Genomic DNA, 144,179 nt, shown 5'->3' with positions numbered 1-144,179 from the left:
GGGGGATTTTTAATGTGTCTACAAGGTAACCAGATTTTTGCTGAGTAGCTGAGCCAAGCACTGCAGCTGTGCTAGCTATATCTGAATTAAACCCTGCTTGACAATCACTTTGGAACCCTGTTACAGTCCATTCTAGCCATCCTGCTCCTTGTTTGTGTGATCTTACAGTATGGAAACTATCAAAGACATTTAAGGGCTCATTTTAAGAATCAGGAACATACAATAAATTAGAGACATGACAGGACATTGTGTAAAATAACACATTGCAGTTGGAGGGCAAAGGGGGGAGGGCGTAAAAAAAATATCCTGCACCTCCATCTTGTGTCTTTCTAGTTACTGCTTCCCCAGGATTAGAAATCTCAAGAATCTAAATCTGTAAATGGGAAGGAACTTTGAAGCTTTGACTGGGTGAAATTTCCTAAGCTATAAATTTCATCAGCTCCTTTGTAAGGCAGCACTCATTATAAGAAACCAAATACAGAACCTGACTTTTAACTGGCGTATTAATAATGAAAATGGATTATGGGCATCCTGTTTGCAAAGTCATTATTCCAAAGCAGGGATTGAGTCCAGATTTTTTGCCTCACTGCCTGAATGGCAGAACATGAATAGACAGACAAGTATTTGCATGCAATGTGTCTGACCTGGAGGAAATGTCAAAAGCTTGGAAGACTACAGGGGGAATGATAGAAACATATTCTTTTCAAGCACAGCTAGATGTTTCAATCTATTCTTAGAAAAAGGCAAAGAATGGAGGAAAGATTTTAGTTATACTGTGAAAGTCTTAAGTTCTCCTCTGGAGTATGGGTGGGGCCATTTTCTATTCCCCACATTAGGTTTTTCATTAACAGAGGGTGACCCAGTCTTCCTTCCTTCTCACAGAGATGAATTGAATTCCATGCAGTTAGCAGTGAATGGTTCTTTCAGATAGTACCCTATAAACCAAAATCCTTTCTGCTTAATGTAGGCAGGAATAAAGCACATTTTTTTTTAATGAGCACAGATATTTCCCTTGTTAGATCAACTTTTTCTTCTATCCCATTTTCAATTGTAGGTGCTATCTCTCAAGCTAGAGTCCTCAGACCTTAAGACTAAAGTGAATTCTGTGTGATTGGACATGGTAGAAATGGACAACAAAATGAAAGGTACTTTAGACTTAGAATTCTGAGTTTGAGTTCACTTCAGATACCCTGTGTGAAGTGACCTTGGGTGAATTACATGTCCTTTCTGAGCTAAGTTTCTGCATCCATACAAAATGGAGATAATAACAGCACCTAATTCATAGGATTGTTGCAAGGATCAAATGAGATAATGAGTAAAAAAATATATTTCAAACTTAAAAATATTACAAAATTAAAACTTTTACATAATGTTTCTAAAGAATGAGCAATCTGCCTAAAACTGTCATCCTTCTTATCTTTTGGTTCCTTCATCCACTCCACCATCCCATAAGTAAATGTTTTCACGACAAGTATCTCCCTAAAAAGAGAAAGACTATTCTTCCTGTTTTCACATCCTATTTTCTTAGACATTCCTCATTGCTCGCCTTTTGGTATATTCTGAAGAGGATATCTATCTCTATGAAAGTCCTCAGAATCGATAGTCCCCCTATTTTGTTGAAGTTCTGAAATGATAACCAAGAGCAACAGATTATGAAGACTGAACAAACGTGATGGAAGTTACTTTTGCAATCAAAATTAATAGAATTATAAAGATCTTAAAATAATTTTGTCAAAGGAACAAATCAAGATTCCAAGTCTCTTGGAAAAAGAACAAGATTTCCATAAGACCACTACCTACTAGGGTTCATTCCTACTCCCATAACAAAGTGGATTAGACTAGTTTTTCCTCAAAAGGAACAAAATTTCCCTGGATGAGAAGTAAATTAAAGCTCAAACAGGCCTTCATTGACTTCTTGATTATGCTGAACTTTCTGGTCACTTAAGGCCACAAAAATGCCCCTTTACATAATGTCAGACTGTTCAAATCCAAGTCTCAAGACAACATGAACCTTGCCTGCTGACTTTTCCAAATGGAGAAGGGGGCACCATCTACCTAAGCTAAGTTGTGAGGATCCTTGTTGACAAGCCTTGCTAATGTTATGGTGAAGTAAGTCTCTTTTTGTTAATTGTTGAATGACCTACCAGCACCTCATTTTCTTTCCATTACTGAACATGAGATAAAGGGTATTTGGCATAAGTCAGACTCACTTCTAATTCAGATTTTACAAGGATAAGAAGCTTGTCAGAATCAATAAACATTTATGAAGTACCTACTATGTGAGGAAATGTGCTAAGGCTTGGTATACAAAGATGCAAAGAAAAGGAATGATGACTCTCAAGGAGTTCTCCATCTAATTTAATGTGTAAAATAAAAAAGAAGCTTGAAAAGGGATACACATGGGAGGAGGGGAGGGAATGATGAAATTTGGTATCTTGAATGGGAAATAATAAAGTGAATGTCCTGTGCTCCCTCCCTAAATGGTGTAGGATCTGGAATTAATTCTCCAATCTCCATCCTCCACTTTTTCCAATCAGAGTCAGGGAGGAACCCTGGCAAGAAGGGATGAGTTTCAGAGGTAAAGTAATTTTGTAGGTGATTTTTGTCAGAGTTTCTGGAAATCATGAAGTTCAGGAGAGCAAATGAGTGGAAGATGAATTTTTAACTTTTATTCTAATTATAAAAATTCCTCAGTAATTTCTAGACCCTTACCTCCTCACTGATCTCTCAGATTCTTGGAATCTTGCTACTAATTCAGGTATTCAATAGAGGCACCAGAGGTTTGAAAGGTTACCAATGTCCATTAAGCTGCCCCATCTTTTTTCTTTCCTCACCCATTCAATCACACATCCCTGGATAAACTTCTTCCCTTGCCTCCTGATTCTCCAATCCAATGCTCTATTTTGAGCATTCTTCATTCTCTCTCTCTCTCTCTCTCTCTCTCTCTCTCTCTCTGTCTCTCTCTTTCTGTCTCTCTCTGTCTCTGTCTCTCTGTCTCTGTCTCTTTCACACACATAAATATAAATGTATATAGAAATGTATATACACATACTATATCATCTTTATATGGGTGGCACAGTGAATAGAGTAAGTAATATTCATCTTGATGAATTCAAATCTGGCCTCAGACACTTACTAGTTGTGTGACATGTCACTTAAACCTATTTGTCTCAGTTTTCTCAACTTAATAATGAGCTGAAGAAAATGTTAAACCATTTGCCCAAAACTCCTCAAATGGAATCACTACAAGATATGATTGAAATGACTGAACAACAACAAAAATAGATGACTCCCATATCTACATATATAAGCCTAATTATTTCCTAACTGTCCATTGAATAGCATTAAATAAATGTCCCATGGACTATTGACAGTATAAGAACATTGTGAGTTGACCAGCTATGATGGATGCAGCTCCTCTCAGCAGTTCAGAGATCTAGGACAACCCTGGAAAGCTATTATGGAAAAATGCCATTCTCATCCAGAGGAAAACAAAAAACAAGTAAACTAACAAACAAAAAACATAAAATCTGAAAGGATACCATGTTCACTTTAAAAAAAACTTTCTCATGTTATTCCTTCCTATTCCATGGTTTTGTTTCTTTTCCCTTTGTTCTAATTCCTCATAAAGAAAATGACTAATATGTAAATGTGTTAAACACAAATGTATATATACAACTTTTACTAGACTGTTTGCCACTGAAGGGAGGGGGTGAGAAGGGAGAGTAGTAGAAAAATGTGTAACATAAATATGCAAGTGGATGAATGTTGAAAACCTTTCATAACATGTAATTGGAAAAAGAAAAGAAAAAAGGTGTGATATGGTGGGAAAAGTGTTGTGGCTGAAACAATGAAGAACCTTTAGTCCAGGACTTAATTACCCCAGAAACTTGTCTGTATAACTATAAACAAATCATGTGACCTTTTGTGCCTCAGGTTCCTCATCCATTAAATAGAAAATATCTTTAATCTTTAGCATATTTGTTTTGGGAACAAATGAGATATTCTTTATAATGTGTGTGTGTGTGGGAATTATCATGTACTTTTTTCTCTGACTTCATCAAGTCTTAGCTAAAATTCCATTTTCTGTAAGGAACCTTTCTTGTTCCATTAATGCTGGTGCCTTCTCTTCTAAGACTACCTCCCATTTATCCTCTAAATATCAATTTTGTACATGGTTGTTTACAAAGTTCCCTTCTTCATTATAATATATATTTTTGTTTCTTTTTTTGCAAGGCAATGGGGGTTAAGTGACTTGCCCAAAGTCACACTTAGATAATTATTAAGTGTCTGAGGTTGGATTTGAACTCAGATCCTCCTGACTCCAGGGCCAGTGCTCTATTCACTGCACTACCTAGCTGCCCCTATAACATATTTTTTGATGTCAGAAATGATTTTGTCTTTCTTTATATTTGCAAATCTTATCAGTTCCTGTCATGAAGGAGGCAATTAATAAGTGCTTGTGGACTTGACTTGGCTTGACTTTGTATAAGCTAGCTATTTCTCCCTAAACTCTTATTCCTGTAAATTTCTTTATCTCTACCGAGGGCACCACTAAGCCTTAAAGTTACCAGATTTAAAATCTTGGAGTTTTCCTTAACCCTCTCATTGCCTTCAACCCCTAAAACTGTTTACCAAGGTTTTTCAAACCTACTTACACACTATCTCTTGCTCTGACTCAGCAAATTATTCAATGAATATTTATTAAGTCCCTACCCATATTAGGAACTATGCCAAATTCTGAAAATAAAAAGAAGCAAAAGATAGTCCCTCCCCTCAAGGAACTTACAATCTGATGAAGGTATCAAACAAATGTGTGTATACATACATACATACATACATACATACATATATATATATATTAACATCCATATGCAGAATAAAAAGGAAATAATTAACAATGGGAAAGAACTAGAAATAAAAGGGGCTGGGAAAGGTTTCCCATAAAAAAATGGAACTTCAGTTGGGACTTAAAGGAAGCTAGGGAAGCCAGTAGGCAGACTTGAAGAGGGAGAGTATTCCAGACATGACAAATAGCCAAAACACTCAAAACCAAAACATGGATTGTCTTATTTGCAGTATAGTAAAGAAATCATTGTCATAGATTAAAGAATATGTGCTGAGGTTTAAGTAGACTGGAAAGGTAACAGTAGGCTAGGTTATAAAGAATTTTAAATGCCAACAGAACATTTTGTATTTGATCCAAGAGATGATAGAGAGCCACTGGATTTTATTGGGTAGGGGAATGACTGCAATTCCTTTCCACCACATGACTGCAATCCTCATTCAAGTTCTTCAGAAGTCTCTGAATTGAACTCCCTTATAACATTTTTCCCCTCTCCAATGTATACTTCACACAGATTTCAAAGTAAACTTCCTAAGGCACAGATCTGACCATGTCACTCCCTTCTTAAAAATAATAATAATAATTATAAAACTATCTTTTGCTTCTGGTTTAAAATGCATAATATTCTACAGAGACAATTTACTTGCCCAATTTTGTTTCATGCTCCATATTCCAATAAAATGGACATTTAGCTATTTCCTGAAATCAAGATTCCATCTTTCCCCTCCCTAGACCATGTTCATGTCAAACCACCCTACAATGGAATTATTGCCCATATTTTTATCTCTCATGATCCTTATCTTTTTTCAGGACTCAGATTAGGTACCATGTCCTCTGATGCCTTCCCTGATCTTACCACCATCTGCCTTTAGAGCTCTATCCTTACTGATATTACTTTGTACTTTACTTATCTGAGTACATATCATCTCTCCTTCAGGGATGGAAGTCTCTCAATTGTTTTCATTGCATTCCCATTTCCTAGTACAGTGCCTTATTCATTGTAGGCACCTGGTAAATTGTTGAACTGAGTCCAATTCAGTGAAATGAATTGACCTGAGCAGTACTGAACTGAGAGTATATATAATATTATCATCACTGTCATCACATTAAAATCCAAACACCCTAGTTCTTGCTCTCCATCAACTGAGGTTTCCTCCCCCACACCTTAGATCCAATGACTAGGGCTGAGTGTTCTCAGTGTTTTGCCCACATGAATCCAACTTACCTCTCCCAACACAAGTTTATCTTGGGCAGTTTTCCCCTGATCTTTTCTTCTTAAATTGACCTGTGTGCTAATGCTTGAGGGTTTGGGATTGACTGAGGTTGGAGAAAAAGTCACTGTCATGTAGTTGGAGAAAAACCCAATTATAGGTGGTGGCTGAGGGTATAATCAAGGACAAAGTGAGAATGGGTTCTGAGTCCATAAAATCTAGTTATATTAGATAGGAAAGATGGAAGAGAAAAGATTAAAATTGAGCAAGGAGAAGGAATAATCCAGATATCTTAATTTTTCTTCTGATCCAGAGATCTGAAAATTACTATTTGCCTTCATAATTAATCCTTAAACAATATTATTTGAGAGTCAAGGGAAAGATTTTCCCCAAAAGCATCTGCCCCTTCTTGCAATCCTAGAAATCCCTTTAACTGAAGACTGAACCCATCCTTTAACAATGAGAGATACTTCCAAGAATATACAATCTCAATACTATGAGATTTGGTGACAAAGATCACAAAATCCTTCATACTAAAGAAAGATAATTAAAGTAAGTACTTAAATTTTAAAAAGAAAGGAAGAGAGGAAGGAAAGAAGGAAGGAAGGAAGGAAAGAAGGAAGGAAGGAAGGAAGGAAGGAAGGAAGGAAGGAAGGAAGGAAGGAAGGAAGGAAGGAAGGAAGGAAGGAAGGAAGGAAAAGAAAGGGAGGGAGAAAAGAAGGGAAAGAGGGAGGGAGGGATGGAGGGAAGGAATGAGGAACGGAGGTAGATTATTATTATTATCAGAGAGGCAGTGTAGCACATTAGAAAGACAATTGACCTTGACATCTGTGAGACTTGGGAGACTTGCTTACATATAGAAGTTGTGTCAACCTAGGGAACCTTAACCTCACAATGCTCCAGGAAATTCTTAAGACTATTAGCTGAAGAAAAAACACTGGTTTGCATTGGTAGGAGTTTCCACATCATACCAATAAAAATCAAAGGTTATGTGAAATCTCATTCATTGTAAGTATTATTTTTGAAGCCAGAGGGTAGCAGGATAGTGCTTCCATTTTGCTAACACCTAATCTAAAGACCTAGCCAGTGAACTGGAGCAAGGAGACCAATTAGGATGCTGTTGCTATAGTTTAGGAGAAAGATGATGTGGGCCTGAACAGAGGGATAAACTGAAATTAGCAAATACTGTAGATGGAGTTTTTCCAATACCCTTCTCCCAACGGCCCTTTCTAGGCACTTCTGCTCAGACTTGTTCTTTGCTCTCTGGAAATGAGTTTACCGCTGATGATGAATAGGGATGATTAATAAGACTGGAGGGATAAATTGGGTTGTGAGGTGGGGGTTGGGTGGGGAAGAGAAGATAAAGACTTAAGAATCCAAGTCATGGCAGAGTAGTGTGCTGGGGTTGAGCCAAAAAGTTCACAGACGTCAATAAATTCAGGGTGTTGATTTCCCAGAGTTCTTGGGAATGGGTTAATTCAGAGGAAGAAGTCAAGTAACTTTGTGGAGAAAGCAGCACAAGTTTTCAGCAAATGAAAATTTATCCCAAATAAAGTATATGTCCTCATAAAATAGGATCCTTTATCACAAAGGCATATTAAGTGTGCCCCTTCTTACCCCAACCATGTCTTTCTGTCTCAACTTCCAAACTATAGTTTACTGTGAATCTTTAGGAGTAGAACCAACTATGACTCCTAGGTCTAATGAGAATAGTTTTTTTTCAATTAGCCATCTTGACTTTCAGTTAGTCCTCAGTCACTGTCTAAGTTAATTCATGTATAATTTATTCATTTATTCATTTTTTTAGTTATAGTCATGAGGACTAGACCTATTATTTCTGTACTATGGGGCTTCCTGGATAAGGGAACTCTCTCTTCCAATACAGATTGAAGCCATTTAGGCAATTTATCATCTTATAGTGTTACCTATAGCTCTCAGAGGTAAAGTGCCTTGCCCAAGATATCCAGGAGTGAAACTTGACCTCAAGTCATTCTAACCTTTAATTTTTCACAATTCAGAAACTTTGTGTGATCTCATTCCAAAATATTAATAAGATCTTTGTGAAAATCCATGTGGAAAAGTCTGTGCTGAGAAAGCCAGAATAACCCCTGAAAGGAGCACCAGAGTAGAATGAAGTATAGATAGTTCTTATAGAACATTTAGTTTATCTCCTGCTGCATTGGACAGTATCTCCCATTCTCAGCTTCCAAACGCAAATGTATAGCTTGAATGGCAAACATCACAAAACATGGGGATGAATGGTCAATGATGGAGAGTTTATAAAAAGAAAGAAACATTAATATGCTGCTGATGGAGTTGCAACCTAGTCAAGTCATTCTAGAAAGCAATTTGGAATTGTACTAAATAATTAAAATACTCACAAGCTTTGTGTCAGAGATCTGATTACAAGGTATATATTCCAAAGATAGAAAGCTATTATATACACCAAAATATTTCTAGCAAAATTTTTTATGGTAGCAAAGAACTTAAAACAAAGAAGTTCACCAATGAATAGAGAATGGCTAAACAAATTATGGTACAGCAATGTAATTGAATAGTACTGCAATATAAGAAATGACAAAGATAAAGAATACGGAGAATGGGAAAATATATAAAGATTATATATATATATATAAACTACTATAGAATAAAATAAGTATAATCACAAAATAATATATAGAATTATCACAAACCCCTCTAAAAACTGAAACTGAATATTGTGAAATTACAATGACTTAGCTGGGTCCCAAAGAAGATATATGAGAATATAGTTCCTTCCTGACTTTGAAGAGATGGGGCCATGGATTTGGACCACAGCACATAATGATGTGAAAGTGTAAATTGGTTTTGTTGAATTCTTGTTTTACTCTGGGTTTTTTTCCCTTTGTTATAAGAGCTGGGTCCATAGAAGGATAAGTAATGTCAAAACTAAAGATATCAATAAATCATTTTTTAATGAATGGCTTTTCATTTTCATTCTTGAACAACTACCTGAATAATCAAGGTGACCCAAATACTAACATTATCTTATATCAACTTCTGAGACATAATAAAGTCAATCTTAACTAATTATCTTTTTCTCTTGGGAAGGAGACTCTAATGAGAGATGGGTGAGTGAGGAACTCTCCTCCCTGAATCTCTATCCAGTCACAGTGTTCCCAAAACAGTAAGACTTGGGATAATTACGCTATTTGATATAATTTAAGAATGCTTCTATATGTAAGTAGAAAATGACCTGTATCCACCAATCAACTCTAAAAGGGAGGATAGATAATATTGAAATTGTGTTTTGAAGAAAGAGTCATCAGCATCACAGTTTCCACTACAGTTTTGAGTACCAAGTCCTCAGTAGCTATCCCATATCCCATACTTTAACTTTCATTCTCTCAGAAAGGTTTCTATTAGGCAGGAAGAATAGAAAATAAATGCAGCCTGTACCATGCTCAGGCCATCATTGTGGATTGGTGACAATTTTCTTCAAAAATGCACTTGCCTTGGATAGAGCATCAGTCCTAGGATCAGGAGGACCTGAGTTCAAATACAATGTAATACATTTAATAATTTCCTAGCTGTGTGACTTTGGGCAGGTCACTTAACTCCATCGCCTTGTCAAAAAAAAAAAAAAAGAAACATACACTTGCCATATTGTAACTAACAATGACTCTCATTAGTGGGGTTTCATTCATCCTGCCAATAGAAAAGAAAGGGTACTCAAATAGATTCAAATGTTTTCACAATTTGGAATTTGGATTGAAATCATCTGAGAGGAAGGATAGTAAAGAGGATAGAATATTGGACATAGAGTGGTGAAGACCGAAGTCTGAATTCTTCTTCAGAGACTAGTTCTCTGTGCCTCAATTTCCTCATTTGGATTGGATGCAATAATATTCAAAGTCCCTACCAGTTTTGACTCTAAGATCCTAAGATTAGTGAAGGCTTTCAGGTTTATAAATCAGCAACCAGAGTAACCTAAAACCAAGAGCATTTGAAAATCTACTTCATGATTTTTTTAATAGAAATGGAATTCCATGTCTGTAGTATAGCCCAGAAAGTCAATGACCCTTGATATAACTGACTTTTGTTCACGAGGAGCCAAGATGTACATACATGCACCCGCAGACTCTACGATCCTTCATTGTACCCTGGCTTTTGTTAATCAAAATAATAGCAAATGATGGCATAAAGCCATTCCCAGAGAAGAAATTTATTATGAGCAAAATCATTCAAATGCCAATTCCTCAGCCAAGAGTGACCTTCAGCAGAACAACCCCCAAAGACTTTTAGGAGGCAAATAGTGAAGGTAACACAACATTAATTCCAACAATGATTATGACATCACCATGCTGCAGCAAGCTCTTGCTAATCCTTTTTATACCTTAAAATTTCTAGCATTGACCTTATGATCAGACTGCAAACATTTCAACAGCTCAGGGTGCTTTTCTGAATAGCATAGCAATGAGCTAGAAGACTTTTCCCTGTGGGGGAAAAAAAGAGAGGGGAAAGTTTGAGAGGGGAGCATCATGATCGGACTAGAAAAAGCCACAAAGTAATCTGTTAAATATTCATTCCTTCCAAATAAAGAAAAATGAATAAGACTCAATGGAAGTTTGGGGGGAGGGGAATGAAGAGGAAAAGAAAATCAAAAATATAAAAAATAAAAGCTAGAGGATTGAATTCAAATCTCAGCTGATACTAGTTTTGTGATATGTACAAGCCATCTAATCTCTCCCAGTTTCCTCAACTATAAATTGGGCAGAGCAATACCTCACAGACATGGAAAGGTAAAGCTTTTCAAACTTTAACAGATTGTATATTTGTCCATTTTTATAGTATCTGGCTTGTAAGTATATTATTAATGATATATGAAATGTGGCTGAAGGATAAAATGATTATAGGAAACAAAATTGTGCCTACCTTTGATCCAGCAATATCACTACTATATGCCAAAGTGAACATAAAAAAGGGGAAAAGACCCATATGTACAAAAATATTTATAGCAGTTCTTTTTGTATTGGCAAAGAATTGGAAATTTCGGGGATGCCCATCAATTGGAGAACAGCTGAGCAAATTATGGTATATGAATGCAATGGAGTACTATTGATTGCTAAGAAATAAAGAGTGGACAGACTTCAAAAAATTCTGGAAATGTTTGCATGAACTGATGCTGAGTGAAGTAAGCAGAACCAGGAGAACATTATATACATTAACAGCAACATTGAGAGATTGACTTTTATTACTCCTCTCAGCAGTTCAGTGATCAAGGACAATCCTGAGAGATTTGTTTTGAAAAATGCCATCCACCTATAAAGAAAAAAAACTATGGAGTCTGAATGCAGAACGAAGCATGATATGTTCACTTTTTAAAACTTCCTTTCTGTTTTTCTTTCTTTCTTAAGTTTTTTTCACTTCCCTTAAGTTCTAATTCTTTTTTCACAACATGACTTTGTTAAATGCAATTGTATCAGATTACTTGCTGCCATGTTGGGGGGGGGGGGGGGACAGTGATAGAAAAATGTGGAACTCAAAAGCTTATAAAAGAATGAACAATGAAAACTATCTTTTTATGGTAGTTGAAAAAAATAAAATAACATAAAAATATAGAATGATTGCTTTCTTAAAAAATCATTTTAACAGAATTTATGTCCACAAATATTAACACTGACCTGTAGTCAAGGAGCTTAATTTCTGTAAATATGAGCAAGTTATTTTAACTTCTTTTTCCTCACTTTTCTCATCTATAATGTGAAGGAGTTGGATTCAGCCTCTCTGGTTCTTTCCAGTTCTAAATCTAAATAGTCATCTATGGAAGCTACATACATATTCCAAAAATTTTTTCCTTGCTGAAAACAATATTGGAACTACTTTTTTTGAAAACTTCTTAGCAGCCAGACTCTACAAAGAATTTTTAAAGATACTGCCAAAGATTATTAATAAGTTTTTGGACTTTGAGGGTATATTTGAATGTTTTTAAATGGCCAAGCTTTTGGAGCCAAATTTTAATGAGTAATGTAAATGATTAAACTGAATATAATTTTCAGTATTAAAAAATAAAGGTGTGACTAGGTCTTTTGATCTCCCTGGAAAATAATTCTGAAAGCTTCCACTTGGATTATCTGAGTATCCCACTTAAGCATCTGTTGACTATTCTTCTTTACTCATAGTAATCATCAAAGTGAAAATTTGGGAGATACCTCAATAGTCACCTAGTCCAGACTCTACCGGAAATCATCAATATTGACTATATCATTCTCAACAACTGATTGTCTAGCCTTCCCTTCTAGTAATAGAGAATTAATCAGTGCCAAAACTACACATGGGACAAATTCAGTGAAAGAACAAGGCAACATATTAAGAACAGCTTGACCAAAGCTAAAACAACACCCTGGAGAGGGTTGTCTCCCAGAAAGTCTGGTTATCACTACCTTAGGGTTTGGAAGAAAATGTGCCCCCAGAGTAAAGGACACTATAGCAATGCAATACTGGACATAGTGGTCACTGGGAGGAAAGAACTCTCTCTCTCTGTGCATTCTTCATGTCAGCATTCTAGAACAAAACCCTATCTACTCTAAAATAGTTACTTCACTGGAACATTGAGGCAGGGAATTTCCAGCTTTAGATAATCCTAATTATTAGAGAACTTCCACACTATAATTTCTACCATTTCTCTTAGTGCTCTATCCACTGCATCCTTTAGCTGCCCTCCCCCAATGAATTGTATTTAATGGAGGAGGCAGAGTTGCACAAAGTTGTTAGCCTCACTCTCTCTTCCAGAGCCATCAAAACCCAAGAGCAAGACAAACAACAAAAAAATGACCCAGGAGGACTTTGATATCTTTGATGCCTGGACAAGCTCTAAGCACTCCACAGAACCCGTTTCAGGGGTCCTCATGGCCTTTGGAACAATTTGTTCTCATCTGTCTATTCTTCCAGGAGAAGACTTCATATGCTGAGGGTAGACATTCCCCTGTCTCACCAGCAAGTTTGAGGCCTGTCAAACTTGTTTAGCCCATATATACACACACTACATATAAATATACATATGTATGCATATATAGTATGTGTGCACACACTTATTCATGTGTGTATATATGAAAGTGTATATAATATACACGTATGCCTATAGGCACACGTGCAGATTCATGTTGGTATTTACATGTATACATGTTGCATGTGTACATTTCCAAGTTTTGTTGTATGGATACATCTACACTTAGAAATGTATTTACATAAATGATTATGCTCATTTTTCATAATCGAAGGTCATGTCATCATATACATGCACATGATGTTTATTATATTGAGGGAAGTCTTATACAAAGATATCTTTCTTATTTGACTTTTCCAGAACTGTTTCACCTGACTGATAGGACACAGGACTTTTGGTGATATCTGGATGTTTCAGGAGTGCTTGACCTTGTGGATCTGATTTGCTTCCGGTAGCATTGAGGCTCCACAATGCTAGGCAAAGTGCCAGTATCTGATTTCCTGGTGACAAAAGTGGTGAAACAGTACATCCTTTTTCTTGATGGTCTAATCTTCAGCATGATACGATTGGTGACAAGCTTTCAATGGTAGGGCAAAGCCAACTTGCCACTCAGAAGTCTACATCACTCAGCTCTGCTAGAATATTCCCCAGAGCTCAAGCTCACTGGAAACCATAGGAATCCTTAACCCATGTTACAACTTTTGCTTCTTCTAGATCAGGGTGGGGAACCATTTTTCTGCCAAGGACCATTTGGATATTTATAACAACATTCATATGCTATCTTTGGTCAAACATTTAATTAATTCATTCCTAAAAAAACTTCAAGATTTATTGAATTTTGAGTCCCTCCTGCGGATACCTTGGCAATTCCAGATCAATACAGTCTGCAGGCAGGAGGCTGCCCTAGCCCTGCTCTAGATAGTCAAGTTGACCATTTTCTCAGGGCTCTGCCAGGGGCTGAACTGAGATTTCACTAAACTATCCAATTGTAGCAGTGACGGGAAATGTATAAACTGGGGTTTTGAATGAATTGAGGTCAAAAATAGCTAAGTGACTACTAGTGAACCCATTTTGTTTTCATGGAGACTATGACATTGAGAATTAAAAGAAACTTTCCAAAATCCAAGAATAGCTCAATTCCCAGTTCAGTGTTCAATTCAGTAGACCAAGTTCATTCTCAATTTGCCTCCCACTATGCCAAAACTATCCCTTAAAAGCAGAAGTTGTACATCATTTTTATTGCCTCTGTTTTCATAAAGCTGCATGGACTTTCCAGACAGAGTGCCCAATAAAACAGTTGTCCCAATTAAGCATGTCCCAGGTAAGGGAAGCCAAATGATAACCTGTTAGTAATAGTTAGATGTTTTATGTAGAGTCTGGTCCTTTCCCTCTTCATTCTATTTTTTGCTTATAAAATGTCATTTTGAGGGAAGTTTTTTTCTTTAAGCAAAGAGGGTCCTGGAGTGATTATGATGGTGAGAAAAAAAACCTATTGCTAAAGGTACAAGGGAAAAAGAAAGAAATCACTGCTTCATCAAATATTTAGGGAGATGGAAAGAAAGGGAATTGCCTAGAAACCATGTTTATACCTCTACCAACAAAGACATGCCTGTGTTTTTCTAATTAAGTTCCCATTGAGTGGCCTCAAGTAAGTTCCATTCTGTGGCCCCTTAACCCAGTTCCCAAAGTGTTGGAATAGGAAAAAAAGTCTTATGTCTAAATTGGCATAATGAAAGTGATGAAAATCACTAATTATCCTGACAGTATGGACACTAATATTTAGATTGCTGCTTTGGGTCTTCTTCCTAATGAAATCATGACTTTCTGGACTGCAACAAATCACAAAGTAGTGTGAGGTAACCAATTTCTGTATGTGAATAGATGGACACTTGTACTAATGTCCCAGTGTGAATTTGGACCCCAGGTTTGGACTTGATCCAGAAATGTCACTGAGTTTGACCTTTTTCCAATCTAATAGATTTGCTTTTGGAATTCACAGATTATCTTGATAGAGTTAAAGCCCAGCATAATTTTTTTTCTTAAAAATCCTTCTCTAATGTTCCAGCACACTGTCAAGGGGACCATGAATCCTGAAAGACTGTTATAGTAGACTGTGAGTTCCGAGAAAAATCTGGAAGTTTCAGTGACCTGCAAATTCAATAGAAGTCAGTAGTGTGACAGGACAGACAAAACCCAAATAACACCTCACATGACTTTGGGCTAGAGAGATTTAGTTTATTTAATCCTCACAGTAACTTTAAGAAGTTGATGTTGGGACAGCTAGGTGGCATAGTGGATAGAGTATCAGCCCTGGAGTTAGGAGGACTTGAGTTCAAATTTAACCTTAGACACTTAATAATTACCTAGTTGTGTGACCTGGGCAAGTCATTGCCTAGTCAAAAAAAGAAAGGAAATTGATATTATTAGTCCCATTTTATAATTGAAGAAACTGAGGCAGACAGAAGTTTAAGGGACTGGCTCAGGATTACACAGCTAGCTAAGGTCTAGATTTGAACTCAGGTCTGCATGACTGCAGGTCCATCATCCCTTCATTACACAACTTAGCTGCCTCTTCAGGTAAAAGTGCTATAAACCCTTCTGTGTTATGCTACATGTAGTAAACCACATATGGAGTATCACTTATGATAGACACTAAAGAGAAAGAAGGCAAATTTAGGCTTTTACATCAAGACAAAACAACTCAAGAACAGTTCAAACATGGAATGGGCTGCCTTGTAGAGTCATATTCTTCCATGTAAATCTTCAAATAAAATTAAAAACTTATTTGGGGGGGTGGCTAGGTGGCGCAGGGGATAGAGCACCGGCCCTGGAGTCAGGAGTACCTGAGTTCAAATCTGGCCTCACAAACTTAATAATTACCTAGCTGTGTGGCCTTGGGCAAGCCACTTAACCCCATTGCCTTGCAAAAAAAATTATTTGGAATGCTATAGTGGAGATTCTTTTGGGGATGCCAGCTGGATTAATAACATTTGAATTTCTCTAATTCTTTAAGCCTTTACCTGTCCTTCCAAGCTAGAAGGCCTTCAAGTATGGGCCTAATTGTTGACTACTTATCTCTTCTGAGGACCAAACAATGTTAGTCCAAAAAGGTCCATCAGCAGAGGTTTGTCCACAAGGTAATGATATTTTTTAGCCACAGTAATTCAAAAATACTATTAATTTGTAGATAAGTTTATAGTCAGTATTTGTGGAAGGAGTGTTCTGATGGTTGAAATCATATTCTGAAAGTGTTGAAATATTGTTTCTATAACCATGAAAGCAATACTGACATGAGTTAAAGAGAAACATGAGAGGTCCAAATACCTGCCTCTCAGAAAAAAAAATCACACTTTAAACTGACTTGGACTTAGAATAATTCCTCCAATTTTTTATCTTATAATATTTCTAGTCAACCTTTAAAAATTCAGGAGCCACCTTTAAAACTCAAGAACTAGTGACCTTCCATTTAAAATCACCTATTATCTATTTTATATTTCTAACAATAAAATCCACAAAAAAACTAGAACCAAGAGTATAGGGCATTTCAACCAGTCCCAGGTGCTGTCTCATCCACCAATCTTGCTTAGACTTCTCACCCTGGAAAATCCCTATAGCTTCCTTCTCCCATTGGTGAGTTCCCCCTGAGCTTCCATTTTGGGTAGGAACCTAGACCATTAAACTATAATTTTCTTCAAGACTATACTTCTGAATTTCTGGGTTCTACACCTTGCTCCCATGAAGGCACTTTCATAATATCTCTCCCTCCTTTTCAACTATCTTTTGTGTTGTCTTCCTTCATGAGAACATAAATTCCTTGAGAATGGTTCTGCTTTTCTTTCCCAGTACCTAGAACATAGTAAATTCTTAAGAAATGTTTGTTGTCTTCCTGGAACACTAGACCTTCCCCACCAATTTTTGCTCATCTGCTGTAAAAACAACAGGTGGTCCAAACATCCTGTCACCTTAAATAAAAGGATCAGAAGACAGCAGAGAAGAGCAAGAAAGTTGCCTGGGCTCTCCCTAGTTTCCCTCAGAAACAATGTTGAATCAAACCTCTAAACAAAATCTAGACAAAACCCACAAAAAATATGAAGTAAAACAATTTTCTAGCTGAAGATAATTTAGAAGGACTTCAGAAAGGTCTGTTTCACTTAGATAAAAGGGGAGCTCAACAGTGTCTGGATGAGCCAGCAGGAGGCAAGTGCCTCAGCACAGACCAGTAATTGAGGCTCCATAGTCCTGGCTCAACAGGATAGTGGCATAGGAGCACAGCTTAGAGGCCTCCAGGCCCAGTGAAAAAGGCAACTTGCTAGCCATTGAACTCAAGTACATTATGATTAGACTGAGCCACCCTAGCCCAGTAAGTAAGACATAAGCCCTGGAGGCCCCCTGACCCACAGCACAAAAAGCTTGGGAAAATGTCTTCTGTGCCCAGGATCAGAACTCAACTTTAAAAATCATGAAATAGATTAAAAATGAGCAAAAAACCAGAAAAGAACCCTGACCATAGATATACTATGTTTACAGAGAAACTAAACCCCAAACACAGGAGAAGATAACAGTGTCAAAATATGAAACCTCAAAAAGAAATATGAATTGGTCTCAAGCCCAAAAAGTCATCTTGGAAGAGTTAAAAATATATTACAATCAAATAAGAGAGGCAGAAGAAAAGTTGTGTAAAGAAATAAGAGTTATGCAAAAGAGATTCAATAGTCTGGAAGAGGAAGGACAAATATTTACTGAAGAAAATAAAACTTCAAAAACTAGAATCAGGAAAGTAGAAGCTTATGATTCTATAAGATATCAAGAATTAATCAAACAAGTCAAAAGAATGAAAAAATAGAAGAAAATGTCAAACACCTCATTGGAAAAACAACTAACTTGGGAAAAGAGATCCAGGAGAGATGGTTTTAAAAAAAAAAAGAGCATGGACAGCATGTTTTAAGAAATCATCAACCTAGAACCAGAGAAAATATTCATTGAAATAATCCACTGATCACCTCCTGAATGACATCCCAAAATTAATTCAGGAATATTATAACTATTTTGAAAATTATCAGGTAATGGAGAAAATACTACCAACAGCCAGAAAGGAACAAACAATTCAAATATCAGAGAGCCACAGTCAGGATTACAGTATTTAGCAACTTCTACATTAAAGGATAGGAAAACTTGGAATATGGTATTCAGGATGATAATGGAGCTAGTGTTACAACCAAGTATCAACTACCTAGCAAAAATTGAAGTTAAGGGGCAGCTCGGTAGCACAGTGGATAGAGCATGGCCCTGGAGTCAGGAGACCTTGAGTTCAAATATAACCTCAGACACTTAATAATTAGCTGACTATATGACCTTGGGCAAACCACTTAATCCCATTGCCTTACAAAAACAAAACAAAACAAAATAAAAAAAATTAGGTTAATCTTTTAGTAGGAAAGTGGACATTCAATGAAATGAGGAACCTTTGATATTTTCTAATGAAAAAAATTGGAACTGAATAGAAAATTTGATGTTCAAATAAAAGACTCAAGAGAAGAATAAAAAGTTAAACAGGAAAGAAAAAGAAACATTATTCAATATGATCAAACATCACTATATGGGTGGATAATGTTTTTAACTTTTGAGTATTGAATATGTATTAGGGTAGTTAGAAGTATACTTAGAGGGTGTGGGTATAAGTTGATTGATGTGATGATACAAAAAACTTAAGAAGTAAAAAAAGAATTGTCCTGGAAAAGGGGGAAAGGGAAAGGAAGAAGAGGGTAAGCTACATCACATGAAGAGGTAAAAAATACATATTACAGAAGAATGTGAAGGAGTGAGTAAGCATTGGTTTAACCTTAATCTTATTACATTTAGCTCAAAGAGGGAAAAGCACTCAGAGTAGAAATTTATCTTAAACTGTAGTGAAGTATAAGAAAAAGGGGGGAAAGGAGAAAAGGAGAAATCTGATAGAAAGAAAGTCAGAAGGGAAAGCAGAAGTAGCAGAAGAAGGGGAGGAGAAAGGAAGAGAAGCTAATAGAAGGGAGAGTAGATAAAGGGAGGTGATGGTCAGAAGCAAAACACTGGTGAGGAGGGACAGGGTGAAAGGAGAGAGAAAAGTATAATCAGACTGGGAAACAGGATGAAGAGAAATACAGAGTTAATTATCATAACTGTAAATGCAAATGGGATGAACTCTCCTATAAAGAACAATTGGATAGCAGAGTAGATTAAAAAACGGAATTCTATACTATTTTTTTACTAGAAATTTGAAGTAGAAAAACAGGCACAATCAAGATAAAAGACTTGCTTCAACTGAAGTAAAAAAATAAAAAATGAGGGTAGCAATCTTGATCTTAGACAAAACAAAAACAAAAAATAATTATAATTAAAAGAGATAAGGAAGAAGACTACATATTGCTAACAGGTACCATAGACAATGAAATAAACATGCATTCACCAAGTGGCCTAACATCCAAATTCTTAGAGGAGAAATTAAATGTTAAACCGGAAGATATAGACAGTAAAACCATGTTAATGGGAGGCTTCAACCTACACCTCTCAGAACTCAATAAAGTTAGCCATAAGATAAACAAGAAGAAGTTAAGGTGGTGAATAGAATTCTAACAAAGTTAGATCTGATAAACCTCTGGAAAAATTGACAGGGGATAAAAAGAAATGTACCTTTGTCTCAGTGGTACATGGTACCTACACAAAAAGTAATTAAGACAGAAAAAGGACATTGAAAACCCTCACTATCAAATGCAGAAAGTCAGAAATATTAAATTCAATCTCTTTAGATTACAATGCAGCAAAATTATATGTGATAAAGATCCATGGAAAGATGTTAAAATTAATTTGAACCTTAATAATGTAATCCTAAAGAAAGAGTGGATCAAACAACAAATCAAAGAAACAATTAATTATTTCATCAAAGAGAATGAAAATAATGAGGCAACATACCAAAATATATGGAATATAGATAAACCAGTTTTTAGGCAGAAATTTCATATCTCTAAATTGTTACATGAAGAAAACAGAGAAAGAGGAGGTCAACCCCTAGGAAAAAGAACAAACTAAACCTCTCCAATTAAACACCAAATTAGAAATTCTGAAAAGCAAAGGAAAATTAATAAAACTGAAAAAAACTATTGGGCTAATAAAAACTGAGACTCTTTTAATGAAAAAAACCCCAACAACAATAAAATAGATAAATCTTTGATTAATTTGATTTAAAAAAAGAAAACCAAACTACCAGGATCTATTTTTGACCAACTGTATGCCCATAAAGTAGCAATCTTAGTGAAATGGATGACTATTAAAAATATAAAGTGTTCCAGATTAACAGAAGAGAAAATGAAATACTTTAATAACTTATTTTATTTTTATTTATTTTTTCCAATTACATGCAAATATAGTTTTCAACATTCATCCTTTTTCAAGCTTTTGTGTTCCACATTTTCCTACCACCTTTCCTTTCCACCCCCTCCTCATGGCAGTGAGAAATCTAAGTTGTACATGTACAATATTGTTTAACATATTTCTAAGTCCTATTGTGAAAGAAGAGTTAGAACTAAAAGTGAAGAAATATGAGAAAGAAAGAAAAAACATAAAAGAAGTTTTTAAAAATGAACATAGGATATTTTACTTTGCATTCAGACTCCATAGTTTCTTCTCTGGATGTGACATTTTTCATAGCAGGTCTCTCAGGATTGTCCTTGTTTACTGAACTTATGAAAGGAGCAGTGTTCATCATAGTTGATCATCTCACAATGTTGTTCTTAATATAAACAATGAATAATTCCATTTTAGGAAAAGAAATTGAAAAAGTCATCAATGAACTCCCTAAGAAAAAATCTGCAGGGCCAGATGGATGTATAAGTGAACTCTACCAAGCATTTAAAGAATAATTAATTCCAATACTATAAGAGCCATTTGGAAAAAATAGGTGGAGTCTAATTTTATGACTCAAATAATGTGCTGATACTTGAGTCAGGTACTTAAACAAAAAAAGAGAAAGAAAATTAAATATCAATTTCCCTAATGAATAATGAAATGCAAATTTTAAATAAAACATTAGCAAAAACAAAACAGCAGTTTGTCACAAGGATAATAAACTATGACCAGTTGGGATTTATATCTGGAATGCCTTGCAAGTTCAATATTAGCAAAACCATGAGCATAATTGACCATACTAATACTAAAAATTAATAGAAATTACATGATTATATCAATAGATACTGAAAAGTTTTAATAAACTATCAGTAAGCATCATATATATATATATATATTATATATATATATGAAATATGTATATGTAAAGATAAGCTAGAAGTTTTCCCAATAAGATTGGGATGAAAAAAGTAGGCTCATTATCATAATCAATATTATAATATCATTCAATATTATACTAGAAATCTTAGCTTTAGCACTCAGTGAAAAAAAAGAAATTGAAGGAAACAGAATATACAAGGCAGAAACAAAATTATCAATTTGTAGATATAATGGTATACTTAGAGAATCTTATAGAATCATTTGAAAAAAATGTTTGTAATACTAAACAACTTTTCATGATATTTATTTGATAAAATAAAATCATTAGAATAGGATATATATGTATATACAAACCACCAAAGTCCAGCAGCAGAAGATAGAAAAAGAAATCTCATTTAAAATAAGTAGACAATATAAAATATTTCAAAGTCTACCTACCAAGGGAAATCCAGGAACTATATGAACACAATTACAAAACATTTTTCACACAAATAAGGTCACATCTAAATAATTGGAAAATTTTCAATTATTCATGGAAAGGATAAGCTAATATAGTAAAAATGATAATTCTACCTAAATTAATTTACTTATTTAGTGCCATACCAATCAAACTACCAAAAAGTTATTTTACAGAACTAGAAAAAATTAATAAAATTCCTCTGAAAGAACAAAAGATAAAAAATTTCAAGGGAATTAATGAAAAAAATTCAAAGGAAAAAATGGCTTAACCATACTCTATCTAAATTGGCAATCATCAAAACTATTGGTACTACTTAAGAAACAGTGATGGATCAGTTGAATAGATTAGGTACACAAAACACAGTAGTAAATGACTATACTAATCTATTTTTTGATAAACACAAAGACTTCACCTTCTGAGATAAGAACTCACTATTTGAAAAAAATTACTGGGAAAACTGGAAAATAGCATGACAGAAAATAGGTATAGACCAATAGTTCACACCTATACCAAGATAAAGGTAAAACAAGGGCATGACAAACATAAAGTGTGATACCACAAGCAAATTAAGAGAGAAAGAAATAATTTACCATCAGATCTATGAAGAAGATGAGAACTGAAGAACAAGCAAGATATAGAAAACATTATGAGATTCAAAATGGATCTTTATAATTACATTAAATTTAAAAGGTTTTGTATAACAAATCCAATACTTACCAAGATCATAAGGAAAACAGAAAGCTAAGAAACAATTTTATAGCCAGTGTATCTGATAGAGATCTCATTTCTCAAATATGCAGAAAACTGAGGCTAATTTTTAAGAATATAACTCATTCCCCAATTAATAAATATTCAAAGGACATGAATAGGTAGTTTTCAAATGAAAAAATTAAAGCTATTTGTAGTCATATAAAAATGCTCTAAATCCCAATTAATTAATCCCAACTATCTGATTGGCTAAAATGAGAAAAAGGAAAATGATAAATGTTGGAGAAAATGTGGAAAAAAATTGGAACACTTATGCATTGTTGGTGGAGTTGTGTACTATCCACCCATTTTGGAGAGTAAATTATATCTGTGCCCTAAGGACAACCAAATTCTATGTACCCTTTGATCCAGAAATACCGATACTAGTTCTGTATCCCAAAGAGATCATAACAAAGGTGACAGGACCTACATGTACAGAAGTATCTACACAACTTTTTGTGTGGTAGCCAAAAATTGGAAATTGAGGGGATGCTCATCAATTAGAGAATAATTAAACAAGTTGTGCTACATTTATTATAAGAAATGATGAGCAGGAGGATTTCAAAAAAGCCTGGGAATACTTACATGAACTGAAACTAGAAAATGTTGATACTGAACTAGAAAAATGTTGTTCATAGTAACAGTAACATAGTAACATAGTAACATTATACAATGATCAACTGTAAAAGACTTAGCTCTTCTCAGTAATACAATGATCCAAGATAATTCCAAAAGTCTCATGATGGAAAATCTTATTCACATCCTGAGAAAGAAATATGGAGTCTGAATGCAGATTGAAACATACCATTTTCACTTTTTTGTGGCTTTTCCCTTTTATTCTGATTCTTTTTTTCACAACATGACTAGTGTAGAAATATGTTCAATATAACTGTGAATGTGTAATCTATTTCAGATTGCTTGCTGTCTTGGATAGGGAGGAGAGAAAAGAGGGATGGAAAAAAATTTTACCTCAAAATTTTACATAAACTTTGAAAACTATCATTACATGCATTTGGAATAAAGAAAATACTATTAAGTGCAAAAAAGGACCAGATTATTTTTTTTTCATATTCTTATCCATTAAGCCCTTGTCCCAGTTTTCCAGGGAAAATAATTTAATGTTTAAAATTTGGGTTTTTGTATTGATTTTTGTCAAAATAATGAGTAAAAAGATACTAAATGTACAATGTAAATCATGTTTGAGAAAGATATTTACTTCCTGTATTCAAAATGATAGCTTAATATAACAGACTTTCACAAGTAATAATTGACATAAAAGATTCAAACAAGTTAAATAATCAACTGTAATTACATATTATAGTATACCATACAATAGATGGATGATAAGTAGATAAAGTTAGAAGCAGAAAGAGAAGGAGAGGGAGGGAAGGAAGGAGGGAGAGAGAGGGAGAGAAAGAGAGAGAGAGAAAGAGAGGAAGAAGGAGATGGAGAGGAGGGAGAGAGAGAGAATAGAGAGCATGGAAGAGGACAATAATAAAGAGGAGTTGGAGAGAGAGGATTACATATATATATATTATATATATATTATATATATATAATATATATATAATATATATATATATATATCAGTAAAGCCTGGGGCTGTACAGAAAATATCATGGCAGTAAAATGAAATAAAATTTCCCTAGGTAAAATCAACTTAAAAACCATCAAAACACAAATATTAACATTTCACCTCTGTTTTTCACTGTCCAACCATAAGGAGATACTTTGGGATTGTTTGGGATATCTTCTAAGTAGTCAGTCCAGGGATCTGACTGGTCATCATCTCCAATATAATTGGAGTAGTTGCTATAGGTTCTTTCCAAATGACTCCAAATAGGATAAGGCAAAAAAAAACACAAAGTAGAAATGATAGCCCAAGTCCCAGGCTCAACTCATCTAACTGAATGTCACTGTTGTAGCAACCACTTGGTAGTCGTTGATTTTCTCTCAGGGTGGTGAAGTTCTAGAATTAAGTGGTGCCATCTATAGAATTGAAAAGAGGCAGACAGAAGCAGAATCACTCAATTTTTCAAGGTTATCAGGCCTTCCTGATGCTCATGGTCAATAAAAAAAATTGCTTCTTCCCAAGAACTTTTAAATTTATCAGTGAGAAGTAGTCAGGGAATTCAACAATCCCCAAACACACAGAGGTTGAGCGGATAATTATGGTCAGGTAGAAGCAGAAAGGCAGTTCTGTGCATGTTCTGTTAGATTTCTCTTGAGTATGTATGCATAATTATATATGTTGTCTCCTTAATAAAACGTAAGCTTTTTGGAGGTAGGGAAAGTTTCAGGTACATCTCTGTACTTGGTACACAGCTTCTCTAGGAATCTAGACACATGCTCCAATCATATGATGATAGATTCATATCTCTAAAGAAAGAACCTTGGAAGTCAAACCCTTACTTAATCAGAGATTATGTGACTTGCCTTTAGTTCACACAGGTAGTAAGTATATGATTTGAATTCAGATCCTGTAACTCTACAATTTGCCTTTTTTTTGCTATACCTCCCTCACTTTTCAACTTCTAGATGCAAAATACTTGATCTTCCTTTTGCCTTATAAAAAAGAGTTGTTATGAATGAAATTAGACTCTTTACTAAGCCACTGCCACCTTGGAGTTGCTAGATATGCACAGAGAAGAAATTGGGAAATTTCTTTTTTTTCCTTCATTAGGGGAGGGAAAAGGAATATAATGGGAAAAGGTAGGAAATGAGATCTGAAGAAGTCTCTTGGGTGTGGTACTCATTATAGCAGTGTTTTTTCAAAGTATCAGTTAAGCCTAACAAAGGTAGAAATTAAGTTCTGCAGTAGAATGCATCTTATTATATGAGTCCTCTTTAATTAATGGCCCAGTCATTCTCTTCTTAGACTTTTTTCTCTCATACTACAAAGTGCATTGATAAGGAACGAGGGGTAGAAGGGATAAGAGAAGAGTGACTACCTTATTTATGAATTAGAGAATTATAAATCTTTCTACCTGATCCTTGACCCATATCTGAAAGTCACACTTCAAATTGGAGGTGTCTATAGGGTAGCTGGTTTTTGAATTTTGCTATTTCTTCCGATCACCTGTTGAGGACCCTGTAACTCCAACTAGTTACATGACATCCAGCCTCAGCCAAAAAGCTATAGATGCCCCATAGCAGCTGGGTAGGAACCAAAAAGCAATAGCACAGCCACTGTGAAAGCAAACAGGAATTGAGATGTATAGTGGATCAGGGAGGTTAGGATGGGCCAAGATGTCTCATCAGGCATCTGATGCTTCATGAGCAGAGATGCCGCATTGACAGACCCTATGGAGCTAAGTACCTGCTCCCAGAGTCATCTCTGCAGGGAACACCTGCAAAGCTAATAGCCCCATTTTCTGAAACAGTCGCATTCTGTGAAATATGCCAACCCCCCAAATCAGCTATGACATCTAAGCTAAGCCCTCACTGTGGAGGAAGATCTACTGTTTACAAACTCATTCTGCTCTTCACAATCAGTAAGAAAATTAAGCCAAACCTAGAAACTCAGTAATCTTTCAACACAGTCATGCATTAGGGAGAAAAATGGAATAGATTTTCTTTCCAACACTAAAATACAAATGCAAAGATTGAAAGGGAGTCCTCGTGGGAGCAACAAATAATCCTGAAACACAATTAACTCAACCAAGACAAATACTAGACTGAGATTTCAACCCTAGGGCATGCCCACACATACGAATATACATACATTTGCAAGTATGCTGTATGCACATGAACACATAACAATGTATTCTGAAGATAGAGAAGTGACCAAATGCAGAAAGAATTTCTTGGCATTAGGAAAAAAATATGAGAATACAAATGGTGCCAAGAGCAGATACAAAAGCTAATAAACATATTCCTCTAAAGATGGTGATGATGGGGCCCCACCACTCACTACTGTTTGGGGGCTCAGATGATTAAGCCGACATTTTTTTTCCTGGGCTGACAGAGGCAAGCATTTAATGGGCCATCTGGTTGGTAGCTGGTCTCCGGGCCCATGGTGACTCTACCTGAGTTTATGATGCTGTAGGTCCTGTTAGAATTTTGTGACTGCCATGTTGTGCAGGGAAGTACATTATTAGAAGAAGAATATTACAGAATAGGACTCAAATGACTGTCTATAGATGGAAGGGGGTGGCACTCATTTTTGTAGGGATGGTCACTATTCCACTGCCATTCCAATTTGAAATGGATGTGGCAGATGGAGGAAAAGGGAACAGGTTACTCGCCTGCAGTGTAGAGTGAATGGACAAACCCGGTCTTGCCAGCTAGCTGAATGGCTCCAGATAACTTGGCAAGCTTCTGCTGGAGTGGTCTCTTAGAGAACAGAGTTGGTGGGAGGGAGAGGGAAAATGGCATGTGGATTGTAATTTATGAGGAATTTTTTTTGTCTACAGATCCTACAAAGATTCCTGAGATTGAGCTGCAGATATATCAGCCTTATGAAATTTTATTTATTTATATATAGATATGTGTGTGTATACACACATTATTTTAATTTTCTTTAATGTAAAATAATATATACATAATTAATAATATAAAATAATAAAAGCAACAAACCTGGATCAGAGGTATCTGAACACAGGCCTCTTGGTAAAGGGAAAAAAATATGTGTTTTGCTCTCAGCTTGAGCCTTAAGAAAGAAAATTCCTTACCAGGTGTTTTGCTTTGATATGATAGTTTTGTTGAATGATTATAACAATATATGAGGTTGCCATCAATCAATGAGGTACTTTGGACCATGTTGTCCTGCAGATATTTGTTTTATATCTTCATGAATCTTATTTTTAAGTTAAATAAATTTAAATGTATTGAAAAATATTGAGGCTAGCATCCACAGGAACCTTTGACAAAGCAGTAAATATATGACTCACTCCATGCCACTAAGTGGTACAACAGTCAGAGTCAGTAAGAGCTATGTTCAAATTCTGAGTCTGATGGTCACAAGTTTGGTAACCATAGACAAGTCTCTTAATGCCTCTGAACTACTATTTCTTCATTTGGAAAGTGGGGACAATAATAGCAGAGGGGTCTATCTCACAGAGGTATTCTGTGAATCAAATTGGATGTTGGAAAAGAAATGCTTTGCAAAATTAAAAACATTCTATACAAATCTCTAGTTATTACCTGACTTTTCAATGGTTTGGGTTTAGTTTATCATTGCTACTTTTTAAAGGTTCATCTCTAAATGTGTAATCAGAAGTAGGAGAAAAAGTTTTAGAAAGACTGTGAACTTGAAGTGAATCTTGCTGAATCTACAGCTAAAGGATTATTCAAGTTGAGAATGCATGGCCAAAATAGTCTTCATCTAACAAGACAGTCTGGCAGTATGTTGAGATTGCTTCCACAAACCATATATGAATACCAATCTTTTTTATGTAGAGAGACTTGTATCTCTCTAAAAGAGAATTCTTTGAATCACTATGATCTTTAGAAGAATAATATTAAAGCTTACCCTGTACTTCTCAAGAAGTCTAAAAAATACCAGAATTCCAGAACTGAAATGAGTTAGAGGTAATGTTATTCAGCCTATTCCTGAAAAACAATTTCTCCTACAAATTGTCCAGCAAGTCTTTGCTTTAAGACCTTTAAGACCCCTTAAATGAGGGGAAGAAGAGTAAGAAAAGGAGGAAAAAGAGGAAGAGGAGGAAAAGAAGAAGGAAAGAAAGAGGAGAAGAAGAAGAAATAGGAGGAGGAGGAGGAGGAGGAAACTTTTATGTAGCATTTTAGAGTTTGTAAAGTCCTTTACAATTATTATTTCATTTTATCACACAATAATGTTAGGAGATAAATGCTATTGTTGCTCCAATTTACAGATGATGAAACTGAGGCAAAGGAAGGCTTAAATGCCTTATCCAGGGTCACATAGTATCAGAGGCAATCTTTGAACTCATATTTTCCTGACTGCAGGTTCAACACTTTATCTGACTTGCAACTAAGGTTCCTCCCAGTCAACAACTTGTCATGATACCAAGACAATGAATTCAGTTGCACTGAAGGTCTTCAAGCTAGAGTGAGATAATTTCTTTTTCTTTTCCTTTTTTTGGATTAAAATGATTTTTATTAAGATATCCTAACAAAATGGCACTGCTCTCTCATGGTGGGAGAGAGGGGCAGGGAAACCTCAAAATACAAGCTCTTTTATGCAGTTTGAAAGGCTTTGTTCCTGCCCCTTCATGCCAACCATAGGCTGGGGTCACAAATCTAATTGATACATTGGTTCCTATACATTTACCCACCCTGCTCATTTTACTAATGACCAAGAGATAGAGCTCCTTAAACATGTGCAAAGGAGAAGGTCAAGATTCCAGGTTAAGTTAAAAGCAGGTGGGGCAATCTCATCAGTTTTTGATCAGATTTGAGGTCACCTGGCAACAATAGACAGAGCCCAGTCTTTGTAATGTAAACTTACAATCCTCCCTTCACATTCTTGTGGAACCCAAACATCCACATTTTCCTCAGAATTTCCCCTTTTCCTTTTATAATCAAAATTTGGGTTCCACACCTTATTAGTGATTTCTTTCTCAAATCACAACCCTTGTTACTGATATAACTACTGTCGAGATTTTTACTTCCTCATTATCAGAGACATGGAGCCATACTATTTTCTAGGTTTGTGCAGGAGCACATGTCAACTTCCTGATGTCTTTTGCTACTTGCCTATTGCTATCTATGTATAAATAGATTGATAGATTCAAATCAACAGATTTGTTTACATGGCTTAGCCAGCCAACAAGTCCAAGGCCTTAGCTGTTTGGCAATTATTTCAGCTATAGCTTAGTTTTATTAGTCTATTCAGGATTTAAATTGGAGTTCCATAGCCCCAACTCCTATCCTGTGCCCAGGTAGTAGACCCATAAGTCTAGATAACAACTCCCTGAAGGCTCTTTGGACAAATGGGTGTAGGCAGTAGTTCCACAATAATGTCCGTTTAGTGCTGGTTGGTCTTCCAAGAATATAGTTTCCCAGTTTTCAAAATTAGATAATACTGTTCATCCTTACTTCCAAGGGGGCCTCCTAAATAAGCCATATAATCATTATGATAATAGGTACATTTCCAAAGTTGCTGTACATCCTTCAACTGGCAAGTTTTTATACCAATGTCTTTAGATAAGTCTTTCTGGCTCCAAACTGATCAAAACAAATCCCTGATTTTGTGCCATTGAAGCAACCCCAAGAATAGCTAATATATCTAGTGATGTTTCTTAAATTATTTTTCTTAGAAATGGCTATTTCAGCATTTTCCTTGCAAGTTCACATTAACTCATAATCACAATTTCCCTTAACAAGTCCCCCAGTTTGCACATTTTTGGAAGGGATCCAGGTACTATCATTACATCTCACATGAGTCTCAGTCACCTATATCTTTAAGTTGTACAGTGCAGAATATATGTAAGGTGAGATAATTTCTTGCTGGTCAAGTTGTAAAGAATCATTTTTCAGGTATAACTTGAAATTCCATTATCTCTTCCAGTTCTGAAATTCTATGATCAAGACTTCTGGCCAAGATAGTGGAGAGAAGCCAGGTACTGTTTGTGTTCTAAATAAAGCCTTTTAACAGATTTTGGATCCACAAAACCCAGAGAAGAACCAAGGAGAAGAACATTTACCAACAAGGTCTGTCACAGGGGAGTGTGGGTGAGCCAGGGACAAAGCAAAGACCCAGTACAGGGGTGGTGGGGTGAGACTGGGCTAAGCTCAGAACAATGGCAGAAATATTTGCTGTGCTATGATGGGCAGGATAGCTCCAGAACTACCACCCAAACATCTATCCAGATAGCTCTGGAAAATGGGGGTCACAAACCCCCCTTTTCAGCACAGTTCCTATGTTTCCAGTTAAGTGTACCCCCCATTCCTGTGGGAGAAGTGTGACAGTCCCCAGGTGTTTGCACCTTGCCCCAAGGCTCAGTGTGTGGGTGGCAGATCTCCCCCAGGTCTGATTTCTGATTAAGTTGTTTAATTGTCTAGACCCAGGGACCAGCACACCTTGTTTGAAGACAGCCTAGATTCTGTCAGGAACCACCCCCCCCCCCCAAATTCCCCTAGGCCTGGGGGAATGGGTCACTAATCAACATCACAGACAATCCAAAGAAAGTTTTTGACTTTGCTTAGGGATGAGTAACCCCCTGAAGTGGGCAAGGCCTCTAGGGATTTCAGCACCGAAAGTCTGTGAACCAGTCCCTCCCCTCCAACACAAGATACTAGAGAAAGAGCCCAAAATGAAGAAAGGCAAGTGAAAAATAGAGTCCATTAAATGTTACCTTGAAGCCAAGGATCCTAATTCAGAAAGGACTAGAGCTTAGAGGAGAATATGAATTGGTCTCCAGTCCAGACTTCTTAGAAGAAATCAGAAAGGAGTTTAAAAATCAAATGGAAAAATTGGGGAAAGAAATGCAAGAAAAAATTCACATCTTTCAGTAAGAAAACAATCCTTTGACAGTACATTTGGACAGTTGCAAAAACAAAATAATTCTCTCAAAAACACAATTTGGCAAATGGAAAAGACAAGAATTCCTTTGAAAATAGAATTGACCAATTGTAAAAGGAAATGCAAAAGGTAAATCAAGAAAACATTTGTTAAAATAAAAAAGTCTGGAATCTCTGGATACTGACTTCATAAAACACCAAGAATCTGTTAAACAAAATTTTAAAAATGAAAAAAAATAGAAGAAAATTTAAAATATCTCATCCTCAAAACAACAGACCTGGAAAATAGATCCAGGAGAAGCAATCTGAATCATAGGACTTCTTAAAAAACCTTGAAGAGAAAAAAAGCCTGGATTCCATACTTCAGAATATAGTGAAGGAGAATTGCCCTAATATCCTGGAACCAAAGAGCAAAATGGTCATTGAAAAAATATATGAATCCCCTCCTGAAAGTGATCCCAAAATGAAAATAACAAGGAATATTATGGTCAAATTCCAGAATTATGAGTTCAAGGAGAAAATCCTGCAAGCAGCCAGAAAGAAAATTCCAGTACCAAGAAGCCACAGTCAGAAATACACAGGACCTGACTATATCAACATTAAGTGATTGAAGGGCCTAGAATATAATATTCTAGAGAGCAAGGGGCTTGTAACACAGCAAAGAATTCACTATGCAGCAAACCTGATCCTTCTCTTCAAAGTAAAAAGATGGACATTTAACAAAATGGGAGACTTTCAGCTTTTCCTGATGAAAAGACAAGAACTAAACAGAAATTTTGGTCTTCAAACAGAAGACTCAAGAGATATATATATAAAAGGGAAAAAAGGGGAAAAAAGGGAAAAGAAAAAAAATTGTTATCCAATAAGATGAAACTGACTATATCTCTACCAGGGAGAAAGATTTCCATAAGCCTTGAGAATTTTAACTCTATTAGAGGAAATATACTTAGCCAGAAGTAATGGACACTTGTGACTTGTCCATAACTCTGATGGAATGAGTTAAAAGTAATATCTCCTTTAAACACGAGGAGAGTAAAGAAATAGGAGGAAGGGGAGATTGAATGGGGTAAATTACATCACATGAAGAGGTGCAAAGGACCTATTGCAATAGAGGGAAAGAAAGGAGGAGATGAGAACTCCCTGAATCTTACTCTCATCACATTTGACTCAAAGAGGCATTAACATTCAGTTGAGTTTAGAAACTTATCTTACCTTTAAAGTAAGGGGAAAAGGGAGGAAAAGAGGAACTGTCAGAAGGAAGGGGAGGAAGAAGGGGCAAAGAAAAAGGGGGAAGAAAAAAGATAGGGTTGGATAGAAGGGGGCAAGGGGAGGTGATATTTAGAAGCAGAATACTGGGGAATAGGAATAAGAAGGGAAAAGGGGAAAAATACAAATGGAGGGAAGATAGCATGGAGTGCAATAAAGAGTTAGTAAGGAGAGCAATTTCCTTTAAAAAAATTCCCTAAAAACAGTCTAGAATCTTCTTTTCAGGTGTTGCATAGTATTTTGCTATTAATTATGGAGCAATCTAATAATTTTTTGTGGGACAGAATTGGGAAAATGATCACCAGACTTTTCCTTCTTCTCCAACTGCCCCAGACTGGGAAAACTTCATAGAACAGAATAATATAGGACCTGGCAGAGAATTAAAAGTAATTTTCTTACCACAATTTTACTCAGATTCCATTTTATTATAGAAAGTAGAAACCCCCCCAAAAATTTGCTTCACTAGAAGAGTAGGATAAGAACAAAGGACTAAAATAAGTTTCTGATGATTCAAATGATTATTGAATTGAAATCTAAGAAGACAATAAAAAAGGGAGAGTTCAAAAATATAGATAGATGTAGTATCTGAACATATTAAATGAGAATGTTGGTCTGTGAGGTCCCTTCCAGATCTAAGTTATTATCCTATGATCTACTTTTTTAAGAAGAGCTTGGCTGAGTGTAAGAGCTACATAGATAACTGTGTAAGAGTGCTGACAATGGAGAGCTGTTGTGTTCCCCTACTAGGGAGTGCTTTGTTATTCATAGCACATAGCACCACAGTGGATGGAGAACAGAGTAGCAGGTGGCCCTGAAGATTGCTCCTTGGTAAAGAGACACAGGAGAAATGACTTAAAATAAAGAACTGCTAAAAAACTGACATCCCTTTCCTACAGATGAGGTCACTAGCTAGAGTACTCCACAGTGTGCGATGAAGATAGTTGAAAGAGTTGTAGATCTCTAATGGAGGGAGAGATTTACCAACCATAATAGTCCTAAAGAATGATGGGCAAGGTATTAGGGAGTCTTGAAGATAGCTAATTAAAGACCAGCTGTAGCAGATATGCAATGCTCAGCTAGGAACAGTCAAGATATGATGGACAGGATATACATGAACAAGACACAAAAGAAAATGTTATGATGCCAGAAATTCTGAAGAAATAGAAATCTTATCCTTCAACACTCATGTCAGAACATGAGTAACTAATGTTTGCTGTCTAGGTACTTCCATGTAGATAGTCTAACTACAAATGTCTCTTAGATGCAATATATCTAACAAATTCTCTTGATGCCTGTTCATTTTTACCCTTTACTATAGATATATCTGTGGAAGAGTCATCTTGAGGTCTGTGGAATGAATGGTATGTTGTTATTATGCTACTCCATGAAATCCATTACTTTTTGTCCAACTATATTCAGTTTTTTCTTGGTAAGCCTTCTATTTGGCCAGGGTAAGGAAAGGGAAAAAAATCAGCATTAATAAAACATTAGAATTGTATAGTCAGTGACTCAAATAGCATTAACTGCTTCCTATGTGTTTGCTGTCCAACAACTCCAGGAAAAATGCCAGGAACAGAACAGAGGTCTTTATGTAACATTTGTAGATCTGACCAAGACCTTTGATACCATCAGTCATGAGGGCTTACAGAAAATTATGTCAAAATATGGTTGCCTGGAGAAATTCATCAGTATTCTACATCAATTTCATAACAGCATGCTTGTCCAGGTTCTGGAGAGTGGATGATGCAATTTCCTGGTAGAGTGAAACAAAGCTATGTCATTGCAGTCATGCTTTATAGCATGATGTTTTCAGTCATGTTATCAAATGTTTTCACTAAGAATTAACAACAAGGTCAGCTATCACATTGCCAGTAAATTCCTTAACTTGACAAGGTTACAGGTCAAGACCAAAGAAGAGGGAGTTTTGGTGCATGATCTACTGTTTGCAGATGATTATGCACTCAATATATCCTCTGAAGTGGAGATGCCATAAAGTATAGATCAATGCTTGTGCTAATTTTGGTCTAACAATTAACACCAAGAAAATGTGCCAGCTATCCAGCACCACACCTTCCATATATGAAACCATTGGTTACAGCAAATGGAGAAATTTTGAATACTGTGGACAAGTTCACTTACCTTGTCAGTGTCCTTTCCAATTATCATTGATAATGAGCTTGACGCATGCATTACCAGAGCTAGCTCAGTATTTGGTAGGCTCCAAAAGAAAATGAGTAAGAGAAGAGGATTGATTAGAAAGTTTATGAGGGGGAGACTTCTGGCCAAGATGGTGGAGAGAAGACAGGCACAGTTCTAAAGTCTCCTGATCTCTTCCCCATCTATCACATGAAACATCTTAAAAGAAATCCGAACCAGGAAACCCAGAAAGAAAAGCCAGGAGAGGAAAATCTACCTCAGGATTTGTCTCCTGCAGCAGCCTTGGCTGAGTACCGGCAGGTGAGTCTGAGCTCCCAGGTAAGATCAGCCAGAGCAACAGCTGAATCGGAACCAGGAGTCTGAGGGCCCGAGAGCCGGACCTGCTGGATTAGTGGTGGGGCTGGATGAAGGGGGCTTGGATCCGCGGGGAAGCAGAGGCGCTGGTGTTGGTGCTGTCCCCCTGGAGCTTGGGGAAGGAGCTACAAGGAGAGGTCTGGTGCAGGACAGCTGCGAACACCATCCTTGGACTCCTCAGGTCTGAGAAACTCTGAGCCCACGCCTCCATTGCACTGAGGCCTCCTCCCAAACAAATGCAAATTATTTCTGCCTCAGGCCCAGGTGTGTGAGCAAAAGAACCAGCCCAGCTGAGGAATCACCTCAGGCCAGGGTAAAGCCCACCATTGATTGAAGGCAAAAGAATTCAATAGCACCAATTCCCTCCCTCAAGCAAAGGGAGAAGGCCTCACAACCAAGGTCACAGACACCCCAGAGAGTACAACCAGCACCTCCTACTGGCCAGCCAGAGAAACTGCACTCAGTAAAGCCTTTAGAGATCCCAAGCCCAGGTGAACCAACCCCACCCAACTCAAGGTCTTAGCATAATGAAGAAGGGTCAGCTGAAAGGTGGATCCATAGAAAAATTCCAGGAAGGGAAAGACCCCAACCCAGAGAGACCTGGAACCTCTGAGGAGAATACAATCTGGTCTCCAGCACAGAAAGACTTCCTTGAAGAAATAAGGAAGGAGTTTAAAAATCAACTGGAAAATTTGGGGGAGACAATTAATACCTTGCAACAAGAAAACAAAACCTTAGAAAGTACAATTGGACAAACCCAAAAGGAGAATAAATCTCTCAGATCATCAATTGGACAATTACAAAACGAGAATAATTCTCTCAGATCCTCAAATGAGCAAATGCAAAAAGAAATTAATTCTCTCAAAACCTCAATTGGTCAAATGGAAAGCTCTTTCAAAAGTAGAATTGACCAACTGGAAAAGGTTAATGAAGAAAACTCCTCCCCTAACCCTAACCCAGGTTAAATGAAGAAGAGATTAAATACCTAAACAACCCTACTCAGAAAAAGAAATTCAACAAGCCATTAGTGAACTCCCTAAGAAAAAAATCTCCAGGGCCTGATGGATTCACAAGTGAATTCTACCAAACATTTAAGGAACAATTGGTTCCAATCCTATATAAACTCTTTGGAAAAATAGGGAAAGATGGAACTCTGCCTAACTCTTTCTATGAAACCAATATGGTACTGCTACCTAAACCAGGAAGAGTTAAAACAGAGAAAGAAAATTATAGACCTATTTCCCTGATGAATATAGATGCAAAAAATCCTAAATAAAATCTTAGCAAAATGACTACAACAAGTCATCACTAGGATAATACATTATGATCAAGTAGGATTTATTCCAGGAATGCAGGGTTGGTTCAATATCAGGAAAACTGTTAGTATACTCAATTATATCAATAACAAACCTATCAGAAACCATATGATCATATCAATAGATGCTGAAAAAGCTTTTGACAAAATACAGCATCCATTCCTATTAAAAACACTAGAGTGTGTAGGAATAAATGGACTGTTCCTTAAAATAATTAGCAGTATCTATCTGAAACCATCAACAAGCATTATACTCAATGGGGAGAGGCTAGAGGCATTGCCAATAAGATCAGGGGTTAAACAAGGGTGCCCATTATCACCACTACTATTCAATATTGTATTAGAAATGTTAGCATCAGCAATTAGAGAAGAAAAAGAAATTAAAGGAATTAGAATTGGGAAGGAAGAGACAAAACTCTCACTATTCGCAGATGACATGATGTTCTACCTAGAGAATCCCAAGAAATCATCTAAAAAACTACTGGAAACAATTAGCAATTTTAGCAAAGTTGCAGGTTATAAAATAAACTCCCATAAATCCTCAATTTTCCTATATATGACTAGCAAGAAACAGCAGGAAGAGCTAGAAAGAGAAATTCCATTCAAAGTAACCTCAGACAGTGTAAAATACTTGGGAGTCTATTTGCCAAGACAGACTCAGAATCTTTTTGAAAACAATTATAAAACACTTCTCACACAAATTAAATCAGATTTAAATAACTGGGCAAATATCAACTGCTCATGGATAGGTAGAGCTAATATAATAAAAATGACAATTCTACCAAAACTAAACTATCTGTTCAGTGCCCTACCAATCAAAATTCCAAAAAATTACTTTAATGAGCTAGAAAAAATTGTAAGTAAATTCATATGGAGAAATAAAAAGTCAAGAATTGCCAGGAGCTTAATGAAAAAAAATGCAAACGAAGGTGGCTTAGCACTACCTGATCTAAAATTATATTATAAAGCATCAGTCATCAAAACTGTTTGGTATTGGCTAAGAAATAGAGTGGTGGACCAGTGGAATAGACTAGGTGTAAAAGCAGTAGAGGATTATAGTAATCTGCTGTTTGATAAACCCAAAGAGTCAGGCCACCAGGATAAAAACTCCCTCTTTGATAAAAACTGCTGGGATAATTGGAAGTTAATATGGAAGAAACTTAGATTAGACCAACACCTCACACCCTTTACCAACATAAGATCCAAATGGTTACAGGACATAGACATAAAAAACAATACTATAAGCAAATTAGAAGATCAAGGACTAGTCTACCTGTCAGATCTATGGAAAGGGGAACAGTTTATGACTAAGGAAGAGTTGGAGAACATCACTAAAAACCTATTAGATGATTTCAATTACATTAAATTAAAAAGGTTTTGCACAGATAAAACCAATGTAATCAAGATCAAAAGAAAAGTAGTAAATTGGGAAATAATCTTTACAACTAATGATTCTGACAAAGGACTCGTTTCTAAAATATACAGAGAACTGAGTCATATTTTTAAAACAAAAAGCCATTCCCCAATTGACAAATGGTCAAAGGATATGCAAAGGCAATTTACAGATGAGGAAATCAAAGCAATCCATAGCCATATGAAAAAATGTTCTAAATCATTAATTATTAGAGAAATGCAAATTAAAGCTTCGCTGAGGTACCACCTTGCACCTCTCAGATTGGTCAGTATGACCAGGAAGGATAATGATCATTGTTGGAAGGGATGTGGGAAATCTGGGACACTATTACACTGTTGGTGGAGCTGTGAACTCATCCAACCCTTCTGGAGAGCTATTTGGAACTATGCCCAAAGGGCAACAAAAATGTACATACCCTTTGACCCAGCAATACCACTACTGGGTCTATACCCTGAAGAGATGAGGAAAAAGGGTAAAAACATTACTTGTACAAAAATATTTATAGCAGCCCTGTTTGTGGTGGCAAAGAATTGGAAATCCAGTAAATGTCCTTCAATTGGGGAATGGTTTAGCAAACTGTGGTATATGTATGTCATGGAATACTATTGTTCTATTAGAAATCAGGAGGGACGGGATTTCAGGGACACCTGGAGGGATTTGCATGAACTGATGCTGAGTGAGATGAGCAGAACCAGAAAAACACTGTACATCCTAACAGCAACAGTGATGTTCAACCTTGCAGGACTTGCTCATTCCATCAGCGCAACAATTGGGAACAATTTTTGGCTGTCTGCAAAGGAGAGTACCATCTGTATCCAGATAAGGAGCTGTGGAGTTTGAACAAAGTACAAGGACTATTCCCTTTAATTCAGAAAAAAAAAACCCAGATGTCTTATGGTTTGATCTGGTTACCTCTGAGAATTCTGTTCTCTTTAAGGATATGATTTCTCTCTTATCACACCCAATTTGGATCGAGGTACAACATGGAAACAAAGTAAAGACTGACGGAGTGCTATCTGTGGGGTGGGGGCGGGGGGAGGGAAGCAAGATTGGGGGAAAACTGTAAAACTCAAATAATATCTTTAATAAAAATTTTTAAAAAAGAAAAAAAAGAAAGTTTATGAGGGGGCAGCTAGGTGGCGTAGTGGATAAAGCACCGGCCTTGGAGTCAGGAGTACCTGGGTTCAAATCCGGTCTCAGACACTTAATAATTACCTAGCTGTGTGACCTTGGGCAAGCCACTTCACCCCATTTGCCTTGCAAAAACCTAAAAAAAAAGAAAGAAAGTTTATGAGTCATTGTTTTGGCTTCATTATTGCATAATAGTGAAATATGGACAGTTTATCAGCACTATGCCAGGAAACTGAGCTGCTTCCCTTTAAATTGTCTTAGGAAGAATCTGAGGATCAGTTGTCAGCATTACAGCAAAACTGAGGTCCTTACTTGAGTTAAACTGCCAGCATTCAAACATGACTACAGAGAGTGTAAATATGATGGGCTGGCCACCTTGCTCAAATGCCAAATAAATGCTATCCAAAAAGACTACTTTATGAAGAACTCACACAGAACCAGCCCTCACAAGGGGATCAGAAGAAGCTATACAGGGACACTCTTCAGTGTCTCTTGAGAACTTTGGAGTTGATTGTGCAGTATGGGAGACACTGGTACAGGACTGCCCATCATGGAGTGCCCTCATGGATAGAATACTGCTCTCTATGAGCAAAGTAGAATGAAAGCAACTCAAAGGAAAAGTGACATATATAAATTTTTTTTAGGTTTTTTTCAAGGCAAATGGGGTGAAGTGGCTTGCCCAAGGCCACACAGCTAGGTAATTATTAAGTGTCTGAGACCCGATTTGACCCCAGGTACTCCTGACTCCAGGGCTGGTGCTTTATCCACTGTGCCACCTAGCCACCCCGACATATATAAATTTAGAGTAACCAACCCAGTCTATTTGTGCCCAACCTGTGCAGAGCATTCTGAACTCATATTTGGTCTAGTCAGCATCAGTAGGACACAATGTAATTGCTTCTAACATAATGAAATCATTTTGGTCTTCTTCCATAATGAAAGACAAGAACCAACCAACAATGTATCAACCACTAAATTAAAGAATGGGTTATAAAGAAAAGAAAAGTCAGTCCCTTCTTTTAAGGAATCCACATTTTAATGGGAAAGACAATATCCTCCCTGTTAGTCCTCACAGATCATTCCATCTTTTTATTCTGTGAACTTTATCTGTCTATCACTTTTATCCATAATACACACCCTCCTTCTTCTAGCTTCCTTTTTTCCTTAACTCAAATTTCCCTTTTCATAAAAAGACGTTCCTCATTCTTTTAATCCCAGCTCACCAACAAATGCCTTACCTCTAAGATTACCTTCAATTTATCTTGTGTATCTCTAGGACACACATAGTTATTTGCTTGTTGTCACCCCCATTAGTACATGAGCTTCTCCAAGACAGTAACTATTTTTGCCTTTCTTTGAAGAAAGAAAAACATAAAACAAAGGTTCAGGGGGGATAAGAAAACAGAGTAATTTAACACTTATAAATAAATTTGTGGAACAAAAGTTCATAGTTTCTTCTTTATTCATTATATTATATGTGAGATATTTGAATTTGTTGATAATCATTAGGTTGACAATTATAATTTACAAAAGATTTTTGAAATGTTTTTATTTTGAACTGTTGTCCTGCTAACTAGCAAAAGCAAATTATATCAATGTGAGCTCATGAGCTCATGAGCTATAGTTTAGAAAGGATTCTTACCTATAATTCATAAAGTAACCAGAAATAAGTTTAATTTTCTGGGGTCCCAGGACCTACATAAATTGAGGGAATCTAAGCACCAGAGCTGTGGGACCTGCCACAAAGGACAATAACTCTAAGGACTGAATCATTCACCTAGCCCATGTGAAAATATTTATTAAGTATCCTTTGTATGTAGAGAGCTGCATACATTTCAAGTTCCTTGGATTTATAGAATTTAAATAAACCACAGTTTCATCCCACTTGTAGATTGTAGTTTAGTAAGGAATAAAACACAAATATAAGGAACTTTATAAACAGTTCATAATAAGGGCATTAGAGAATTACAAAGCAGAGTTCTAGGTGAAGTCCAAAAGGGATGTTTATTCCTAATGAAGAATCTGAGGCTTTGTGGAGGTCATAGATTTAGAACTAGAAAGGATATTAGAGGTCATTGAGCACAATACCCTTCCCCATTTTACAGGTGAGGAAATTGAGAACACAAAAAGTAAAATGCCTTGCCCAGAATCACACAGATATTAAGTATTTAAAGCACGATTCAAATTAATGGTCTTCTTATATTTAAATCCAGCATTCTGCCTGCTATGCCAAGTGGATGCATGGTATTTAATATGGCATTTAAGTTAGGTTTATAGAGATAACTGAGAATTCAATAGGTGAAGAGTGAGAGAGAAAAAAAATCTGAGCCCAGGGGCCATTATGGAAAAAAAAGAGAGAATATCAAGAAAAGTACCAAATGAGTTTGAAGATGTTGAGATTAATCCAGATTGGCCAAATGAAAGAAATTATAAGGTACAAAGCTTTATGTTAATTTTGGAGAACTTTGAATGACAAACAAAAGCATGTGAATTTTGCTCTATAGACAAAAGTGAATCAATGATGCTTGAGTTGTAGTATGGTCATATCAATACATGAGAAAATGATATTCTGGAAAATGATATTAAGGAGATATTAAATTGTGGAAAGAGTGAAGGTGAAATGAGATAAGATAATGGTAATTATGGCCTTACTACAGTGGCAGCCATAGGAAAAGAGAGCACAAGGTTGTCATGAAAGATATTTTGGAGGTAGTGTGGAAAAGACTTGGTATCCCATTGAATATAAAAGGTGGAAGAAGGAAAAATCAGAAATAAGAAACAAGTTTTCTAACATGACAACTTGACACATTGTGTGCAGAAAACTGAAATATGAAGGAAGATCATGTTTAGGGGAAAAAGTAATAAACTTGAGTGTATATCTATTGATTTGATTTTAGGTTCCTAGGTGACATCAAGGTAAAGACATTCTATAAGTATTTGAATATGTGGAGAAAGGAACAGATCTGAGAGTCAGTTGCAGAAATAGAAATCAAAGTTTGGGAATGCATGCAATTGCCAAGAGATGGAAAAAACAGAGGAGAGGAAATTCAAGGACAGACCATTGGGGCACATTCACATTAAAGAATTGGGAAGAATCAGAAAATAAAACAAGATGTAGAGAGATAGGAAAAGAGAAAAGTCTATTATCTATGTCAGTGGAAGAGTGAGTAAAAGTCTCTTAAGCTGTAAAAGACAGAGCCAAAAGCTATAAAGAGGTCAAATAGGAGGAGAACTAAAAAAAATCTGGAGACTTTATGACTAGAATATCATAAGTGGCTTCTGAGAAAGTAATTTATGTTCTGAGATGGATGGAGGTGAAGTGTATGTAGTAGTACAGCTCCTAGCATCAGGAATCCATATTCAAATTTCTTCCTAAGATGTTGACTGTGTGACATGGGAAAAGGCATTTAGGCTTAGTTCTCTTACCTGTAAAATGGGAACAATAGAATCTCCTTCTCAGGGTAGTCATGAGGATCAAATGAGATAATGTATAGAGAAAATGTTTGCAAACCTTAAAATGCTCTATTAACCTATGCTATTGTTATTGACAGTATTTTTTAAAAGGAAATTTAACACAGAGATCTAAAATAGGAGCAAGATCTAGAAGTAAGAAAAGACATTTTCAGGATGAGGAAATCCTGAATATATTTGAAAACAAATGCAAAAGAGTTAGTGGTAATAAAAACTGAAGATATATGTGAGTGGAAACATCTACTGAAGTAAATTTCTTAGGAAACAAATGGGATAAAGAAGAGTGAGTAATAATGCTGAGAAGACATCTGATAATGTCCAAGTCCCTTACTTACTCTTCCCCAAGATAGATAGAATACTGGATTATCTATTGTTGGTACTGACAATGGTACTAGGATTGTGGGTAAAAAAGAGATAAATTGCTTTCAAGAAGCAGTGTAACTAGATAGGTTGATGAAGCTAGAATCAAAGGAGCATGAAGACTCACCTGAGGTTCTGAATCAGGAATTTGTGAGTGAAATAAACTATTACATGACTCTTTGCAGACCTTCTTAGAGTCAGAATAGTGAAATCAGATGATAGGAACTATTCTAGAATAATAACTTATGGAAGACTGGGAATGCTAGAAGAAGCAGAGGATTTAAAAGTTGTGGCTAATGTTGGTCCACCAATAGGGTCAAGGAAAGGGAAGCCAGAATGAGACAGATGGGATGGAATAATGGATAGAGATGTGAGGTTTAAATAAAATGATGGGAGTAAAGCATTTTGTTAAGTTTAAAATGTACAAATTTTTGTTTTGGTGTTAATGTATTAGAAGTCACAACAGCAGCCTACAATTATCAGTGCTCTGTATGGTGATGATTCTATTAATTGAGGATTTTTGCTGAGCACTCTATTCAAACAATTTTTATAGAGCAATCCAAGGGTGTACTTGTGAATGTTTAACCAATCTCTCTGGGGGGGTGGGGGTGGGGGGTGGAAGCACATGCACTTTTAAGGTTAGTCTGCCCTATTAATACTTTTCACAATATACAAAATCAAGAAAACAATCAATCAAGCCCTGATTTGTAGAGATTGTTGATTTCTAAAATGCAAATTCTCATGATGAAAATTAACACGGGTTTAAGTGAAGTGGGTTCCAGCCAGCCCTAACAATAGGAATAGTTCAAGGAATCAGAAGTCAACATAAATGAAAAGACAAAGTTTAGTGTGAGTGAGAAAATGGGACCGAGTAAGTATCCACAAGTTGTGGACAGATAGAATCTCAGAAATTTAGATCTTGGAGATGTAAAATTTTAAGAGATAGTTTTATCTTAGCATGTGACTATGTTAGTATCTGAAACAGAGATCAAGTGGAGGGCAAGTGAGGTAAGGGAGACAAGCAAATAAGGTTAATAGAATTGAGGAAGTTTAGGAATTGTCAGATCATCATCATGAAAACTGAAGTTTCAGAGAATGACAACCAAAGTTAGAGTAGAAAAGATCTTAAGTCCACAAACATTTCAATGCTAAAAAAGCATAGATTTAGAGCAAAAACAGATCAAATGATCCCATTTTGTCATTTTATAGATGAAACAATTTAATCTGCCCAATGTCACAAAGTTAGTAACAGAGGTGATTACTTACCATCTCAAGGAGGAGGGAGTTGTGAAAGAGATGGAGAGATAGAATTTGAAGCTCAAAACTTCTAAAAAATGTTTTTAATTGTTTAATATGTAATTTGAGAAAGAATAATATATTATATTTTTTTTAAAGTAACAGAGGCAAGATTTAAATTAAGCCCTCTTGAGGCAGAGTCCAACACTTTCTCCATGCTGCCACCCGTCTCTCACTTCTATATAAAGGATACTGTACTAGAGTCTGAGAATAAATAGATAAAACTGAAATATTTCCTGACTTTTCAGAGCTTACATTATACTTCTTTCCTCTTCCCTATTCTTTTCACCATGCCTTTGTCAGAGATTATTAGACGCTAATACAAATACATTTATGAAGATTCATAAAAATTCAAATCAACTGACATAGGTTGTCACTGGGGACAACTAGATGGCACAGCAGATAGAATGCTGGGCCTAGAGTCAGGAAGACACTTAGCTGTGTGATCCTGGACAAGTCACTTAATTTTATTTGCCTTATCTGGAAAATGACTTGGAGAGTAAAATGGCAAACCACTCTTTGCCAAGAAAACCCCAAATGGGTCACAAAGGGTCAATATGCCTGAAATGACTGAACAACAAAGATTCTCATTACTACCCATCTAGACTTTGGTGCCAAAGACTTTAAGCCATCATCTAATCTAACTTCTTTGTTCATTGACTGGGAACTCAGGAGACTAAGGACTAGAGATATGAACATGCTCATCCAAGATCATATAAAGTAATCAAATCAGAATTCAAACACAGTTCTTCAGACTAATTTGGTTCACTACTATGTAACAGTAACCTTTAAAAAAAAGATATTTTCAACTCTGCAATATGCTCCCTCTAATTCATTCTTCGCACCTCTGTAAGACCAAGATATGATGATACCAAATCCTCCATGGCTGGCTTCCCATTATCTAATAAGAAAATTTACTCTTTAATGCTTGGCATTCATGGCTCTCCATAAACAGATGCCACTGCCCTTTATATATTCTATGCTTCAGAAAAACTGGTGTCCCCCATTTCTACCAGGGTTCATTAGGATTTCTTTCCTCTGTGACTTTACTTACTAGACTTTTGAATGTGACCCCTTGAAGTCAGACTCCAGTAGCCTAGGTAGCCCTAGACCCCTGATTTAGAGACCATTAGTCTAGTCGCGTAGCCCAGCTTTTATGTGAGAGGTTAATTTCTCCACTTTATGACCTTAGACTGGCATTTGTACATCCTCTGCAGATAGTGTGGCCTAATGGAAAGAATACTTACCTGGGAGTCAAGGGGCTTTCATGATCATCCTTCTCTGATATTATTTCACTATGATACTGGGCAAGTGATTTTTGTCTTAATGAGTCTTCATTTCCTCTCTAGCAAAACTAGGTGTTTGGAAAATGTGGTGCTCTAAGCTTTGGCTCCAGCATCCCATGATCCATTTGCTCCCCTCTTTGCCCCCCCCATTCTATTCTCTCATTATTGTCTAACATTCCATCTTTCCTTCCACTGAATTTAACCTGTCCATGCTTCTATCAGCCTGGGGACTTCTTTCAAAACTGATTTCCCATTCAAAGCAACATGCTAAACATTCCCTTTCCTGGAAGATTACTGCTTCTGGCTCTCATTTCTTCATTGGTGAGGTGATAATAAGAGATATATCACTGCCAGTCCCACCTAACCTTCCCAACAACAGATAGTTTGTCTCAACGTTTCATCCTGCTCTATAAATGTTTCAAAATTCTCCCTCAGTCATTGACTTTCTAAGCTATTGCTTTTCACAATTTAAAAAATATTTGAGATATACATTTTATAATATGATTATTTCCCTCCTCTAAAAGGAACTGGACCTGTTGTCACATGGATGAATCATCATAAACAATTATGTAAAGGCCTGCTTGTAGGGAAGAGGACCAGATATGTTCATTTTCCTGTTCTTGCTGGTGATCTTTGCAGCTAAGAGGAATGAGAAAGAAAACAAAAAAAGATAGCAAAAGAGGAAGAAGCTTACAAAGATATTAAGAAAAAGATAACATAATGAAAAACTATAAAAATATTATTACTAATAATAAATAACTTTATATAGTAAGGGAATGTTTTAAGGTTTGCAAAATACTTTTCATGTTGTCTCAGTTGACTCACAACAACCCTAGGGAGCTGACTTCAGTATCTGCTCTCCTTATTTTATATATGTGGAAACTAAGATTCAATGAGATTAAGTGAGTTAACATCTGAGTCCACATCTTGGTCTCTCCTATCTCCAAATCCCCTACATAAGTTTATAAAAGAATAAACGAAGTTGTAGTCTTCTTCTATAGTCAAAGTGCAATCAGGAGAATGCTGTGGGTCCCTGAAAACCTTTCAGAGAGTCTGTGATATCTAATTTTTTTTCTAACATGAAAACATTTTCATAACTATGATAACTTATTTTTAATATAGTAACTATCAGTACACATAACTGAAATTCTTTGGAATCATGAATGATTTTTTAAGACCATAAAGAAGTCCTCACACCATAATGTTGGAGAACCACTGTCTTAGAAAAATATGAATAGATTGCTTGGTTGTAGCATTTCAAGGTTTACAAAGTGGTCCTCACAACAATCTTATGCAGTAAGGAAGGATCAGGGAGGGATTTTCCCAGTGTAGCAGCATTACAGTAATGGTACTTAAGGGGCCTGGCAAATGTTATAAGCTTGAAGGAGTTCTGGATAGCTCATTGGGTTTAGAGAAAGAATGATCTGAGTTCAAAATTTACCTCACATACTAGGTATGTGTAATGTTTGGCCTTCATTTTTGAAGAAGATCATAACATCAAGGATGTGATGCCATGTTATGCCACAGTTAATTGGATTTGAGTGAAAGGAGGCTGTGGTAAGTCACCAGTCTCAGTTTCTCCTCCAGAACCAACAGAGGCCAATGGCCAGATATGAATCAGGACACCTGGAGATGGCCCTGGATGCGATCAAGGCTAAGTGACTTGCCCAAGGTCTTAACAGCTAAAAAGTATTTGAAATCAGATTTGAACTCAGGTACTGACTCAGGGCTGGTGCTCTATTTACTATACCACCTAGCTGCCTCAGGTTGTGTGGCACTGGGCATGTTCCCTGGGCATGTCAACGAATCTCCTTAAGCCTCAGTTTTCTAATCTGTTAAATGGGGTTAATAATAGGAACTACTTTCCAGAATTATTGTGAAGCTAAAATGAGATAATATTTATGAAGTGCTTTGTAAACTAATATTCAAATACTATGTAAATGCTAGCTATTATTATTAGATCAATAGTTCAAGTGTTAAAATCTTCATTTTGCAGATGACTTCTAGCAATCTTTTAAGATAATTTATCACTTCCAGAGGCAGCCATTCCACTATGAGACCAGTTCCAACGGTTCCACAAGTTGTTCTTTATTTTGACCTTTGGGGCCAAGCAGGGAAAAAACCCAATTTTTTTCTATAAAACAGCTCTTCAAATAGTTAAGACTAACACATGGGCTGCTAGGGTGGCACAATGGATAGAGCACTGGCCCTGAGTTCAAATCCAACCTCAGACACTTAATAATTACCTAGCTGTGGGGCCTTGGGCAAGCCACTTAACCCCATTGCCTTGCAAAAAAAAAACAAAAACAAAAACAAACCACACTTTGTATTCTCTTCTCCAGGCTAAGCTACCTATGCCACAATTTTCTCAACTGTAAAATGGGGATAATAAAAGTACCTACCCAGCACCTTGCTTGTAAGGATCAAGTGAGATAATTTTGTAAAGCTTTTAGCATAGTGCCTCATACATAGTAGGCATTTAATAAAGCCTTGCTCCTTTCCTGGTCTCCCATTAAATGTTCAGTACCTTGGCTACCTTCTTCTCATTTCATCTGGATCCACCTCAATTTGTCTACATATAAATGTGGCATCCAAATAACAATATGGGGCTCCCCATGTGCTCTTATCAGGGCAAGATGGATAGCAGAGCTATTCATCTCTTCATCCTGATTACTATGTCTCTCCTAACATAATTTAGGACTAATGTTGTTTTACTTACAATTCAGACTTTTGAATTTTATTACATTCAATTCACTAATAGTCTTGAATATTCTTTCTCCCACAGGAATTGGTCTCTAGTTATAACTCTCCCACATCCTATACATATGAAATTAATTTCTTGAACTCAGGAGGAACTTTATATTTCTCTCTATTGAAATTCATCTTATTCAATTCATCCCATAATTCTAGCCTTTCTGGATTTTAATAAGGGATATGCTGGAAAGATTCCTATTATAAAAAATTGATAATTTTTTCAAGGCAATAAGGTTAAGTGACTTACAAGTCACACAGTCAAGTAATTATTAAAGTTACTGAGACCAGTTTTGAACTCAAGACTTCCTGACTTCAGGGCCAGTGTTCTATCCACTGTGTCATCTAGCTACCCCAATCGTTAAATTTTTAATGTGAGCAGTGACACCTTGGAAATTGGCAAATTCTATAACTTAAGGATTTATTTATTATTTTATTGATTGTTTAGACTTAAGAAAGTGGTGAGAAAATGTTAATAATTTAGATTAAATTTAAACATATACTATATGTTTTAAATTTACATTTTATTTTCCCCAGTTACAAGTAAAAACAAGTTTAAATATTCATTTTTAAAGCTTTGAGTTTTGAATTCTCTCCCCCTTCTTCCCATCCCCCACACTGAGAAAGTAATTTGATATATGTTATAAAAGTATAGTCATGCAAAATATTTCTGCAATAGTCATGTTGTGAAAGAAAACATAATGCCCTGCAAAAAAGAAACCTCAAGAAAAATAAAATTTTAAAAAAATTTGCTTCAATCTATATTCAGACACCACTGGCTACCTTTCTGGTGATGAGTAACATTCTTTATGATAAGTCCTTCACAGTTGTCTTGGGTCATAGCACCTCTGAGACAAGTTAAGTCATTCACAGCTGATCATCCTACAATATTGTTGTTACTTTGTATACAGTTTATTTCACCTTGCATCTGCTCATGTAAATATTTCCATGTTTTACTGAGAGCATCCTACTCATTATTTCTTATAACAGAATAGCATTCCTTTATAATCATATACCACAATTTATTCAATCATTCCCCAACCAATGGGAATTCCCTCAATTTCCAGTCCTTTGCCACAAGAAAAGAATTGCTATAAATATACTTTTACATATAAATCTTTTTCCTCATTTTTCAACTCTTCAGGAAAACAGACCTGGTAGTGGCATTGCTATATCAAAGGTTATGCATGGTTTTATAGTCCTTTGGGCATAGTTCCAAGATGCTCTACTACAGAATTGTTGAATCATTATACAACTCCTCCAAAAGTGCATTAATGTTTCATTTTTCCTGCATCCCATCAACATTTATCAGTTTACCTTTCTGCTCTATTAGACAATTCAGTAGGTATAACGTAGTACCTCAGAATTGTTCTAATTTGCATTTCTCTAATCAATAGTCTAAAAGAACATTTTTAAAAAAAAATATGACCATAGACAGCATCAATAATCTCATCTGAAAACTGTTCATATATTTTGATCATTCATCAGTTGGGAATGGATCTTATTTTTTTATAAGTTCACTATGTTTGTGAAATGAGGTCTTTTTAGCGAGAGACTTGTTTCAATATTTTCCCCCACAGTCACTATTGTTAACTATATTTCCTTCATACTATTCCTCTCACTTCTATTTATTCTATTCTAAATTTCTCTCTCCTTTCATCCTGTCCTTCCTTAAAGTGTTTTGTTTGTGAGTACTTCTTCCCACAATCTGCCCTCCCTTCTATCACCACCTCCCTCTTTCTCTCATCTCCTTTCCCTCTCTTTCTTTTCTGTAGGATAAGAGAGATTTCTATATCAAATTAAGTGTCTATGTTATTCCCTTTCTGAACCAATTTTGATGAAAATAAGGCTCATTCACTCCCCCTCTGTTCCCCCTCTTCCATTCCTCTGCAAAAGGTTTTTCTTGCCTCTTTTAAGTGAAATAATTTACCTCATTCCACCTCTCTCTTTTTCCTTTATTAGGACAGTTAGAAGGAGTATATATAGACAAGACACAGATGGGAGCTGAATTTGAAGGGATAATATATTTACATAGATGAACTTAAGGAATGAGAGAGGATTATCCCAGGAGAAAGGTAAAGTTGAGTGGAAGAGGGGGAAATGGAGGGGGAGTGAACGAGCCATACTCTGTTGAAATTGACTCAGAGAGAGAATAATATATCCACTCAATTGGGTATAGAAATCTTTCTTAACCTCAGAAAGTAAGAGGGGTAGGAGATGGAAGAAAGGGAAGGGGATGATAGAAAGGAAGGCAAACTATGAGAGTAATCAGTACACTTTTGAGAAAGGACAGAGTAGTGAAAGGAGAGAGAAATTAAGAATAGAAGGAGGAATAGGATGAAGGAAAATATAGTTAGCAATAGTAACTGTGGGGGGAAATATTGAAACAAGTTTTTCTAATAAAGACTTCATTTCTTGAAAGATCAAAAGATATAACAATTTTCAGATAAGGTTATCAATGCTGCTTGTGGCCATATTTTTTTAAATGTTCTTTCAAACTATTAAGGAATGCAGAGTGTAAAGGAAATATATAGCTCAGCATAGGCAGGAGAACTGGAAAGCCAGTGGGATGGATGGTCTTAGCCAGAGTACAGCTCAGGTTCCAGTTCAGCAAATGAGCAGTGCAGTAGGTCAGCAGTGAGAGCTCTAACCCCAACTTTAGAAGACAAAGTTCAACTTGAAGAATGCTGGACAAGAGGTAGCCTGGGTTGAGCTACCCTAATGCAGGAAACAAAATGCTAGGACCTGAAAAACCTTAGACAGTCTCGGGCAAGTGGTAAGACAGTGACCAGATCCCAGTACCCAATACAAAAAACTTGGGATGTTGTTGCACTTTGCCCCAGGAGCAGAGCTCAACTGTCAAAATAAGCAAAAAATACAACAAAAATAGCAAAAAAGCATGAACCACAAAAAGCTATTATTTTGAAATAAAAACACCATCTGTAAAGAGGAAAGTAGTGACAAAATTTCTACATGTGAAGCTTCAAAGGAATTACATATTGGTCCAAAATTGAAGATCTCTTAGAAGAATTTTTAAAGGATTTTAAAAACAAAGAAGAGAAAGAAGAAAAATGGAGAAAAGAAATGAGAGTTATGCTGGAGAATTATGAAAAATTGACTAAAGAAAATAATACTTTTAAATTGACTAAATGGAAAAAGAAATCAACTCCTTTAAATTTTTTTTTGTTTTAGGATTTTGCAAGGCACATGGGGTTAAGTGGCTTGCCCAAGGCCACACGGCTAGGTAATTATTAAGTGTCTGAGGTCACATTTGAACTCAGGTACTCCTGACTCCAGGGTCAGTGCTCTATCCACTGCGCCACTTAGCCGCCCCAACTCCTTTAAAATTAAATGTGGGCAGCTAGATGGCACAGCGGACAGAGAATGGCCCTGGAGTCAGGGGTACCTGAGTTCAAATGTGACCTCAGACACTTAATAATTACCTAGCCGTGTGGCCTTGGGCAAGCCACTTAACCCCCTTGCCTGGCAAAAACTAAAAAAACAAAAAACAAAAAAAATCCAGGAAGTCACAGTCAGGATTACTTATCATCTTCAATATTAAAGGATTGAGGAGCCTGGAAGATGATATTCCAGAGGTAAAGGACTTTGGATTACAACCAAGAAGCAACTACCCAGGATATTCTTTCAGGTAAAAAATGAATTTTCAAAGAAATAGAGAACTTTCAAACTTACCTTTTAAAAAACCAGAACTGTACAGAAAAAAATCTAATCCTCAAATACAAGACTCTAGAGTTGCATCAAAAGGTAAATGAAAAGAAAAAAAAGGTTAATAAAACTAAAGGGAAAACTATTAGTCAACAAAACTAAATGAGATGACAATAACTGTAACTCTTGAGAATCATATTTCTTTTCAGATAATTGAAAGGAACATGATACAGAGGATGTGGGTAAAATAGATTAAGATAAACTTTAGCTTCTGAGAATTGTACTTCTATCAGGACAGTTGAAAGGAGTATACTTTGACAGAGGGTGTGAATAAAGAACAGGTATAAAACAATTAAGACTTGAAAAAAGGATTATATTAGAAGGAAGTAAAGACATTAAAAGATAATTAGCACCACATGAAGAGGCACAGAGGACCTGTTATAGTAGAGGGAAAGTCAGAAGAATGTAAACACTTAGTAAATTTTACTCTTAATAGATTTTTCCTGCTATGGGGAGGGGGAGGGTAGTAGAAAAATGTGAAACTCAAAAGCTTACAAAAGGATGAATGCTGAAAACTATCTTTGCATGTAATTGAAAAAAATAGAGGGAGAAAAAAAAGAAATGATTATCAGAATGCTCTCAGTAAAACCTGGAAGGACTAATATGAGCAGATGAAATTTGAAATGTACTGTATATAAAGTAACAGCAATATTATAGGATGATCAGTTGTGCTGTGACCCAAGACAACTCTAAGAATGCTATTCATCCCCAGAGAGAGTACTAATTGTGTCTAAATACAGATTGAAACTTCATTTTTTGCTTAATTTTCTTGAATTTTATTTTGGGGGGAGGTGTTTTCTTTTAAAACATGACAATTATGGAAATTTTTGCATGATTACCCATTTTAAACATCTATAAAATTGCTTTCTCAATGCAGGAGTGGGAGTTGGAGGAAGAAGGGAGAGAATTCAGAACTCAAAGTTCTAAAAATGAATGTTAAAATTTATTTTTAAAGTAACTGGGAAAAATAAAAATTAAATTAAAAAAGAAAAAGGAAATATACAACAGTAACAATAACAGAAAACAATGGATATTTATGTATGTTTGTATATTTGTATGTATGTATGTATGTATATGTATGTGACAGCTAGGGAAAACAGTAGATTGACTATGAAGGACCTAGAGTCAGGAGATTCTGAGTTCAAATTCAGTCTAACTGAAGAAGGAAAATAGCAAACATTCTAGTATCTTTGCCAAGACCATGGGGTCATGCAGACTAAGATAGGACTGAACACCTCAACAGCTACAAATTGTATATGTATACATATGTACATGATGTATAAACATAATCTGTTTATAAGCCCCATCCTACTGGCAACATGACTAGTGGATAGAATTCTTTAAGCAAATCCTATCTTTGATACAACCTATAATCAGAGAAGCAATTTAGCTTCTCTGAGCTGTTTCCTTTTCTATGAAACTACTTTAATAATAATATGAAGTAGGACCTACTTCCCAGGGTAATTCTGAAGCTCAAATAGGATGATTTATGCAAAGCACTTTGCAAATCTTAAAATGTTATAGGAATCTCAGATATCCACATACACACACACACACACACACACACACACACACACACACACCCCACACCTAGAGAAGGTAATTTACCCTGAAACCTCAAGTCATTTTTTGCAATACAAATAAAAGAAGCATTAAATGTCTACTGTGTTTCAAATACTGTACTAAGTTCTAAGGATGAAAAAAAACCCAAAATTAAAAATAACTCCCAAATAACCCCCAAATCCCCCTCGACAAAATTGAAAATAACCTCAGGAGAAGGAAGAGATTAGGATATAATATATAAAGGGATAAATAAACATGTGGTAAATTGAAGAGTAAAAAGAAGGTACAAAAGCTAAGGTGATTAGGAAAGGAAGCCCTCAAGTGATACAATGTAAGCTGAGTCTTAGAAAAAAGTCAGGGATTCTAGAGGAGGTTGCAAGTTATGGGGGAGGTAATTTATCCCAGGCATAGCTACTTGAACAAAAGTACAGAAATAGGAAATAGAGTACTGAATTTGGGACAAGTAAACCATTTGGCTGGAATATAGAGTACATGAAGAACAAAAGTAAAATATCTGAGAAGGTTAGGTTAAAATATCTGAGGTTAGGAAAGAGTCAGTTTGTGGGGTATTTTTAAAGAACAAATTGAGAAATCTACATTTTTTGCCTAGAGATAATTAATAGGAAGCCACTGAAAGTTTCAAAACAAGGGAATAATGGGGTCTGACATGCTTTAGAGGAAGATGATTCTGTCAGCTACATGGAAGATGGATCTGAAAGGGCAGAGACTGGAGGCCACCTTAGATGAGTAAGAAGCTACTATACTAAGGGGCATCTAGGTGAAGCAGTGGATAGAGCACTGACCCTGGAGTAAGGAGGACCTGAGTTCAAATTTGACCTCAGACACTTAATAATTACTTAGCTATGTGACCTTGGGCAAATCACTTAACCCTATTGCCCTGCAAAAAAAAAAATGTTACTGTAAAAATAGTCTGATCTACAGATAATAATATAGTGGTGGTGGTGAGGGCTCTCTCTATGTGTATGTGTACATGCATGTGTATGTGTATGTATTATGTATGTAGAGAGAGAAAAGACAGAGACAGAGAGATATACATAGAGATTAAAAGGAGAGGAAGAAACAGAGATACAGAAAGTGTGAGACAAATGGAGTATGTCTGTGTGTGCGTGTGTGTGTGTGTGTGTGTGTGTGTGTGTGTGTGTGTGTATGAGAGAGAGAGAGAAGTGAACTAGTGAGCTGAGGAAAGTTGAGTTAAAATTGGCTTCAAGATACTTACTAGCTGTGTGACTGGATGTCACTAAAACTTTGCCTTAGTTTCATCAACAGTAAATGGAGATAATTTCTCTGTCTTACTATGAAGATCAAATTAGAATATATTAGTAAAATTCTTTGAAAGTTTTAGGGCATTATATAAACTCTAGATATTTTATTGTTATGATGAAGAAGATGATGATGATGATGATGATGATGATGATGATGAAATTATTTTCACCAAAATGTGACAGAAGCTGAGGGGTTGGAAAAAGGCAAGAATTATGCCAAGGTTCCCAACCTGGAATACTAGAAAGATGGTGGTACCCTTAACAGAGATGTGAAAATTAGACAGATCAGTGGGTTTGAGAACAAACAAAATAAGTTCCACAGTGAACATATCAACTGAAAAATAAATGCCAATATAATATAGATTTGGAGATGTACAATGCTTAATTATTGATTAAAATGATTTTGGAATCTGGCCCTCAGATTGGATTTGAATGGATAGGTCTGAGAACCATCTTCATAGAATTGATAATTGAACTCATCAAGTCAACACCCAGAAGACACTCAATAAAAGATATTGGCTAGCTGATACAATATTTGTTTCTTTCGGCAATTCAAAAATTTCTCGAGAAGCAAAAATTCTTGATTTGGCCGAGATCACACAGCTAGGCAATTATTATATGTCTGAGTGCAGATTTGAACTCAGGTCCTCCTGATTCTAGGGCCTGTGCTCCAAATGAGTTTAAAAGTAATTAATTTGAAAGGAAGGAGCTAAGGTGGCAAAAAAGCAAGTGAACAACCTTAAATTAAGCCTCTAAAGGAATTATATACAAATAGAACCTATAAAAAAGGTAGAATAAAACAATTTTCCAACTTAAGATAACCAAGAAAGAGCTCAGGAGAGGTCTGACTCTCTTGGGTAACAGGACAGCACAAGCCAGGAGGGCAGTATTCAGGCAGTCACAGCACAGATCAGCAACCAAGGTCATGCCACTGGCATAGCAGGTCAGCTGTGAGGCTTCCAACCACAGCACACACAGGCAGACCTAGAATCCCAGCCACAATAGGTGTGACTAGGCAAGATCTCCCTAGCACTTTCACAAACCACCAGTACCTGAGTTTTGATGAATAAAATAGAGTAGATCAATAAATTAGGCATGCAACTAAAAAAGCTGGAAAAAATTTTTAAATCCCAGTTAAATACCAAATTAGAAATTCTGAATATTAAAGGAGAGATTAATAAAACTGATAGTATTAACAAGTAAAACTGAGAATTGTTTTATGAAAACAATAAAACAAACAAATCTTTGATTAATTTCATTAAAAAAGAAGAAAACCAAATAACCAGAATCAAAAATGGAAAAGGCGAATTTGCCACAAGTATAGAGGAAATTGAAACAAAAATTAGGAGTTATTTTGCCCAACTGTTGCCAATAAATTGCCAATAAATCTGACAATGTATCTGAAATGAATGACTATTTATAAAAGTATAAATTTCTTACATTAACAGAAGTGGAAAAATATTTTAATAATACCATTTTAGAAAAAGAAATTGAACAAACCATTAATCAACTTCCTTAAAAATAAATCTCCAGGGTCAGATGAATTTTTTTTAATTTGTTTTTTTATTTAAGGCAATGAGGTTAAGTGATTTGCCCAAGATCACATAGCTAGGCAATTATTGTATGTCTGAGTTGGAAGTTGAACTCAGGTGCTCCTGACTCCAGGGTCTGTGCTTCATCCACTGCACCATCTACCTGCCCTGGGTCAAATGAATTTATAAATGAATTCTACCAAACATTTAAAAAACAATTTCAATAATATATAAACTAATTGGAAAAACAGGCCAAGAACTATCAAGAGAATTAATGTAAAAAAATGCAAAGGAAAGTAGTCTACCTGTACCATATCTAGAATTATATCGTGTAATGGCAATCATCAAAACTATTTGGTATTAGTTAAGAAACAGAGTGGTAGATCAATGGAATAGGTTAGGCAGCTTCAAGCTGAAGTCTTTAGGTTTCTCAAATAGTAGATTACTATAGTCATTAACTACTAGGAAAACTGGAAAATAGTATGACAGAAACTAGGCATAAACCAATATCTCACAACATATAGCATAATAAGGTCAAAATGGGGACATGATCTAAACATAGAGGGGGATACAATAAGCAAATTAGGAAAGTAAGGAACAATTTACTTATATCTACAGAGAATAAAAGAAATTATGACCAAAAAAGAGATAGAAGATATCATGAAATACAAAATGAATAATTTTTACATTAAATTAAAAAGACCAATGCAGACATAATTAAGGGAAACAATTTTTATAGCCAGTGTTTCTTTTTTGTTTGTGCAAGGCAATGGGGTTAAGTGGCTTGCCCAAGGCCACACAGCTAGGTAATTATTAAATGTCTGAGGCTGGATTTCCACTCAGGTATTCCTGACTCCAGGGCTGGTGCTCTAACCACTGTACCACCTAGCTGCCCTTATAGCCAATGTTTCTAATAAAGACCCTATTTCTCACATATATAAAGATAAATGAGTCAAATTGATTCCCCAATTGATTCCCCAATTCCCCAGTTGATAAATGATCAAAGCTTTTATAAAGCTATCTATAATCATATAAAAATGCTCTAAAATGCTTTTGACTAGAGAAATGCAAACTGAAACAACTCTGTGACCACCAGACACTTATCTGTTTGTTAAAATATGTCAGAAAGGAAAATGATAAATGTTGGAGAAGATGTGAGGAAATTGGAACACTAATACATTGTTGGTAAACTGATCCAACCATTTTGAAAAGCAATTTGGAACTGTGCCCAAAAGGCAACCCAATTGTGCATACCCTTTGATCCAGCAATACCACTACTAGGTCTGAATGACAAAGGACCAACATCTTCAGAACTATTTATAGCACTATTTTTATGCTTGCAAAGAATTGGAAATTAAGGGCATACTCATCAATTGGAGAATGCCTGAACAAGTTGTAGCGTGTGCATGTAATAGAATACTATTGTGCTATAAGAAATGATGTGCAAGAGGATTTCACCAAAAAAAAAAAGGATTTACATGAACTGATGCTGAGTGAAGTGAATAAAACTAGGAGAAAATTGTACACAGTAATAGGAATATTCTATGATGATCAGCTATGATAGACAGTTCTCCGCAATACAATGATCCAAGAAAAATCCAAAAGACTCATGATGAAAAATACAATTAACATTCAGAGAAGGAACTATGGAGTCTGAATGTAAATGGAAGCATAGTTTTCACTTTTTTGGATTTTTTTTCTTTCTCGTGGCTTTTCCCTTTTGTTATTATTCATTCACAACTAATGTCAAATCATAACTAATGATCATGACTAATGTGGAAATATTCTTAAAATGACTGCATACATATCTATCTCAAATTACTTACTGTTTTGGGGAGGTGGGAGGGAAGGAAAGGAAGGAATAAAATTTGGAATTCAAGATCTTATACAAATGAAGTTGAAAACTATCTTTAGACATAATTGGAAAAAAATAAATGCTATTAAGTGAAGAGAAAAAAGTACTACGTTTGTTTGAGCAGATAGTTTGAGCAGAAATTGGAAATTCTGCCTTGAGAGTCACAATGATGATCCTGGTGATGATGGTAATACTTTGTCTTTACATATTTGTTACAGGTTTGCAAAGCTTTTGACACACATTGCCTCATTTGACCATCACAATAACATTGTGAAGTAAATTGCTATCTTCAATTTTAGATGAATATGTGAAACTGATGGTTTTAATTCAACTTTCCCAGAATTTCTCACTACTGAGTGTTAAATTGTCAGCACTTAATTCAGTACTTGGAACATATTAGGTGCTTAATAAATGTTGATTGATTGTTAATAGTGAGCATCCTGATGCTTTGCAGAAATGGATTATCACTCCATCCATCTTTTGTTTCCAATTTGGTTCTGTACTGAAGCTCAGAGAAAAATGAATTTTGAGATTTTATTCTAATATTCATATTTATAGCATGAGTTAATGTAGCAACCAGTCTCCCCTCTGAGTTTCACAAGTGGACTGACAATTGATCTTATAGGTCAAGATTTGTCCAAAGACCCTAGAAAAGATAATATCTAAGGACTGGTATTTTGCTTCCTTTTAGAGGGCAGGGAGGGCAGGGTGGTGTCTTGTAAATAAGACAGTGCCCTATGATCTCACCTTCAGCAACATCAAATTCATAGCTACACAAAAGCAAGCAAGCAAAATCATACACAAAATAATACCCTAAAAACAACACAAAGAATAAAAGGAAAGCCTCCCTCATTTACATGAATAAATCTCAAACTATCATGTGATTTTTGTATCATAGGAATTTTGGAAACAGATGGTGAGCACAGCTGACAGTGGTGTTATAGTACGTATGCAGGGGCAAAGGGAAATAGTGGGGGGAGATTCAAGCATATTAAAAAAAACACAAGAACTCTGAAATAGACAATTCCAGGAGTTTTTCCTTATGAAAAGACAGTCCAAAGTTGAAGGGGGATAGGGATGACAGAGAGATAACTACAGTTGTGCATAGGGATGGAAAAGGGAGGTCTGTGCTTTCAAGTGAGGAGGAGGGATGGGCAACATACTTAAAAACATAGGAGAGAGGAGAAAGATTAATAAAGTCCTGAACTTGACTGGTGAGTAATTCTGCCCCACCCCGGGTAATACATATACTCACAGATGGAGAGCTGAAATTACTCATAAGGCAAACATGCATCCCCTGTATAAAGGATCAGAGATAGAGAGTGAAAGGATACCATCAAGGTCATCAAAACATAGTTTAACAGATAAGAAAACTGAGACTCAGAAAGGTCAAGTGACTTCCTCTGTCATCCTCTAGGTTATATATCTGTTACAGTCTTCCCCATAGCTGCATCTTGAGGACCCCTGGATCTCGCCACTACATCACAGGGATGACCAGGACTTTCCATCAACCCTGTAGTTACCCCTTTCTTTATATTTTATCTCATCATATTGGACTGTGAACTCATTGAGGACAGTTTCATTTCTCAATTTTTATACTGAGCATGTGGCAAAATGCTTATTACATAGTAAAAACTTAATAAATGCTTTTGTGTTTCACTTATTTTTCATTGCCCAAGATCACACAGGTGATAAGTAGAAGAACTGGGATCCTTTCTTCCATATTGAGAGGCTCTATCCTTTTTTCATCCCTATCCACAACTGCCTCCCAGACTCCAATACTGATAAAGCACATAGGTTCAATAGGCATCCTTTGACCCTAGGGGGTTTCTGGACAGGGTTTCTCTGGCCTGGCTCAGATGGCTATTTTTTCTAATCTTAGCCAGAAATGTATTTCCTAGGGAGTTAGCACTTATTGCAGGATCTTGGCACCACTCCTAAAACTGTTACACCTGCACTCCTAAAGGGAGGTTATTTGTTATTCATTAATATGCAAGAGGGTGCGTGAAATCATCCCTGATTGTTCCTGAAGGGAGTTCTTACCCACCATTCCTGGAATGCTGTGCTTCTGAAGGCGTCTGGTACAGAAACCTGGTTTTCCTTCTTTTTAAGCCAATCCATCTTGTCTCTGCCTAAAGAGTTAAAGCATGCTCTCCAAAAATCTTAAGCAAGATGCAGGGCATCTTTTTATTCTCTATTCTTTTCTTTCTCCTTGCCTTCCCACCCTCCCCAGCCCCCCACCACAAACACAAAGTACATCAAAGTAAAAAGTGACACGCAGTGCCCTGAAGCTCTTTGCGGCAGGCTTTTAGGTTTGGGAAATTTCATTTCCTACCTTATGATGATTACATGGGGAAAGATGAAATGCTTGCTTTGAGGTTTATTTGAGAAAGAAATGTAATAAATGCTGTGGCTTCCCACTGCAATGGAACAAATTCACTGTGTGCATGTGGATATTTGATTTATTTGTTACATATATGTGTCTTCATGTAGATGTATGTGCCATGGCATGAGGGCATCTGCTGTAGGTGTGGAGGGGTGGATTAGGTAGATTTTTCAGACAAAGCACTTCATAAAGGTTTTTATCTTATCCTGCTTGATATGCATTTTATTCCAAGTCAATATGAATTTTCCCTACCCCAACACCTCCTCCCAGGTCCCTACTGAGTCACTGCAGGTAAACTATATCATTTGCCCCCTTGTTCTCTATCCAGTCCCACCCCATTGACACATACAAAGAAAAACCTCCCCCCAAACCTTATAATTCACCACAGGTTGACACAGCTTATGGCTTGCTCTCAGGTGAAGCTTGCAAGTGAGCCAGCCCTGAGAATGAATGATCTTATTTCCCCTTCCAGAAAGTCAATTTCTCCAGAGGCCTAAGCAATCCAATCTAACCTTGGCTAATTAATATTTATTAATTACCTACTATGTGCAAGGCAAGGATGCCAAGATTGATGTTGTTTAGTTTCTCCAAGGTCTTGTTCTTTTATTCTTCCATTGGTCAATGAATGTGGATCTCAAATTCAGTATGGTAGAAGCTAAGAGATGCATATACACACATACATATATACATATAGATATATATGTTACACATATATTACAAAGGAAATCATATGTTATTCTAAGCTTTTCTGCTACCTTTTCCATAATTTTGCTGCCATCACTATAGAAGCAGAAAAAATAAAAAAGCATGTATAGGATTGAATGTCCTTTGATAATGTTCCTTTGTGGGGGCAGCTAGATGGGTGCAGTGGATAGAGCACCGGACCTGGAGTCAGGAGGACCTGAGTTCAAATCCAATCTCAGACACTTAATAATTGCCTAGCTGTGTGACCTTAACAAGTCACTTAACCCCATTGCCTTAAATTAAAATTAAAAAAAGATAATGTTCCTTTGTTTGGATGAATAATCCACGTGCTTTGTGTTTTAAGAAATTGTGTATACCTCTTCTGGTGAACCTGTGGAAGAAGGGAAAAGGGAAGAGTTCAATAAGAGAAACATGAATGGATTGATTGAATTTTGCATTCTTGGAGATAGCACCCTCTTCCATTGAGCAAGACACTGTCTAAAGATAGGGATATACCAAGACAAAAGGGAAAAGAAGAAGCCTTTATTCTTCTAGGGGATACAATATTTGAAAAATGGGGGGATTACCCCAAACTTCTTCTGAGGTTTGGACCAGTTGTATCTGATTATGAAAAGGTCTGAAATATAGTTTGCCAGGTAGAAAATAACAATGATTTTGCCTTTTGGGTTATTTATCTTTATCTCTAGTCTTCTCTACTCTCTCATCTATATAAAAGAGTAAAAGACCCTAGATTTAGGAAACTCAGGAAACCCAAACTCCAGTACTGGTCAGTAGTTATTAGGCAAATGCCAATTATCTGTTTATGTTATAAATGCAGAATTTGAAAACTGGGAGTTAGATGAAATGTTTACCAGAGCTGGGAGAAGACTCTGCACCAAAAAGTCCAGTCCAAAGAAAAGACCTATGGACATGCACTACCTTAAAGTTCTTTGCTCTTTGTTCTAAAAAGTTTGGTACTGTAGTTTGTCTTTGCTCTAGAGACAAGAAACTTCCATTTGTTGGGGAGGTAGACCATGTTTGTTTTCTCCATTTATGCCCCATATGTTCCTATTCTTCTCTTTGATGTTATGTGTATTGATGTTAGAATCCTTTCAAAGTTTATGAGGGAAATATTTTGTTACTATTTGTCTTAATGTGACATTTCATTAAATGTTTCAGGCTAATTGTGTCCTCTCGTTGACTATTTAAAAAGAAACACATCTGTGGGAGCTTATAAACTATGGTTTTAGGGACTGTGGATTCACATGAAGAGGATCCTGGACCTGTAGTCAGTCACCCTTCCCTGGGGAATTTATTCTTGAAATTGGGGGGGGGGGGGGAGCAGTTAACCTTGACACAGTAAGTGTATATATGCTAATTTGAGAGTGAATTATTCTGGGATGATCCATTTTGTGGGATTTTTGTTGGGATGTTTTCTCAACTTTGCTTCTTAGTTTTTGCCTAGGATATTTTTCTCCTTATAGGAAGTTTTATAAATTTGCGTTGCCTATGGAATGGAGCCAGGGTGATGGGGAAAATATCTCCAGGATATGAATGATGCCTGCCCTATATGCTAGAATTATAAAGACATTATTCACAAAATAAGGCATTTCTCAGCACAGAAACAAGAGCAACTTCTTGCAATCCTGAGCTCTATTCAAAACTCTTTACATCATATGCCCTGCTTTTTGTTCGGAACACAGCTGGACCACACAGGTTGCTTGATATACAATTTGTGCCAGTTTCTCCCATCATTCTTGTCAATCATCTCACCACATAAAGACAAGAAACTATCCTTTAGATTTCGTTCCACTACTTTTCACACCCAATTTAATCACATGTACTATTAGCTAGCCAGGGCTACTGACTGTTGGCTCTAGCTATCAAGATAGAATAATACTGATCATATTTTCACAAAGAACATTTAACTCATAAATCCCTAGGATTGGAGCCTGAGGACCTGAATTCAAATCCCAGTGTTGCTACTTACTAACTGGAAACATTTTCCTGGGTGAAATGGGCAGATGAGAACAATTTATTTCAATGGACATGAAGCAGACACTGTAATACTTAGTGCTTGGTCAGACCTCAAATACTCCAAGCTCATCCACTGAATCCTGGGCTGTCACCAGTCATGTTGGCTTTGTTTTTCCCCTGAACTTCACTGACTCTGGAACAGACTTTGTGTAACTCTGCCTCACTTAAATCCAATTCACACACAAGTCAAGACATGATCCTCATGATGCTATTGGTCCTCTTCAAAAATGAAGGACCTAACAATAATTACATCCCCAGAGTTCTGTCTCTTGATCTGTAAACTGTAAATGTTAGATTAAATGATCTTAAATCCCATTCCAGCTTTAAACATTATAGCTTTGATTCTGTAATAATTATCTGTGATATAATAACTGTCATAGCTATCACCAAAGTCACAGCTGGCTAATCAGGATGAGAAGGGAAAAGATGAAGAACAGAAGAGGAAAAGGATTCTAGTAATAGTGAAACCTAGAGAATTAGGGAAGAATTGAAGAAGAAAGCAAATAAATTACTGGTCCAAAGACAATTAGAAGAATTAAAATAAGTAGTTAATATGAATAAGGAAAAGGAAAGACACTTACTTCCCTGAAAATTCTTGAATAAAATGTAATATCCTAAGGGGGGGGAACAATGATAATAGTAATAGTTGTCATATGGAAGAGGACCATACCAACCAATTAATAGTGGCATGACTAGCATATTATGCTTATTATAGTGAGGGATATACTTACTTGCCTTTTCCAGAACCATTCTACCCCATGGCATGATTTGATAGGAAACAGGGCTATTGATGATGATAGTGAATTTGAAGGTTTAATTCATTAATCAATAAGTATTTGAATACAAGATGTAAAGGGGATACAAAAGAAACATGCCATGGTTCCTGCCCGCAAAGCCCATGAATCTATGACTTAAAGGTCCTTTAGAATTGTTTAGTCCAATTCTACCTATTTCCCTGCCTCCAGAGGAAAGAAATAAATTTCATTCTATCTAGCATTGTCTTTTCCCTTGGAGGAAAGGAAAACACTATTCCTAACCTAAGATGCCTAATGCCCTGAGAGGACTCCACCCTAAAAACAAATTCCTAGAGATACTCATAATGTACTTAAATTCATTCCTCAATGATTAACAAACTTCCACTTGGTCATAGCATCCCATTTCAATGTTGTGAATTCCCAACTAGCATTATTCAAATTCCATTCTCTGTCCCCTATTGCATGATCCCTTATCCCATTCCCTTCAACCCCCCCTCCTTCTCTTTATCCTCCAATGATATACTTTGCACTATACTTTCAGGATTAATGGTCCATAGAAAACAAGCTTGTTTCACCTTAAATCTTTTCCTTTCTCACACCTTCTAACTGCACCTCTCTTTCTGAAACCCTATTCCTTCCTGATAACACAGAATCCCTGGCTTCTCTTTCCACACTGATTGCATGTTCATTTATTCTCTCTCACTCCCTGATTGAGATGGGAGAGTTCGAATACTCCTTGTTCCCCATTGCTATTTCAAGTTCTCCCACTTTCATTCAGTGAAGTCTTTTATTTTGAGATTCATTAAAACATACATATATACATTACCCAATTAAAATTCTGATAGTTGTCTACCAATGTTTAGGAGATTCCACTTCTTTCCTGGATGATTTTGGTGCCTGGCTCACAGTCTTTCCTCCCCAATTCCTGCCTTCTTATTGGGGAAGGGGGAGTTCAATATACATATTGATGCTCCTTCAGACTTTCTCATCTGCCAATTGGCCAGTTTATTCATTTCCTATGACATATTCTTCCATATATCTTAGCTACACACAAAACAGCCATATCCTTGATCTTATCATCATTTACAAATGCCCCATTTCCATGTTCATGAGCTCTGAAATCCCTTGCCAAGTCTTAATCTTGTTTTAATTCAACCTTCCACTACCTTCACTTATGGTTCTGATTAAAGCTGTGCTGATTAGGTCTACCATACATTTATGTTACATGATTTCAATGGGGTCCTCACTATGTCAAGACAATCCTTTTAGGGGCAGCTAGGTGGCACAGTGGAAAGAGTACCAGCCCTGGATTCAGGAGCACCTGAGTTCAAATACAGTCTCAGATACTAATTATCTAGCTATATTACCTTGGGCAAGTCACTTAACCTTGCCTTGTTCCCTCCCCCCACAAAGATAATCCTTTTAGACATCCTTAATTGACTCCCTATCCCATTCGCCATATGCACATATGCACACAAATATATATGCATATACATTTGATCTAAGACTGATTTTGTTGGTGAATGGAACTTTCAGTGACAAAACTTCCTCACTTAACAGTAACCAGCACATAATAAATGCTTATTAATCCTTGACTAAAGAAAGAACAACAAAAATTGAAACTACATGACATGAAATCATAATAACTAAACTTGAATCCAAAGGAAAGATGTGAAAATGAGTCACTCCCCCATCTTTGAAGAAGTATGGAAATATGTTGCTATTGTTTATGTTCAGTCACTGTAGTTGTGTCTCTTTCTTTGTGACCCCATTTGGGGTTTTCTTGTCAAAGACTAATATGCCATATCCTTTTTCAGACCATTTAACAGATGAGGAAACTGAGGCAAGCTGAAATAAATGACTCACCTGGGGCTGTCTCTGAGCATGGATGAAAGAAAAGGGTTATATAAGGAAATGAAGTGATTTAAAAAACATATCAATGAAAACTTAATAAAAATATTAGCATATTGATAGCATCATAAAGTACTAAACTGTGGTGAAAATAAGCAGAATACAATGTCTCAGAGCATGTATGTGTTATGTTAGATTTTATATGCCATCACATCCTTCTACTATAAATATTTTCCAAGGAAGTTGTTAGTTTTAAGACTCAGTAGGAATCCCAGTGGTGTCTCAATTCTCATTAGGGACAGTAGACAATGATCAAAAGTCATTGTCTTCCCACACCCCACCCTTGCCCCAAGAAAGGTTATCCCAAAGTCCAGTTTAACTGTGGGAACACACTTAGAAATGGAGCTATTGTGAGATTCTATTCTTACACCTGCTGGTTATGAAAAAGAATCAGAATGAGTACATTGTTCCCTAGAAGCCAATGACTCAACCCTTTCTACTTCTCTACTTTAACAGACCTTGACGCAAACTACCTTGCTAATTCGAAGGAAAAAAAAAAACCTATGAACAGTCACTTTCCTTGATTGTGATTTGATCACTTCACCTGGGTGAACAGTTTTAAGCATTTCTCTCACATATGTATCTGTGAGTATGCACACATATTTATTATATATTATTATGGTTTAATATGTTAATGTTAAATTGTGTTACTATTAATTATAATTATATAATTATATTAATTTTATGATATTATGTATTAACAAAATAATAACATCATATATACACACAATTTAGCTGTAGTTTTATAAATATATGTTTGGATATCTGTATATGTCAGTCTAGATAGAGTGCACTTATAGATGCTTAACAATTAGGTCTCTTAAGGAAAAGTATAGAAAAGACACTTTTAAGCTTAATCTATACTATTAACATATTCTACATCACTTTAGTAAATCTGAACAAGCAACAAAAGAATAAATCAAGCCCTGATTTATAGACAAAATCTTGAGGAGTAAATGCTCACATTGAAAATTTTAAAATCAGGACAGAACTGGCTCCAATACACCCCTGGTCTAGTTCTAGTGCAATTTCACTACATGAGCAATTAACTCAACAAAAACATTTGATACAAATGTAGATTAACAAATGTTCTACAATTTACAGTCTTAAGGAATTTTCTTGGGCACTCAGAGTTTAAGTGACTTGCCAAGGCTGAGGATTGGGGTAACTAGGGTCCTCCAAGGGTAGCTTTTAAAGATCAGATCACTCTGATCATTTCCAGACTGTCCCTTGTTACCTAATAATAATAGATGCATCTAGAAAGTTGGGTCTGACTGGACTGAAAGAAAAGGAAATATTTAGCCCCATCTTCTGCAATTACTGGTAGAGGGATAAAGCTTAGATTTGTGGATAAGTTTTCTCTCTGGTGCTTTCATTGGATCCTACCAGCTACCTCCATGTTGTTGATTATTGCCACCTGGATCAAATTCCCATATTCCCTACCTTGGTTATGACTTTGATAGCTAACCAACAAATAAATAACCAAACACAAAGCTTAATAATGAGAGCTTCACCCATTCAAGATAAAGGGGTAGTGTTTGTCTATTTGTTTTTATTTTGGAGTGTGGTTTTCAAGGAGACCTATGATTTCTTCATTGTAGGGAAATTTCCAGTGAGGACCTTTCTAGAAGAATACAGATTGACACTTAGAAAATTGCCTGGAGGAATGGGAAGTTAACTGATTTGTCCAGTATCATATAACTAGTATGAATTAGGTTTTCCTGACTGTAGAATCACCTGTATCTTCACTTCTTATAGAAAATCACTGAATTGAAAATGATTATAAAGGTCATCACACCAAAGACCACCGAGAGGTAAATTGAGGCAAAAAAAGTTGAATTGTTTCAGCTATTCAGAGCAATAAGACACTAAACCTAGAGTCGCAAAAAATGAGACTCAAATCTTGCTTTTTACACTTGTGTATTATATGACTAGACTAAATCCTTTGAGACTCAGTTTTCACTTCTGTAAAATGGAGATAATGCTTATTCACTGTAGGTTCTTGAATTATCCTGACTCACCACTGCTTTCAAATGTTTTTTAAAAGCTTGAATTTTAAGAGTGAGAAAGTCATAAATTAAAAACAGTGAGTTATAGTTGTAAATTCTTCTCAAAGTAGTTTTTGCATTGCAATAGTTGAAGTCTGGGGTAATATAAAAAAAAAAACAGGGCTCCTCTCCTAGGCATGTGCTTATTTCGCAATAAGATAAGGGATTTTTTCTGACATTTTAGTTGAGGGCCAGGCTATAAACTTAAACCATTTGGGGGAATGGAATGTTTATTTAAGACAGTTGACTTTGGCCAGGAAAGCAGTTATGAGTTAACTTAGGTCATTGTAATACCTGAGAAGTAATAGTGGCCTTTCTTTTTCTTTGTTCTGGCCATTATAAAGTGTCATTATAGTTTAATTTACCTTCCTTACTGAGCTGTAAGCTAACTCACTGGGCAATGAATAGTGTCTCTAGAGTAAGGGGACCTTAGTTAGATTCTCAGTTCTACCTCTTATTACTGGTGTCATCTTTAAAATGAGGGCAGTAGATGAAGAGTACTAAAGAGCCTTCCAGTTCTAAATGGAAAACACTAGGATTAGCACCTAGCTTTTGGCTGTGTGTGCACACGCAAGTGCGCGCGCGCACACACACACACACACACACACACACACACACACACACACCACAAACACTCATGAGCACCCTCAGACACATCCCAAAAGTCTAAGCTTCAAGGAACCCTATATTTGCTAACTGAGCAAGAGGGGGTTACTACAAGGATAAATCCAGAGCTATCTCTCAAACATAATCAGAATTCATCTGGATCCTGAAGTATGTAGGCTGTATAAGAGAAGACATCTAATCTAGGAGTTGCAGGGATTCAGAGTTGAGGTCTCTCATAGCAAATTCTTTAATTCTTTTTAACTTTTCTGTATCAGTAGCCATCTGGAGCCCTCAACAAGTCCTCAGGCATGGGCTCATAAGTTTACTGATTTTAAATAGCTGCAAGGTACCTCCAGAGGTCATTTACTTCTACCACTATGTTTTATATAGATGAGGAATTTGAGCCTAGAAGGGGTCCAGTGAGTTGCTTAAGGTCACTTAAGTAGAAAATGACAGTGCTACTAGCACTTGAACCTGGGTCCTCTGATTTAATTCACTGTACCATATAAAGGCATAGGGGCAAGAAGAATTCCTAGGCTCATTCGCATACAAAGATTTGGTGATGTGGCTCTTATAAAAAAAAGTCATCAATAACTTTCTATCACTTATCAAGTAAACTAATAAGTATTTATTAAATTAGACAGCTATTTGTATAATAGATCTGTTGGCAGGAAGACTTGAACTTAAATCTGGCTTTGGACACTTGATAGTTTTGTGATCTTAAGAAAGTCATTTAACCTCTGTTTCCCTCAGTTTCCCCACATGTAAAATGAAAATAATAATAGCACTTCCCTTCTGTGAGGATCAGATGAGATAATCTCTGTAAAATATTCAGTGTAGGCACATAGTAGGAATTCTATAAATACTTACTAATTCCCTCCCTTGAATGCTTGTCATATAAGGAATTGGAAATTCAGTGTTGTTTGCCTGTAATAGAGCCTTCCACTTCATTTTTTTAGGTGCAATGGATAGAGCCCTGGAGTCAGGAGGAGGGGAGTTCGAATCCAACTTCAGACACTTAACACTTACTAACAGTTGATCTTGGGCAAGTCATTTAACCCTGATTGCCTTAAATTCAGGGCCATTTCCAGTTATCCTGATTCATATCTGGCCACTAGACCCAGATGGCTCGTGTGGAGAAAGTGAGGTTTAGCACAGAACCCCCTCACTCAAATCCAATTCATGTTCTTGTCATGGCATCATCTCCCTAATGTCATAGTCTTCTTCAAAAATGAAGGACAAGCCTCATTTAGCTCACATTATTTCCCTTGACAAAATATATTAGAAGTCCTAAAATTCTTTTGAACCACTAACTTCTCCTCTTTGCTAATTCTTACCAGATGATGTATCTGTCCCAACTTCTTGATTTCTGAGTTTGTTAAGAAAACACACATTTCTATTAAATCCATACTGTTCAATTATGATCAGGCCTTTACTTTACTTTTCCTTCAAATTCTATTGAATCTTATTTTATATTACCCTTTATGGTTATTCCAAATCTTTCCTTCTTTCTACTTACTCTCCATACTGTCAAGTAATCACAAACTTTATTACCTATTACAGTGAAAGAGTATCTACTATGAACTCCCATAATTCCGTTTCTCTAAACCTCCAAACTTTTCTGTTGTCACACCTACATTCTCTCATTTTTTCTGATGATTTTAGTGAAACAAGGCTCTACTCCTTCCCAAATCTAACATCTTCACCTTTTCAGATGATCCCGTCCCTTCCTTTTGTTTTCTAGTCCTAATTCTGTGCATTATTGCTTTTTTGCATTGAATTTTAAATCTTTTTCTCTCCAGTGACTTCTTTTTTTCTGTCTACAAATGTCCATGGTTCTCCTTTAACCAAAAAAAAAGATATTTCCATTCACCTTACTAGTCCCTCAAGTTACTTTCTTTCTTCTCCTACTCTCTGGCAAACTTATAAAGAAGCTTACAATTTCTAAGTCTACTACCTAATTTTCAATGGATCCTTCAACTCCATGCAATCTGGCTTCTCTCTCCATCATTGTACTCAAACTATCTCTTAAAGTGATCTCCTGTTTTCTGAATATCATGAACTGTTCTCAGTCTGTCTCCTCATTGAATCCTTTGTGATATTTAATGCTTGACCAACCTGTCTTGACTGTTTAAAGGGTTCTGAAGAGTGATGAAGACTGTTAGAGCAACAGAGACCACATCATGTATTAGGTGAAAGAATGAAGGAATTGGAAGGTAGGGGATAAAGAACCTTAAGAAAGGTTACAACTTAGTATGAGAATGAATTATTAGATGTATTAATAGAATACCTAGTTGGGTGGCATAGTGGAGAGAGTACAAGAAAACTCAACTTTCAGAGTTCAAATTTGATCTTAGATACTTATTAACTGTATAACCCTGGGCAAGTCACTTAATCCTGTTTGCCTCAGTTTCCTCATTTATAAAATGATCTAGAGAAGAAGAACGAAAATCACTCTAGTGTCTTTGCCAGAAAAACCATAAAGGGGTCACAAAAACAAATGAAAAATAAACAATTAAAACAATTGATCAATAAAAAATTGAATTAACACAATCTTTCCAGTTGAAAGGGTCCTTAGAGTGAGACCTGCACTCAAATCATGTTTATTAAATACAGTATTTCCAACAAATGATCATTCAGCCTCTGCTTAAAAACTAAACCATCCAAAAATGCTAGAGGGAATTGGCCATAAAGGAAAATTTCAGTCCAAGAATTGAGAGACTGGAAATATGAACAAACAAGAATCACAAACCAATCACAATGAAACCTCACCCCACCCCCTACAAGAAACTAAGAATCACAAACCAAATGAAGAAACAATGAAAAAACAAGAACCACAAAATAATCACAATGAAAAAGATATTATGAGGTCAAAGGAGTGCAAGAGAAAAATATCGAAAAAAAGAGTAACCCTAGAACAACTATAAGCAAAATCTCAGAAGAAAAAAAGATCCTTTGGCCACAAAGACAAGAATAGCTTGGGGGGGAGAAGGGAAATGAAGCAAGAGATAAAATGAAATGAAAATTCAGGAGAAAAAATGAAAGGACAATAAAACAGGATGGAAGGAAGAGAAAAGGGAGAAGAAGAAAGGGTAGGAAGGAGAGGGGAAGGGGAAAAAAGGCAAAAGGAAGAAAAGAGAGAAAAAGAACATATTTATTAGCACTTAAATAGAAAATTATAATAGGCCCTACAGTCAAGAAAATCACATTCTAATGGGAAAGACAACACATGTAGAACATTTCTGATGGAAAGGTCTCATAGTCATTAGGTTGCAGCAGCAAAACATGTTAATGACTCTTCTTTAATATCATTTCCACTGATGAAATCATGAGTTTTCTGATGCTGAACTATTTGACAGTGTTAAGGGCTTCAGTGGCATGAATTTTCTTTTTAATAGATGTAACCATCAACTTGGAGGAGCTATGGCTAGGTCATCTCCATGGGGGTTGATGCTCAGAATGACTGCAGACTCTATGTCAAAAGTATTGTTATTCCAAAAGCTCTTGGCTTCAGCATTCAGAGCCATCTCCATTAGGGTCTGAACGAAGATGACTTTCAAGAAGGTAGTGGGGTTTTCATTTTCTCAGTACACAAATCAAATTACTTAAAGTCAGCTAGCCTGACTTGTCTGCCCTTTATGTGGGAAATCTTTAACAGTTGATGGAATTGACTCTACAGCTACTCCCTGAGTTATTATTGTGGAAACAAAATGGAAGCCATAATGGTAGTCTGGAGGAAGAGAAGGGTACTGCTTATCTGATTGTTAGAAGGAAGAAATTATTCCACATAAATGGGGTTTACAAGATATTAGAACACTATAGAATGGGGATAAAGGCATTGGACATCTTAACTTATTATTTTTTTTAGTTTTTGCAAGGCAATGGGGTTAAGTGGCTTGCTCAAGGCCACACAGCTAGGTAATTATTAAGTGTCTGAGGCCAGATTTGAACTCAGGTACTCCTGACTCCAGGGCTGGTGCTCTATCCACTGCACCACCTAGCTGCCCCTATCTTAACTTATTCTTAAACTGAGTCAGGAGGCACACAGACAGACAGACAGACACACACACACACACACACACAAACACACACACACACACACACACACACAAACACACAAAGAGTATGGCATAGAAATACTCAAGAAGAAAAATGAAGGGGCATAGAAAAAGGAGATACAATAGGTAGAGTAGAAGCAAAAAGTGAATAGTCACAAATAAAACAAATTTCTCCTTTGAAGGATTAAACATAAAAGACGGATAAAGAAGAAAGAAAATATGAGAGCCATAACAGTGAAGAAAATGAATTCATCTATACATGGAAGAAGGTAACAAATGGATTAAAAGGTATCATCCAAAAATATATTGTTAAGAGAAAAACACTTGAAACATAAATGTTTATAAATGAGAGGATGAAGTAGAATTTATTATACTGAGTGAATTCAAAAAGCAAGGAGAGCAATAATATAAGCTCAGACAAGATAATAATAAAAATAAACATGTCTAAAACAAGCAAAAAATTTTATTATTCTTGAAGGCACCATAAATAATGAAATAGCATCAATATATAATATTTATGTATCAAATATTACAAAATCTTAATTATTAAAGGAAAAGATAATGGATTTACAAGATAATAAAATAAACAGTAAAACCATCATAAAGAGCAATATCTGTTACATAGACTAAGCTAGTTCTCCTTAAATAAAATTGGAACCTTTCTTGATATTCATAAGACAATAGCCACTGATATAGTTTCCTGGTAGCCCAAATACAAAAACAAGCCTACTAAGAAGCAGTTGTTCTCCCTCCTATCTAATTAATGTGCCAGTACAAGCAAGGCTAATACAGAGTCAAGGGAACAATTGAATCAACCCTGTATCCTTGCAGAGTATCTTTTCCATGGTATGACTCAGTAAACATCCTTTTCATAGGTGTTATCTCTTTCAAATTCTGAACAGTAAATAATGGAAGTCAAATATAAGGAAAAAAACAAGAAATTAAGCATTTTAATAAAACTTTAGAAAAATTAGACATTGCTTTTTGGACAATTATTGGATGTGAATTAAAAGGAATAATCACATTTCTTGACTGTGCTTGGCAAAAACTTGACTACGACCACGTTAGTACATAAAAGCCTCAAAAACATTCACAAAGCAGAAATATAAAAATATCTTTTAATGGCCACATTGCAATGACATTGTTAATCAACAAAAGGAATTTGAATAAAGCATTTGAACTTTTAAAAATAGTACTAAAGCATCAATGAGTCAAAAATTTAGTTTTAGTAATGAAAGATAATTTCATCAAAGACAGTGACACTAATAAGATAAGATACTCAAATTCTGGGATGCAACCAAGATAGTCCTTAGAAAAATTTTTATCTCTTTAAAAACTTGCATTCACAGGAGATGGAAAGATCAATGAATTTTTATTAAAACAACGAACATAAAAATAAAAGTCTGAAAACAAGAGATATATTTGAATTGATAAAATAGACTAGACGGCCTCTGAGGTTCCTCCCAGCTCTAGGTCTATGATCTTGTGATCCCAGAATGTTTTTGTTGGTAACATTCAGCTTTCTGTCCTGGCCCTCTTTTCTCTCTGTACATTCTCTTTGTCAGTGATCTCATCTTTTTCCAAAGCTTCAGTGATCACTTTAAGTTCTATTCTATGTAGGCCACAGTGGGGACCTATTTATGGATTCTTGACTTTCTCAGCTTTCACTCCACCTGGTTGAGCTCAGCTTGAATTCTGTTCTTTGTGATCATGAGTGGTGGTGGAGCAGAGAGTAGAGGGGAAGCACACAGGTAGAGTAAATGAAAAGGATAATAGATACCATATGTCACCCAGAAAGAGTTTACCTTTGAGGGGTTTTTTCCTTTGTTTTCTTTTTAGGATCTTTCTAGAACAAGAGCTCTCAAATTTTTTGTGTGGTGGGCTCCTTTGATAGTCTGGAGAATCTATTGCCCTCTCCTCAAAATAATGCATATAATAAAACACATAACAAATTATTACAGTTATCAGAAAATATTTTCTTGCAAGTTCATGGACCCCAGGTTAAGAACCCCTATACTAGAATATCTTTCGGACCTTTTTCAGCTAAGTGGCGTAGTCAGGAAATCTGAGTTTAAGTTGTGCCTCAATCATTTACTAGCTTTGTGATCCTGGGCAAGTTATTTGACTCCTAGCTGCCTCAATTTCCTCATCTATAAAATTTCAGTACTGTAATAAGAAATCTTACCTCAAAGAGTTGTTGTGGTGACAAAATAAGATGATATTTGTAAAGCACTTTGCAAACCTAAAGTCAATATGAAAATGCAAACTTACATTCTGTACTCTCAGTACCTTTAATTCATGTTTTTGATGTGAGAATGAAAACCGATATTCCATTGTAGCAAAACTGTCTTCTAAAACTTCTTGTTTTGTTTCATTTTGTTCTGGACCTGTAGTTTCATTCCTATAGAGAGCTCCTAATAAGAAAACTCTATCAATGCAGATTAATCACCTTCTCTACAATTGATGGCTTAGCAGAAATTTTCCTGAGGCACTAAGAGGTTATATGATTGCATGGGCTCATTCAACTGCTGTATTAAAGGCTTAACCAGAATTTAAGGGGTCCTCATTCCAAGGATAGTTTTCATTCTGCTTCCAATTTTTCCTCTCCCTCTCTTACTTGATGTTCAAAATTCTTTTTGAGTTCTTCCAAGACCTGAGACCTATTCATATTTTTCTTGGAGGCTTTGGATGTAGGAGTTTTGACTTTGTTATCTCCTTTTAAATATGCCTTGATCTTCCTTGTTACCTCTATCGTCAGAGTTTTGTTTTTCCTTTTGCTTGCTCATTTTCCCAATCCATTTCTTGAATTTTAATTCTTTGTTAGAATAGAGCTCTGCTTCCAGGTTGGACGGTATACTGTCTCAAGCTTCACGGGTTTTGGGCAACTGTTCTCAGAGATACTTCTAGGCACCTGTAAATTTTCAGTTCTTCCAAGATGGTATGATTTAAGTATGGATGTGTTTACTACTCTCCTGGATTGTGCTCTGTCTGTGAAAGACCACAAATATTCTTTTCTGTCCTGGAACTCTGAGGAGGGTCCCTGTTCCACTGTGGCTGAAAGCTATAGTGTTCTAGAGGTCCGTCCCTGAGGTTGCCACCCAGGACTGTGACTTGAATTTGAGTATGGGCAAAACAACAGAGTCCTGCCTCGTTGCTAGCAAAGAGACTCCTGTAATCTACTTTTGATCAGTTTTCCAACCCTTTGCCATCTGGGGAATGAGAGCTCTGTAAAGGGAAGCTGCTGCTTCTGCTATTGATACAGTGGCTCCCAAGACCTACTCATGGTGTGTTGGCAGTGGGCTTGTGCTGGCATGACCTGCACAGGATTGTGCTCCATTCTTCCCCAAGTATAACAGACCTTTTCTGCTGACTTTCCACATTATCTTTAACTGGAAAATTATTGCACCCCATCCTTTTATTGGTTCTGCTGCTCCCGGAATTGCTTTATGGCAATATTTAGAAGGATTCAGAGAGGTTTGGGAGAGCACTCAGGTAAGTCACTGCCTTTTCTCTACCATCATGTCTCTGACCCTGATAGTTTTCAATCTGAATTGTACCAGATACCAGAAGCTAAGGGAGAGAGAGATAATAGGGGATTAGTTGCAGAAGCAGTTGAAGGAGCAGGAGATAAAGAGGGAAAAGCATAGGTCAGTTACAAACTGTTGTAACTGGGATAGGGAAATGAGAGTTTATTTGGGGCAACATACTCCCCAAAAGTGGACTGACTTCCCAAGAGGAAACCACTGCTCTACTGAGGAGGGAGTGAACTTTTGAAGGGGCAGGAAGAATTGATTAGGGATATGTTGATGGGGAAAGTAGCTCTGAGAGCAGAGATGAGATAATTTAGATTATATGTAGTTAGGAGTATAGCTCAAGGACTTCATCCTTTCAGATTTGGGCAGGGATTCATTGCTTTGTTGATAAGGGTTTGTCTTATGCTGGGGGGAGGGATTTATCTAAGTCTTTGCCAGGGATGGGCAAGGTACTTTGCTAAAGTTCTCCCTTAGCTTCTACTAACCACAAGATTATGTAAATAAACCCTTTTTTGTCCCTAAATTCTTCTGGGTCTAGATCTGCCTTTTAAAGTGAATTCTTGGGGAGGCTAGGTGGCATAGTGGATAAAGCACCTGCCTTGGAATCAGGAGTACCTGCATTCAAATCCCGTCTCAGACACTCAATAATTACCTAGCTGTGTGGCCTTGGGCAAGCCACTTAACCCTGTTTGCCTTGAAAATAACCTAAACAAATAAAATAAAATAAAGTGAATTCTTTCACATTTTATTGAAACCCTGAGGCCTCTAGTGGGGTTACATTTTTCCAAAACAAGGGGCGAGGGAGAGATCTAGGGGAGGATGTTGTAGTCCAGAGAATCAGAAGCAATGGAATGAGGAAGATAAAGTTTCTTTAGCCCAGGCTCTTCCTCAACATGAGAACCTTATTTTGAACTTCCCAGTATATTCTCCTATAAGAAGGCAGAGTGAAGCATCCTAGGGTGTTGAAAAGGTTCCAGGGTAAGGCTGCTGTGGGAATATTGTGTTCTACCACAATAAAGAACAAATTTATTTCCTCTTATACATAATGATGCTTCAAACTCTGGCATCCAACCTGATTGACTCTGGGCAAATTACTGTACCTTATATGTAAAATAATGGTGTTAGACCATATGACCTCTGAGACCCTTTCCAGTTATAGTTGTAGGATTCCTCTACTTCTCCAGTTTACCACCCCCACCCCCATTATTTAGCTTTCCAAAGAAAGAAGTCAGACTAGGCCATTGCCTAGGTAGAAATAAAGAAACAAACAAACAAAAAAGTTCATTGCCTTAATTTAAAAAAACTATTCAGTAGTAAAATTGTCTGAAGAGAATTAGAAGGTACAGTAGATCAATTGCCCTAGGACCCAGAGTCAGGAAGACTCCTCTTCCTGAGTTGAAATCCAGCCTCAGATACTCACGAACTGTATACCCCTGGACAAATCACTTAACTGTTTGCCTCAGTTCCTTCATCTGTAAAATGAGCTGGAGAAGGACTTGGCAAACCACTCCAGTATCTTTGCCAAGAAAACCACAAATGAAATTGCAAAGTCAGACATGACTGAAAATGACTGAAAAAAACCAAAAACTGGCTTTCTAATAATCCTCTTGGAAACTTAGATACCATGGCTAGAGTATAAAAGGAAAAGGCCTTTGTATAATTTCTTTTTTTTTTTTTTTACTTTTAACTGTCCCCTACTATTTCCTAGAGGGAGATTATAGAAGTTCTTAAAAGTGAAAGAGAAAGAGAGAGAGAGAGAGAGAGAGAGAGAGAGAGAGAGAGTGAAGAATGGAAGAGAGGAAGGAGGAAAGAGAAGAAGGAAGAAAAGGAAGGAAGGGAGGGAGGGAGGAGGAGAGGAAGGGAGGAAGGAAGGAAGGAAGAAAGGAAGGAAGGAAAAGATAGATATAGATATATACTCAAATTTACATATGAACCATTTTCTTTCAAGATTCTATATGTGAATTAATAGCTTTTAAGATTGCAGCAGAAAGGAAGAAAGGGAGAAAGAAAGCAAAAAAGAAAGGAAGAAAGTGAAAAAAATGAAAGTGAAAAAGGAAGGAAGGAAGGAAGGAAGGAAGGAAGGAAGGAAGGAAGGGAGGGAGGGAGGGAGGGAGGGATTGACAACTTTGAGTTTGAAAAGTTTACCTGTATTTTGTCAGGCTTTGGAAAAGATCATTTAAAACTGGAAGGGATGTTAAAGACCATCTATTTTAATCCCTTCATTGACAGATAAGGAAACTGAGGCCTAAAGAAGAAGAGTAATTTGCCTAAATTCACACAGGTAATCTATATTGATCTTCCAGGAAATGTCATATTCCTCTCCCTCCCTTGAATCTATGGCCACTTAGTATTAGTAAGTAAAATCTATGTTCAGTCCTCTGTTTCTCAGTCTAATATCACAAATTCCTGCCTCACTTCATAACTACTTAATTCTTCTTACTGCATTTCCTTCAACCATTTCCTTCTGTAATCTGTGTTCTTTACTCTAAGCTTCCTGCAGAGAAAGGACAATGGACAAGTTAAGTGAGAGAGATGATTTACAAGGCCTTCTTGCTTTCTTCTAAGGAAAATCTCCATGACAGGAGTAAGTGAATATTTTGCATGATGGGAACCTATGATATTAATAAAAATGCCATTTTTTCCCCTGAGAAAGAACATTTGCCTCTCTTTTAGAAAGCACTTTGCCTCCTCCTAAACCTATCAGTTTTGAAGGAGTTCTGTCAGGAATCATTTCAGAACTCATTAAGATGACTCATCCACCACATCTTTTACATTTCAGCTTCACCCAGCAAGGATGCATTAAAAACTTCTTATTGATAGAATCAGAGGACGTGGGTTCCAGTCTCTGCTACTCTGATACTGTGGGACCTTATATAAATTGTTTAACTTCTCTGCTTCTGAGGTATTTCATATATAGAAACAACATAAAAATTCTAGCAGATTAAAAAAATTATTGCCTCTTAAGGACAGGTTGTTTGGATCAATAAATATTGTAAATTTCAATGGGAGTAACACATTTAATTTTATAAATGTGTGGATAGATAGATAGATATGTGAGGGGGTTGTGTGTGGGCAATGTATATGTGTGTGTGTGTATATATATAATATATGTATTTGTATATGTATAAAATATGCACATATACATCCATATGCATGGCACCAGGGCCTATCCATCTGCCCTAAGGCTACTACATCCTCTCACTGGAAATGCCAAAGCAATCTAATACTCTTCTCACAATCCCTTTGATTGCCCAGCATAAACAAAAGCTTCCTTCTCTGACTTCCAATCTTCATTACAGTTGCATCCCTTTAATAGAATTCAAGCTTTTTGAAGGAAGAAAGTGCTTCATTTTTATATCTATATGACAACACAGTGATTGGCATTTAAATGCTTTTATATAAATATACTTTTCCCCATTAATAGAATGTAAAGTCCTTGAGGGTAGGCACTGTCTAAGGTTTATTTTTGTATCTCCAGATCCTAGGACAGTGTCTAATATATGTTAGGGAAAGAGAAAGGAGAGGAAGAGAAAGAAAGAAAGAAAGAAAGAAAGAAAGAAAGAAAGAAAGAAAGAAAGAAAGAAAGAAAGAAAGAAAAGAAAAAGAAAGAAAGAGAAATGAAGGAAGAAAAAGGAAGGAAGGAAGAAAAGAAAGGAAGGAAGGAAGAAAGGAAGGAAGGAAGGAAGGAAGGAAGGAAGGAAGGAAGGAAGGAAGGAAGGAAGGAAGGAAGAGAGAGGGAGAGAAAGAGAAAGAAAGAAGTGAGAGAAAGAAAGGAAAAAGAGAGAAAAGAGAGAAAGAGGGCCGGTTAGGTGGCGTAGTGGATAAAGCACCCGCCCTGGAGTCAGTAGTACCTGGGTTCAAATCCGGTCTCAGACACTTAATAATTACCTAGCTGTGTGGCCTTGGGCAAGCTACTTAACCCCGTTTGCCTTGCAAAAACCGAGAGAGAGAGAGAGAGAGAGAGAGAGAGAGAGAGAGAGAGAGAGAGAGAGAGAGAGAAAGAGAGAGAGGTGAAAGAGAAAAGAAAGAATGAAAAAGAATGAAAGAAACAAAGATAGAAAAAGAAAGAAGAAAGGATGAAAGAAAGGAAGGAAGGAAAAGATAGATATAAATATATACTCAAATTTATATATGAACCATTTTCTTTCAAGATTCTATGTGTGAATTAGTTTTATTAAGCATTCATGATTGCAGCCCTAATATCCCTGAGGGTTATGTAACTTTCTTATGTCCCTCTGGAAAGAGTCCAGTCAACTCCATACTCTTTGTTTCATGCTCATTTAGTGACTGTCTCCAAGAATATATAATGTCTGGTTCCTTTTAAACCCATCTAGCAGATGTGAATCTGCCCAATGTGTCATTACAACTTATCCTCTAACAATATCCCTACACACTCTACACATTGTCTGCCTCTCCCTAGAGGCAGCTTAGAAGGTAAGAGAAGTCATGAAGAAATCTAAAACATTAAAATGATAAATACTTACCAGTTGGGGGAGGCTGATTTTTGTGATTCGTAATAAATGCAATAAGAGCACCATTTATTTCCAACTCTCTGGTGGGATGAGAGATTATTAACTTTTTCTTGCCAAGATAAACTTGATTACATTACTTATTTATGCTATGTACATTACATTAGAAGGGCCCCATCAAGATAAAAATCATATACAGTGTTTTAAAATTAGCTTATTTTTTCCTTATCTGCTGCTAATAGTAACATAGATTAGTAAAAAAAAGGAAAAAGAGAATTTTAGATATGCAATTTACTTTCATTTCTTTGTAGTATTGTTTACTTTTACACATTTCACTGAACTTGACAGACCAATCTAGAAATATCATCTCTACTCACTTTCTCTCCCTAGTTTTTATGGCAGCAGGATGTGTGTTTGGATTTGTGATGTCAATAGAATATTTAATTCTCAACACCTGAACCAAGAAAAATAGCTATCACCATCATTCCATGATGACAATGGCCAAATAAAAAGGTTAATTAATCACTGATAATTAATTTAATCATAGGATCTATGAGAAAAGCTGTTCTCAAGTCATCTCTCAGGTGTAATCCTCTTTATCTTATTGGAAATGAGGAGTGGGAGCAATAAATTGGGATTCTGACCTCTATTCAATTCAATTCCTCCAATCCTGGAATATTCTCCCTCCTCCTATTGGTTTCAAGACCTCCCTGAATTCCTTCACATTCTTACCTTCTATAAGAAATCTTTCCTAATCTCTCTTAATTCTAGTACTTTTCTTCTATTGATTATTTTCTAATTCATACTGCATATAACATGTTTGTACATAATTTTTTACATGCTGTCTTAACCTTTAGACTATGGGTCCTTCAGAGCAATGGCTATTTTTTGCCTTTCTTTGTATCTTCAGTTCTTAACATAGTGCCTAGTATATAGAAGTTGTTAATAAACATTTATTGATTGACTACTATGAGCATAGGGGGAACTAATCATTTAAAATGCTGCATTTTATTGTTGTTGTTCATCCTTTTCAAAGAGGACCAATGATATCACAGGTGATGATGAAATAAGAACTGGATTTAAGCGAAGTGAAAAGACTTCAGTCCATTGACAAGACAAAAGTCAAGCATTTTTCCTAAGAAGAATTTGAACCCAGATTTTTGGATTTTTATCTCATATTATTTTTATTTCCTCTGGGGTTCACTAAACTCCATCAGTATTTTTTCTCTCCTTCTTTTGAAAAGAATTGACCTGCATATCTTTTGTTATTTTGTTAGGAAGATGCCCATCACTGGGCAATATCCTTCAGAGATATTGTGCTAATTCATGAAGAATTCAGACATGGTCCTGAGACTGACTCTGTAAGACTGAACATCATTGCTTCAATGTCCTCCTCTCAGGGCAGCTAAATGGTGCAGTGGATAGAGAACTGGTACTAAGTTGTGTGACCTTGGGCAAGTCACTTAACACTAATGGCCTCAAATCCAGGGACATTTCCAGTTGTCCTGATTCATATCTGGCCACTGAACCCAGATGCTTCTGGAGAAGAAAGTGGGTCTGGTGACATAGCACAGTACCCCCTCTTTCAAATCCAATTCATGTCATGGTCTTCTTCAAGAGTGAAGGACAAACATCATCATCATCATTCTCTTCTTAGATGTATTCTGACTCCCAAGCAATACAGGACCTGATCATAAATTATATAAGCTTCCCAGGGAAATTGAAAGTTCCAGAATTCTATGATTGCCCTCCTAAAGACATAGCAATAGAGATATACTTAAACTACACAGTGCAGAACATTGCATTTCAGTCTTAGAGTATGACCTACTATTTACAGTACTGCTCTTTAACATATTGCCTTGAACTAATGACAAGGGTTGAACTGGTCTGCAAATCAGTATGGACCTAGTGTAAACATCTAAGTAAATGCTAGATATGACAACCATGATGGTGGTGATGATGATGATGATGATGATGATGATGATGATGATGATGCCGGTGGTGGTTAATTAGGTTTGATTGACTAACTAAATCTACTGAAATCAATCAATCAATAAACATTTTTAATTATCAATTGTGTCAGGCTATGCTATGCCCTAGATCATAACAATTGGAGAACTACACCTGTGGAGGGCCTGTAACCTATATCCAAGGAAACCCTTCTCCATCTCTAAGCCATCAGGATCTAAAGTTGCAGCTGCCCTTTAGGAACCCAATCTCACTGTTTGAATAGAGATTTAAGTCTACCTAAAGTCTCATGCCAGAGTAGTAAACAGAGTAGAACAACAAAGATTTTCCCTTTTCTCCTTTATTTATAAGGTATCAAAATCACATGTGCTCCTTCATCATGTAGAATACTAAACTAAACACATAGTTAGCAAAGCTAGTTGAAGTAAAAAGCTACCAGATGTTAAGCTTTCTCACCCACACCCCCCCACACACACACCTCCACAATACTCATACTTTAGGTGAGCACCTTCTGGTCCAGTGCTGCCCTGATCCCTCCTCCTATAGCATACATATAGGGTTACCATCATTAGGGCTCTGACCTGTTGCCTCTGTGTGTATCTCAGAATTTTGTCCCTGGGTTTTTCCTCCCATGAGCCTTAAATCCCAGGGTCCAAGTTCTCTTTTCTACTCCCAACCAACTGAATCTTTTTTTAAGATGATTTGAGGGAACATTTTATGGCTCCTTGTCCTAAGACACTTTTGTGATGCTTTCCCTGGGGCCCCAGAATTACTGATTGCATTCTTCCCACACAGTAGCATTGTATCTGTATATCAGCAGTTCCTTATTGTTCATCCTTTATCCATGGCATAGATCCATCAACTCTTTCTTAACTCAGAATACAGTAGGACTATCTAAGGTGGTACCCTAACCCCCCACCCAGGGTAATAAGGTATTAGGTCCTTCAATAGTCTCTTGAAAGTATCTGAACTCAGGCACCTAGAATAACTGATAACACCAATTGCTGTTTTTCTTCATCTCTCTCTGCTATAGGGCACAAGGGCTCATATGCAAATCAAGTCCCAGAAACAGCTGTGGGTTTCCCATAGCTTTCTGAGGTGAATGTGTCTAATAACCACCCTGGGTGTCTTAAGAGAAATGAATACAACCAGAAAAATTCAGCTGCACAGAAAGTAAAATGGAGGCATGGGAGGGAAGAAGTCTGATGAGTGTGAGTGTGTTTTTCTTAAAAGAAAATACAGATTATATGTTTTCAAGCATGCAGAGCCATGATTAAATACCAACAGCTTCATAATTTAATAATGGTCTTGGAAGCAGGAAGGATGGGAACAGGTAATTGCAATCCAGATTGGGCATAAATCAATTCCTCTAATTGGGAGGGTAGAATTTGGAAATGAGGATATGACGATGGGAACTGTCATTCCTAGCACATTCCTAGCCCAGTGACTGGCACTAGTAGGAACTGGGAGAGGGACTTAAATTGGGATTTCATTGGATAAAGAAACTCCCAACTGGGTAAATTCCATCTTCCAATGAAGACCAGTATTTTCTTTTCAATGTAAAGTCTTAGAGAATATCCTGGAACACAGAAATTAAATGTTTTCCCCAGGACTACACACTAATGTGTGGTACACATATGACTTGAACCCTGGCTCAGAAATCAAATCTTTCTATCTACCACATCAAACTGCCTTTCTGGAACATAATATTGAATTTAAATTCATTAATTGCAGCATATAGAAGCATTGTTGATGGGGAGTTCAAAAAAGACAAGTTAATTAAGGAGTCTTAAGGGAAAATGGTGAAGTTTCTGAGTGTCTCCAGTGTCCTATCAGTAAGGAAGAAGTGAGGTGGTTAGAGATAGTTATTTTCCCAGCAGTCACATTAGTATTTGAGGTCACTCTGATGGTTTTGGAGAGGCAGCTTTTTGGAGGGGGGGTGCAGATTTTGCAAAGTACACATAGCTAATTAGATGTACAACTTCAGAGGTTAAATTGATGGGTACAGTATGTATGAGGTTTAGAAAATATAATTCACTCTGGGATCCTAGGGGACTCCAAAGACATGAAAGAGGGTTCTAGGGCCATGTTGTACAGGGTTGGAGGGTAGATGGAGTCTAAAATAGGAACAAATAAAGGTCAGCAGGACTATGAATCCAGGAAAGGGTATAGTTTAGTGGTTGGTCCATTTTCTTCTCATTCATTTTAGGAACAGTATTTTTGCCTCATTGATTTTCACTACTCATTGAGTCATGTTCACTTCATTTTGATTCATTTTTCCTCCTGCTCATCACTTCTCTGTGTTAGCTCTCAGCTTCCCTCTAATCGTGATTACCAGCTATCGGCTGAATGTGGCACTACCATTAATCACGGCATCCCCCTGATAGGAGGCCAGACTCATCAAGTCACACATATACTCAGCCTTCTCACTCTCCCTGGCTCTATTTCCTATTTTACTAAGTGCTGAGGACAAAGACAAAGCTAAAAAGTAATGCCATTTACCTGTTCTACTTTGTCTTCTGTGAGTTGCTTCCAGTGTTCGTGGATCAGAGGAAGGGATCACAAGAACTAATTAAATAGACTTTTGTTCCCATCTCAAAATATTATAAAACTGTTATATGTAAGTTTATATAGGTCAGGAATTGGTTTGTCTTTGTCTCTCTATTCCTAGAATATAACAAAGTACCTTGCATATAGTATATAGTAGGCATTTTGTTTGATGCTTATGAATGACATAAATGAATATTTCACTTCTTGAATTCCCCAACAAAGGGGAAAGGAAAACATATAATTCAATTCTGAGCATATAAGAATTTGTCAGTTGTTGAAAAAAGGTATAAAATGATCTTCTGCCAACACATATGTGACTGTAAATGCAAACATATGCACACATATGTGTTTATATACATATGTGTACAATTGTGTGTGTTATAAATGAATATTATATGTATTATACATTATTTTAAATAGTTCCTATATAATTATCTTTATCTCTCTTGCTGGTGGGTTAGAGCACAAACATAAGACCTGTTATATTACCAAAAAGAAAGGAAACTTAGTTGTGTCAAACTGTTTTTAGTGACAGCCTCAAATTATTATCCCTACTCACCCACATCCCTATCTCTTCCATATCCTAATATGTTCTCATGAAGTAAAATTACTTTATATCTCTAAAAAAGAAATCCTATCACAGATAATGAACATTAAAACAATTTTAGAGATAATTACTTTTTTCTTTACACATGTTTTCTTCTAGTCTCTGATGATAAGGTGAACATTCTCTTTGTCAAAGTTAATTTTTCATTTATTTCTCAGTCCTAAATCTTCCCAATTTTTCCAGACTCTCACTCACTTGGTCATTTCCTCTTTTCTCTTCTTCAATCTCCCCTTTTTCATTGTTTCCTTTCTTTTCATCTACATTTAGATACATGTCCCAATTTTCAAAAAAAATTCACTGGACCCTGTCATTACTTCAATCTATAGTCCTTTATGCTTCCTGTTGTCCTATCAGTTTTCCCTTTCATAGCTAAATTCAAGAGAGAGAGAGAGAGAGAGAGAGAGAGAGAGAGAGAGAGAGAGAGAGAGAGAGAGAATTTATCTATGCCTTTTGCCTGAATTTTCTCACCTTTTAGTGTGCTCTCAAACTTTGCATTATGACCTCCAACTATGCCACTCAACTTACCAGTGTTATCTCACCTGCTATTTGCAAAAATGATATTCCTAAGCACCATCCATTAATTATCAATGACTTTTTCCCCTTTGTTCTGGAAACTCTCTCCTCTCTTGTCTTCGGTATGTTTCTATTATCTGTTGGTTAACCTATCCCTCAATCTTTTTTGCTAGATTTTGCTGTTCAGTCATCTCAGTTACATCTGACTCTTTGGAGTCTCCTTGGCAAAGATACTGGACTGGTTTGCTATTTCCTTCTCCAGTTCATTTTTCAAATGAGGAAACTGAGGCAAAAATGTTAAATGACTTGCCCAGGGTCACATAGCTAGTCAATGTCTGAGGCAATATTTGAACTAACAAAAATGAGTACTGATTTCAGGCCCAACACACTGTCCACATGCCCCACAGCTGCCTCTTTGTTAGAATATTTCATCCTATTTACTATATATAGCCATCCCTCTATTCCTCTTTTCTGTACCCTCTTCTCCTTTGCTGTTCTCTTCAGCTCCCTTGGTGTCCTCTTCAGTTCCCCTGGGTTCCAGTTGTCACTTCTATGCCAACAGTTCCCAAATTCATATTAATGGCACTAATTTCTTTTCTGACAATATTTTTATAATACTATTTCCCCACCTTAAACTGCAAATGTCTAAATTGAGTTTGAATCCCATTTCTTCCACATAATGACTGTATGGTTTAGTACAAGTCATTTTGTCTTCATGACCTTCAGTTTTCTAGACTTTCTTGTTTGTGTAAAATGAAGGTTTGGGAGTAAGTAAACTCTAAACTCTCTTCCAGCTCTAATCCTATGATTTTTCTTTCCCCAGTTGTGCCCAAGAATAGATTTGTAGATAAATCTCCAAAGGAGTGACCAGAATTGGGATAAGGAAAGATGATGCACAGATTTTCTCTGATATTCTTGGAGAATACTAAAAGTAAGGAATTAATGAACTCACTGTACCCCTACTCACCTCAATAAAGACTTTTCCTATGCATTTCAAAACCTCTTGATATCAATCCTTATTCTCTCTTTCTTTTCTTTAGTCTCTGATGAGGTGGTCCATTATCCCCTCATAAAGGTCAACCACTCTACAAATATCTTTGACCCCATCCTTACTGTCTCCTCCAGTGGATTTGATGATTGGTTTGTTGCAAATGAAAAACTCACAGGCCTTCTGAACCCAGAGTTGGGGGGGAGAGAGAAAAAAAAGACATAAAATAGAGAAAGTGAGAGAAAAAGTTAAGAATTCTTTAATGATCACATTGTACCAAAGTGTAAACCAGACAGTCCAACTGCTGATTAAATCATGTAGGAAAGACAAGATGTAAGAACTGTAAGAGAGAGAGAGAGAGAAAGATAGAGCAATCCATGTAACCAGACTCCCCTAAATGCCCCTCCAGGCTCAGTGGAAAGGGTGGGTGGCATTTTGGGTGACGGATGTTTGTTATTGGAGTGGCTGCTTTGGATGGGGGGCTTTAGGAGGAGCTTCTATGTGGTTTAAGGTGATCTTCTATTGGATTTGAATAAATTAGGTGTAGGTGAAGACCCAAGGTGAGTGTGTGTGGCCAGGATCAAAGTCAAGGTTAAAAGAAAACACTTTAACTGGGCAGAGAAGATTACAAAAAACAGTGTGTGTGTGTGTGTGTATGTATACACACACATATGTGTATATACATACACACACATATATATACATATACACACACACATATATATGCAATTATGTGCATTATATATATATATATAAGATTACAAGATTTAAATGTTTTTAACAGAGAAAAAGATTACAAAAATTTGTTTCCACTTACATTATTTCTCTGTGCCTTAATTACCCTGCATCAGATTGACCTCTGAATTATCCCCCCTCCATCTTAATTTCTCACTAGCTAATGGTTTCTTTTCTATTGTCTAAAAACATCCTCAGATCTATCCTATCTTTTAAAAACTATCTCACTAAAACTCACCATTCCTTTAATCTATCTTTTATATACAAATGGTTAAAATAAAATGCCAACAAACATTGCTTCCATTTCTCATTCATTTCTTCTCAGATTTTTGTAATATGACTCCTGACTTCATCATTCATCTGTAATTACCCTCTGCAAAATTATCAGTGCTTTCTTAATTGCCAAATCTGATGGTTTTTCTCAAATATTATCTTGGGATTATCTGGTTAGGAATCTAGTTGTCAAATTTGATAGTGCTAAGAAAGTCCTCAGATACTTCTTATTTGTATGACCCTGGACAATTCACTTTGACTCATTTGAATTTCCTTATGTGAATTGTGATTAAAAAAATACTCCCTAAAAGTATTTACTACCTATGGCTATTTTGAGGATAAATTAAAATCATTTTTATAAAGCCTTCTGTCAATCTTAAAGTTCTATACAAATACTTATTATTGTCATTAATAATTTCTCTGTACCATTTGACACTGCTGATTACCCCTTTCTCCTTGGATATTCTCTCTTCTTTCTTTTAATGACTTTTTTGGTAATTCTCTTCCTACTTATAGGACTTCTCAGTCTCATTATTTAATTTCACCTGCGCCCCTCTTCCCTTGTCTGTCTTGCTCTCTGTCTTTCTTCTGTCTCTCTGACCCTATTTATATAACATATACATACACTTTTATGAACTCATCAGATCTCATAGATTAAATTACTATCTCTAGTCTTTCTTCTGAGTTTCAAGACTAAGATCCAGTCCCATACTGGTTGTCCCACAAGTATCTCAAATTCAACATATCCAAGTCTTGCTCCTTTATCTTCTATTCTCGCCAAATCTGCTCTTCCTTTGAACTTCCCTATTTTTGCTGAGAGCATCACTCCTCTCCCAGTTACCTATTTGAACCCCAAGATGCAAAACCTTGATATCATCCTCCACTTTTCACTCTTGATCAAATATCTAATTAGTTATTTAATCATCAAATTTACCTTCACATTATTTCCCATATCCTTCCCTTTCTTTCATCACTCTGGTTCAGATGAACATTATCATTTGCCTGGATTACTGCAGTGATTTCCTAGTTGGTCTCCTTCCCCTCACTTCAGGTCTCCTTTCTAATCTATCTTTCAATCAAATATTCAACAGTTAAAATATATCTGTGATTTTACTGATTCTAGAGTTCTGACAAATGATATATGTAACAAATCATCCACGCCTTTCCATCTTATGTGACTCTTGCCCATATTCTCTCCAAAACTCACAATCTGATGTCATCCACTATGCACAAAGACTTTCCTGACTTTTTCCTGATATCACAAGGGTACCAGTGGTCACACTAGTTTCCTATTTGTCAGCTCCTGTTTTTGTCACATAATCAAATGACATCATTTTTCTTTCTTAAACAAGAGATAATAGTATCACACCTCCTCATGGGTGATGTTATATCCTTCTCACAATCACCATTCACCTTTCCATTGCTCTGTGTGATATTCATTTATAGTTCTTCAGAGGGAAATGGTATTCAATATTCCAGTGCCATTTAACAGCACAAGTAAAATTTTTGTATTGAAAAAATGAATTTTTCTTTCATGAGATCCCTGGACCCACACCATCTACTATATAGATGCCAAATTGATTTTTCCTAAAGCAAGGTAAAGAGTTGGCATATTACTCTCCTACTACTTAAACTGCATTGGTTCCTTATTACACAATCCAGGGTCAAATACAAACTCTTCTCTATCTAATTTCCACCTATCTGTAATTTTTATTATATGTTAATTCCCAAACAAACAAGCCCTTAATTTCTCACATGTAATAATTCCATCTCCAATTTCCATGCTTAGAATGTTCTCCTTCCTCCTCTCCATCTTTAAGAATCATGGTTTCCATCAAGATTCAGCTTAATAGCAGCATGAAAATTTGGCCTTTCCTTAATCCCTGCAGTTGATTTACCCTTCCCTAATTTACATTGTATTTATTTTGTATACATTTGGCATATGCATAAGCATACCCAATAGAATTTAAACTTTTTGAGGATTGTTTGATATTTAACCTTATGTCTCCTCAGCCTAGCACAGAATCTGGTATACAAAAAGTACTTAACAAATGTTGTTTGACTGTATCTCTTTTTCTGTGGGGGCCATAGATTGTGTTACATTATTTCCTATTACTTAAAGTCACAAAATGGGAAATTGGTGTTTAAGTGATATTAAGGAAGGGGTTAATAGTCATAGATTACTCTTCTGTAACCAAGTATAAGGTCAATTATTTTTTGTTTTTGTTTTTGTTTCTTTGAAGGCAATGGGGTTAAGTGACTTGCTTAAGGTCACATAGGTGATTATTAAGTGTCTGAGGCTAGATTTGAACTCAGGTCCTCAGGGCCAGTGCTCTATCTACTGCACCACCTAGCTGCCCCTATAAGTTTAATTATTGAAGATAAAGTGAAGTGATTATCAAAGAGAAGGTTAAATAAGTAGAAATAGATATAATGCCTTCAAATCTCATAATACAGGGTGTTCCAAAATCTTAGACTTTAGAGTACCCTATAAGCAGCAAATAAATGAACTGATAACTTTTTTCTTCAAGGAAATAAATGAATTCATAAACAACACAGTCATTTTCAACAATAAAACCTTTAAATTAGGACTCAAATCAGCACTGATGATTAGCTGATTTTGAAGCTTACTTCAAATTAGAGCCCTCCATAGCAACTAAAGTAGAGATGCTATAGTCCCTTTTCCATCAATGAATAAAATATTTGATCTAATATTTGTTTTTCCTTTCTTTTTTTTTTTTGTTTTTTTGTAGGGGCAATGGGTTTAAGTGACTTGCCCAAGGTCACACAGCTAGTAATTATTACGTGTCTGAGGCTGGATTTGAATTCAGATTCGACTGATTCCAGGACCAGTGCTTTCTCCACTGGACAACCTAGCTGCCCCTATTTTTTTTTTTTTAGATGTAGCTCAACTCAAAATGTGGTCAAATGTAACTTTTATAAGAAAGAGAATATAGAGTTAGGCAAAACAAATTAGACTTAGTGAAAGGAACAGCTGCAACCCAAGGCAAGTCCCTCAACTCAAAACTCTCTCACTCTCAGTCTTCGTGCCTGCTTTTCTCAAATATTTAAATGCATTGATGATTTTATCTGTTTGAATGTTCTCATAAATGATGCAAATCACAACCTATCAACGTCTGCTCATTCTGTGCTAGTCTTAATCATGTTATCCATAAACTGACCAAAGTCCTAGAGACCTTCCTTCCTTTGAATTCCATACTACAGACTAGGCATTATTAAAAGCACTTTCTCTTAACAGTTCCAGGATAAGACTAGAATACTGAGGTTGGCCTTTCTTTACTACTTGACCTATTCACCTCCTTTTTTGATCAGACATCTTTCTGATAACCCTTTCTACTCCAATTCTTCTTGAAGTTCATTGTTTTATGCTGCAACTTTTCCTTTGCACACTGTATAAGACTCATTTTTAATTCTTCAGAGACTCCAATTATCCCTTCCACATCATGACTTTCCCCTTCATGGTTTCAATATATTGCAGGTCAACATTAGAAATTAAATGGGATTTTTTAGGACTTTTATGAAAGCTGCAGATGACATGCAAAGGCCAGCAGATGACACAGACCCTATGATCAAATACAATACCAAAATTTTTACAGTAAGGTACTGTAAATACCCCATAAAAGAAAAAAGAAAACATTTCATATATCTTCTCTGGCAAGAAGGGAGGGTCAAAAAATTTTATACTGATTTTCCAGATGATGAATGCAATGCCTCTAAATGTGGAAGGGATAATTGTATAATGTTCCATAACTTATAGCTATACAACAGTGTGAAAATATTAGCATTAAAAGGATAGGCCTTAAACTCCAAAGGAAACAAAGAAAGAGGAAAGTGGTATAGATAGATAGATAGTTATATAGATATTATACACACATGTGCATGTATGTATATATGTAAACATATGTGTATGTATGATAGTATATACTTATCATGGAATATTATTATGAAAAGTATGAGTTCAGATAATCTCAAAAAGATTTGGATGAACTGATATTTAAAAACAAGGTGTGCACAATAGACAGTTATGGCTTCACAAATAATAGTCTTTTTTTCATTTGCTTTACAAATGAACTTTTTTGGTGTTTATGAAGCTCAAAAATCAGATATAAATGAATCAAAATAAAAATAAAAGTTTTCCAAGGGAAAAAAAGGCAATCCAACTGAATATTCTCCTTTTTAATGCTGGTCCATTTGCATGAATACCTAATGTGCATAAAACTGATAATAATAATAATAATGGCTTTCATTTATATAGCATTTTAAGGTTTACAAGGAGAGATAATATTTATAAAGCACCTTAACATAGTATATAAATGGGGCTTTATTTATAAGATAAAAGTGAAGTTTTTCACTTATTTTCTCCAAAACAATTTCAGGAATCACTATGATCATATTCCTAATTCTAAATAATATCCTTTTGCGGTATCATTTAGCAATCTCTTTTGTTTTTTTGTAAATCATTACAATGATTAGGATGTTCAGAGTTTGTGTCTCAAAATATCTATCTACCTGTAAATATTTTTGTGCCAATTCTGCAGCCTCCAAATGAGGAGTCAGCCTTCTAAGTTTTTAGCTATAAAGCATTATTAGACTTGTATGTAGCATGAGTTACTTTCCAAAAGGAATAAGATAACTCATCATCTTTGTTTCCCAAGGCAGATGGATGATAGTTTATAGGACTAATTTTTAAGTTTTATTACACCTTCATGACTTTTAATTTTCCAACAGTACAATTGTTTGTAAAGCACTCTGGAATCCTAAGGGAGCAAAAGAAGTATATATAGAAAAAAAGTCTCAACTCTTCATCTTTTGAAATGTCTGTAATTAGTCAGTTTTTCTCACAGGATCTCAGACCCAGTCATCTTTTTATTTACTTATTTATTTTTACTTCCAATGAGTTGGTGAGGGGACCGGAAAATGCACTCTAGAAAGAAATTAAGGTAACATCACTAGTCCTGTGTATTTTGGCAGGGAAATTCTTCCCTGCCATATTCTTTGTTTATTTTTTTAAGGTTTTAGCAAGGCAAATGGGGTTAAGTGACTTGCCCAAGGCCACACACAGCTAGGTAATTATTAAATGTCTGAGGCCAGATTTGAACTCAGGTACACCTGACTCCAGGGCTGGTGCTGTATCCACTGCACCACCTAACCACCCCCTGCCATATTCTTCAGAAGGCTAATTGATTCTAGTAACCACAATATGAGAAGGGTCAGTAATAGATAATAAGATCAATCACTTACAAAATGTCACTGGAAGAATTTGCTTTAATTGAATTTGGGAGTATTGTCCTGTCCTAGGGTTGAAAAAATTATTTCAATGTCTGCTCTATATTTTTCTTCTTTTAAACAGGAATAATAAGACTTATTCACTAAAAACTTTGCAGTTAGGCTGTGAAAATTTATGCAAATGTACTCTAGAAACATGATAGCAAAACCACTAAGTCTCAGAAAGGACCTGGGAGAATCCTTACATAAGCTTTTTCCACTGTTACCATTACCTTTCCTCCCCAAGAGCAGATACTACCTGACTCTAACTGCTGTGAAATTTGAGTATTATTATTTGTGTTTGGGAAATTGCAAAGCCCCTTTAATGATCCCAAATTTCTATAAGAAACAAAAAAAACCCTTTTTTTTAAAAAAAAGACCAATATTCTAGCAATGTTATTCTTTGACTATGAATCACAGAACATTGTGGTCTCCGTAAATGTCATATATTAGGCATGAAAAGGGAACAGCAAATAACAAATAAGGAACTTTAAAGAAGAGAAGTCATCAAACAAATGGGTTGGTCATATGAAGAGAGTGAAGGATGGCAGGTGGTTAGCCTGAATACATTATTGGTACCCTTGGGAAAATAGGAAAAATCAAGAAAGAAATGCAGAACTTTGGGTGGCTCCCCTGTGGCACATATATAGGAGAACACCAGACAAGTTTCACATGATAGGAAGGAATGAATGAACTATCTCCTCCCTGTTGGAAAGAACATCTATATCAATGAGTTATAGATCCATCAGTGTAGTAGAGTGCATGGGTGTGCCCATGTTTGTATATATATATATGGTTGAAGCAAACTTCATGTGGCAACAGGACGGTCTAGGATCAGATATTGTTTAATTTTTTGAGTCAGAGTAGATCATTTGTTCATTTGTAAACTTTTGTAAAGGTGTCCACAGGTCTAGAACAGTAGATACTTCCCATAAATCTTATAAAGAAATAAAAGCACCCCATGTCATTTTCATTAAATTCCCAATATATTACCAAAGTGAGTTTGGCTCACCACATTGTCTCATTAATGAAAATGGAAAATATGGCTGCTTTCTGTAGGAGGGTAAACATCAAAAGATAAATGCTATAATTTTAATGAAATTGATTCTACCTTACCCCATAGTAAGACTGCTCCCTCTATTTTGAGTATTCATTTCATACTTTTATAAGAGATGCTTGTTGATGACTAATTAATTTTGTACTAAAAAGAACTTAGAGGAAGCAAACTCATTGACTGACAGATTTTTGCAAGTTCTACATGTAATTACAGTATTAAAAAATTTAATGAAAAATAATCTCATACAAGCCTCTTCTTCCTTGAAGGTAAATTATTGGGGATTTATTTTCTTCTATGGTACCACAAACTGGTTTGATTCTTTGCCCATAGTACTATGCAATAATTTACAAAATGTTCCAAAAATTTTAGTGAAGAGCAAAGTTATTAAGGTACTAAGTTTAACATACACTAAAACTTTGGAGACAAGTTGAATAAAGACAGTTCCTTAATGTGTGCTATGCTTATAGCAATTCAGCATCTTAAGTTAAGGGTCAGGTAGGCATAGAATCATAGGACTCTGAAGCCAAGAAAGGTGCCTGATCAATGTAATGCATATAATGAAGTCTGAATTTTAACTCATTTCTTCTTACTCTAAACCTCATTCTTGTTCTACTGCCTTTAGAGAGATGAGCAAAAATATGAAATAAAGGTAGCGATAACTATTAAAAGGAATTCTGACTCCATAACAGTAGGGACTTTTACTTCATGTCTCTGTATTCCCAGTGACTAGTCCAGAGTTCAGTACATAGTAGGTGCTTAATAATTCTTCATTGCTCTTTTTTTTATGGTTCTCTACTCAGTCTAGTTTCCTATGAGTCTAATACTACTCTTTTAAGAAAGTTAAACTAATCTGGACAGTTCATCTCTTCAGTTGCTAAATATCTGCATTACTATTTCTAACGTTGTCACTCATAGAAATAAATTTAGCAATGTTTTTTTTTTTTTGCTCCACCACTCCATCCCTGTCAATATGAGAAAGGTAGTATGGTAGAGAAAATAGAAAGTTAGTCTTAGAATATGGGAGACCTAGGTTCAAGTCCTGCCTATGTTATAGACTATGGCAAATCTAAGGGCATATCACTTAATTTCTTGGTGTCTCCCAGGCAAGTCTCTGAAAGGATAAATGCTGGTCCACAGTGGTGAAAAGAGTTTCCACAATGGTGTTACTTGTGTGGATGAAATTATAGATTCAGAGAAACAAAACAAAGTGCCCAATGCCATGCAGTGCCCCTATTTTTGATATTTGAAGAAAGAACTAGATGAATTTTATTAATTTTATTAATACTGATAAAAAGGGATATGATTATGCATTTACTAAAATCACCAGTAATTTCTTTTTTTCTCTTTTTTTACCAGTAACCAATTACCAATTTAATTACTTTGATTGTAAGGAAATCAGTCTGCAAATCATGGAATTTCTCCTAATTGGAACCCTACCTTGCTGTAGTTCAGGCAGATATTATATGATCATAAGCGGAAAAGAAGGGTAAAGGTGGATCATAGAACAAATCAGCTTGGTGACTGGACGATCTTCCCAGGATCTTCTCACTCTGCAAGACAACACAGCAATCATAGCAGCTGTGACCATCCCAATGAGATAACATGGGTGTCTTTGAATCCTGTGGAAATGATTAAGTTGATTATATATAGTCTTGTGGGTACATATTATTTTTCCTTGGTACAGTACATGGTTCTGATTCAGTTCACTTAATACAGGCAAGTACAATTCAGAGAAAGAATAAACATAGACAAATGACTACAACTATTTTGTTTTTACTGTTTTCCAGGGCCAGAGACTGCCTATATAAAGGATCTCTAGAAACTAAATTATTTTTAAATTCATTATACGTATTATATCCACTTATATTTTAAGGGAGATTTCATCCCATTCACATTCAAATTTATAATTACTAACTCTTTATTGCCCTCCATGCTATCTTCTCTCTGTTTGGATTTTTCCCCTTTTCCCTCTTTATCCATATTCCCCAGTATTTTGTTTCTGAATACTGCCACCTTCAGTGTGTTTGCCCTCCCCTTTCTTTCCCCTTTCCCTTTTCCCCTTCTTCCCTCCCTTCCTTCTGTTAATACTTGAAAGGTAAGATAAGTTTCTTAATTTAACTGAATGTTTGTGTAAGTTAACTTTAAGCCAAGTCTGATGAGAGGAAGATTCAGGTAGTTCTCAGCTCCTCCCTTCTTCCTCTCTATTACAATAGGATTTTTGTACCCATTAATGTAATGAGATTTAGCCCATTCAGTCTCCTCCACCTTCCCATCTCTTTACTGTCCCCCTTTTTTAAGGAGGTATTGTTTTTAAATCATTCTGAGTCACAGAAAGACATGATTGTCCATCACTTCAGGCTAAGTATATTCCCTCTAATAGAGTTACAATTCATAAGAGTTATGAGACTCTTTCTCCTAGGAGGGGGATATAGTCAGTTTTGTCTTATTGGAAAGCAGTTTTTTTTTTCCTTTACTCTTTTTTTTTTGCCTTTTCATGTGTCTCTTGAACCTCCTGTTTGATGTCCAAATTTTCTATTAAGCTCTTTTCATCAGGAAATGTTGGAAGTCTCCCATTTCTTTAAATGTCTATCTTTTCCCCTGGAAGAGAAGGCTCAGCTTTGCTGGGTAGTGGATTCTTGGCCACATTCCAAGCTCCCTTGCTCTTCAGAATATCTAATTCCAGGACCTTCAATCCCTTAATGTTGATGCAGCCAGGTCTTGCACAATCTTTACTGTGGCTCCTTGGTATCTAAATTGTTTCTTTCTGGAAGTTTGCAGGATTTTCTCTTTTATCTGATAGTTCTGGAATTTGACCACATCATTCCTTGCATTTTCATCTTAAGATCTCTTTCTGGAGGGGATCAATATATTATTTCAATAACGATTTTGCCCTCTGGTTCCATGATATCAGGGCAGTTTCCATCACTAAATCCTGCAATATTAAGGCCAGGCTTTTTTTTTCTCTTCAATGTTTTCAGGAAGACCTATATTTCTCAGGCTGTCCCTTCTCAATCTATTCTTGAGCTCAGTGGTTTTGCTGATGAGGTATTTTACACTTTCTTCTATTTTTTTATTTTTTGGTTTTGTTTAACAGACTCTGTCTCATGAAATTATTAGCTTCCACAGATTCCATTCTTTTTTTTTAGAGAAGAGTTTTCTTCATTTACCTTTTCCAACTCCTTTTCCAATTGATCAATTTTTTTGAAAGAGTTTTACATTGGACCAATTGAGATTTTGAGATATTTTCTTTTTGCATTTGTCAAATTATATTTTCCAATGATTTGTTTTCTTGTTACAAGGTGTTAATTGTCTCTCCCAAATTTTCCAATTGATTTTTAAACTCCTTCCTGATTTCTTCAAAGAAATCTTTCTGTGCTGGAGACCAGATCATATTCTCCTTAGAGGTTCTAGGTCTCTCTGAGTTAGGGTCTTTTCCTTCTAGGAATTTTTCTATGTACCCTCCTTTTGATGACCTTCCTTCATTTTCCTAAGACCTTATGTTGACAAGGTTTTGGTTCACAAAGGTTTGGGGTTGAGATCCCTAGAGGCTTTACTCACTGGCTTGGTAACTCCAAGTGGACTGGCCAGTCAGCTGTGTTGGTTATTTTCTCTGGAGTGTCTGTGACCTTAATTTGAGGCCCTTTCCCTTAACCTGGAGGGGGTGGATAAAGTTATTGAGTATTTTTATCTTTGACCAATGGTGGGTTTCGCCCTAGGACAAAGTAATTGTCCTCCCTATTCACAACTGAGGGAGGTCTGCTGCTCACACCTAAGCCTGGGGCAGAGGTGGGCTGTAATTGTGTTTGTTCTGGGAAGAGGCTTCAGCTGAAATGAAGGCATGGCTGTAGCTCTCCAGTACTGGAACTCTCCCTCCAGCTCTGCTGGTAAGTTCCAGACTATCAGTGCCACAACCAATGCCTCTACTCCCTAGTTGGCCCACGTCCCTGTAGCCAATCAGTCTTGCCAGGCTTTTAGGCTTTCAGGCTCTAGTCCACCCCACTGATCAGTCTAGTCAAGTTCTCAGACTCTGACCCTGTCCTGTGCTCCTGGCAGAGTCTGCCCTCTGCACCTGGCTCACCCACCAGACCAGATGACAAACCTTAAGGATCTTCTTCTCCTAGTTTCTCTTTCTGGGTTTTATAGATTGCATTTCTGTTAAGAGGTTTGTTTCATATTATATATGAGGGAAGATCAGGAGACTTTACCACTGTGCTTGTCTTTTCTCCACCATCTTGGCCAGAAGTCTCAAGTAATTTCAAAAGTAATATAGAATGCTTTACTTATAGTCAAGAATACTTGGATTCTAATCCTGTCTTTTCAGTTAATGGTATGACTCTCAGAAAGACAATAAACTTTGTGTGTGTGTGTGTGTGTGTATGTGTGTGTGTGTGTGTGCATGTTTTAAGATGGGAGTAAGATAGGAATACTTAGCTCCTAGGCTTGTTGTTAGTCTCAAATGAGATAATGGATGCCAAGCACATTGAAAGTTTTATGTAAATGACATTAATATTATGACATATTACCCATAGGGTTGATTATAATAAAAGGCAACTAAAATGACTTTAAGTTGACCAACTTTAGTATTTCTACTGTATAGGTCTGGAGCAATACTAATTAATAATGATTAATTATAAGGGAGTTTTCATAAGGTTGATATGGTATATTATGAATTTCCATTTCCATTCAGTCCTCTCAGATTGACACTGGAATCATTCTCTATAATATATTTCCTCTCTATTATTGTGTCCTTGGTCTTATTAATCCATCATTTTATTTAGCCCTGCTTTTCAAATGTTAGATATGAGCTGTGATATTTGTCTTGGCTATCAAAATAAATAGGATCCAAAGATTCACTCAAAATGCATTTTTCTTATGTTCCCTTATGTCTCCAAGAGTAACCTGGCAGATATACATCCAGTCTGGCTTCATTTTCCTCTCTACTATTTCTTTGACACCGGATTCTTCTGAATTATCCGGAGAGCTATTTAATTATTTCCATGTCGGGATATGTAGGGATGGATGAGTGAAGGCAGGAAAGAGAAAAAGAAATGGAGAGATTTATCAGAAATCCTAGCTCAATTCCACCTCAGCTTGGAAGTTGCCCCATCCAAAAAGAGTCGGTCACAAACACAAGTGAGACAATAACACTAAAAGCAATATTTCTGTCAGGAGGCTTTTTCAGAGCTGGGAAATGAACTTCCTTCTGTGTGTGTGTGTGTGTGTGTGTGTGTGTGTGTGTGTGTGTCTTTTTTCTCTCTCTACCTCATAAATAGTCTCAGAATCAGAACATACAACTCCTGCTGGCTGCTCCCATATGTGATGACATGAAGGAGATGGAACTACTTCATTGCTAAATAGTAGAAGTAATCGTGACTTTTTTTTTACAGGATAGACAAATATTTGAATTAATATTTAGTCTATGCCTCCCATAGGAAAGAAGTCACTGGCTTTAAGCAGACAATACAGGCCGATATTAAGCTGGGCTGAATTTCCCCTGGCTGTTCCTTAATATGAATTTTGTAGGAAGAAAAAAAATTCAGACCCAGGTGATTCAACTGCTACATCTTTTGCAAGACCAGCTGATTCATACAAATCATTGGTCCTGGCTCAGGCAGGGAAGGTAATTGCAGGATGTGATTTTCCTTGCCAGGATCTGGAACAGAAGTCTATCTGCTTGCCTCAGCCAAAACCCAGCACAATAAGTAGTTGGGGAAAATTTAAATATGAGGTGCTAGTTGAAAGGAGGCATGTTTGAGAGTCAATTTACTGGGTTTTCAAATCAATGCAATAACTGTGGAGAACTCTGAAAGTCTCCCAGCAGAGGGAAACTGATGATCAAGAAAGTGTGCAGGAGAGAAACCCAGAAACTAAGTTCAAATATATGCAAGGCTGGGATGGAAGAGTTGGCCTGGGTCTTATATGAAGAATTACAAATCTCTCATAGCAGTGTCTCTCCTCCCTCTTCCCTCCCCCCCACCCCTAAAAAAATCCAACATTAGGGGAGATTCAGAAGAGACAGGGAAATAAAATGAATAGTAATGAAATATTCATAACCTTGCATTTTATGGACCCCAAACACTAGTACTATGATTTACACTATTTTTGTATGCAGTAGTATAGGATCTGCTGAACAATAATAAAGATGGCATTAGAATGCTGCTGCTTCAGTGTCATGGAGAGGGAAGGATTAATCAGGACAGCAGGATAGCTGTAAACTTGCTCAAATACAAGCATATATAGGGCTTCACTGCTCTACATACTTCATCATCAGCCTATGGAAATTGAATGGTTGGAGAAATGCAGTAATTACAAAAGTGACAATGGCTATGGCCATTCAGAATCTCATATAACCACCCTTTCTCCTCAGGTTCAATTTTTGCTTAGTGTTATTTGTACATAGAAAGGGCTCCATCAAAAACAAATCTACCATCATCAGAGCTATAACTAGAGTGGGGTAACTAGAGTTTTATCACATGGTGCTGACTTCTATTGGGAGGGGTGGGTGACATACTTTTAAACTCTACATTGGTCCAGACACTCTCTATGTATAATGATCTTGTTCCATTTTTCCAAATGTCTTCTCTCTCTTGCTTTTGGTTGGATCCCTTTACTGTGATGTCCCTCTTGTGGGAGCATCCCTTTCCCCCACACTGCCAACTCCTCAACACATCTTCCTCCTAGGGTTGGGGAGCATGGTATGAAATCTCTACAGCAGTGGTTCTTAACACATTTTTTGCATCATGGAAAATTTTTGACAGCCTGGTAGAGCAAATACCCCCCTTCTGATTACAAAGAAAACTTATTATTTTGAAATGGTTGATCATTGTTTTTAAAGTTCACAAACCTAAGGCTAAGAAATCTTGTTCTAGAGAATCCTTCCAACGAGATTGACAACACCCAAGAAATGATCCTGGGACCTTCTTCTAGCCCCTCTGAGCCTTTTCAAACCAACCCCTTCCAACTTCCTCTGTCAGTGGTTTCACAAGTACTAGCATTCAGGATATTCTGCCCAAAAATTGTCACTATTTGCTTAAGACTTTGACTATACTGATGTAAATTCTCTCTCTCTCTGGTTCTGCCCTCTTCCCTCAACTGAATTACCCCTAGTGTTAGAATTCCTAGTAATTTCTCTGTCTATCTTTCAGATTATTTCCCAACTTTCCAAAGGTAGTAGCAGAAAGAGAAATACATTTGAGGTAAGAAGACATGGGATAAAATCCATTTTCTGCCATTAACTAGTCAGAAGAATACTTTAAACAATTCATGTGATTTTTTTTTCTTTTTCTTTGCATCCCTAGCCCTTTACATAGTAGAAGCTAATTGATTGATTCATTCATTCTGTAATAAGAAAGGATATATATATATAAATATATATTACACATACACACACACACACACACACACACACACACACACACACACACATATATATATATATATATATATATATATATATATATATATATTAAACATTCATAAAGCCAATGATAAAGTTGTTTGGGGAGGGGGGTTCTTGATGCTTGGAGAATCAAAAAGCTTCAAATAGAAAATAGTGCCTGTGATGAACCTTGAAAGAACCAGGGATTCTAAAAGGCAGAGGTAAGAAAGGAATTCATTATAGAAAAGGAGAAAAGCCATTGCAAAAGCAAAGAGATGGAAGTGATATTATGAAAGTAAAAATATTTAGCCCCCCAAAATTATACATTTAAGAAATGTTGAAATCTTCTGATTGAAACATGAATCCAAAAGTCCATTGGGGGATTGGAATTCTGCTTCTGGCATGGAAAAAAATTCATGGTATACTTTGGGTAAGCTCTCTATTTCCCAGTTTCATCGTTGTTAATGGATAACTTTTAAAAGAAAACATGAATATAAACTAAAAAAACTTATAAAGTTGACAAGGTGCCCTGAGCTCTTCAAGGACAGTGTGTGTTGTTATTTAAAAACTAAATGAATAAACAAGGAGTATTGCATGCTCAAGAACATTTTAAAAATTGAATTGTTCCAAAAGTTCTACAAAAAGGGTAATAGAAGAGATGCCTCATCATACAATAAATAGAAAGTACAATATAATCCATCAAATATTTTATAGGAACAGAATGATTCATTTAATTAATATCAGAGCACATTTGAAGTTTCAAGGTTCTAATAAAGACAATGTAGGTATGCCATTTTAAGAAAACTAAGCAGTACATATGAACAACCAAATTTACAAGCCAGATCAAGGGGTGATTATTCACACTTTAAAGGGATTCATCACTTTACAAATGGAATCTCAGCAGGGTTCCTTTTTAATAGGGAACTCTCTTAGTGTGGGGAACCACTGCCAATTAAAAGTCAATCAGAAATGAAGATAAAGCATCTCTGAATTTAAAATGTAAGTTAAAGGAAAAGCATGATTTTATTTACAAAGTTCCATGGATTGTCAGAGCCATAAAAAAAGGAGTAATGTATAAACTGTTTTTTATTTCTATAAATTAAATAATGCTTTCCCATTGACTTATACTGATGTGTCTTATAGATATGTTAATGTCAGCATGTACAAAACTGAACTTATTATTTTCCCCCTTTAATCCTTTTCATTTCCTAACTTCCCCATTAGTGTTGGGATTACAACTATCCTCCTGATCACCCAGGCTTGAAACCCAGGTGTCATCTTCAACTCTATATTCTCTGTCCTCTCTTCCTACTCCCAATATTTAATCTGTTGTCAAGGTTTGTCCATTCTCCCTAAGTAATATTTCTTTTCTCCTCTGATACTACTACCACTTTAGTGCAGGCCCCCATCATCTCATTCCTTGGTCATTGAAATAGCGTGATGGCTGGTTTCCCTCCCAATTCCCTCTCCATAACAGTTTATCCTCATTCAGCTATAAAACACAGGTCTGACAGGTCCTACTCAACAAACTCCAGTGACTCCATATTATCTCTACGATCAAATGTAAAATCTTCCATTTGGTATTCAAAGGCCTTCAATAAACTGGACCTGATTACCTTTCCATTATTCACATACCTTATTCCTCAGTTTTGACCTAGAATGATCTCCAAGGCTCACTTTCTGGGAGAAGATCTACTGTGTTCATTCATTTATTCTAAAAATATTCTACCAAGTGAAAAGATAGGTTGTACATCAATGTAACAAGACTTACCAGGGTCATCTACTGCATCCCAGACCATTGCCAATCATCTTGATTTTTGTTTTGCCAATGGGCTTTGATGACTTTGGAGAAAAGAGTGAAGCTGATGACTTTGCATAGCCCTGCCTCAATTAAACCAAATTTACACAAGTCATCATTCACCTAATGTCATCTATCCTCTTTGAGACCAAGAACACCTTATACTCTATTATATATTCTAGACCCAGTAACACTGCCCCCCCCACTTCCTGGAACAAGATCCTCCATCTTCTGACTGAAGGTATTTTTACTTTCTCCCATGACTAAAATCTTCTCCCTCCTTATCTCTATCTCCTGATTTCCCCAGCTTCCTTCAGGTCCCAACTAAAATAGGACTTTCTGCAGGAATATATCCTGATCTTCCTTAATTCTAGTTTCTCCCCTCTATTGATTATTTCCAAATATGTCCCATATAAAGCTTGATTGTGTATATTTGTTTGCTTGTTTGTGTCCCTGACTAGATTGAGAGTTCCTTCAGGGCAGGGACTTTTTGCCTTTTTTGACCCCCACCCCCAGCATTTATCACAGTATTTGCTTCAAAATAGGGGTTTAAATGTTAATGGACTGGGTTAGTATAGGTTGCAAAAGGTTAGTTATTAGTGACAATTTATGCAAGAAATGGCTGAAAAAAAATCAAAGATAAAAATGCCTGCTTCAAAAATGAGACACAATAGGAAGACAAGATGGTACTATTTATACTCCAACAATACTAAAAGACCAGACGAAATCCTCCATTAATTGTCAATGGAGGACAGGAATTTAGCTCATAGAGTTAGAATTAGAGAAGGCATGAGTGGGGGAGAGGGTAGTCTTTGTTAGTGGAAGGCAATCCTATGTCAATAAAAATTGGATTAGCTTGTAATGCAGCTTTTCAGGAACACACTTCTATTTGTTCAAAGATAATGTCTTAATCACCTATCATATACCAAACATTACATAGGTGATGTGGAAAATATGAAAAAAATGCAGGTGGTAACAGTCTGTGTTGTCAAGGAGCCTATATTTGTGTACATGTTTTTTTTTTCTCCCCAGCAAAACATAAGCTCCCTGAAGACAGAGATCATTTCAGATTTTTTTGTTCTCGATTTTTTGTATTTTTCCCTTTCTATCTCCTATCCAGGAGATAGGGTTCAAAACTACAATTTTATGAATGTAAGGAACTCCCACTAAATAAACTCTCCTATCAGTGTAGTTCAGTTCTTCTATTTTTACATTCTTAGAGAGTTGCTTCTGCCAGTGAGGGATCATGACTTGCCCAAAGTCACACAGCTAAAATGTGTCTGAAACAGAACCTAAACCTAGAGTTCCCTGACTTCCTGACCAGTTCTCTATTCACTATACATATAAATGCTTGATATGATATAATCTTGGTAAGTTAAATTAAAATGAGAATATAAATGCATGAAGTAATTAGGAAGCACCAGTTCTAAGACAATATGTAAGCCAGTGAATAAGATGAGGCACAGAGGATAAATATAAGAAAATTTAGAGAAAAGAAAAAGAATTATCATAGGGGAAAGGACATTAATTAAGCAAAAGCACATAAAAGGGGGCATTAAGCTAGGGTAGCATGTCAAGGATTTCATAGGAAGGGATTTCTTCTGATACCCTTTCCAACTTTGAAATTCTGTGACTCTGTAAAGAATATATAAGATTTCATTTTTGAAAGGAAGAGAGGGACAATTAAAACTGGGAGAGAAAGGTGAAGGAAAAATAACATATAATCAAATAAAAGAGGAAGAAATAATAATGAATTTGGGGAAGGTGCAAAATTTTGTAATTATTCCTATTAAATTATATATTATGAGAACTTGAGTGCAAATCTGACCTCAGACACTTACCCTAAGTCTGACCCTAAGCAAATCACATAACCCTTATTGCCTCCAGAAATAAATTGTATCTTATTAGAACAAAGGACCAAATATAAAATTATGGCATTGACAGTGAAAAGGAATAGATATAAATTTCCCTTCAGGGTAAAATAATCAACTTCTCAAATATAGAATGGGGAAGCATGTCTAGACAATAGTTCTAGACAGATATCTAAGGATCTTTATGGAATGCAAGCTACAAAGTATAACATAACACCCCTCCCCCAAAGTTTGTAGCAATATAGATTTCACCAAAAGGCATAGTATACAAAATATGGATAGTGATTACTCATATTATGTCCTGGTCAAACCACATCTAAACTACTGTGTTCAGTTCTGGGAGCTATATTTTAGGAAGGATGTTACCAACTTGAAGTGCATCTATAAGAGGAAATGAGGGGTCCAAGTCATGTTATTTGAGGACTAAGAAGGAAGGGACCTTAGTCTTGACTTTTCAAATAGATCTTTTCAAATTGAAGAATTTACCATTACTGCAACAGCTGACATTGATGCCATGTTCATCCTCATTGAAGGAATTTGACCATATGGTTGAAAACATCATGCTAAGAAGTATAGGAGCAAACATGCAGACTGTTTCATGCCATTGGTGACTGGGAAAGTGAGAACATCATCCACAATCCAGAAACCAAGTAAGCCTGCTATTGTGAAATTATTACTGATGAACTTCTCCAGACAAATTTTGACATCTTTTGTCATAAGCCCTAGTGACTGAAACTACTAAAAGATTTAATTGGATCTACAAATGTTGTATGCAGACCTCTGTTCTGCTCCTGGCATTTTTCCCAACATTCTTGGGCAGCAAACAACTCTATTGAACATTCATTAGTCCTTTCTGAAGCCATACTTGCTTTAAGGAAGATGACTGTCTTCCAGGTGAAGGATCATCTTATTAAGGAAGACTCTGGCAACAATCTTGCCAACAATGACTAAAAGAGACCCCATCTATGGTTGTCACAGGACAATCTATTTCCTTTTCCTTTGTAGAGATGGACAATGGAGGGAACACTGAATTCCTGGGCATAATCTCCTTTTGCCATATGACCCAGAAAATTTCAGTCAGTTTTTGCAATGGGTTTTGTGTGATAAAGGTCTCCATGTTTTCATAAAATTTTTCTTTGACTTCCTCAAGGTTAATTATGATGGGAACCAGGCACTAATGATGGTGGCATGGCATTTTCCTGCAAGTAGCAATAGCATTGTCATGAGCCTGTCATTCATTCCTCTTGGTAGATATGAAAGCTTGTTGACTAGATTAGTTTTGATTGTAAAACCTACACCAGCTTCATGGTGCTCCCCTTCACTATAGCCACTCAAGAAAAAAAAGGGTATCCAACTCTGATTTCAATAAGTTGGCCTTCATTTTGATGTAATACCTGCTGAGTTCTCTCCCAACAAGAGATGTTCATCTTTCCGGTTTATAGGATTTTGGATTATCTATGTATGTACATTCCATGTACTGATGATGAGTGGAATCATCTTTGCAGAAGTTTTTCTGCAATTTTTTGATGTTTCAACCACAAGGTAGGATTCCCACCTGCCACAGTAATCAGGCCAGACTTAACTAAGTAGATATTTTTACAGTACCTTTTCTAACCCCTCCCTCACACCAGGAGGTGAAAAATGTGGTTCTTAAAAGGTTGCTCAGACACTCAAAGGGTTATTGAATCCCATTGCTACTTCCAGTGTGCATGGTTGTGACTACAGCTCCTAGTGTATTCACTGCTACTTCATCACTTGCCACTCACCTGAGAAATTTGAGGTGGGTAAAAAGAATAAAATGGTAGGGGTGATGTATTTTGATTCATTAAGAAATTGGATTTAAGTGAGGCAGAATTGCAGAAAGTCATCAGACTCACTCTCTCTTCCAGAGTCATCATAGTCCAGTGGCAGGACAGAGTCTAGATGACTAGTGATGGCTCAAAATGTAGTAGATAATCTGTCCATGTTCTAAGCACTGCAGAGCACCTGCTTCAGCCACCTTCATGGTCATTGGAGCAAATTATTCTCATTCACCTATTCCACTAGGAAAGACTCCACATGTTTGGGGGAGGTAACCCATTGACCTCAGTGTGACGACTGTGCATGCTACAGCTTCTTGGAGCCACAGATGAGACTTAGGTGAATCAGGTGGAACAAAAGTGAAAAACAGCCCCTGTAAAGGTCTCAGAAACTCTCACACTAGAGTCTTCCCTGCATGCACCCACCCCCCCCAAGTTGATTAGAATGAAGGAATGAAGGAAACTCTAGGCTTCGTGTGAAACAAAAGTTCTTAGTAATTAGAGCTATCACAGAGTTCAGTTGACTTTCTCAGGGTATTCTTTTTACAAGAAGTGTTCAGGTATGCTTTTTACAAGAAGTGTTCTAGAAGAAGCAGTATGATCACTTGTCAGAAAAGTGAACTCTTAGTTAAAACCAAGTTAAGTTCTATAGTCTCTAAAATCCTTTAGGATTCTGATATTCGAGGATTTTTATGACTAAACATGACCTAGTTTGGACCAGAGGAGTCATGTGGAGGACTAGTGGCAGATAAGATTAAATCAGTAAGGTGAGAACAAGTGATAGTAGATTGATTTCCTATTGGGTAAATTCCAAACTCCTAAATTTGCTCTTCAAAGCCCTCTATAATCTTGTTCACATCTATAGAGCATTACCTATACAAATCACAGTAGGTTGTCTTGAGAATGATATGGTGAAGTTGGCACCTAAGAAAACAATCTAGTGAGTATGAGGGGTTGGAGTGGGGAGAGAGACAAACTAAGGAGATATGGTATGCATTGTATTTTGAGGGCAGAGAAAAGACTGGAGGCAATTCAAATATCAAAAGGAAGGACTGAAAAAAAGAAGGTGGCTGGATGGATACAAATCCTCCAGCCTTGCTTGAAAAACAATTCAAAGCATACATCTATTTATAATGGTTCAACATGGTCTTCATAGGATAAAGGACAGCACTCTTGTAATATATGGTACACCCAATGAGTTAAAGAAGTGTTGGAGAAAAAAATTAATTTTGTTTGAAATGTTTTTGTAAAAATGATATGATAATTTGGAACCTAAGGAAGTTGAGTTCTACTCAACATGGAAGAAAACCTAGTACCTAATCCACTGATACTTGAAGATAGTTATTGGATCCCCCAAGTATATTCTTTATATTATCACATCGTTTCCTAAAAAACTTTCTAAACAAAATTAATTTGAATTCACTTTAGTTTTAAAGATACCCATAGCAGTCTGTGACTCATTGTCATATAGCATCCTCAAAAGAAAATTGGTGTTTAAAAGCTTATTTCAGGGGAAAGCTTAGGGTAACTAAAAGCACCATACAATTTCCCAAAGGCAGACCACTTTTTTCCTCCTACTGACTTTTGGGCTCCATTCATTATGTTCTCATTGTCTATCCAAATTATGGGTACTTATGGTTTGATCATCCATCTGCGTGCTTGGTCCATCAAATGGCATTTCATAGTCTAGACAGAAGTTATTGTGCTTTTACTCCTATGTAAATAGTTACTACAAAATCTTCATTAGCAAATAAGAGAGCTGTAGAATCTCACTATTACTGACTGGGTAAACCTTTTTTTTTTCTTTTCGAGTCTGAGGCAGATATCCTCCATGACTGGATGAACATGTTTCCTCATTTTCTGCTTTGATATTAATATTTAGAGAATTTTCAGAGTTATATCTATTGTGACAATTTATTTTCTTCTCCTTACTCACAAAGGCAGAATCCTAGTCCAGATCCTTATCATTTCTCACTTGTACTATTGCAATAATCTTCTAATTTGTATTTCTGCCACAAATTCTGCTGCTGACCAATCCATCGTCCATGGAACTACCAAAGTTGTTTCTTGTTAAAGCACAAGTCTAATAATTTAAGTACCTTGCTTCATAAACTTAGTGGTAATTATAATCTTTAGGATCATAAATCTCTTAAATCTCTTTAAATCTCTTTAATCTGGTTTCAACTAACCTTTCCAGGATTATTATTAATATTATCCTCCTTCATTAACTCTACAGTCTAGCAAAAGTGGCTTTCTTGCCTTTGCATGTGCTGTCTTTCATTCCTAGAATGCATTCCATTCTTTCCTGAATCTCTCAGAATTCCAAGTTTCCTTCACAGCTTAGTTCAAACCCTACCTTCTACATGAGACCTGATCACCCTAATAACTAATAATATTTACATCTCCCCCCAAAATTACCTTGTATTTGTTTTGTGTGCTTGATGTGTATGTCAATTCCAATTACTATAAGCATGGCATCAATCCCTATCTCCTCTCCAACTGGATTGATGCTTGTTTATTCAATCCCTTTTTCTTGCTCTGAAAGGGATATCAATTGCACCACTATAATTCATCTTCAGGATCATGGAGATTACTAGAAGTATGAGGAAACTATAAATCTTCTATTCACAACCGTAGTTCTGAACCCCCATTAGTGTCTCCCATTTCCATAAATTAGACAAAGTGATATAATTAATTCTCAATCAAGAAACATTTATTAAACAAGAAGTCAAAATAAAGAATAAGGATAATATAACATGTTAACCATGAGCCCAGGTCACACTCTCATACCAATATATATATACAATGCTCATGGAGAAAAATAGACACAAACTTATAGACGCTGATAAGCAATCAAGTATTTGAGTAGGAATTCCATTTGCCCAGAGCAACTCATAATTCTGGATTTCAACTTTTTTTTTTTAGGTTTTTTTTTTTGGCAGGGCAAATGGGGTTAAGTGGCTTGCCCAAGGCCACACAGCTAGGTAATTATTAAGTGTCTGAGACTGGATCTGAAACCCAGGTACTCCTGACTCCAAGGCCGTTGCTTTATCCACTATGCCACCTAGCCGCCCCCTGGATTTCAACTTTTAATGTTATTTATCTCCTTTGGAGTTTATATTATAGTACATATCACCTGCTGAATGTGGTCACTTTTCTTCTGGACCTCTCTGATCTACGGGGCAGAACAACTTGCCTACCTGCTTATCTCAGTCATTAAAGCTCTTTATGTCAAAGCAAATATCTCAATCTGTCAATAGAACTATTAAATCTGTTGCCTTCACTGGGCTTAGAAGCACTATCTACAGGCAAAATGGGCTGTGACTTTTATAAAGCACAGCTCTATCATCAGTATCTTACTCAGGAAATCTGAGCTCAGGTTTCTTCCTTCTAAACCTATAGGTGACAGTACAGGTCAGGATAATCTAACCTTTCCTTTTACTAGTTAATTCTTCAGATTTTATTTCTTTTCATTAACTCTTTTGAATGACATAGGTCTCCTCCAATCAGGTCATCTCTCATCTTTTTATTTTAGGTTTATTTATGTACATATTCTCTCCCTCAATAAAATATAAGCTCCTCCAGGACAGGGATTGTTTTATTTCTGTTTTTGTATCTCTAGTGCCTAGAACTGCATCTAGCACATATATATATATATATATATATATATATGTATATATGTATATATATACATATATATACACACATACATATATGTGTATATACATACATATACACATACATAAACACAGTGTATAAACTTATTGAATAATTCATTCATCAATGACTTTGAGAAAAATATATGATTTTGATAGGTGTGTCAGAAACAACTTTGTAGGAGTATTTTTAAAATGATATTCTATCAAATTAAAATTCATATTCAATAAATAATAAGCACAAAAACTCTTGAATTCACTTCTTTCAGTTAGTTATGTGACTTGTTAACATATGGCATGTTATAGAATATACTTTGCAAAATATTTCCTGTCCTTTTCTTTTACTTTCAGTAAGGATGTGTCTTCAATGCTTGTATAGATTATTTTCATTAAAATATTGGTAGAACTGAAAGATTAGGTATATTATCAGATATTATTAATATTCTTTCAGTTTTTTTATAATAATGAAGTTCTAGAATTTTTTCCAATACTAAAATTTGGTATTTTTCCCTCTCCTAGATGAGCTTAAGCTAACTAATCCCTCAATACTTTTGAAATTCTTTTTCTTCCAACAAAACCTTCCTCTTAGAAGCATCAAACTGATGCTATGTTTCCTCTAGTATCATATCTAGTTTCTCATGTAGTACATTTAATATTGCAACAGTACTGTCCACATGTGGTTCTGGCATTGTAATTCATTGTTTTTTAAGAGCATTTTTAAAATAAAAATCTTTGTAGTTATTTTCCATTCATTGTCTGTTTGTTGTTTCTTCCTAAAATCTCATAAGAATGTGTTCAGTGACATGATCTTTTCATTTAACTTCCTTTAAACTTCTTTTACCTTCCTTTGCATATAACCATTTTGTGAAAAATATTCTGCATATAATCTTCCAGTCTCTAATAAAATCAGCACTTTGCACTGACACTTAATGGGAACTTAATAAATGTTTGTTTCCTTCCTTGTTCCATTATCTTCTTCCATAGCATAGACATAAATATATATTCTCAACCAGTATCTGCTCCCCAGGTGACTTTTTTAGACTCTTTTGGTCTCTATTGCTGCAACTGATTTATACTGTTTAAATTTCCTTAAGAATGGCAATATCTTTTGTAGATGTCTGTTCTTTTATCCATTTCCCATGTTTCAGTGTAAGCAGCTTATTTACATAGATCAGAATGGATCTGCCTCAATTTCATGCAAGATCTTTTTCTCACTTGGATTATTTTTAGTATGAGATTGATTTTGATCTTTAATATAATAAATTGAAGTCCTGACTACGTAGGAATCTAATCTAGAAATGACTCTCATGAATCACTTGTTATTTCCTATCTGTCAAAATATAACATAGTACTTAATCTTCCTAAGCCTTATTGTTCCTACCTGTAAAATGAAGGGGTTGGTTTATATGACTTCTGAAGTCCCTTCTAGTTCTAGAGTTATTCTATAAATACAAAAAAATGATAATTAAGCTTTATTTTTCTGAATGTTATTTGATGTTTACCATGTCCACTATCTCCTGGTTATTTTCTCAAAATGCTCAGTTTCTTAAATGATTCTGTGATCTCATTCAAGTGAGTATTCTTTTCAATGATTTGGATCACAATCCGTATTTATCCATTGTGGACATCACCAGTTCAATTTCTGCAAGTTTGACATGGGGCCCCACCCAGTATTCATTATTTTCATTTTATATTGATTTTATTTATATTTATCTATATTCATTTCATTTCATTGATATAGAATACAATCATTTTATCAATCATTTTTTAACTTATGCTATCAATCAATCAATAAACAAATATTTATTAAGGACCTCCTATGTTCCAGAACTGTGCCAAGTGTTGGGATAATTCAAAATAGGCAAAAGAAAATACCTACTCTCAAAGAGCTTACAAACTAATGGAATGAAATCATTTTTCATCTTGTATTCCCTTAATGAAATATTTTACTTCAGGTCTTCATCATAATTCCTTGTGCATAATGTTTTATAGCCTATTCACAGACATCATGCACTTCTCCTTTGCCTTCGGTGTGGTACTTATCTAAATATATTTAAAAATACATAAATATATGCATATTTATATATAAACATATAATTCTATGGATTTCCATCTAAAAGAATATCAATTTCAGGGCAATCAGGGCAATAGACAATTCTGATTTCCTTAGTTTTATTGCATGGCTGCTAATGTCAAAATCTTTTGAGTGATTATTGAACTCATCCTCAAGATTTGGCAATTCTCTGGAATCTAATGTAGCCAGCACAGTGTCATCCTCAAATAGAAGCATCTAGAGAACCTTGTCATCTATAAGGAATCCCTCTTTGATCTGCAAAGATTTTAATAACAAACTCCTTTCACCAGTAAGGACAGTAGAGTAACCACACACCACTACTTACAGAAGAATTAGAGCACTGAAGAGAATAAAAATATGCAGAGCAGTTCAGTTAGACCAAAGCTAAACAAAGGAATATGGGCCAGAGGCAACACAACTGATAAAATGTTGAGGGATTGATTCTCAGTTTTCTTAAGAGAGGATGATACAAAAGTATGGGGGAAAAACTTAAACTTTATTGTTACCTAAGGGAAAAAAGTCTGAGAGAATATTAATAATTATAGAACTATAAGACCACTTTTCCATTATTTTTATGAAAAAATAAACCTATAAATGCATCTTAATAAATATTTTAAAAGGAAATAGATAGACTTACACAACTGATATTCCATAGTAGACTACAGTTTTACAATTATACAATTGCCTGAAAGAGACAAATAATACATTGGAATCATTATATCTATTGTTTATTGATTCTAAAAAGCAAAAAAAAAAATCCTCCAATAAAACATGTTCTACAGAACAAAATGGTTTCTTAAAGGTTTTCCAACAGTGTCTCATACAAATGTCAAAATTATTCAAGATTTCTCAAATATCCCTTTTCACCATCTTGTGATCCTAAATATTTGTTGATCATAATTCAGGGAAATTACAGGCTCACCAAAAGTTTTCATTATTCCCAAATAAGATGAAGAGAAATTTCCTCAAGAAAAATATCATAACATATAAGCATGAAATCTCTGTAAAGTGTAAGGTTTTTATCTCTGTTTTCTTACTTCTGAACTCTATTTTGCAACAATAAATTTTGCCATCCTCTCTAATGCTCAATTTGGAAGATTTTAGTGAGTTTTTCGTAGAACTTTTTGTAATGGGGGCAGGGGAAATTGCCATGCGTTACTCCCAGATTATCTGTTTGTCTCATTTTATATAGAAATACACACATTCATAAATACATGCAAACTATCAGCTACTTATTCGTTTCTTGAAATCAATTGTTGCTAACAAATTACTTGGACTTCATGACAATAGTGTATAACAGAGACAAGTTAATTTAAAATAGTATTATGAGAAGAGAAGCAAGCACTCACCCTGGCAGAAGTAAGGCATCTTATTTCTTCCCAACTTCATCCAGGGAAGTAGTTGTGAGTTAAATTTCCTTTACTACCATCCTCTATACTCATCAAGGAAAAGGGAAACTGTGTTCAATATCTCCTTAGAAATCTGCCAATCTCTCGGAAGAGAGAAGAGAGTGAAGCAGTTCGTTCATTTATTACACTTTCTAGGAAAAACTGGCTACCAGTTTCAAGTTTAATGAGTTTGACTAGGATCTCAAGACAGGGCGGCTAGGTGGCTAGTGGATAAAGCACCGGCCCTGGAGTCAGGAGTACCTGGGTTCAAATCCAGTCTCAGACACTTAATAATTACCTACCTGTGTGGCCTTGGGCAAGCCACTTAACCCCGTTTGCCTTGCAAAAATCTAACCCCCCCCAAAAAAAGATCTCAAGACAATTCCTAAAATAGCCAGCCATAGCTCAGTCATCTTTTACAGAAAAGTGATCTCAAAAACTTCCATTTTCTTAGTGTCATAATATGCAAAAAATTTAAGGAAAGAAGGAGAGGAAGTTCCTCATTGTTTCACTAGACCCCTGAAAGTTTAAATAACTTTCCCAGAATGACACAAGACAGAATTATCAGAGGTAAAACTTAAAACCAAGTTCTCTTTGTTCCAAGCCCAATATCTATCAACTATGTCATGCTACCTCTTGTTGGAACAGAAGCTACAATTACTTCCATAGTGGTCTATTTGTAGATGCTTATTATAAACTCTGCAACATAAGGTTATCAAGTGTTTAATGAAATTATGATTTGTTCTACAAGGATACAAGTTGAATCCAACTCTTATTTGCCTCCATGATAAGAATCTACAAACCATTCCTTTTAATTGCATTTGCATTCTGATTTCATTTACAGCAGGGATATTAAAATCAAAAGATTTACTTCTTCCAAAATAATGCCTTCTCCTTTACTGAACAGGGATTTTTACACTTAGAATACCAGTAACTAAATTAATGCTCATAGAAAAGTCTAAAAATTGTATAATCATTTCCATACCATTCTGTCAATGTCACTGTAGAGAGAAATACAAAGATAAGTGAAACATGATTCTTGTCTTCAAAGATATTAAAATTTATAAGCCATATAGGCTTATATAAACTATGAGATGGGTTGAAGAAGTAGGACAATTTGTAGAGACCTGAAAAGACCACAATTAGGAGATTCGTTTTTTTTAACAAGAAACAATTGAGTGACTTCGTAGATCAGATCAAAAATGGATAGGGAAGGATGGATCTTCAAGTATGGAGAAGCCAGAAAAAGCATGTCTTAACTCTGTTCTTTTTTTCCTATTTTTTGACAGTACTCTTCCAGACATTATTTTTCACTTTCTATCCTTCTACTCCTTGAGTTTCATTCTTTTTGTTAGCTTTTCACACCAGTTCTTAGTATGGAAAATTCCCAGCTTCTACTTTTCATTGCTTTTGAAACCAGGAAGGTTTCAACTAGTACCTTGAAATCTGCTCAAAATCAATTAAGGAGGGTTATGACTAGTACAAATATATGGGAGTATTCAAAGAAATTTAACAGATTGAAATTCTAATATGGGTCTTATCCCCATTTTACCCTTTTTATCATTTCTCTCTTACAATAAAATCACATTATATGCTTATGCCAAACTTTGTCTAAGTCCCTGATTGACATATCTCCATCTTATTTCTATTCTTTGCTACAACAAAAAAATGCTACTTATAAATACCTTACCTCTTAGGGGTATAAGCCAAGTAGCATTATCACTGAGTCAAATTCACAGTTAAGTGACTTTGGGGAGTAGTTTCAAATCACTTTCCAGAATCAGTTCACAACTCCATCAACAATATATGAGTATATCTATCTTCCTTCTACTTCTCCAGAAATTATCATCTTTTGAGCTACCTTGGACAATCAGTTAAATAATTAGAGTTGTTTTAATGGGAAATGCTTTTATTATTTGAAATTTATAACACAATAATTTTATAGCTTATTTTTCCTCTTTTGAAAATGTTTAATTATATCTCTTGACCATTTATCCTATTCTTCTGTATTTGTATTAGTTCTCTATATGTCTTAGATATCAGATTTTTTATCAGAGAAATTTGACCCAAAAATTTTCTCCAGTTAATTGTTTCTAATCTATTTACAACTGGACTGATTTTTGTCTATGCAAAATATTTTTTTAAATTTTATATAACCAAAAATGCCCACTTATCTCTTGTGACTTTTTGTTTTATTTGATCCAAAATAAACCTCTTTTTTATGCCTAAGAAAAATATGTCTCTACCTGCTTGTATAATTTATTTAATATATGGCCTGGCCTTATACATTTAGATATTATAATCATTGGGAGTTAACTTATCATGGTATCAGATAGTGTCAAAATTTAATTTCTTCTAGACTACTTTCCAATTTTACCAATAGTATTTTTTTAATTCAAATAGTGAATTCTATCTTCAGTAATTGGAGTTCTTGGATTTTTGAACCCTTTTTTATAGTGTTTATTTGACTTCTGGATCTTATCTGTTGCCACTAATCAATATTTCTATATTTTAACTACCACCAAATAACATAAATGATTCCTTTGAAATATTATACTACTAGAACACTTTTTTAATGATTTTCTTTGAGATGCTTGATTTTTTAGTTCCTCCAGAAGACTTTCATTGCTGTTTTTTTCTAGTTCTATAAAGCAACCATATAGTAATTGGTTTAACACTGGATTTATAAATCACTTTAGGTAATATTGTCATGTTTATTGCATTGGCAGAGTCCAAGCATGAGCAGTTTACATCTCTCCAATTATTTAATTCTATAAAGAATATTGTATTCATATTTTTAGTGTCTATGTTTTTACTATAAATGTTTTAGTTTCTGACTTCTAGGTACTTTACGTACTCTAACCACTTTAAATGTTACTTTTCTATCTCTTTCTTCTAACCTTTGTCAAATACATAACAAAAGAAAATGGGGTATTCAATGTGCATGAGAAAGGATGGTTCCAGGGTCTGCTAGAGTCAGATGTAACCAGCTTGATAGAACTTTTGTTAAATTTTTAGTGTGAATATTTTCATCTCAATTATCAGCAATCACTAAAAGTCAAAAATTAATTGCTTTGTTCATTGTCTAAACTTAAGAAAGTGTCAGTAATGCAGATTAAACCTGAATGTATGAGTGCATACATTTTACCCCTTGGAAAGCCTGGTTGTTTGCACACTATGGTATTGCTCTATGAACATTTAAGTTTAAATTTAGAAGTCATCAATAGATTGGAGGCCAAGTCTTTGGAGACTATTAAAATTGGTAATAATAACTGTCATTTATATAGGAGGAAGGGAAAAATAAGCATTTATATAATGCCTGCTATGATCCAGGCATGGTGCTAACCATTTTTATAAATATGTCATTTGATCCCTACCACAATCTAATAAGGGAGATGCTATTATTTCCCCCAGTTGAGGAAACTGAGGCAGAGGTCAGGTGACTTGCCAAGGGTCATATAGTTAGCATTTGAAGCTAGATTTGAATTTGTGTCTTACTAATTCCAGGATCACACTCTATCAACTGAGCAACCAATTACTTCTAATAAAATAATATAGAACGTTAAGGCTACAAACTGCTTAATATCCATTTTTCTCATTTGAGCTTCACAATGCACTAGTTAGATCATTCCTATAGAGCAAATTGCAGAAGGAAGCAGGAGATCAAATGTTTACACTTTTCCACAGAGATACTATTCATAGTAAAGGAAAGAGATAGTTTTACCTTTGAATTGGAGGTAAGATAAATAGGTGATGAGACTGAGAACCTTTTCAGGACAGTGATAATGCTGTTTTGCTTTGATCTCAAGGAAGATCATGACATCAGGGAGGTAATGCCATGAGATTGCCTTGAATTGGATTTGAGTGAAGGGGTGCTGTGCTAAGTCAATCTCATTTTCTTCTCTGGAGCCATCTGGTCCCTGGAGATGACCCTGGATTCAAAGCAATCAAGGTCGCACAGCTAATAAGTATCTGAAGTTGAATTTGAACTCAGGTCCTCCTGACTCTGGGGCCAGAGGACAGTAAGATAAGAAGTATACACCAGAGAGCTTCAATTCATATAATGAGGCAAGAAGCTAAGTAATTATCATTTGTAATTGCAATAACATCTGTAAATATTGATTTTAAACTGGCTTAATTTTTTTAACTTTCATCATGAACATCATGATGTAAAATTATATAAGACAAATGGAGAAAGCAACAATTAAGATGATTTCTGTACCTCATTTTCCTTCTCTATAAAATGGGGAGAATATTAGCTATGGTAGCTACTTCATATGATTACTTGAGGATCTTGTCAGATTACATATATATGTAGCAAAGGCTGTCCTCCACATATAGCTTGGATGTTTCATTATGTAGGGAGGCAAAATATATGTTTATAGTCCCTTCTCAAATCACCCTTCCACAAGGTAGACTTTAATTCCTACCAGTAAGGGAAGCATGTCCTCAGGATGGGACCAGAAGCTTCCCCACTCTATTACCTTCAGAAAGAGAAGTAGAAGAGCTAACATTATCTTTCTGATCCCTTAAATATTGTTAAATATTTAAATATTGTTAGACTAAGGAATGAGGCTTTTAGGGTCAATCTAACTTTTGAACTCATTTTCATTATTTGAGAGAAAGCAAGACCTGAAAGCTTTATATTCAAGGTTTGACTCCTTTCCTTCAAAATATAAATTCTAAAATGAACACTCACATATCAGATAAAAAAGAAACTATTGGCAACAAAATAAAAGTTAGATAAATTTTACATAGGAGACTATATACCACAGACAGTACAGAGTGAAGATGCTCTCCCATTAGGAATTAGGTAACTCAACTCAAGTAAGAGAGAGTCCTTGGTCTTTCCCAAGGGGAAATTCCCTTAAGCCTCTTGTATAAGCAAGTTGAGGATAAGGATACAATGAAGATTTTCAGTTCTTCTTATATCTCCTTCTTCTTGAAGTCTTTTCTTTCAACACCTTTAATGAGTTTAATATCTTTTCATCTTTTCTCTCAAAGCTCTATGGAAAGTTTGGGTTTTTTAAATGATTTTACCTTGTTTCAAATCAGAGTCAAGAGTTTAAATTTGTTTCTTGATCTAAGAATACAACTTTCAGGTATGAAAGGGAAACAAACTTCTAAAATATCTGCAATGGCTTCCTGAAAATCAAATTATACTCCTGAGAATTAATTTTGATGAGGAAGTGAAAGGGAATCAGGAATGAATAAATCAATTTATATTAAAATTCCTTTGGAAATAAAGTTCATCAAAAAGTATATTCAACAATTCTCAAATGTCTGAAAATGAGTTTGAGAGAATTGTTAAATTCAAACCAAGTATGATTTTTCATTTATTCATCCCAAGTTCATACTAATGAAATGTTAATTGGATTTTCAATAAATAAATTTCTTCTCAGCAATAGTGATATAATGAGAGCAACCAACTGATGTTGACATTTCACTTTAAATAAATTCTCATAATTGAGCCTGACAATAACACTGTGAGGTAAGTACTTAGATCAATATTCCCCTTTAACAAAGTAAAAGATTTTGTAAGAGGTTAGAGGGATCTTGCCTATAAGACTAATAAGTGTTAGAAGAAGAGCACAAGTACAAATCTCTCCAATTCAGTTACTCCTCCTCTCAAGTTATATTTCTCTAAGACATTTTTATTTTCTAACACATAAAGACACTTCTTAACCTACAATTTAATTGTACTATACAATTTAATTGTGCAGTTATTTTTTAACTCATCCTGTGATTTCATGAACTTAAAGAACTCTCAATGCATAAACCCCCTCCTCTGATGCAGATTAATGTCCACAATTTCAAGAATTGACAAGGACATGGAGAATTTAAGGATCACAAAGCCAGAATGTGTCAAGGGTAGGATTTGAACCTAAGTCTTCCTAATTCCAAAGGAGGCTTCCGAACCACTAAACTGCATTGCTTTTCTGTATATATCACTTTATACATCAGAAAGAGTCATCTTTCTGAGTTCAAATCCAATTACTAGCTATGTGACCTTGAGCAAGTCATTTAACCCTGTTTGCCTCAGTTTCCTTGCCTGTAAAATGAGCTGGAGAAGGAAATGGCAAAGCACTCTACTATCTTTGTTTTTTTGTTTGTTTTGTTTTTGTAAGGCAATGGGGTTAAGTGACCTGCCCAAAGTCACCCAGCTAGGTAATTATTAAGTGTCTGAGGCTGAATTTGAACTCAGTTTCTCCTCACTCTAGGGCTATCCACTGCACTACCTAGCTGCCACTCTACTATCTTTGACAAGAAAACTCCAAATGGGGTTACAAGGAATAGGGCATGAATGAAAAAAAAGATCGAACAAATGCTTCATTTACAGAATATATTTGATATGGGGAAAGGCAAGAAATAAACATTTATTAAGTATTATTTTATTAGAGATAGAGATAGATAGAGATCTAGATCAATTTCAAATCAGCTTAACTATCTATTAATTTTTAAAACATTAAATTTCCCACCAAATTCCACTATGGACAGCTGTGTTGATTGGAATCTTTAAGGTGAGAATAAAGGGATTTAAAGCAACATTCTTTCCATTATTCTGTAAACCAGGCTCTGCAGACCAGACTCTAATTGAAGAAAGTCTTTAATCAAAGATAACCAGTGAAGAATCAAACTCTATTCTGAAAGGAGGGTGATTTTATCTCACTGTCACATATATTTTTCACCCTTGCTGAAAAAGGCCTCAAAAGTTAAGTCACATCCAATTGCTAGGTAAGAAAAGGTAGTGGTTGGCCAGGATCTCCTGGGCAGAGTAGGCTTTGATTGCTGGTTTTCAGAAAATGTTGAGCTATTCTGTATTGGACTAGGAGCCATGATCAGTGAAGTTAATAACTAGACTCTCACCTATTTTACAATGCATCATCCTTTGTAAATAAAGATGATATTGCCCCCAAATCCAACAGAAATAAACGTCAGAGGAAATTCTCCCATCAGTAATCATAATTAGTAAAACTCACACTCTCTTGCTCATATTTGAAGGTATGCAGTTACAAGGCATCTGCTAAGTGGCCCTCTGGCCTCATTATGATGTAAACTGCTTCATAATGTCATATTTCCATGAAATCACAAATCTGCCCCCCAAAATTTTATATTAAAATTGTTCAGAATTCTTCTTGGACCATTTGTGATTCCTTGCTTTAGTGAAAATTCAAGAAACTCTATCTCCAATGGCAGCAAATCCTCCATCAATTACTGAAGTGTTCTTCATAACTGAATTTTCTGATAAAGTGTGAAGAAACCAGGACAGATATACCAAGATCCAAGGCTTCTCAAAGCACAACATTGGTAACTTCAGCTGGCACTGTTCCAAGGATTATATGAGTTTATAAATTTAGAGACTGAAGGGGTTTTAAGAGGTTATTTAGTAGAAAACCCCTCTTTTGGGATGGGATTAATTTTATTTTATTTTTTAAATCTTATTTAATATTTTTTCTAATTATATTCTAAAAACAATTGTAACATTCTTTTTTTCCTTCAAATTTTGAGTTACAAATTCTCTTACTTCTTTCCTTCCTCTCTTATTGAGAAAGCAATTTGATTATAAAAGATATAGTAGTACAAAACACATATCCATTTAAGTTATTCTGGGAAAGAAAATATAAAACAAAAAAAATTCAAGAAAAATAAAGAAAAAAGGATGATTTGCTCTGCATCCAGACTCTACCAGTTCTTTCTCTGAAAAGGAACAGCACCTTTCATCATAAGTCTGACATATTTGTCTTGGATCATTGTATTGCTGAGAACAGCTAAGTTATTCATAGTAAATCATAATACAATAATATTGCTGTGTACAATGTTCTCCTTGTTCTACTCATTTCACTTTGCATCAGTTCATGTCTTTCTGAGAGCACTCTGCTTATCATTTCTTAAAGCACAATAGTATTCATCACAAATACAACAACTTGTTCAGTTTTCCCCATCTGACACATACCCTCAATTTCTAATGCATTGTCACCACTAGAAAAGCTGCTATAAATATTTTTGTAAACATATATCTTGAGGACTTTCAGGGCAGAGCCAAGATGGCACTATGAAACTAACATGTTCCTGTAGCTTTTTCTTACTAAAGATAAATGAAGCCTCTGCATGGACATTAAAGCTACAGATCACACCAAAAAAAGAAAAAGAAAAGATCCCAAGAAGTTTTCAGTGGTAGACATCATGGAGGATCTTCAGTGAAGGTCTATCTCTTTGGGGGGGAAAAGGAAATAAAGCCAAATGAGGCTAAAGATGAGGAAAGCCAGTCTTTAAACCACATTACAGACCAAGTCCCAACAGCTTGACCACAACATAGGGCCCAGCAGCTAGGTAGCAAGCCAGCAGGTAGGGTCCCAAGCCCAAACAAATTTTGAACCTGAGAATATCAGGGCAAAACCAGGACTGGGTTGGGAACAAACCATTGCATAGACAGAACCTGGACATAAAGGAAGAAACAAACCTCTGCAAAGGCAAAACCTGGACTACACAAGCAACATCTTGGCCAATGACAAGCCAGGAATCAGACCCCAGCCCCAGCATATAAAGCTTGTATCTGTACTCCCCATACCCCAGGAGTAGAGCTAAAACAACAAAGAAGAACCAAAAAGCTAAAAGAGCACTCACTGTAGAAAATTACTTTGCAGACAAAGATAACAAGGCTATGTCAGAAGATGAAATCAGTGAAAAATTACTCACAGAGGAAGTCTGAAAATAGTCTTGAATTGGGCTCAAATATAAAAGCTCATAGAAGACCTTAAAAATAATTTAAAAACCAAAGAAGAGAGGAAGAAGAAAAATGGAAAAAGGAAATGATAATTGTGCAGGAAAATTATGAAAAATTGATCAAAGAAATCAACTCCATTAAAAGTAAAAATAATCAACTGAAAAATGAAACACAAAAGATAATTGAAAAAATAAAATCCTAAAAATTAGAATTGAACAAATAGAAACCAATGAATGTATGAGACTACAAGATTCCATAAAACAAAATAAAAAGGCTGAAAAAATTGAAAAAAATGTAAAGTACCTTTTAGGAAAAACAAGTGAACTGGAAAATAGATCCAGAAGAGATAATTTCTGAAACATAGACTACCAGAAAACCTCGATCAAAAAAAGAACCTGGAAAACATAAAGGAAACCATCAGGGAATCTGCCAGAACAAGAAGACAATTCAGCCATTGAAAGAATTCACAGAACCATACCAGAAAGAGACCTCAGGATAAAAACTCTAAGAGCTGTTATAGCCAAATTCCAAACTCTGAAAGCAGCAAAAAAGGAATAATTTAAATACAGAGAAAACACAATCAGACTCACACAGTACTTATTAGTCTCAACACTGAAGGACTGGAAGACCTGGAACACCATATATAGGAGAACAAAGAACCTGGGATTACAAACAAGAATGTACTACCTTGCAAAATTCAGCATATGCTGTTAGGGAAAAAAGTGCATGTTCAACAAAATAGAGGACTTCAAGAATTTCCTGACACAAAAAAAGGACCAAAACTTGAACAGAGAATTCAATCACCAAATATACAACTCAAGAGATGGATAAAAGGTAAATGAAAAGGGAAAAGAGTAAACAAAGCAAATGTTAGTCAAGACCATCAAATTGTATACAGCTTTGAGCTTATCAAGCAAGCTTTGAGTTTATCAAGCAATCAATTAGTTAAGCTGGATTGATGATACCTGATTAATATAATTTGAGTGATTAAATAACACCAGGTGAAGAGGCACAAAGATTTATAATTTTAGAGGGAAAGAAGGGAGGGTGTGAACACTGAGTAAATTCTGTTCAATGGATTTGACCATTGAATTTGAACAAGGTGCATACCCACTTAGATTTAAAAATCTATCCTACTCTACAGAGATGGGGGGTGGGGAGGGAAAGATAAAGGAAGAAGGGACTGAAAAAAGGGAAGGGGAAGGAATAAGTGAAAATAAACTGAAAGTTAAATTATAAAAGAAAAGTTAAAGGGGAAAGGGAGTAAACCTTTGTCAAGGAGGAATAAGAGGAAAGGAAAGAGGAAAATATAACTGGGGAAAGATAGAATGGAGGAAAATACAGAATTAGTAATCTTAACTGTAAATGTGAATGGGATGAACTCTCCCATAAAATGGAAGTGGATAGCAGAATAGATTAAAAATCAGAATCCTACAATATGTTGTTTATAAGAAACACATTTGAAGCAGAGAGATATACACAGGTTAAAGGTAAAAGGATGGACCAAAATATACTATGCTTCAACTGAAGTAGCAATCCTGCTCTCAGATAAAGCAAGAGCAAAAAATAGATCTTATCAGAAGGGATAAGGAAGGAACATCTTCTTAAAAGGCACTATGGGTAATGAAGCTAAGTAATTATTAAACATGTATGCATCTGATGGTAAGCATCCAAATTCCTAGAGGAAAAGTTGAGTAAATTACAAGGAAACAAAGATATCAAAACTTTAATAATGGGGGAGCCTCAATCTCCCTCTCTCAGAACTAGAAAAATCTAACCACAAAATAAACATGAAGGAAGTTAAGAAGGTGAATGAAATCTTAGAAAACTTAGATATGATAGACTTCTGGAGAAAACTTAATGGGGAGAGAAAATAATATACCTTTTTCTTGGCAGTATATGGTACCTATACAAAAACTGATCATGTATTAGGACATAAAACCCTTACAATCAAATGCAGAAAGGCAGAAAGAATAAATGCATACTTCTCAGACCATGATGCAATAAAAATTACAAGTATAAAGGGTCATGGGAAGACAAACCAAAAACTAACTGGAAACTAAATAACAATGAGTGGATCAAAAAAACAAATCAGAGAAATAATCTATAATTCTATCCACGAAAATGGTAAAGGTGAGCCATAATACCAAAATTTATGGAATGTAACCAAGTAGTTTTGAAGGGAAATTATATCTCTAAATTTTTGTATGACTATAATAAAGAGGAGATCAATAAATTGGGTAAGCAATTAAAATATAAAAAAACGAATTAAAGATCCCCAGTTGGATACCAAAATCAAGGGAGACATTAATAAAATTGAAATCAAGAAAACCATTGATCTAATAAATAAAAATAAGAGTTGGTTTTATGAGAAAGTCAATAAAATAGATATAACTTTGGTTAATCTGATTTTAAAAAAAAGAATAAAACCAAATTACCAGTATCAAATTGAAAAGGGTGAACTAACCACCAATGAGGAGGAAATTAAAGACGTAATTCAGAACTATTTTGACAAACTGTATGCCAATAAATTTGATAATCTAAATGAAATTAATGAATATTTACAAAAATACAAACTGCCCAGAATTAACAGAATAGGAAATAATATACTTAAATATTCCCATTTCAGGAAAAAAAATTGAAGAAACCATCAATAACTCCCTAAAATATATCTCCAGGTCCACATGGTAAATTCTACCAAACACTAAAGGAATAATCAGTTCCTATTCTACATAAACTATTTTTAAAAAATAGAAGAGTTCTACCAAATTTCTTTTATGACATCAACATGATGCTGATACATAAACCAGGAAAAACCAAAACAGACAAAGAAAATTATAGACCAATCTCCCTAATGAACATTGATGCTAAAATCTTAAATAAAACTTTAGCAATGAGATTACAGCAAGTTATTATGAGGATGATTGATTTAGATTTATACCAGGTAGGCAGGGATGGTTCAATATTAGGAAAACACTCAACATAATTGAACATATCAATAGCAAAACCAACGGAAATCATATGATTATCTCAATAGATGCTGAAAAAGAATTTTATAAAATACCCACTTCTATTAAAAATAATAGGAAGTTTAGGAATAAATGGAGCTTTCCTTAAAATAATTAGAGTATCTAAAACCACAACAAATATTATGTATAATGAAGATAAACTCAGAACATTTCCAATAAGATCAGGGGTGAAACAAGGATGCCCATTATCACCATTACTATTCAATATAGTTTTAGAAATGTTAGCTTTAACAATAAGAGAAGAAAAAGAAATTGAAGGAATCAGAATTGGCAATGAGGATGAAAAACTTTCACTTTTTGCAGATGATAATGGTATACTTAGGGGACCTGAGAAAATCATCTAAAAAACTCCTTGAAACAATTAACAAATTCAGCAAAGTAGCAGATATAAAATAAATCCATATAAATCATTAGCATTTCTATATATGAACAACAAAGCCCAAGAGCAAGAGATAGAAAGAGAAATTCCATTTAAAGTAATTGTAGTCAACATTAAATATTTGGGAATCTACATCCCAAGACAAACCCAGAAACTGTCTAAATACAATTATAAAAGCACTTCTCACCCAAATAAAGTCAGATCTAAATAAGTGGAAAAATATCAATTGCTCATGGTTAGGAAGAGCTAATATAATAAAAATGACAATTCTATTCAAATTAAATCACTTATTCAGTGCCATACCAATTAAACTATCAAATAATTATTTTACCAAGCTAGAAAAGATAGTAACAAAATTCATCTGGAGCAACAAAAGGTTGAAAATAGCAAGGGAACAGATGACAAAAAAATGGTGACCTACTTCTAACAGATCTTAAACTACATTATAAAGTGGCAGTCATCAAAACTGCCTGGTACTGGTTAAGAAATAGGATCAATGGGTTAGGATATGTTCAAAAAATGCGGTAGTAAATGATTACAGTAATCTACTGTTTGATAGACCAAAGACATTAGTTTTTGGGATAAGAACTCACTATGAAGGGTCACTAGGTGGCGCAGTGGATAGAGCACCAGCCCTGGAGTCAGGACTACCTGAGTTGAAATCCAGCCTCAGACACTTAATAATTACCTAGCTGTGTGGCCTTAGGCAAGCCACTTAACCCACTTTGCCTTGCAAGGAAAAAAAACCCTAAAAGACAGAAGAACTCATATGACAAAAATTGTTGGAAAAACTGGAAAATAATATGACAAAAAATAGGCATAAACCTACACGTCACACCCTATACCAAAATAAGATCAAAATGGGTACAGGATTTAGACTTAACAGGAGATACCATAGATAAATTAATAGATCAAGAAATTATCAGATCTGTGGAAAGGGGACAAATTTATTACCAAACAAAAAATAAAATACATTATAAACTACAAAATGAACGATTTTAGGGCAGCTAGGTAGAGCAATGGATAGAGTACCGACCCTGGAGTCAGAAGGACCTGAGTTCAAATCTGTCCTCAGACAATAATTGCCTAGTTGTGTGACTGTGGGCTTCACTTAACATCATTGTCTTAAATAAAACTTAAAAAAAGAATGATTTTGACTGTATTAAATTAAAAAGGTTTTGCACTAATAAATTCAATGCTGCCTAAATTAGAAGGAAAGCAGAAAGCTGGGAAACAATCTTCACAATAAGGAGTTCTGATAAAAGTCACATTTCTAAAATATATAGAGAACTGCATCAAATTTATAAAGTTGTAAGTCATTCCCTAATGTGGTCAAAGGATATGAATAGAGAGTTTTCCAAAAAAAAATTAAAGCTATATATGAAAAAATGTTCCAAATCATTATTGACTAGAGAAATGCAAATTAAAATAATTGGGGTATCACCTCATACCTAGCAGACTGGATAAAATGACAAAAAGAGAAAATGATCATTGTTGGAGAAGTTATGGGAGGATTGGGACATTAATATATTGCTGGTGGAAGTGTGAACTGATCCAACCATTCTAGTGACCAATATGGAACTATGCCCAAAGAGCAATAAAACTGTTCATACCCTTTGACCCAGCAATTCCAATTCTATGCCTATATTCAAAAGAAATCTTAAAAAAAATGGGAAAAGTCCCACATGTTCCAAAATATTCATAACAGTTTTTTGTAGTGGCAAAGAATTAGAAATTGAGGAGATGCCCATCAATTGGGGAATGGTTGAGCAAATTTTGGTACATGAATATTATGGAATATTATTGTTCTATAAGAAACCATAAATGGTCAGACTCTAGAGAAGCATGCAATAAATTACAGGATCTGATGCTGAGTGAAGGGAACAGAGAACTCAGAGAACAAAGTACACAGTAACAACAACATTGTGAGATGATCAACCCTGATGGATGCAACTGCTCTCAGCACTTCAGAGATCTAGGACAACACTGTTAGACTCAGTTATGGGAAATGCTATCCCCATCTGGAGGAAGAAAAACAAAACAAAATAAAACAAAAAAATCCTTCAGAATCTGATGATTACATTCACTTTTAAAAAATATATCTCTTATGTATTTCTTTCCCTTAATCCTAATTCCTCATAACGAAAATGACTAATCTGTATACATGTCTAACAAAATTGTGTATGTACGATATTATCCTGACTGACGCTGAGGGGAGAGGGGTGGAAGGAAATTTTGCAACTTAAAAATGCATATATACACATGAATGAATGTTGAAAAACCTTCATAACATGTATTTGGAAAAATAAAATATCAGCAAAAACTAAACATTAAGTCCTTTTCTTTCTTCTCTTTTTATTTCTTTGGGATATAGACCTAGTAGTGGTATTACTTGGTCACAGACTATACATAGTTATGTAGCCTTTTGGGAATAGTTCCAAATTGCTATTAAAGATGGTTGAATCAGTATACAACTTCATTAGCATTTTAATTTTCCCACATATTCGCCAACATTTGTCATTTTCCTTTTCTGTCTTATTAACCAGTCTGATAGATAAGAGGCTCATAGTTCTTTTAATTTCCATTTCTCTTAACAATTGTGATTTAGAGCATTTTTTAAAAATTTGACTATAGATATTTTTGATTACTTTGTCTGAAAAATGTCTATTTGTATCCTTGGACCATTTAACAATTGAGAAATGGCTCTTTTTTCAGTAAACTTTGCTCAGTTTTATATATGTTTGAGAAATTAAGTATCAGAAAAATTCTCTGTAATTTTTTTCACAGTAAAGATTACCAACTATACACTTTTATTTCCTATCCTATTTTCCCTGTTTATCCTACTCTCTATTTCTTTAACCTGTCCCTTCTCATATGATTTTTTTAGGTTTTTGCAAGGCAAATGGGGTTAAGTGGCTTACCCAAGGCCACACAGCTAGGTAATTATTAAGTGTCTGAGACTGGATTTGAACCCAGGTACTCCTGACTCCAGGGCCGGCGCTTTATCCACTGCACCACCTAGTCGCCCAAACCTATCCATTCTCAAAAGGGTTTTGTATTTGACTTTTGCCTTCCTCCATCTCCCTCTTCTATCAGCTTCCTTCCCCCTTCTCTTCTTACCTTCCTGAATGGTAAATTAGATTTCTACAAAGAAGTGTGTATATTATTCCTTCTTTGAGTCAATTCTGAAGAGAGTAATTTTCCTGTGCTCCGCTTTCTGCTTCCCCCATTTTCTCCTCCATTGAAAAATATTTTACTCTTTTATGCCAGATAGTTTATCCCATTATACCTCTCCCTTTTCCTTTCTCCCTTCTTTCTCATTTTTAATTTTATTTTTAAGATAATCATACTGTCATATTCAATTCATAGTTCTGTTTTTTTCTAAGTGATGATGCTGATGCTGATGAAGATACTTGTCCTTCATTCTAGATGACAACCATGATATCAGGAAGATGATGCCATGACATACAGCTGTGCAAAGTCACCAGCCTCCTTTTTCCCCCAGATCCATCTGAGTCCAGTACCAGATATGGATCAGAACAACTGGAGATGACCCTGAATGAGAGACAATCAGAAGTAAATGACTTGCCCAAGGTCATACAGGTAGTTGGTGACCATGGACAAGGATGGTCATTAGGTCAAGTGTCTGAGGTCAGATTTGAATTTGGATCCTTTCTGGCTCCAAGGCTGATATTTTATCCACTGTACCACCCAGCTGCCTTATCTGTCTTCTTCTAACTGTCCTATTAATGCAAAAGACTTTAGAAGTTATAAATATAATTTTCCATATAGAAATATAAACAATTTAACCAGTTTCAAATCCCTTATGATTTATCTTTTCTATTTACCTTTTTATACTTGCTTTGCATTGTTATTTGAAAGTCAAATTTTCTATTCAACTCTGGGGTTTTTTTTAATCAAAAATCCTTGAAAGTTCTCTATTTCATTTGCTATCCATTTTCCCCCAGTTTTTTTCTGTTCTTGGTTGTAATCCTAGTTCTTTTGCCCTTCAAAATGTTATATTCAAAGTCCTCTCTGATCCTTTAATATAGAAGCTGCTAAATTTTACTGGGGCTCCAGTATATTTGAACTGTATCTTTTTGGCTGCTTAAAGCATTTTCTCCTTGATTTAGGAGGTCTGGAATTTGATTCTAATAATCCTGGGAGTTTTCATTTTGAGATCTTTTTTAGAAGGTAATCAATAGATTCTTTTGATTTCTATTTTGCCGTCTAGTTCTATATTATCAGAGCAGTTTTCCTTGATCACTTCTTAAAAGAGTATGTCTACCTCTTTTTTGCTCAAAATTTTAGGTAGCCTGGAAATTTTTTTTTTAGGTTTTTGCAAGGCAAACGGGGTTAAGTGGCTTGCCCAAGGCCACACAGCTAGGTAATTATTAGGTGTCTGAGACCAGATTTGAATACAGGTACTCCTGACTCCAGGGCCAGTGTTTTATCCACTACGCCACCTTGCCACCCCCCTGATAATTTTTTAAATAGTAATTTATCTCTCCTGGATCTATTTTCCAGGTCAGTTATTTTTATTTGAATGAAATAGTTCACATTTTCTTGTATTTTTTTATTCATTTGATTGTTTCCTGATGTTTCATGAAGTTATTAGCTTCTATATATCCAGTTGAAACTTTTAAGGAATTATTTTCTTCAGTGAACTTTTGAACTTCCTTTTCCATTCAGCCAATTCTATCTTTTAAGAATTTCTTCTCTTTGAGCAGAACCAGAAAAACATTGTGCACCCTAACAGCAACATGGGGGTGATGTTCAACCTTGAAGGACTCGCTCATTCCATCAGTGCAATAATCGGGAACAATTTTGGGCTGTCTGCAATGGAGGGTGCCGTCTGTATCCAGATAAAGAGCCATGGAGTTTGAACAAAGTTCAAAGACTATTCCCTTTAGTTTAGGAAAAAAGCAACATATCATATTGTCTTATCTTGTTATCTCTTAGGCTTTCTGTCTCTTCCTTAAGGATATGATTTCCCTCTCATCACACTCAATTTGAGTCAATGTACAACATGGAAGCAAAGTAAAGACTGACAGATTGCTGTCTGTGGGGAGTGGGGATGGGGGAAGGAAGTAAGATTGGGGGAAAATTGTAAAACAAATAAATATCTTTAATAAAATAAATAAATAAATAAAAATTACTAGGAAAGGAAGATAAATAAATGTTAAAAACTATATATGTAAGTGGAAAAAATAAAATACTATTTAAAAGGGAAAAAAAGAATTTCTTCTCTTCACTGAATTTTTGCAAATTGTTTTCCATTTGGCCAATTCAGCTTTTTAAGGTATTTCTTTTCTTCATTGGATTTTGTTTCCTCTTCTATCATTTGTTGTGTTCTAGCTTCTTTGGATTTTTGTGCTCATTTACTATTTAGTCTATTCTCAAGGAATTATTTTCTTCAGTATTTTTGATGCCTCCTTTATAAGATATTGAATATTTTTTCATGATTTTTTTGTGTCACTCTTCCAAGTTTTCCTCTACTTCTCTCACTTGATTTTAAAAATCCTTTTTGAGCTCTTCCAAGGCCTGAGTCCTATGAGGTTTTGGATGCTGGAATTTTTACTTTTCTGTCTTCTTCTGGGTACACTTAGATCTCCCTTGTCATTATAGTAACTTTCTATAGTCAGAATTTGTTTCTATTTGTTCATTTTCCAGTCTACTTCTTATATTTTAATTCTATGCTAAAGTAGTTAAAGTAGGGCTCTGCTTCCCAAGTGTATGGAGTATTGTTCCAAACTTCAGGTTTTTTATGTAGCTGTCTTCAGAGATAATTCTGGGGACTGTAAGTTTTTGACTCTTCCAAGGTGGTGTGATCTACAGATGGGCATGTTTATCATTCCACTGGATTCTGATCACCAGCTATACATTCTGATCACCAGAATAGTGTATATGAGAGTCAAAGATCAAGTACAACAGAATTACCATCAGAGAGATAGATGGAAAAGAGTGGCTACATGCACTCCTTTCAATTCTTGAACTTTCCCAGGACCCTTGCTTCCTATGTGACTGTATGCTCTGCTATGCTGATGCTCCTCCTTATGTTGGTACTAAAACCCAGGACTGCAATTCAGATGCGAGTGTAGGCAGTATGACAGAGTTTTGTCCCTGGTACCAGCATAGGGACCCCTGCAAATCTCTTTTTAATTAATGTCCAATACCCTTACCATCTGTGGGCTAAAAGGTTTGAAAACCATGACTACTGCCCTGGATTCAGTTGCCCCCGAGGTCTGTTCCTAGTTTACTGGGTCCCTGTCTGTGCTAGTCCTCTCTTACTCTGGTACAACAGACCTTTTCTGCCAACTTTCTAAGTTATTTTGGACTGAAAAAGTGTTTTACTCCATCTTTTTGTGGGTTCTGCCTCTCTAGAATTTGTTTAGAGTCATTATTTAAAGGTATTTGGAGAGTCCCTGCCTTTACTCCACCATTTTGGCTCCACCCCCAGAACTCTACAAATCCTCTTTTTCTAGCAAAGGAAAATCAGAATCAGAGAGGTTAAGTGGTTAAGTACTTGAAGTATTATAGGTAGTAACTGACAAAGCCAATATTCAAACCCAAATCTTCTAACTCCAATCTAGTGTTGTGTCTCTAAACAACAATCCTATGTTACTTGCCTAGAATCACATACGTATTAAGTATCTGAGGCAGGATTCAAATTTGAGTCTTCAAATTTTGAATTTTTGAACTCAAAACTGTTAATCTCCAAATACAGTTCTTTCTCCACCATGCCATCAAACCACCTCTAATTGGGGCTTAGAGATGGAAAATTATATAGGAGAGAGTCATCATGAAACTAAAGGAGGTTGAGGAACAGGGAGACTAGGATAATAAAACAGAGTTGTAGTGTTTGGGATGGGAAAGACTGTGAACTGGTGTTGAATGTATTGGAAGAGAAAGGAGTGAACTGTATGCTCATCAAGTACAATAGCAAGAATCTAAATAAGATGGAGGCAACTTTAAAGGAGAATTGATTGTTTAATGATAATGTCAGGTAGGAAATCTGAACAAGATGATATAGATCTGAGAGTATCCAATCCTCTCCTCCACCACCATTTTATCGAAGTATGTCAGGAGATATGATATCAAGAACAGTCAGCCTTGGAGAGCCTAAGAAATATACTATATTTCAATGATCACCGGAATACAATGAATTTGAGAGTCAAAGATCAAGTGCAACAGAATTACCGTCTGAAAGACAGAAGGAAGAGAGCTTGTGGATCATCTATTATTTTATAAAAGAAACTAAGGTCCATACAACTCAAAAGACTTGCCAGAGTTCATACAAGTAGCATAAGCAGAATTTGAATTCAGATCTTTTGACCCTAAATCTAATGTTATTTCTACTGCACCACAACAAAGTGTTTGCAAAAAAGTGGAATAGAAAAAAAAGAGGGCAGGAAAATAATGTATGCAGGAACACTAGGACTGATTTTACTGTGAGGGAGAGAGATTGCATGATGACAGGTAGATTCCCAGAACTGAATCATCCATATAAGAAAGGGGGGGAAAGATAAGTAAAAAATATCTGATAATTACCTTAATTAATTATAATTGCCCTAGTAGCACCTCTACCCCCAACCTCTCTGCTGAGAGGATAAAATGGAATTTCATGATCTGTTCTCCAGGGCTGTTATTGGTTTTTCCTTTTCTTAGAACTCAGTTTTACCCTATTGAATTTTTGATTTACATTGAGTAGTCATTGTATTTGTGATAATTCTATTTACTTCAGTGCTTTACAGATCTTCCCATGTTTCTCTGAATTCTTCATATTCATATCTTATGCAATAATGCTATTACCTTGAATTCATATGCCACAACTTGTCCAGTCATTTCCCCAGTCAATTAGAATTAATTATATTTTCATCTCTTAGCTGTCACAAATAATTGATGCTAAGAATATTTTGAACCTTTGTTTTTGTCTTTAACCTCTTTGGGAGTCTATGCTAAATCATGGTAGCCCTCAATGAAAGTGTGTGGACAGCTCATAATTTCAAAAAGATATTTAGAATAGTTAGAAGTTAAACCAATTTCTATACACTCCAATAGTGAATTAGTGCATATCCCAAAATTCATTTTACTAAGTTAAGCTGATCAAAACTTTATAGTGGCCTTTTCATTTTATTCCAAAGATGACTAGCTCCCACTCCATGGTAGCAGCAGCAGACGTCCAACATAATCCCTTCAGCTTAAGATCAAAACTGCCTTCTTTGAAGCCATCTAAACTCTGATCTAGTGGTTGTAGTTTCTCCTATAGTTCTACCTAGCATATCTTTATCATCTTTTCCCCTAGATCCTTTATCTCTGTCTAGAGAAATTCCCCTTCATTGATGGCTTTCTTCTATCTAGCCTTTACTAATTGTCCTGCCTATGGTGAAGTCATATTTCTTCTTGTTCACTGCCATTCTCTAAATAACTTCCTTTTCTTCCTAACTTTGGCTCTTTCTGGACAATGTTTTATAAAGATATTCTATAATATCTGCTTATAAAATATGAAATTAATATTTCCCAAGAATATATGTATATATACACAAATGTGTATATGCACAAAAACTAGAAATGAAGCAAGTTCATACTTATATTGTACACTGATAACTATCCATATGTGGGCAGGCAGGTGCTATAGTATGCTCACTACACAATGTAAATATGAATGATAGGACATTTCTTTTTCTTCACTTGAATTAATCAAAAACAGTTCTTTTCTTTTCTACCTTTGGTTGAAAATATTTTTAAACAGTCTAATCCATTTTTCATTCTACAGAAGAAAAAGAAGAAGAAGAAGAAGAAGAAGAAGAAGAAGAAGAAGAAGAAAAGTGCTTTACAAATATTGTCTCACTTTATCCTCAAGCAATTTAAGGGTTATAAAGTACTTTTATTATCATCTCATTCCCCACCCCCATAATATCACAGGGAAATAGGTGTTAATCCTCACAAGGGAAAACTGAAGCATTTAGTAGTTAAATGTTTTGCCCAGAGTCACAGTCAAATGTGGGCACTAGAACTCTATCCATTGAATCAAATGATGTTGTTTAGTCTTCTTAGTCCTGTCTGACTTTTAATATTGAACAGAATTGTTTTTCTTGTGTCTTTCAGTACTTCAAACCAAACAAACAAATTTGGCTAAGAAATTGGCTGAAACAGGCACTGTGGAATCTTAGAGTTTGATTAGAAATTGAAAATACCGGGGGTGGCTAGGTGGCATAGTAGATAAAGCACCAGCCTTGGAGTCAGGAGTACCTGGGTTCAAATACGAGCTCAGACACATAATAATTATCTAGCTGTGTGGCCTTGGGGAAGCCACTTAACCCTGTTTCCCTCACAAAAAAAACAAAAAAAAAATTGAAAATACCAAGTTGTATACCAGACCATCACCAGCCATCCTGATTTTTGTCTCCCACTGGATTTCAATGAGTCTGGAAGATAGTAAGACTAATGCTTTCATGCAACACTGCTTCATGTAACTCCAATTCACATGCAAGTTAAGACATCATAGTGTGATGTCATTGGTTCTCTTCACAAATAAAAGATCAACAACATTACCCTTTTGTATCAGTTCTAACTATCAAAACACAGGATTATATATGGACATGTAGCTGTTGTAAGAAATTGAGGTGAACTGTCTGATTTCAGACAGAGTATTCTCTGAAAGCTTTGTGTTTGTTTTTCTGAATTAAATTCATTCTGTTGAATTTTCCCCCCATCATAAAAATTTTACTTATCTTGCAGTGAGTTGGCTGTTCTAGGCAGCTGAATTTTAATTAATACTAATAAAAATAATAATTAGTATTTTCATAATTATTTAAAATTTATAAAGTGCTTTATAAATAATATCTCAGGTTATTTTCACAACTCTATGAAGTAGGTGCTATTATCCCCATTTTTGCAGATGAGAAAACTGATGTAAACAGGGATGCATGAAATTACCTAGGACACAGATGGTAAATATATTAGGTTAGATTTGAACTCCAAGTCCAGCTCTTTATTACAGTTTTGTTCTAATTTGTGGGCTCAGTATTACCATCATTGAGAAACTTTTCTTGAATAGCTATTATTCTATTTAATCAAATTCAAGAAAAACTATGCTAGATATGAGGCATACTCTAGATATAGGGCATTATTTCTGCAAAGACTGATACAAATTAACATAGGACATACAACATAAAATTAATATTCCTCCAGGAGTAATATCTCTACTTTTTAAAGGTAGAAACTTTCACTCTTTCTTTTGTGTTTGCATCACCTAGAACAATGTCACTTAATACTTGCATTTTTTTAATTGAATTTATTATTAACATTTTAAGGATGAGACAAGAGTTTGGGGAAAAAAATTAATGTTGGGCATTTCTGTATTGAGCTAACCAGTATAAATAAAGCATTCACCTATGGAACTATAGAGCTATGCAGCCCTGTTTGTGGTGGCAAAAAATTGGAAATTAAGTAAATGTCCTTCAAATGGGGAAATGGCTTAACAAACTGTGTTATGTGTATGTCATGGAACACTATTGTTCTATTAGAAACCAGGAGGGGCGGGATTTCAGGGAAACCTGGAGGGATTTGCATGAACTGATGCTGAGTGAGATGAGCAGAACCAGAAAAAAACATTGTACACCCTAATAGCAACATGGGGGGTGATAATCAACCCTGATGGAATTTGCTCATCCCTTCAGTGCAACAACCAGCGACAATTCTGAACTATCTGCAATGGAGAATATCATCTATATCCAGAGAAAGAATTATGGATTTTGAACAAAGACCAAAGACTATTACCGTCAAATTAGAAAAAAAACTCATTATATTATTATGTAATTTTATTATTTCATACTTTGTTTTTCCTTCCTTAAGGATATGATTTCTCTGTCATCCCATTCAACTGAGATAAATGTAAAACATAGAGCCAATGTAAACACTAACAGAATATCTTCTGTGGGGGTGGGGGGAGGGAAGCAAGAATAGGGAGAAAACCGTAAAACTCAAAATAAATAAACTCTGTCTTTAAAAAAAAGTATGGAGATTATGTAATGAAAATTCTTCTAGCACTTCATGTATTTAACATTAGTCATCTATAGAACATTCTAGAAGTTCCTGGAAAACATTAAAACAATTTCTCTGTAGATTGAACAAATATCTCTAAGGTTTTTCTTTCCTGAGACATCATCATCTATCTCCAGTTCCTTATCTCATGTACAATAAATGTTAATGTACTCCCAATATTATTTGGAAATTATTTCTCCACCTTGCAGTGAAGGATGTATTCCCTAACAGTCTGATAAATGACTCTGGTCTGTAACCTCCTGATCTGCAATCTTTTAGAAAGTGGTGAAGAGATGAGCTAGGGTACTTCTTGATTCAGAATTGCTTCTTAATGTGGCTTATATCTTAATATACTTCCAAAGAGACAAGATATTTTTAAATTCTTTGGGCAAATCTGCAGGACTACTATTTTGTTCATTAGGAAAAAAAATAATAACAATCAAAGAGTATATAAATTCTCTCTCCTCTTTCCTCTCCCTCCCCTGTGTGTGTGTGTGTGTGTGTGTGTGTGTGTCTGTCTGTCTCTCTGTGTCTCTATCTGTCTCTCTCTCTCTCTCTCTCTCTCTCTCTCTCTCTGTCTCTTCTTGAAGAGACTGATTGCAGTTTCAGGTCAATTAGGAGAACAAGCAATAGAAAAGTAAAGCCTTATTCATAGGAAGAAACAGGTTTTCTATATCCAGGGAACTTTTCAATTTAATCTGAATTTGAACCTTAAACTACAATAATAATATAGAAAATGTTTCAATAAAAAATGCACATACCTTAACACTCCTGACATTTAATTGCAATGAAAAATACATTAGATTATGACAGAACACTTGAAGTTTTCAGCATTATTTGCTATGAATTTTTTAGGCTGGCATAATGCAAACATGCACATTTTCTATATTTTCTTTTTTTGTTCTACATATATTTCAGAAAAGATATCCCACAAGCTTCTACTTCAAATTTGCCACATAATGTAAAATTGGACTGTTTTTTGATTTAATCTTTGCTTCCAGAATCTATCACAAAGCCTGGAACAGTCATCATTTGCCAGAAGAGGTGGGGAAGAGGAGGAGGAGGAGGCAATCTGGGTATGTGATTTACCCAGGGTCACATAGTTAGTAAGTATCTAAGGATAGATTTGAACTCAGGTCCTACTGATTCCAAGGCTGGTACACAGTCAGTAGTTTTTTTTTTTTTAATGTTCCCAAATAAATTAGTAATTATACATCTATTTAATTTTTTTAAAAAAATGTATGAGGATAAAACTTCTAAACTAAGGACTCTAACTAAACTTTCAAGAAACAGAACCCACAAAGGGACCCAGAGAGGCAGTTCTCCTACTCAAGGTAACCTGGAAAAGAGCAGAAAGGCTCTACTCCCCTGGGTCAGAGGGGCGGCCTGCCAGGGAGAGGCCTGGCAGAGCAAAAGAACTTCAGCCTCCTGGAGGCAGCCCCAGGACACTGGGACCCACAGCTCACAGCAGCAGGGGAGTCTCCTGAGCTACACCCTGGGGAGCACTGAGCACAAAGTGGGGGAACAGCGGAGGACCTCTGCCAGAGTGAGCACGTGGAGCCCAGCCCTCAGGGCACACAGCAAGCAGCTTGGCCTGGTCTTTCAGCAGACCAAATCCAGGAAACAGAAACAGACAGAGCTTATAAGGAGCCCCAAGGGCATGAGCCCATTGAACCTAGGGAGGGGAGTGAAGAGAGAGACTGCAGAGCCCTATCCTCTGACTCTGGAACAGGACTCTGGGGCTCTGACCACATTCAGATCCTGATCACAGTCTAGGCCCCCCCATAGAACAGGCCCCCCCCCACCTCAGCCCCATGGCAGAGGGGGGAACTTATGGTCATTCACAGACCGGGGGGAGGACAGAGCCTCATACACTGAGACCCTTGTGGGAGTGTCCCAAAAGCTCAGGAAGCACCCCAAAACCAGGCCCAGGCTCGGAAAATGAGCAAGCAGAAAAATAAGAGGAACACCACTGAGAAATATTTTGCAAATGAGCCCAAGAAGGATCAAAATACTCAGTCTGAAGATGAGGAAGCACAAGCTCCTGTATCTAAAGACTCCAAGAAAATCAGAAATTGGGCTCAGGCTATGACAGAGCTCAAAAAAGACTTTGAAAATCAAATGAGGTTAGAAGAAAAATTGGGAAAAGAAATGAGAGAGATGCAGGAAAAACACGAAAATGAAGTCAGCAGCTTAGTCAAAGAAATCCAAAAAAATGCTGAAGAAAATAGCATGCTAAAAACCAGTTTAGGTCAAATGGATAAAACAGTTCAAAAAGTTATAGAGGAGAAGAATGCTTTAAAAAGCAAAATTGGCCAGATGGAAAAAGAGATAAGAAAAACTCTCTGAGGAGAACAAATCCTTCAGACAAAGAATAGAATTCAGGGAGATTAATGAATTTATCAGAAATCAGGAATGAATACTTCAAAACAAAAAAAAATGAAAAATTAGAAGAAAATGTGAAATATCTCATTGAAAAAACAAATGATATGGAAAACAGATTTAGGAAAGATAATTTAAAAATTATTGGAATACCTGAAAGTCATGATCAGGAAAAGAGCCTTGACATCATTTTCAAAGAATTACTACAAGAAAATTGCCTTTATATCCTAGAAGCAGAGGGCAAAATAGAAATGGAGAGAATCCACCGATCCCCCCGAGAATGAGATCCCAAAAAACCAACCCCCAGAAATATTATAGCTAAGTTCCAGAACTCCCAAGTCAAAGAGAAAATAGTACAAGCAGCCAGAAGGACAGTTCAAATATCGTGGAGCTGCAGTCAGGATCACACAGGACTTAGCAGCAACTACATTGGAAGCTCGGAGGGCTTGGAATACAATATACTGGAAGGCAAAAGAGCTTAGAATGTAGCCATGAATCAACTACCCAGAAAGGCTGAATGTCCTCTTCCAGGGAAAAAGATGGACTTTCAATGAACCAGGGGAATTTCAAATGTTCCTTTTGGGATGGCCAGAGCTGAACAGAAGGTTTGATCTTCAGATACAGGACTCAGGTGAAGCATGGAGATTGGAGGAGAGGGGGAAAATATGAGGGACTTAATGAGGATGAACTGCATGTATTCCTGCATAGAAAAATGACACTGATAATACTAATATGAACCTTCTCAGTTAATAGAGCAGGTAGAGGGAGCTTTTATAGTTGAAGCACAGGAGAAAGCTGAATTCGAAGATAAAATATGGTGTAAAAATGGAGTTAATAGAAAAAAAAAGGGAAATATAATGGGAGAAAGAAAAAGGAGAGGGGGAATAGGCCAAGATATTTCATATAATAAGATTTTTCTTTATTACAATGAGCTATTGCAATGATATGGAAGGGGAGAGGCAAGGGGGAATGAGGGAACCTTTGCTCTCATCAGAGGTGGCTAGGAAAGGAAACAGCATATATACTCTATGGGGTATGGACATCTGGAGTAAGAAGGAGGGGGAAGCAGGGGGAAAGGGTGGGGATGTGAATAAAGGAGGAGAGGATGGACCATGGGGGGAGAGTAGTCAGATATAACACATTTTCTTTTTTACTTCTTGCTAGGGGCTGGGATTGGAAGGCCTGTCCCGGACCATAGGGCCAGGTGGATTCTGGGCCTAAGGGGTGGTATGGGGGCTGGGGGCCTCTTGGCCCCAGGACCAGGGATCTGTCTGCTGCATCACTCAGATACCTTACAGCAGAGTCAGAGTGAAAGGAGAGAGAAAATAGAGTACACGGTAGTGGAGAAATACAAAAGGAGGGAGTTACGATCAGCAATGGCAACTTTGGAACAATATGGAAGTAACTTTTGCGATGGACTTACCATAAAGAATGTGATCCACTCATGACAGAGTTGTTGGTGTTGGAACAAAAACTGAAGCACATTTTTTATTATTATTATTTTGGGGAGGGTGCAGGGCAAATGGGGCTGGGTGGCCTGCCTGGGGCCACATAGCAGGGTGATCTTTCAGTGTCTGAGGCCAGATTTGGACCCGGGTGCTCCTGGCTCAAGGGCCAGTGCTCTGTCTGCCACCTAGCCTTCCCTACTATTATTATGTTTTATTTTATTTTGGGTCTTTCCCCCCCCCCTTCTTTTTGGTTTTTGCAGGGCAGTGGGGTTGGGGTGGCTTGCATGTCACACAGCTGGGTGATTGTTGGGTCTATGGGGCTGGATGTGGGCTCGGGTGCTTGTGGCTCCAGGGCTGGAGCTTCGCCTATTGCACCACCGGGCCATACCTACAATTATTACTATATTTTACTTTAATTTTTTTCTCTCCCCTTTATTGCTCAAGCAGGTCTATATTCATGGAGGGGAGGGAGTACTTCATTTACTCTTAAACAAGAATATTTTATTAATGTAAAAAAAAACATTTGTACAAAATGAGAATAAAAAATAAATAAATAAATAAATGTATGAAATCTTATTTTTCAACCTTACTGGCAACTAGGTGATATAATGGACTGAATTCAGAACAACACATGATCTCCCTCAGTCTTAGTTTTCTCATCTCCAAAATGAGCATAATAATAATATCTACCTCCGAGAATTGTTGTAAGAATCAAATGAGATATTTGTGAAGTGTTTTACAAACCTTTAAGTGCTATATAAAAGGTCGTTATTTTTATTTTGTTGTGGGATAATGAGATTAAGCAACTTGGTCAAGGTCACATGGTAAATATCAAGTGTCTGAAACTAGATTTGAACTCAAGTCCTCCTGACTCCAGGTTCAGTACTCTATTCATTGTGCCATCTATCTGCTCCAGGGCTAGCTATAATAATAATAATAATAATTATTATTATTATTATTATTAATGGCACAATTACTAATAAGATAACATAGTGCCTGAATGTGAAGTATATGCAATGTCCCATACCACAGTTTCCCCACCTCTCCTCCAAAAAGTAAGAATGGCTAACCATCTGTTTTTGGGGGCGGAAGATTTGCCATTGTGCTAAAAACTTTATTGGACTGCTTTTAGCGATGTTTTCATTCGTATTACTCTAGTCATTGGATATGCTGTTCTCTTGGTCCCACTTGCTCTGCTCTTTGTCAGTTCATATAAGTTGTTCTCTGTTTCTCTGACTTTGAGATTTGTTTTTGAATTCCCAGTTCCAATATCATAGCACCTCAGTAACACTTTCCACTTTCCAATAACATTTTAGAATCCACTTTTGCTGCTTGAATGTTATATGTGATTCCATCATTCTAAATGTTCTCTCCTTCCATTGCAATTAGAATTTCTATGTGACACATCACTAGATCTCACACAATAGTAAAAGTGATCCACTTTATTCATTTGTAAATGTCTTCCTATCATTCACTCTATTTATCTTTTTGGTCAAAACTGCCTATATTTGAGGTCCTCTTAAATGATGACTATGGAAAGTAATGCTTAATTAGAACAAATCATTATTCCATTTCAGGTAGTAAAGGGCAGGATACCCAACTAAATCTCAATTTTTTACATGAAGCAGTAGTTCTTCAAATATTCTCCAACGCCCTGTCCACTTTTTTCTTAATAGTTTGAGACTAAATGAGTTTTTGCAGGAGGTTATAAAAACTCCTTCTTGGGAATGTCTAGAGTAGTCATTGCCTGGCCTGAATCAAGTACCTTGGGGTTAGAGGCTGGGGATAAAAATAAATCACTGCTTGAGATTCATTTTCAGATCTGTGATTGATTCTCAATTATCTGAAGACAAAACAGAAATTCCCTTAATATAAATCACTTTCTGTTCCAGAAAGACACAACTTTAATAATTACCTAGCTGTGTGACCTTAGGCAAGCCACTTAACCCCATTGCCTTGCCAAAAAAAAAAAGACATAACTTTTATAATTAAGAAGTGGAGAGCACAGACTTAAAATCAGAAAGACCAGAGATCAAATCCTACCTTGCCTTTCAGAAGTATTTCATTTTTGTCTTTTTATCCACACCACTAGCAAAGCAACTGAGACTTAGCAGGTAGAACTGAACTGAATAAAACTATTAACTGTGTAACCATGGGCATATCAACTTTTCTAAACTTCAATTTCTTTATCTATAAAATGAGAATATCTATTGTACTTATGCTATAGGATTGTTTGGAGGATTCAAATGAAATTTTCTGTGTATATTACTTTGTAAAGTTTAAGAAATCAGTTATTCCTATAAAAGTCAAAGAGGAAGCTCAAGTCAAGCCAAGAAACTGAGTCAAATCAAGAAGAATTTATTAAGTATCTACTATGTTCTATGTACTAGGGTATTTGTTACTTGGGGAAGTTATACCCATTTTCAATAAATCTTTCAAAGTAGTTGCTTCCTAAAACTTAGAGGAGATACTCAAACAAAGAATTGATCATTAACTTTCACAAATATTTCATGATGTATTTTGCACATTTAAAACTTACACTCTCCAAGGCAAGCTTGTTCATATAACTGATCTTGAGGATTTCTGAAATTCATTTGCTACCATTTTATTGTAGAGTAGAGCAACAGATTGTTTCTAGTCCCTTCTGATGTGTGGCAGCTGTGTTTTAGCAGGCCCCAAATATACCATATGAAAGTAATCACAGATATTAACAAACCAATGTCTGCAACTCTGAAGAGGTATTTCCTGCACTTAATGTGTATATGCCATGCTAAGTTGGTCATAGGCTTTTTTTAGAATGAAATGCATGTGGGCCCAGATTTCTACATATACATACTCATGTGCACACATAGAAACACACACACACACAATTATATCATAATACTTTGCAGCTAGGTGTCAGTTGGACAAGATATAGACTATAACTCATGAATCCATGCCAAATATGGGGGAAATGATTCTTCAGATTCCCTAAGGAGGAAATAGTTAAGGTTTAGCATTTTCTGTGATATAGTACACCCAGGGTAGTACAG

The sequence above is a fragment of the Macrotis lagotis genome, chromosome 8 (genome assembly GCF_037893015.1).
Source record: "Macrotis lagotis isolate mMagLag1 chromosome 8, bilby.v1.9.chrom.fasta, whole genome shotgun sequence".
In the NCBI taxonomy this organism is placed as follows: Eukaryota; Metazoa; Chordata; class Mammalia; order Peramelemorphia; family Peramelidae; genus Macrotis; species Macrotis lagotis.
The sequence above is the reverse complement of the archived record's forward strand: the minus strand, read 5'-3'. Positions refer to the sequence as shown.